The sequence below is a fragment of the Hypomesus nipponensis genome, chromosome 21 (genome assembly GCF_054491055.1).
Source record: "Hypomesus nipponensis isolate SF chromosome 21, ASM5449105v1, whole genome shotgun sequence".
Lineage (NCBI taxonomy): Eukaryota > Metazoa > Chordata > Actinopteri > Osmeriformes > Osmeridae > Hypomesus > Hypomesus nipponensis.
This window is the reverse complement of record NC_140381.1, coordinates 9431873-9569604: the sequence shown is the minus strand read 5'-3', so window position 1 is coordinate 9569604 and position 137732 is coordinate 9431873. Positions and strand designations below refer to the sequence as shown.

At 45.0% G+C, this 137732-nt stretch overlaps 14 protein-coding genes and 2 long non-coding RNA genes across 27 annotated transcripts; 5 read left to right on the top strand and 11 right to left on the bottom strand.

The window, feature by feature from the left end:
• Positions 1 to 103: 103 nt before the first annotated feature.
• Positions 104 to 1151, bottom strand: LOC146237868 (uncharacterized). The gene is made up of 3 exons (XR_014740501.1): positions 1000 to 1151; positions 534 to 653; positions 104 to 240 (listed from the first exon to the last, which is right to left on the bottom strand). It is a non-coding gene; the product is annotated as an uncharacterized LOC146237868 (long non-coding RNA).
• A 5797-nt stretch (positions 1152 to 6948) lies between these two features.
• LOC146237867 (trace amine-associated receptor 13c-like) lies at positions 6949 to 7929 on the top strand. The gene has a single exon (XM_084685973.1). It carries the CDS (start codon positions 6949 to 6951, stop codon positions 7927 to 7929), a length of 981 nt encoding a protein of 326 aa, XP_084542099.1.
• Positions 7930 to 14133: 6204 nt separating this feature from the next.
• On the top strand, positions 14134 to 15111 carry LOC146237866 (trace amine-associated receptor 6-like). The gene has a single exon (XM_084685972.1). The coding sequence runs from the start codon at positions 14134 to 14136 to the stop codon at positions 15109 to 15111; it is 978 nt and encodes a 325-aa protein (XP_084542098.1).
• Positions 15112 to 20378: 5267 nt separating this feature from the next.
• LOC146237865 (trace amine-associated receptor 6-like) lies at positions 20379 to 21356 on the bottom strand. The gene has a single exon (XM_084685971.1). The coding sequence runs from the start codon at positions 21354 to 21356 to the stop codon at positions 20379 to 20381; it is 978 nt and encodes a 325-aa protein (XP_084542097.1).
• A 7614-nt stretch (positions 21357 to 28970) lies between these two features.
• LOC146237864 (uncharacterized) lies at positions 28971 to 34307 on the bottom strand. Its single transcript, XM_084685428.1, has 7 exons — positions 34184 to 34307; positions 33732 to 34086; positions 33571 to 33607; positions 31114 to 33322; positions 29680 to 30881; positions 29452 to 29551; positions 28971 to 29209 (listed from the first exon to the last, which is right to left on the bottom strand). The coding sequence occupies exons 2-7, from the start codon at positions 33743 to 33745 to the stop codon at positions 29064 to 29066; spliced, it is 3708 nt and encodes a 1235-aa protein (XP_084541554.1). The 5' UTR covers positions 33746 to 34086; positions 34184 to 34307; the 3' UTR covers positions 28971 to 29063.
• A 78-nt stretch (positions 34308 to 34385) lies between these two features.
• Positions 34386 to 36391, bottom strand: LOC146237863 (uncharacterized). Of its 2 annotated transcripts, XR_014740583.1 has the most exons (4): positions 36236 to 36391; positions 35316 to 35383; positions 34844 to 34963; positions 34386 to 34550 (listed from the first exon to the last, which is right to left on the bottom strand). It is a non-coding gene; the product is annotated as an uncharacterized LOC146237863 (long non-coding RNA). The 2 variants fall into 2 exon arrangements; XR_014740582.1 differs by lacking the exon at positions 36236 to 36391 and having other exon boundaries at positions 35316 to 35582.
• A 1402-nt stretch (positions 36392 to 37793) lies between these two features.
• On the bottom strand, positions 37794 to 54374 carry slc44a2 (solute carrier family 44 member 2 (CTL2 blood group)). 3 transcript variants are annotated; one of them, XM_084684902.1, is made up of 22 exons: positions 54215 to 54374; positions 48727 to 48775; positions 48345 to 48418; positions 47840 to 47924; positions 47059 to 47143; positions 46385 to 46501; positions 46206 to 46266; positions 45575 to 45698; positions 45299 to 45382; positions 44952 to 45064; positions 44379 to 44510; positions 44088 to 44187; positions 43632 to 43724; positions 43366 to 43450; positions 42855 to 43117; positions 42451 to 42545; positions 42102 to 42205; positions 41822 to 41895; positions 41490 to 41560; positions 41224 to 41312; positions 40957 to 41041; positions 37794 to 40655 (listed from the first exon to the last, which is right to left on the bottom strand). In XM_084684902.1, the coding sequence occupies exons 1-22, from the start codon at positions 54249 to 54251 to the stop codon at positions 40144 to 40146; spliced, it is 2532 nt and encodes an 843-aa protein (XP_084541028.1). In that variant the 5' UTR covers positions 54252 to 54374; the 3' UTR covers positions 37794 to 40143. The 3 variants fall into 3 exon arrangements, with proteins under 3 accessions (XP_084541028.1, XP_084541030.1, XP_084541029.1); XM_084684904.1 differs by having other exon boundaries at positions 37794 to 38795; XM_084684903.1 differs by lacking the exon at positions 54215 to 54374 and adding an exon at positions 49846 to 50033.
• A 1613-nt stretch (positions 54375 to 55987) lies between these two features.
• On the top strand, positions 55988 to 62554 carry gcdha (glutaryl-CoA dehydrogenase a). 2 transcript variants are annotated; one of them, XM_084684906.1, is made up of 12 exons: positions 55988 to 56008; positions 56888 to 57000; positions 57241 to 57276; positions 57867 to 58007; positions 58281 to 58343; positions 58507 to 58677; positions 59028 to 59157; positions 60175 to 60391; positions 60655 to 60758; positions 60873 to 60998; positions 61288 to 61448; positions 61790 to 62554. In XM_084684906.1, the coding sequence occupies exons 2-12, from the start codon at positions 56898 to 56900 to the stop codon at positions 61861 to 61863; spliced, it is 1326 nt and encodes a 441-aa protein (XP_084541032.1). In that variant the 5' UTR covers positions 55988 to 56008; positions 56888 to 56897; the 3' UTR covers positions 61864 to 62554. The 2 variants fall into 2 exon arrangements, with proteins under 2 accessions (XP_084541032.1, XP_084541031.1); XM_084684905.1 differs by lacking the exon at positions 55988 to 56008 and adding an exon at positions 56269 to 56343.
• On the bottom strand, positions 62422 to 64817 carry LOC146237860 (synaptonemal complex central element protein 2-like). Of its 3 annotated transcripts, none has more exons than XM_084684908.1 (5): positions 64690 to 64817; positions 63813 to 63907; positions 63604 to 63701; positions 63304 to 63418; positions 62422 to 62942 (listed from the first exon to the last, which is right to left on the bottom strand). In XM_084684908.1, the coding sequence occupies exons 2-5, from the start codon at positions 63885 to 63887 to the stop codon at positions 62745 to 62747; spliced, it is 486 nt and encodes a 161-aa protein (XP_084541034.1). In that variant the 5' UTR covers positions 63888 to 63907; positions 64690 to 64817; the 3' UTR covers positions 62422 to 62744. The 3 variants fall into 3 exon arrangements, with proteins under 3 accessions (XP_084541034.1, XP_084541035.1, XP_084541033.1); XM_084684909.1 differs by lacking the exon at positions 64690 to 64817 and adding an exon at positions 64115 to 64324; XM_084684907.1 differs by lacking the exon at positions 64690 to 64817 and adding an exon at positions 64436 to 64611 and having other exon boundaries at positions 62427 to 62942.
• On the top strand, positions 64749 to 66669 carry LOC146237859 (uncharacterized). Its single transcript, XM_084684910.1, has 3 exons — positions 64749 to 64887; positions 64982 to 65292; positions 65782 to 66669. Exons 2-3 carry the CDS (start codon positions 65079 to 65081, stop codon positions 66051 to 66053), a joined length of 486 nt encoding a protein of 161 aa, XP_084541036.1. The 5' UTR covers positions 64749 to 64887; positions 64982 to 65078; the 3' UTR covers positions 66054 to 66669.
• A 3147-nt stretch (positions 66670 to 69816) lies between these two features.
• Positions 69817 to 73124, bottom strand: acp5a (acid phosphatase 5a, tartrate resistant). Of its 2 annotated transcripts, XM_084685319.1 has the most exons (7): positions 72718 to 73124; positions 72044 to 72194; positions 71747 to 71840; positions 71431 to 71630; positions 71191 to 71315; positions 70705 to 71050; positions 69817 to 70332 (listed from the first exon to the last, which is right to left on the bottom strand). In XM_084685319.1, the coding sequence occupies exons 3-7, from the start codon at positions 71838 to 71840 to the stop codon at positions 70093 to 70095; spliced, it is 1005 nt and encodes a 334-aa protein (XP_084541445.1). In that variant the 5' UTR covers positions 72044 to 72194; positions 72718 to 73124; the 3' UTR covers positions 69817 to 70092. The 2 variants fall into 2 exon arrangements, with proteins under 2 accessions (XP_084541445.1, XP_084541444.1); XM_084685318.1 differs by lacking the exon at positions 72044 to 72194 and having other exon boundaries at positions 72718 to 73123.
• A 1226-nt stretch (positions 73125 to 74350) lies between these two features.
• Positions 74351 to 84251, bottom strand: LOC146237857 (interleukin enhancer-binding factor 3-like). 3 transcript variants are annotated; one of them, XM_084685020.1, is made up of 20 exons: positions 84142 to 84251; positions 82929 to 83055; positions 82548 to 82662; positions 81972 to 82174; positions 81612 to 81780; positions 81315 to 81462; positions 79845 to 79936; positions 78969 to 79064; positions 78744 to 78855; positions 78488 to 78585; positions 78276 to 78378; positions 77999 to 78142; positions 77620 to 77825; positions 77091 to 77213; positions 76431 to 76556; positions 75998 to 76159; positions 75643 to 75790; positions 75474 to 75512; positions 74900 to 75277; positions 74351 to 74601 (listed from the first exon to the last, which is right to left on the bottom strand). In XM_084685020.1, the coding sequence occupies exons 1-20, from the start codon at positions 84179 to 84181 to the stop codon at positions 74465 to 74467; spliced, it is 2766 nt and encodes a 921-aa protein (XP_084541146.1). In that variant the 5' UTR covers positions 84182 to 84251; the 3' UTR covers positions 74351 to 74464. The 3 variants fall into 3 exon arrangements, with proteins under 3 accessions (XP_084541146.1, XP_084541147.1, XP_084541148.1); XM_084685021.1 differs by lacking the exon at positions 84142 to 84251 and adding an exon at positions 83975 to 84110; XM_084685022.1 differs by lacking the exon at positions 84142 to 84251 and adding an exon at positions 83217 to 83516.
• Positions 84252 to 84742: 491 nt separating this feature from the next.
• ptger1a (prostaglandin E receptor 1a (subtype EP1)) lies at positions 84743 to 88677 on the bottom strand. Its single transcript, XM_084685023.1, has 3 exons — positions 88340 to 88677; positions 86477 to 87399; positions 84743 to 86258 (listed from the first exon to the last, which is right to left on the bottom strand). Exons 2-3 carry the CDS (start codon positions 87353 to 87355, stop codon positions 85989 to 85991), a joined length of 1149 nt encoding a protein of 382 aa, XP_084541149.1. The 5' UTR covers positions 87356 to 87399; positions 88340 to 88677; the 3' UTR covers positions 84743 to 85988.
• Positions 88678 to 115416: 26739 nt separating this feature from the next.
• Positions 115417 to 123029, bottom strand: wiza (WIZ zinc finger a). Of its 3 annotated transcripts, none has more exons than XM_084685996.1 (10): positions 122855 to 123029; positions 122298 to 122376; positions 121563 to 122087; positions 120620 to 121009; positions 119946 to 120392; positions 119236 to 119598; positions 118519 to 118739; positions 117609 to 117846; positions 117351 to 117543; positions 115417 to 117165 (listed from the first exon to the last, which is right to left on the bottom strand). In XM_084685996.1, exons 2-10 carry the CDS (start codon positions 122320 to 122322, stop codon positions 116964 to 116966), a joined length of 2604 nt encoding a protein of 867 aa, XP_084542122.1. In that variant the 5' UTR covers positions 122323 to 122376; positions 122855 to 123029; the 3' UTR covers positions 115417 to 116963. The 3 variants fall into 3 exon arrangements, with proteins under 3 accessions (XP_084542122.1, XP_084542120.1, XP_084542121.1); XM_084685994.1 differs by having other exon boundaries at positions 115418 to 117165; positions 117351 to 117516; positions 122855 to 123028; XM_084685995.1 differs by having other exon boundaries at positions 115418 to 117165; positions 117351 to 117516; positions 122298 to 122370; positions 122855 to 123028.
• A 77-nt stretch (positions 123030 to 123106) lies between these two features.
• Positions 123107 to 126859, top strand: prdx2 (peroxiredoxin 2). Its single transcript, XM_084684924.1, has 6 exons — positions 123107 to 123243; positions 124282 to 124399; positions 124663 to 124816; positions 125495 to 125617; positions 126002 to 126132; positions 126364 to 126859. The coding sequence occupies exons 2-6, from the start codon at positions 124297 to 124299 to the stop codon at positions 126444 to 126446; spliced, it is 594 nt and encodes a 197-aa protein (XP_084541050.1). The 5' UTR covers positions 123107 to 123243; positions 124282 to 124296; the 3' UTR covers positions 126447 to 126859.
• A 946-nt stretch (positions 126860 to 127805) lies between these two features.
• Positions 127806 to 129532, bottom strand: junba (JunB proto-oncogene, AP-1 transcription factor subunit a). The gene is made up of 2 exons (XM_084685821.1): positions 129384 to 129532; positions 127806 to 129127 (listed from the first exon to the last, which is right to left on the bottom strand). The coding sequence occupies exon 2, from the start codon at positions 129087 to 129089 to the stop codon at positions 128205 to 128207; it is 885 nt and encodes a 294-aa protein (XP_084541947.1). The 5' UTR covers positions 129090 to 129127; positions 129384 to 129532; the 3' UTR covers positions 127806 to 128204.
• Positions 129533 to 137732: the final 8200 nt, after the last annotated feature.

The following is a 137732-nucleotide window of genomic DNA, read 5'->3' as shown; positions in this document are numbered from 1 at the left end:
GGAGGGGAGGAGCCTGGCTGGAGTCTGTAGTACCAGGGAGGTGGATTAGGGCCTTCTACTCACCACCCTGCCTAGTCCTACCAACTCGTCAGCCAGGGCTGAACGATAAGCCGCTCCAGCGTCCTCCACAACCCTCCAGGACTCTGCCAGGGGCCCCTTGTTGGCCCCTGTATCCTTCTCAGCTCCTGCAGCCTTCCTGGCAGCCTTGCTCTTGCGGCTGGGCTCCGGGCATCGAGGAAGCTTTGGCACCAAGTTCTGACATGATTATCTTGTTATTATTGCACTTCTCCATTAGCATATTGTATTTGAGATTATGCTGATATTAACTGATGAAATATACACTCCCTTGGCTCCACTCACTGAAATACTTTCCGACTTAAACACTTTTGAACCTTTATTATCTACTGTTCTTATTAAATGCAAAACTATTTGTATGTTGCTTTTGATCAATGTGTCAGACATAAACAAAGTGTCAAATGTGTTGAGTCTCTCCAGGTATGTGTTCCCATAGATATATCTATGTGTGTTCCTACCTGGAGGGGTTTGTGAACTTCTGAGAACAGCAGCTTCCTGTCTGAGAACAGCAGGGAAGGAAGCTTCAGCCCCTGCTCTGGCCAACAGAGGGGCAACTGGACGGTAGCGAGACAAGCAGGCTAGACATGCACACACACACACACACAAACAAACACACACCCCACGTAATATACAATCGTTTGAAAACATATATACACACACAAACATAAGGAGTAGTGAGAAGGGTTAATGGGGAAATACAGCGAGTGTCTTGAACAGAGATCATTTTATTTTTCGAAAAATAAATATGACTTTTACATATGAAATATGACAATGAAAAAGGTCTACAGTGTTAATCACAATAGGTAGGCTATTTGTGATAGTAGCCTACTGAAACAATTAAGACAAATCGAAATAGCTAAGTATTTAGTCGATGTTTATCGACAGTCTAAATTGTTTTATTTACTTTAGGTTTACTAGACTTACCTTCTGTTTAGGCCGCCTAAGTTTTTTATGTTTGGGGATGTCATCCATGTTTCTTTAAAGATGATGATCTAGGAAATACTCAAATAAATATAAATGTCCACAATAAATATACATTTCCACTACACTTTCTAATGAGGAAAAAGTAGACGCGGTTCGCTTCTTGCCTGCATCAATGACTGATTTGCTTTTGTAATGTTCTTATAATTTTGTAAAGCGCGTCACAATCCCTGTCTGCCCGATGACATCATAATACGTCTCACCACTCCCGACACAGACAATGTGTTTTAGACAGAATGTGACATTACTATTTGATCGATCAACCCACTTTTCTTGACATCTATATGTTTTGTGACTTAATGGCGCCACCTAGAGGCTGTATGAATAAATGAACCTGGGGCAGTATGTCCCGGGCCCAAAAGACAGAAATAAACAAATATTCCTATTCATTTGAAAGTATTGGTTAACTTATTATCAGCATTAGGCCTACTGTGTATACAGACAGACTTCAGCCCCCACCCCACACATAACAGATATGCCAAAGCAGTGCTATACGTACAATATCATAGTCGTACTCAAATACTGCTTAAAAGTACTGCTTAAGTAGTATAACAATAACAATAACAAGCAACTGAATAGAGTTGTAACAGTAATACTGATTGACATTTAATAGTTTGAGACTCGTGCTCGACAGATTGGTTGGTTAAACAGGAAATGTGCAAGGATATTTACTTTGCGTTTGACCTCGTCTAATAGGCCTACTGCATCTGAGGATTATCTGGAATGACGTGATGTCCACTCGATACGATTAACGATACTGAACACTGCATTCAACTACTTATTAAATGGCGGAAGTAATTATTTTCGTCGATGTTTGTCAACAGTCTAAATTGTTTTATTTACTTTAGGTTTACCAGACTTACCTTCTGTTTAGGTCGCCAAAGTTTTTAATGCTTTGGGAATTCATCCATGTTTCTTTAAAGATGACAAACGAGGAAGGAAATAAGAAATACTAAAATAAATGTAAACTTCCACTACACTTTACCAACGAGGAAAAAGTAGAATCAAAGGCTTTTCGCTACTTGTCTACAGAGCATCAATGACTGATTTGATTGTGTAACAAGTTTTTATAATTTGGTAAAGCGCGTCACAATCCCTGTCTGCCCCATGACGTCATGATGATAGGTCTATACACCATGGATACCAAGTGCCGTCTCTCCCGAAACGATAGACAGAAAGGTGACATTTCTATTTGATCAATAAATTAAGTTTTCTTGCCATCTATGTTTCATGTCGCAATGGCGTCACCTAGAGGCTCTATGAATACATGCTCCTCATACACTAGCAGCGTTATTGTTGCCTACTTGAAGCACTTCAAAGAATATCAAAAGCATGTTTCGTGTATTGTTGGTAATTCAAATTAAGTATTTTGTGCAGAAACTTTCATCTGAAGTAGTGGGGTGTGGAAAAAACAGGTTTCTCAACAGGGGGTGTAGACCATACATGTATAACATATGTTAATCATTTGAATGAATATTGTGTGTGGTACTACAACCATGTCATTAATACAAAGTGGATAAACCAGCTAAATTTTCCAGATATAGGGAGCTTTGCAGTCGAAAGTAATCAGCCAGACAACCTCCTTACGCCTCCAATCACTGTCTTGTAAAACCTAGAGCAACAAAGCAGCACTACAACTAGGAGCGCGTCACAATAGTGTTTGTAATCCTTCTCGTAATGATAACCTTCTACAGGCTGTCAGGCTGTCTGTTCACAGACCAAGGCTGTGCTTCTCTGGCCTCAAACATCAAGTTAAACTCCTCTTTCCTGAGAAAACTAGTAACAACTGAGTAACAATGACATGCAGACGGACATTGGCATGACGCTGCTCTCTGCTGACACCACCCTCATTGGGCTCATCTCTGGCGGGGATGAGTCTGATTACAGGTTATCTTCACACCTTTCACATCACATTCACTGAGCCCCTCTGTCCAGGGTTTGGGGTTAACCTTGATTTCTCAGTGTCCCTGTGCCAGGTAGAATAGCCTCCTGTGTCCAGGAAGAACACCTGAGTCTTCAGGGAAGTCAAACTCCTGTTTGAACACACCTGGGGCTTGATTGTGTGTTTCATTTGGATCATGATTGCACACACACCAACACACACACATACTCACATTCTCACAGACAAAAGCCAATCACAAGCAGGTGTAGCCGCTATTATAATTGCTATCTCATAATTTTAGTAAGTATTGTTGTTAAATGTTTATCTTGTTTAATTGTTAACTGTTAACTTCAGAGGATTCAGAACACAGCGGCCTGCCTGGTCTACAATCTACCCAGACGCTCCCACGTTACCCCGCTCCTCATCTCCCTCCATTGGCTACCCATCACGGCCCGCATCAGATTCAAGACCCTGGTACTGACCTTCTGAGCAGTGAACGGGACTGCACCCGACTACATCAAGTCTCTCCTGCAGGCTTACACCCACACCCGCCACCTACGGTCTTCTTCAGACAACCGCCTGGTGGTCCCACCACTCAAGACCGCCCTGTCCCAACACAAGCTCTTCTCCTGCCTGGCCCCCCAGTGGTGGAATCTACTCCCCATCTCCATCAGACACACAAACTGTTTCTCCACCTTCAAGCGAAGGCTCAAGCCGCACTTGTTCCGGGAGTACAACGGTACTTAGGAATGGTTTGCTGAACCCAATGCTAGTTTCATCAAGGATCACAATGACTCTTGCTTATGTAACGGGTATGCAACGGACGTGGTCTTGCTCCGCCAGGGCCGTCGTTCGCTGCCATCCGGAGTCGAACCTGCCACCTCTGGACTGCCAAGCGCAACCACTACCAGCTACGCCAAAGAAAAGCTAGCTCTTCGTTGACACGGGTGGCCCATTGCATACCTGAGGAGTGAGTTTCACCAATTCACACTGGTTACACTTAGAGACTCGATGCTCTTTGGTTAGTGGTAACTGATTTAAACTGTTGTATTCGCTGCGAAATATTCTATTTGAGTTGATCTTATTTTTATTTTTACTGTTGCTTGCTTTTTCTACAGGTACACTTGCACTTAGAGATTCATGTTGTTTAATTGTAACTTGCTTAACTACATGCTCTTATGTTTCTTCCCTTTGGCACTCATGTTTTGGTTGTTCACAATGTGTGCTTCTTGTTTTGGCTACCCGCAATGCTTTGGGGCTATTTTGTTGTTATTATCAGTGACCTATGCACTTTTTAAAGCTCTCTCTTGGAAGTCGCTTTGGATAAAAGCGTTTGCTAAATGAATAAATGTAAATGTAATTTAGTCTTAATACTGCCGGGGACAACGTTGTTAGAATAGCTTGTTTCAAAGGGGGTTCAGCTTGTTTCAAAGGGGGATCCTATGAATGCAATAGGTATAGGTTAGCTCTAAATGCTTGAAAATATCACTAGAAGGGAAAAACTTAAGGTGACGTTTAAGTCATATAGGTTAATTCTACATTTAGTCATTTAGCAGACACCCTTATCCAGAGTGACTACAGTGAGTAGGCTACAAGGACAGACTTCACTTTTTTTTGTATTTTGAATTGTATAATTCTGGTCAGAATATGAGTCTGATACCGCTCCGTTGGGCTGTGAGTAGGCCTATGGGGCGTGTTTCAACCAAACTCGTAAAAAAAAACGCCTCTTTGCTCAATTGGATATACCTACAACCTATCAGAGCAACATAGTTTGTTGTTTGTTGAAATCAAATTCAACCCATGCGCTCTTTGGTGACGTGGTTGATTACATTTCTGTTGATCATCTGTCCATCATCGTATAAAGCCCTCCCTGACAATTCGATTGGTCCGAACAGCTCCTATTCGGACATACTTTTTCCCCAACCGAGCTACCCCGGAGCTAGCCTGACGTTGTCATACTCATAAATCTAGAATGAATATGAGTCTGATAACTCTCCGTTGCGCTGTGAGTATGGGGCGTGTTTCAACCGAACACGTAAAACAAATGCCTCTTCGCTCAATTGGATAGACCTACAACCAATCAGAGCAACGTAATATGTTGTTTGTTGAAAACTAATTCAACCCATGCGCTCTTTGGTAACGTGGTTGATTACGTTACTGTTGATCATCTGTCCATCATCGTATAAAGCAATTTTATTGACAATTGTATTGGTCCAAACAGCTCCTGTTCGGGTATAGTTTTTCCGCAACCAAACTACCCCAGACCCAACTTCCCGGCCAAATTTGTTTGTGGGCGGGGCTAAATTGGGCTGGCAGCCAGGCTAACAAATGTAGGGTATGCTTTTAAATTATGCAATCTTCATAAATAATAAGTAGCCTAGGCATTTTTTTTTATAAAATATACAGAAATATCAGTTGTAAAAAATCCAGTTAGTAAACGGACCCATCTGCAACCGACGCAGCAAGCACACCCTATAATTTCCCCAGAAATTGTACCCTCTATAGTTCTTATTTATTTTCCCACCCCTAAGGATCTGTCAATATTTGGACTACATAGACAACGTCAGTGTCAAAAGTTTCATCTTGGTAGCGATTAAGTTGCTTGTATTTTCATTTACATTCTGTTGCATGGTTTAGGCTGAAATTAAGTTTTTGTGACAAAAAGTGCCTTGTGTCAACAATTGGACCTCAGTGCTAACTTCACAACGTCAGCACAAGTTAGCAACGACGCAACATGCTGTGTGCTGTTGCACAGCGAATATCGTATCATGCCGTTGTGTACTAGCAGCATCATACATATATATTTAAGCAAATTAAGACTTGCATGCACAGTAAGGAATATCACATCAAATAATGTATTTAAACTCAAGCTTGTGTGGTGCGTCGCTGGCTTCAATGCCACAGCCTAAACTTTATGTCAAAATAAACGTTGGCTAGCCACAGCAACAAGCTTGCTTGTAGCAAACTTCTTTTGAATGAGCCATTTCCCCTTAAATAAATGTCAAGCTTATTTACGTTTTTGGGGGCATATTTTCAGTTCGCAGACGGTACTGTTTGAATCGCAATTCCATCTGAAATACTGCCAGTGACAACGTTGTTACAGTAGTTTGTTTCAAAGGGGGCTCAGCTTGTTTCAAAGGGGGTTCTTAATGAATTATGCTATATGCAATATGAGTAGGCTAAATGCTTGAAAATATCACTAGAAGGGAAAAACTTAAGGGGACGGACCCACCTGCAACCGACGCAAGCAAGCACACCCTACCCTCTTTATTATTATTATGAAGCACAGTGCTTCTCCTAAACGTGTGCACATGTCTTCGGTTTGCTTATATGATGATACTTCACAGACCACCAGAAGAGGGATGGTTTGTCTTTATATCAGATCACGTCAATTAGGCTTGCTGCTGGTCATGTAATGTAAAGCTATCAGTACATGTTTTAGGAACTCATCGTTATGCATATTATGTTATGCATCCTCTAAGAGACACATTTACCTGGGAGAAACTGGGCCTTGATAGTCAAACAGTGCAACCAAAGTGTAGGAAGAAGACGCCATCTGTTGGTCAGATTCTAGTTTAACAGGGTTGACACAGACATCATTAGTTTTGACGTGTTTAACCAGCACTGCAATTAACAATAATGTTTGCATCATTTGTATTTGTTGTTGTACAACTGTTCATATTTAGTACTTGATTACAAACACATTTAATTGCTCTCAAGCATGTGAGTTTGACCGTCATGGAAACAGACAAACAGACAGAGGTGCTAAGTGGCTCCTCTGGTGCTGACTGAGAGCTCATTAGTGAAGTTTGTTGACTATTCTAGAAGGTGTGGGGAGAGGAAGAGGAGGTGATGAAGATGGTGTTGCAAGTTAGGAGGAAGGACACAAGGAAAAGGGGAGACAGAGAGGAAGCTGAAGGACCGACCTTTCAGAGATAAATAGGAGGAGAGGCTAGTGGTGAGGTTGGTCAGGGAGGTGGGAGAGTTAATCTGTCTTTGTCTGCCTCCTCATGCAGATCCTGCCAGGAGAGGAGGAGATACAAGATCTTCTGTTCTGCCAGCTCAACACTTCCTGTCAGACGCAGGTTCGCTCCAGGAACGAGTCTGCCCTCGTCTACACGGCCCTCTCCTTTGTGTCTCTGCTGACGGTGCTGCTCAACATGCTGGTCCTCATGTCCATCTCCCACTTCAGGCAGCTCCACACCCCCACCAACGTCCTGATCTTCTCCCTGGCCCTGGCCGACCTCCTGGTGGGAGCACAGATGATCCCTCTGGAAATGATCACCAGATCCAACCCCTGCTGGTACCTGGGCAGGCTGATGTGCTATTTGGTCCCCTATGCCAGCTACTTCTTTACTTTCTCCTCTATATGGAACCTGGCTCTCATATCTGTCGACCGCTACACTGCTGTGTGTAAACCACTTCTATATCCCTCCAGGGTCACGATGAGGAGAACTATTTCATCTTGTGTCCTAAACTGGATTTGTTCTTTAATTTTCTGCGGGTGTATGATGATGGACCACTTGGATAACCTACATCCATATGACAGCTGTACTGGATTGTGTGTGGTCACATTTTTACCCTACTCTGGTACTGTCGACTTCCTTGTCTCATTTCTCTGCCCCTGTTGTGTCATAGTTGTTCTCTATATAAGAATATTCATTGTTGCAATCTCCCAGGCCAGGAGCATCAAGTCCAACTCAGTGAGCATTGAGTCGGACTTCATGAAGACAAGTAAATCAGAGAGAAAAGCAGCAACAACTCTCAGTATAGTTATAGTAGTTTATCTAGTTTGCTTTGCTCCATTCTTCTGTTTACCTTTGTCTGGCAATTGGTATTCACCGATCGCTATGATTTGGATTTTTCCCATTAACTCCTGTCTCAACCCTCTGATCTATGCTTTCTTTTACCCGTGGTTTAAAAGGTCTGTGAAATACATCATAACCCTGAAGATACTGCAGCCCTTCTCCTCTGAACACAGCCTGATGTAGTGTCTGTTTTACATTGTCCACCTTCTTACTGTGTCTCAGAGGGAGACAGGGTTTTAATGGTTGGATAAATGATGAAATAACAATAACCTGAGTTGTTTTATCTGCAGAGTCTGCACAGGGTTACTGTGCTCGTCTGCATCTTGCAGCTTGTTCATAGAGTGGGGAGTGGGGAGAGGGGAGAGCTGTAGCCCCATTGCCCTGTTAACAGTCTGGCCAGGACAAACACACATACTTGCTTCAATCAAAAAGCTAAATGAAAAGAAATATGGAGTCAGGAAAACTAACTTGGTATTGGGATCCTGACTATTGTATTGCTAATTATTTTATTAGTGCATGAGAGCATGAATGGTATCTTATTTAGATCATCTTAAAATGACTTATGAGCACAGTTTGTGTTAGAGATATTTGTGTCTTCGGCTGATTCAGGGCATGGGTGAAAAAGACTGTTAGTCCTTCTACTTCCTGATCTCAATGAATCTAAACCACACTCTGGTTACATGTTTCATAATGTCACAGTTTTCCCGGCAAACATGTTAGTAGCGGCTTTTGTTTGCACAGAAATAATGTGATTGATTCTGTATGTATAAAAACCCATTTCATTACTTGACTGTATCATCAGATTAATTTGTACTAAAATATGAACATCTGAACATATTATATTATTAATAATTCAGTCTGCCTGAGTCACTGCAGTGTTTGTGTTCATATTCTCAGTTCAACACGTATTACAGAAAACCGATAATAAGATTATTTCTGTCCACGACTACCAAGTTCTAGTCATCTGTCTAATCATCAAGACTCAATTATTCATACGTGTTCCTGTAAGTGCTTGTAGTGAAAGTAAACCAATCAGTTCATTGTTGGACACACTCAGAAAATATGTCAAAGTGAAAACAGAATAAAATAAATAAGGATTCTAAAAACTCATACACCCACGAATCCAGATAGTTTTCCTAAATTGAAATTCAAGGGAAATACGGAAGACACAACAGTCAATGCCACACTGACTAAAGTAACGTTAAATAATAGGTTACATCCCATTAATTTTGCAGTCCCAGACAGGCAATTCTTAAAAGGTAAATCAAAAATATGTGTATAGTTTTTTTCTAACAAACTAGTTATCTGATATATTCATCTGTGCAAAAGTCTAGTTATTTATATAATAATGCTTTTCTCTGTTAAAAAGGAAGATAAAAAAAGAAAGAAAAAGCTAGTGGTATCACAACAAATAAATAAAAAGCAAAAACAAGTTGGTAAACATATTGAGAACATGATGAATGGGTCGAACAGGAAACTGTTTCAGGCAGACATTCCCACATTTTGCAGCACAGCGTCAACGGAAAACATACATTTGTTCCTTTTTTTTTACAGAACTTACAATTATCAACATTCGGTGTAATATAGCAATTAACATCTCTAACACAAGTTTGCATCATTAACTGTACAGTAGGTTAAATAACGTGGCTCATTGGCTGGTCAATTCCCATGATGCAAGGCGGTAAATCGTGTTAAAGTCGCTAACAAGCATTTGTCCAAACAGTTGTCACATTTTCAAAACTCTAAGCACAATTAGCACAGCATCAGTATTTTTTGGCCATACAATTCCCATATTTCATGTGTTTTTCACACAATATGCAGTCAGTGAACACATTTCCACAACTCTTACATTTTCTGAACAGACAAGCTATACCTCCTAACAAAATGATGGATTGCTTGTGTAGTATTTCCGAATGTTAACACACAACATCCCACAATAGCAAAAACAATTATCCAAACCATAGATACAGTATAAAAACATCTGCTTCTGCAATGATATTAGTTCAAAAACAACGTATCTCAGCTGAAAAAATAAATAAAGACAATTGAAAAACTGACACGGATTTATGTTGGGTAAAGTGGGCCAACCACAGCTGATTCCAGTCTAGCTTAGACTCAGTGGCAGGGGTTATTTCTTTCAATTACTATAAAAGAAGGACTTTGAGGAGTGATGTTTTTGGAAAGAGAAACTGAAAAATACAAACACTGTAATGTTTGGACGAGGAAGAGCAAGGGGCCCAGGGAGATTCGAGCAGGCTCAGTGAGAGATGGAGGGAGAGGTGCACAAGCAGTGAGAGATGCAGAAGGAGGTGCAGGTGCAGTGAGAGGAGCAGGGCTGGGGATAAGAGCAGGCCCAAGGAGAGGGCAAGGTAGAGGTGTAAGAATGTGTGGTGGTGGCATTCCAAGGGCTGCAAGAACAGTAGTCAGTGATGAATTTCGTACCACTATTATTGACCATGTAATCGACCACGGTCTTTCACCATGGAAAGGCTGGTGAAAGAGTACTACCCAAGTTGAGGTGGTCAACGGTTGCCTCAATTATACACATCTTTCAACAAACTAATATGTTGTTCACTGTAAGCATTACTGTAAAACCTTTTCTGTTCTATTACTGTATACTGTGTTTCTGCTGTACTTCCTTTAGTAAACAGTAAGAAAAAAAAACAGATTAGCTTTTTACGGAAATGTTTGAATGTGAACATTATTGTATATGTGGACATACAGTTCCTAACCAATACATTTAGTGTAAAAGGTGGATTGCATGTTTTGCATGCAAATACCTGAAAAATAAGTCCATGCTGTTTTTATAATATCAACTATAGCCAGTATTTTGAAACCTGGTGTACTTTGATTGACTGCATGTACCTTGTGAAGTGAAAACAACAAGTGAAAGTGTTATTCTTTGACAGAATAATTTCATTTTGAGTCAGATTTCCAGTGTTTTGGTAAAGTCAGTGTGTGCAGAGAAACATGTGTTCTGTCTTGAAATGGAGAGTTAGTGTATATTTAATAAAAATCATTTTTGAGAAGAAAATTATCCATTTTGCCAAATGTGTTTTGTAGTTGTCAGTCTGTGTTAAGAGTTTAGAAAAAATATCCTAAGTATGGGTAAGCGCTTCTTAGTGATTGAAAAAAACTGTAGTAAGTCATATTAAGTTTACTTCTTGAGGTACTTACATTAATTGAAAGTGCACTTAAAAGTCATGCGAACGCAATCCACAGACCCTGTGTTGGGGGGCGGTAAGAAGGAGTACAGAACTAAACAGACTGACTTCCCACTCAATGACTCTATGAAGAAACTGTGACTCTGTAGACAGATTATAGGACTGTGAAATGACTCAACAGGTGGCTTGCCTCTGAACAGACACTATGACTCTGTAAACAGACTGACTTCCCACTCAATGACTCTATGAAGAAACTGTGACTCTGTAGACAGATTATAGGACTGTGAAATGACTCAACAGGTGGCTTGCCTCTGAACAGACACTATGACTCTGTAAACAGACTGACTTCCCACTCAATGACTCTATGAAGAAACTGTGACTCTGTAGACAGATTATAGGACTGTGAAATGACTCAACAGGTGGCTTGCCTCTGAACAGACACTATGACTCTGTAAACAGACTCCTCGGATTCCTTAACACAACTCTGCTCCCCTTAAAGGGGAATGAGACCCAAGCTCAAAGCTTTCTGAGTGAAGTTGGAAAAAAGCAACAAGCGTGGGAAGGACTTGGAAAGCTGGTGAATCATTGTAGGGAGAAGCGAGTGTGTGTGTGTGTGTCAGCCAAGTGCCAGAACTGTGGAGATGAGGAGGAGGAGGGCAGGAGGTGGAACCAAGCAGGACGACCGACCACAAGAGGCAGGGACCGTCTTGCCCCTGTGTCTCTCTGACCCATTGGTATGACTGACTCTGGAGGGTGGGGGGAGGGTGTAACGGAAAAAGGTTAAGAGGGTGAGAGACAGAATTTGAGGATGGAGGAGGGTAGCTCGAGTTGGTTGATTGTCTTTTTTAGTTTTTAATTCATTTGTTGTTTCACCCCCCCACACACACACACACACCGAGAGGGAGCGGAGTTTGAACTCTGACCTGGGACATTGTTGACATAGCAACCGTCCACAAGCAAGTGGCCATCCTTGGGGTCGCAGAGGGGGGGCAGGTAGGGGGTGTAGGAGGCGCTGGCTCTGACATTGTGCCACAACAGCCTGTCAGAGGGGAGATGGAGAATGAGAGGAAGAGGAAGAGGAGCAGGAGCACGTCAAACACATGGACAGAGAGAGGAGAGAAAGAGAGAGAGAGAGAGAGAGAGAGAGAGAGAGAGAGAGGGTGGGAGAGAGGTAGGGGGAGAGAGGGGGAGAGGAGAGAGGGGGAGATAAGAGGGGGGGAGAGGAGAGAGAGAGGGAGAGAGAGAGGGTGGGAGAGAGGGGGAGAGAGGTAGGGGAAGAGAGGGGGAGAAGACAGAGGGGGATATAAGCCAGCTCCGAAAGAGAGAGAGAGAGAGAGAAAAAGAGAGAGAAAGAGAGAAAAAGAGAGAGGAAAAGAGAGAGAAAAAGAAAGAAAGAGAGAGAGAGAGGGAGAGAGAGAGAGAGAGAGAGAGAGAGAGAGAGAGAGAGAGAGAGAGAGAGAGAGAGAGAGAGAGGGAAGAGGAAAAGAGAGAGGGGTGCCAGCAAGAAAGAAACAGAGACAGGAAGGAAGGAGAGAGAGTGAAGGTAGAGAGGGGGAAGGACAGGGAGGGGGGTAGGGGGGGGTGGAGCCAGGTGAAAGGTGCTGCTCACAGGCAATGTCTACAGGCATGGAGAAGGTCCTGCTCAGGGTTGGCACGATGGTGCCGTCCTTTCCATGGTCCCCCGCTGCACGCACGCAGGCACACACACACACACACACACACACACAGGTCAGACGACACAGCATTTACTATGACCTTTTCACCTCACCGTCACATGATGTGTAAATACTTTAGGTTTCCTTCCCTCCCTCCCTCTCTCCCAGCCTCTCTCCCAGCCTCCCTCCCAGCCTCCCTCCCAGCCTCCCTCCCAGCCTCCCTCCCAGCCTCCCTCCCAGTCTCCCTCCCAGCCTCCCTCCCAGCCTCCCTCCCTCCCAGTCTCCCTCCCAGCCTCCCTCCCAGCCTCAACCGGCGTGTCACCCTTCACGGCTGCCTCCCGGTCTTCCTCGGTCACCGTCAGGCTGCCGAAGCGCTTGCTGTGGCGGACCGGGCTGGTGCGCGTCTGGTGGGGGGAGAGGGGCAGCAATGTGTGTGTGACAGAGAGAGGGGGGAGAGAGAGAGAGAGAGAGAGAGAGGGGGGGGGGAGAGAGAGAGAGAGAGAGAGAGAGAGAGAGAGAGAGAGAGAGAGAGAGAGAGAGGGGGGGGGGGGGGGCGGGGGAGAGAATCAAAAAGTGAATCAAAGAGTGTTAGATGAGGATGTTGGAAGACTGGAGTGTGACTCGTGAAGTCCACATGCCTTGTGTGTGTGTGGGTGTGTGTGACACCTACATGGCGAAAAAGAGCTCGCTGGTGAGGCCCAGGTAGTTGTGCGGGTCCAGCACGGTGACTCTCTGTAGGCGGACCATGATGATATGCAACAGACATGAAGAGGGAAAGTAAGAGGGTTTCAGCGTGCGCACACACACACACACACACACACGCACACAGTCACGCACGCACGCACTCAGCTCACCTGCACCACCCTGACAAGGCTTTCGGGGGAACTTCTGAAAGACGGAGAGAAAGGCCTCTACCGGTAGACGTAGAACAGTGGACACCTCGGCCGCCCGTGCCAACACAGTCTTGTATGGGTTCTGGTGGCCCCAGAAATGTATCATATTATGCATCTTCTAAGAGTTAAAAGGAGAAACTGGCCCTTGATATTCAAAGTGTTGGAAGGAGATGCCATCTGCTGGTCCTATTCCAGTTTAACAGGGTTGAAACAGACCTCATTCGTTTTGACCAGAGTAACATCAGAACAGCAATTAACAATATGTTTTGCGTCATTTGTTTTTGTTGTTGTACAAGTGTTCATATTTAATACTTTAGAGATTAATAACACCTTTGATTGCTCTCCATCGCATGAGAGTTTGACCGTCATGGAAACAGACAAACAGACAGAGGTGCTAAATGGCTCATGGAAACAGACAGAGGTGCTAAGTGGCTCCTCTGGTGCCGACTGAGAGTTCAAGCTCATTAGTGAGGTTTGTTGACTATTCTGGAAGGTGGGGGGAGAGGAAGAGGAGGTGCTGAAGATGGTGATGCAAGTTAGGAGGAAGGAGACAAGGAAAAGGGGAGACAGAGAGGAAGCTGAAGGACCGACCTTTCAGAGATAAATAGGAGGAGAGGCTAGTGGTGAGGTTGGTCAGGGAGGTGGGAGAGCTGATCTCACTCCCTCTGCCTCCTCATGGAGATCCTGCCAGGACAGGAGGAGATACAAGATCTTCTGTTCTGCCAGCTCAACACTTCCTGTCAGACTCAGGTTCGCTCCAGGTATGAGTCTGCCCTCGTCTACACAGCCCTCTCCTTTGTGTCTCTGCTGACGGTGCTGCTCAACATGCTGGTCCTCATCTCCATCTCCCACTTCAGGCAGCTCCACACCCCCACCAACGTCCTGATCTTCTCCCTGGCCCTGGCCGACCTCCTGGTGGGAGCACAGATGATCCCTCTGGAAATGATCACCAGATCCAACCCCTGCTGGTACCTGGGCAGGCTGATGTGTATTCTGGTCCCCTATGCCAGCGGCATCTTTACCTGCTCCTCTATATGGAACCTGGCTCTCATATCTGTCGACCGCTACAATGCTGTGTGTGAACCACTTCTGTATCCCTCCAGGGTCACGATGAGGAGAACTATTTTGTGTTGTGTCCTGAACTGGATTTGTTCTATCACTTACAACAGTTGGTTCATATCAAACATATTTGGCAACCCATATGTCTATGACATCTGTCAAGGATACTGTGTGATGATTGCCATACCATTCTCAATAATTGTTGACATCTGTGTCATTTTCATCTGTCCTTTTTGTGTCATAATTATTCTTTATATGAGAATATTTGTTGCGGCAATCTCCCAGGCCAGGAGCATCAAGTCCAACTCAGTGAGCATTGAGTCTAACTTGCAGACTGGTAAATCAGAGAGAAAAGCAGCAACAACTCTCAGTATAGTTATAGTAGTTTACCTGCTTTGCTTTGCTCCATACTTCTTTTCATCTTTCTTTAATAGTTGGTCCTCACAGATCACTATGATTTGGATTTATGAGATTAACTCCTGTCTCAACCCTCTGATCTATGCTTTCTTTTACCCGTGGTTTAAAAAGTCTGTGAAATACATCATAACCCTGAAGATACTGCAGCCCTTCTCCTCTGAACTCAGCCTGATGTAGTGTCTGTTTTACATTGTCCACCTTCTTACTGTGTCTCAGAGGGAGTCAGGGTTTTAATGGTTTGATAAATGATGGAATGAGAATAACCTGAGTCGCTATACCTGCTGAGTCTGCACAGGGTTACTGTGCTTCATCCAACCATATTAGATATACCAAGGTAATCATGGGATATTTGTCATAGTTGACTCAATTTATTTATTAATTCTATACCTGCTGAGTCTGCACAGGGTGACTGTGCTATTCTGCATCTTTCAGCTTGTTCATAGAGTGGGGATGTGGGAAGGGTGAGGTTGACTGACTGCCTGCCGGGAAACCTGTAGCCTTGACCCCATTACCCTGTCAACAGTCTGGCCAGGACAAACAATGCTGCTAGGTTCAATCCAAAGGTGAAGGAAATTAAAGTCAGGAAAATAAGGAAAAAATAGACATATCATTTTAAAATTCTTTGTTTAACAGCATGAAAGCATTTCAGTTCAATCTTGTGCTGCATCCCTACATGTGTGAATGGTTATATCTTTCCATGTTAGATAGACTGCACTATGTTAATCTGCTACATATGATGATTAGATTTAACATGGTACATGTTAAGTCTTTTACATTTGTAAAATACTTTTACATTTGAAGTATCATGTATTTGCTGTTATACCCAACAAATATACTTAAATACTGTACTTTTATCAGACAGTAACTACTGGAATGTGAAAGTGTTGATAAATAAAAGAGCTCTTTCCCTGATTGTCTTCTTGCAGTGTGTGCTTTTACATGTTCTAGAAGTTTGAAGTTCATTACACGTCCCTGTCAGAAACTACTACAGTAAGTTTTAGTCATTGGTCTAAGATGGTTAAACAAAGATAGCTTATCCCTTTTTATATTTAAATATTGTCATGGGCATTCTAGCAACAGTAACTCAAAATTGTATGAAAATCATACCAAACAAAAAGGTAACCGTTGTTTGAGGGTGAAAGGTCCTGACAAAGTCGACCAAGTCAGAATTGAAGGGATGAACAAAGCACAGCCAGTCAATCAATATGACCAGAGTGCAGGAAGAAGGTGTTGTTTGCTGGCCAAAAGATGGCACTTCAATAAACCATAAATTACAGGTGCCTGTAGACAACATGATTGTTTCCATAATGTGACTGGTTTCAATACTGGGGTGTATGAATTATACAGCCAGCATTGTTATGATCTCGTCCATGACAGTCATGTCTGTTTACGCAGCAGTTGTTGATTCATTAAGTACAATGCTACTCCTTAACGTGTACACGTCTTGCCATTAAAACAGCAAGTCTTGGGTTTGCTTAATTGATGATACTTGACAGAACATGAGAAGAGGGATGTTTTATCTTTATATCAGATCACATCAATCAGGCCTTGCTGCTGGTCATGTAGGCTAGTGTATGGCTAACAGTGTTTTATGAAATCATTGTTTCAAGCCCATGTGATGCATCCTCTAAGAGACACATTTACCTGGGGGAAACTTGAAACAGTGCAATCAAAGTGCAGGAAGGAGATGCCATCTGTTGGTCATATTTTAGTTTAACAGGGTTGAAACAGACTGATTTGTTTTCACCAGAGTAACACCATCACTGCTATTAACAATATGTTTTGCAGTGCTAAAATGATCAAATGAGAATGCCCTGAGTTGCTGTGCCTGCTGACTGCACTGGGTGACTGTGCTTCCACCCTCCATATTAAATATACTTTGGTAATAAAGGGATATTTATCATATTTGACTCCATTAATTTATTGGATCTGCTCACGCCTTCAGCGTGCACAACCCGCCCTCACCCGCCCTCACCCGCCCTCACCCGCCCTCACGTCTGGGGGAATCTGGGGGAACTTCAGCCTTTATTGACGAGACTCATATCTGGTCAAGAGTGAGTTTGAAAATAAAGCAAGGTGAAAGGTGCTGCTCACAGGCAATGTCTACAGGCATGGAGAAGGTCCTGCTCAGGGTTGGCACGATGGTGCCGTCCTTTCCATGGTCCCCTGCTGCACGCACGCAGGCACACACACACACACACAGGTCAGACGACACAGCATTTACTATGACCTTTTCACCTCACCGTCACATGATGTGTAAATACCTTGTTTCCCTCTCAAACTCACCATCCTCGCCGATCCCTTCTGTCTTTCATATCCTCCCAGTCTCCCTCCTTCCCAGCCTCCCTCCCTCCCTCCAAGTCTCCCTCCCTCACAGCCTCCCTCCCTCCCTCCCAGCCTCCCAGCCTCCCTCCCTCCAAGTCTCCCTCCCAGCCTCCCTGTCTCCCTGTCTCCCTCCCTCCCCGCCTCCCTCCCAGCCTCCCTCCCTCCAAGTCTCCCTCCCAGCCTCCCTCCCAGCCTCCAAGTCTCCCTCCCAGCCTCCCAGCCTCCCTCCCAACCTCCCTCCCAGCCTTCCTCCCTCCCTCCCAGCCTCCCTCCCTCCTTGCCTCCCTCCCTCCCAGCCTCCCAGCCTCCCTCCCCCCCAGCTTCCCTCCCTCCCACTCTCCCTCCCAGCCTCCCTCCCTCCTTGCCTCCCTCCCAGCCTCCCAGCCTCCCTCCCTCCCAGCTTCCCTCCCTCCCACTCTCCCTCCCTCCCTCCCAGATTCCCTTCCTCCCAGCCTCACAAGGCGGCCTCCCGGTGTTCCTCCGTCACCGTCAGGCTGCCGAAGCGCTTGCCATGGCGGACCGGGCTGGAGCGCGTCTGGTGGGCAGGCACAGGGCCTGCATCTCCAGGATGCTGAGGAGGCTGTGGACACTGTTCGCCGGGGTAGACCTCCTTGATGACGCCATCCTTGCCATCCTGGAGACATGAGACAACGGTGGTGTTTGTTACGCGCACACACACATACGCACACACACATATGCGCACACACACACAAGCAGACACGCGGACCGGGCTGGAGCACGTCTGGTGGGCAGGCACAGGGCCTGCATCTCCAGGATGCTGAGGAGGCTATGGACACTGTTCGCCGGGGTAGACCTCCTTGATGACGCCATCCTTGCCATCCTGGAGACATGAGACAACAGTGGTGTTTGTTACGCGCACACACACATACGCACACACACATATGCGCACACACACACAAGCAGACACTCCTAAACCAACAGACAAGACATACAAATATTAAAACAAGACATGCTTTCCTGTCATTGCTCTGTACCAGATCATGGCTGCCCGGCCAATTAGCCTATCAACAGAGGCCAACAGACTGATGCAAGCACTAATCTGTCAACAGGTTTGTCTCTTTAATCCCGGGGAGCTTTCCAATGACATTGTTTGTTCAGGTAGGTGTTAGATTTGTTTGTTTCTTGGTTCAGATTTAGTACTTGAAAACTTCACACATTTGATTGCTCTTGTGCCTGTGAGACTTTTACCATCATGCAAGCAGACAAACAGACCATTAGGACAGACAGAGGTGCTAAATGGCTCCTCTGGTGCTGACTGACAGTTAAAGCTCATTAGTGAGGTTTGTTGAGATTTCCAATAGGGTGGGGGCTAAGGGGGGATGAAGACAGGAAGAAAAGGTAGGTGGAAGGATTCAAGGAAAAGGGTCAAGGGTTTTTATAATGGTTTGACACCTCAACTCATTCAAGTACGTGCCTTGTAGCAAAAGTCTTTTACTTTGATAAAGTAAATAGGCTAAATGATTAATGAAACTACGGTATGAATAAGCACAGGTCATTATGTTATGTTATGCATTTTAGAGATGATGTTAATTATACTATAGTATTGGCATTTACATGTTGTATATGTATATGTTCATATTCTCATACTGTAATATATTTGTTTTTAATGATTATTACTATTATAAGTTTTTCTAAATGTTTTGTGTCTGTTACAGTACAGGTTTTATAATTAAAAACAAAACAGAAGCGTCTCATATTATGCATCTTCTAAGCGTTACGTAAAATTGCAAGCCCTATGTCCACGTCAAAGAGAATCTTTGTGCTTTATGAATCAAGAACTGCTGTGTAAACAGACAGGAGAGTTGTGTATGAGATGTGTTCAAGAACTGCTGTGTAAACAGACAGGAGAGTTGTGTATGAGATGTGTTCAAGAACTGCTGTGTAAACAGACAGGAGAGTTGTGTATGAGATGTGTTCAAGAACTGCTGTGTAAACAGACAGGAGAGTTGTGTATGAGATGTGTTCAAGGCTGGCTGTGTAATTCAGACACCCCAGTATTGAAACCAGTCACATGATAGAAACAATGGCATCTGTAATTTGTGGTTGATTGTAGTGCCATCCTTTGGCCAGCAGATGACACCTTCTTCCTGCACTCATATTGACTGGCAGTGCTTTGTTCATCCCTTCAATTCTGACTTTGTCATGACCTTTCACCCTTTTAGTTTGGTATGATTTGGCATACAATTTTGAATTACTGCAGCTTGAATGGCCCTGAAAATATTTAAATATAAAAAAATGGATAAGCTATCTTTGTTTCCCCTCTTAGATCACTGACTAGAACTTACTGTAGTAGTTTCTGACAGGAACGTGTAATAAACTTCAAACTTCTAGAAAATGTAAAAGCACACACTGCAAGAAGACAATCAGGGAAAGAGCTCTTTTATTTATCAACACTTTCACATTCCAGTAGTTACTGTCTGATAAAAGTACAGTATTTAAGTATATTTGTTGGGTATAACAGCAAATACATGATACTTCAAATGTAAAAGTATTTTACAAATGTAAAAGACTTAACATGTACCATGTTAAATCTAATCATCATATGTAGCAGATTAACATAGTGCAGTCTATCTAACATGGAAAGATATAACCATTCACACATGTAGGGATGCAGCACAAGATTGAACTGAAATGCTTTCATGCTGTTAAACAAAGAATTTTAAAATGATATGTCTATTTTTTCCTTATTTTCCTGACTTTAATTTCCTTCACCTTTGGATTGAACCTAGCAGCATTGTTTGTCCTGGCCAGACTGTTGACAGGGTAATGGGGTCAAGGCTACAGGTTTCCCGGCAGGCAGTCAGTCAACCTCACCCTTCCCACATCCCCACTCTATGAACAAGCTGAAAGATGCAGAATAGCACAGTCACCCTGTGCAGACTCAGCAGGTATAGAATTAATAAATAAATTGAGTCAACTATGACAAATATCCCATGATTACCTTGGTATATCTAATATGGTTGGATGAAGCACAGTAACCCTGTGCAGACTCAGCAGGTATAGCGACTCAGGTTATTCTCATTCCATCATTTATCAAACCATTAAAACCCTGACTCCCTCTGAGACACAGTAAGAAGGTGGACAATGTAAAACAGACACTACATCAGGCTGAGTTCAGAGGAGAAGGGCTGCAGTATCTTCAGGGTTATGATGTATTTCACAGACTTTTTAAACCACGGGTAAAAGAAAGCATAGATCAGAGGGTTGAGACAGGAGTTAATCTCATAAATCCAAATCATAGTGATCTGTGAGGACCAACTATTAAAGAAAGATGAAAAGAAGTATGGAGCAAAGCAAAGCAGGTAAACTACTATAACTATACTGAGAGTTGTTGCTGCTTTTCTCTCTGATTTACCAGTCTGCAAGTTAGACTCAATGCTCACTGAGTTGGACTTGATGCTCCTGGCCTGGGAGATTGCCGCAACAAATATTCTCATATAAAGAATAATTATGACACAAAAAGGACAGATGAAAATGACACAGATGTCAACAATTATTGAGAATGGTATGGCAATCATCACACAGTATCCTTGACAGATGTCATAGACATATGGGTTGCCAAATATGTTTGATATGAACCAACTGTTGTAAGTGATAGAAAAAATCCAGTTCAGGACACAACACAAAATAGTTCTCCTCATCGTGACCCTGGAGGGATACAGAAGTGGTTCACACACAGCATTGTAGCGGTCGACAGATATGAGAGCCAGGTTCCATATAGAGGAGCAGGTAAAGATGCCGCTGGCATAGGGGACCAGAATACACATCAGCCTGCCCAGGTACCAGCAGGGGTTGGATCTGGTGATCATTTCCAGAGGGATCATCTGTGCTCCCACCAGGAGGTCGGCCAGGGCCAGGGAGAAGATCAGGACGTTGGTGGGGGTGTGGAGCTGCCTGAAGTGGGAGATGGAGATGAGGACCAGCATGTTGAGCAGCACCGTCAGCAGAGACACAAAGGAGAGGGCAGTGTAGACGAGGGCAGACTCATACCTGGAGCGAACCTGAGTCTGACAGGAAGTGTTGAGCTGGCAGAACAGAAGATCTTGTATCTCCTCCTGTCCTGGCAGGATCTCCATGAGGAGGCAGAGGGAGTGAGATCAGCTCTCCCACCTCCCTGACCAACCTCACCACTAGCCTCTCCTCCTATTTATCTCTGAAAGGTCGGTCCTTCAGCTTCCTCTCTGTCTCCCCTTTTCCTTGTCTCCTTCCTCCTAACTTGCATCACCATCTTCAGCACCTCCTCTTCCTCTCCCCCCACCTTCCAGAATAGTCAACAAACCTCACTAATGAGCTTGAACTCTCAGTCGGCACCAGAGGAGCCACTTAGCACCTCTGTCTGTTTCCATGACGGTCAAACTCACATGCTTGAGAGCAATTAAATGTGTTTGTAATCAAGTACTAAATATGAACAGTTGTACAACAACAAATACAAATGATGCAAACATTATTGTTAATTGCAGTGCTGGTTTAACACGTGGTCTTTTACCCGTGGTTTAAAAAGTCTGTGAAATACATCATAACCCTGAAGATACTGCAGGATAAATTAGATATATCCTGTTAAAATTCTTTGTTTTACAGCATGAAAGCATTTCAGTTCAATCTTATGCTGCATCCCTACATGTGTGAATGGTTATATCTTTCCATGTTAGATAGACTGCACTATGTTAATCTGCAACATATGTTGATCAGATTCAGGTATATACTCAGGTATAGTACAGTTTTATCAGACAGTAATTCCTGAAATATGAAAGTGTTGTTAAATGAAAGTGCTTTTACATTTTCTAGAAGTTTGAAGTTTATTACACGTCCCTGTCAGAAACTACTACAGTAAGTTCTAGTCATTGATCTAAGAGGGGAAACAAAGATCAAAGATAGCTTATCATTTAAAATTAAATAAATGTATTTTAGCATACAATTCAAAATTGTATTTTAAATCATACCAAACAAAAAGGTAACAATCAAAAAGCCAAATTAAAAGAAATATGGAATCAGGAAAACTAACTGGGTATTGGGATCCTGAGTATTGTATTGCTAATTATTTAATTAGTGCATGAGACAATGAATGGTATCTTATTTAGATAATCTTAAAATGACTTATGAGCACTGTTTGTGTTAGAGATATTTGTGTCTTCAGCTGATTCAGGGCATGGGTGAAAAAGACTGTTAGTCCTTCTACTTCCTGATCTTCTACTTCCTGATCTCAATGAATCTAAACCACACTCTGGTTACATGTTTCATAACGTCACAGTTTTCCTGGCAGACATGTTAGTAGTGGCTTTTGTTTGCACAGAAATAATGTGATTGATACTGTATGTATAAAACCAGAGTTCATTACTTGACTGTATCATCAGATTGATCTGTGCTAAAATAGGAATATCTGAACTTATATTATTCATAAATCAGTTTACCAGACTGCCTGAGTCACTGCAGTGTGTGTGTTCTTATTCTCAGTTCAACACGTATTACAACAAAACAGATAATCGGATTATTTCTAACCAGATGACTACCAAGTTCTAGTCATCTGGCTAATCATTAAGACTCAATTATTCATGTGTGTTCCTGTAAGTGATTGTAGTGAGAGTGAACCAATCAGTTCATTGTGTGAACACAATCAGAAAAAATGTCAAGGTGCAAAAAAAGAAAAAGAAAAATAAGAATTCTAAACCCATACGCCACATAGTGGCCTCATCGGGAAAACGTAACATGAGAAACCGTATTGTGAAGGGAGGGAGGATTCCCTCATTAAACTATACAATGTGTGGTATGTTATGACTTGTTAGTTGTTTGTGTCTTCCTGTACCAACTGCTGCATTGCTGAATAAACCTCTCAAGCCATCTTGACTTGAACGATCTTCCGTCTCCAGCTTTATGTTTGATCCAAATCCTTCTTAAGTAAAATATCCTACAATAGTGGCAATAATAGCGATTCAAATTTTTTGTTTGTTTTTTTTGTAGCATTCAAAATACTTGTATAAGCAGTTGAGGAATGTTAAAGCTAATTGTGGTATATTTAGTAAGATTTCTCCAAAAACAGCAAGTTAGAAGGGATGTTATTTGAGATTTTTTTTGCTGTATTCCCTATTGTTCAATAAATTCATAATAACAATACAAGTCTTCACTATTGTTGAGCAAGTCTGAAATAAAAACAATGCCCTTATAAAACTAATAAGGGAGTTGCGAGCTGATAAGGTATAGGTTATTGATTATTCCAAATTATATGAGAAAAATTATGTTTAAAGATCAGTTTCCAGGACTGAAGAGCCTGCTGATGAATGTTTGAAAGCTTAATTGGAAGTTTTGTACACTTCAAAATAGCAAGAAAAGCTAAAACTAAAATGTGATATGTCCTTCCATAAACATTGAATGAATAATCCCAAACAACATATACATATGCACCAGTATTAGCTCAACATCGCATTACGTATTCATATTTACATTTGAACATAAATTGAAACTAATAATATAAACAAGATTTCCCATTGATTAAACTTGTAGGTATATATACCTTCAGATAGGACATTAATTAATAAAAATTGTCTGGAAAGGGGTATGAAGAAGCAAAACTTGTTTATTCATACCCCTTCTCCCTCAACTTGCCCAAACACCACAAACAATGTCCAAGCAAGATGACTGGCAGTCACCCTTTTGCACAAATTGTTGCCTGTTGGTTAGATAGCTTTCCATCCAGTGCAAGACTCCTCCCCTGATACCATAGCACTCCAATTTCTTGATTAATATTTCCTGATTTATTGTGTCAAATGCTTTTTGAGATCAATAAATACACCAACCGCATATTTATTATTGTCTAAGGAGCTAGTGACTTCCTCTATTAGTTCAAGGACTTACATGGCAATAAAAAACAATTCTGATTCATATTTGTATTCTATACACAGTCACACTTAGGCCTACTTATTGATTTGACAATTTATTGATTACAATAAACATGAAAATAGCTTTGACTTTGGCGGACTGGAGGGAGGCACTCCCTCTCAAGTGAACATCAACACGAAAGCCATTGCGCTGGCGTCTGATCGGAAAGTCAGACATAGCCTATGCATTTAACTGGACATCCGTGAAGTCCAGTTCACGACTGCTCGCTCTTTAGTTCATCAGACAACACAAGTTCCATGACAGGAAAATAGGTTGTTCCATGTTTAATTGGGAGTTGTTCGAGGTTTAATACTTAAGTAAGGCGCATCGTTTATGATCGGAGCTCAAGATGACACAATTTATTCCACTCAAATTTGCTGGGGTTCACATGTCCTCACAATTTAAATTTGTACGTATATCTTTTTTAAATATAGGCTATTTATTAAATAGATGTTTTAATATATTTTATATAATTTAATAACATTCCTAAGATTCCATCGACAGGAGGGAACATTTGAGTTATGTAAAAACATGAGGCTCCAAAAATACAAGTTACCAAACAAGTGGCTCACACACACCATAAATCAATATCTGTCACCAGGGAACCAGCACAGTTTGTGACTGTGTGTGTCTCTGTGTGTGTGTTAGCTAAACATGTGTGAGCAGATGCAAGCAAGACCACTTGGAATAAAGAAGAATGGTAGTGTGTTTCAATCTCGGGGGCGGCTGTGGCTCAGGGGATAGAGAGGGTTGTCTGTTAATCGCAAGGTTGGCGGTTCAATCCCTGACTCTTCCTAGGTCATGTGCCGAAGTATCCTTGAGCAAGACTCTGAACCCCAAGTTGCTCCAGATGGGCAGGCTTTAGCCTTGCATGGCAGCTCGCTGCCGTCGGTATGTGCGAATGTGAGTGAATGGGTGAATGAGAGGCCATCCATCCATCATCTACCGCTTGTCCGGGGATCGGGTCGCGGGGGCAGCGACCTAAGCAGGGAGGCCCAGACTTCCCTCTCCCCGGCCACTTCCACCAGCTCTTCCTGGGGGACCCCGAGGCGTTCCCAGGCCAGCCGAGAGACATAGTCCCTCCAGCGTGTCCTGGGTCTTCCCCGGGCCTCTTCCCAGTGGGACGTGCCCGGAACACCTCACCAGGGAGGCGTCCAGGAGGCATCCTAATCAGATGCCCGAGCCACTTTAGCTGGCTCCTCTCGACGCGGAGGAGCAGCGGTTCTACTCTGAGCCCCTCCCAGATGACCAAGCTTCTCACCCTATCTCTAAGGGAGAGCCCGGACACCCTGCGGAGAAAGCTCATTTCGGCCGCTTGTATTCGCGATCTCTTTCTTTCGGTCACTACCCATAGTTCGTGACCATAGGTGAGGTTAGGAACGTAGATCGACTGGTAAATAGAGAGCTTCGCCTTTCGACTCAGCTCCTTCTTCACCACGACGGACCGATGCAGAGCCTGCATCACTGCGGACGCCGCACCGATCCGCCTGTCAACCTTGCGCTCCATTCTTCCCTCACTCGTGAACAAGACCCCGAGATACTTGAACTCAGGATCTACTCCCCGACCCGGAGCTGGCACTCCACCCTTTTCCGGTCGATTACCATGGCCTCAGATTTGGAGGTGCTGATTCGCATCCCAGCCGCTTCACATTCGGTTGCGAACCGCTCCAGTGAGAGCTGAAGGTCACGGCCCGATGAAGCCAACAGGACCACATAATCTGCAAAAAGCAGCGACCCGATCCTGAGGTCACCAAACTGGACCCCCTCAACACGCCTAGAAATTCTGTCCATATAGGTAATGAACAGAATCGGTGACATAGGGCAGCCCTGGCGGAGTCCAACCCTCACCGGAAACAAGTTCGACTTACTACCGGCAATGCGGACCAAACTCTGGCACCGGTCATACAGGGACCGGACAGCCTCGATCAGGGAATCCGGTACCCCATACTCTCGGAGCACCGCCCACATGAGCCCCCGAGGGACACGGTCGAACGCCTTTTCCAAATCCACAAAACATGTGTAGACTGGTTGGGCGAACTCCCATGTACCCTCCAGGACTCCGCGGAGGGTATAGAGCTGGTCCACTGTTCCACGGCCAGGACGAAAACCACATTGCTCCTCCTGAATCCGAGGTTCGACAATCCGACGGACCCTCCTCTCCAAGACCCCTGAATAGACTTTCCCAGGGAGGCTGAGGAGTGTGATCCCCCTAAAGTTGGAGCACACCCTCCGGTCCCCCTTTTTAAAGAGGGGAACAACCTCCCCGGTCTGCCAGTCCAGAGGCACTGTCCCCAATGTCCACGCGATGTTGCAGAGTCGTGTCAGCCAAGACAGCCCTACAACATCCAGAGCCTTAAGGAACTCCGGGCGGACCTCATCCACCCCAGGGGCCCTGCCACCGCGGAGCTTTTTAACCACCTCGGCGACCTCAGCCCCAGAGATAGAAGGGCCCCCCCCCGATGTCCCCAGACTCCTCCACGTCGGAAAGCGTGTTGGTGGAATTAAGGGGGTCTTCGAAGTATTCCTTCCACCGATCCAGGGCGTCCCCTGTCGAGGTCAGCAGCGCACCATCCGCACCGTATACGGTGTTGACAGAGCACTGCTTCCCCCTCCTGAGCCGCCGGATGGTGGTCCAGAACCTTTTTGAAGCCATTCGGAAGTCATTCTCCATGGCCTCGCCGAACTCCTCCCATGCCCGGGTTTTTGCCTCCGCGACCGCCAAAGCCGCATACCGCTTGGCCTGCCGGTACACATCAGCTGCCTCAGGAGTCCTACCAGCCAATAAAGTCCGATAGGCCTCCTTCTTCAGCTTGACGGCATCCCTCTCCTCCGGGGTCCACCACCGGGTCCGAGGGTTACCGCCGCGACATGCACCGACCGCCTTGCGGCCGCAGCTCCGGTCAGCCGCTTCAACAATGGAGGCCCGGAACATGGCCCATTCGGACTCAATGTCCCCGGCTACCCCCGAGACATGATCGAAGCTCTCCCGGAGGTGGGAGTTGAAGCTCCTTCTGACAGAGGGTTCCGCCAGCCGTTCCCAGCAGACCCTCACATTACGTTTGAGCCTGCCAGGCCTGACCGGCGTCTTCCCCCACCATCGAAGCCAACTCACCACCAGGTGGTGATCAGTTGACAGCTCCGCCCCTCTCTTCACCCAAGTGTCCAAGACATGCGGCCCCAAGTCCGACGACACAACTACAAAGTCGATCATCGAACTGAGACCTCGGGTGTCCTGGTGCCAGGTGCACATATGAACACCCTTATGCTTGAACATGGTGTTCGTTATGGACAAGCCATGTCTAGCACAGAAGTCCAACAACAAGACACCACTCTGGTTCAGATCGGGGGGGCCGTTCCTCCCAATCACGCCCCTCCAGGTCTCACTGTCATTGCCCACATGAGCATTGAAGTCCCCCAGGAGGACGAGGGAATCCCCAAAAAGGGTGGGTACTCTGAGCTGCCGTTTGGTGCATAACCACAAACGACAGTGAGGACCCGTCCCCCCACCCGAAGGCGGAGGGAGGCTACCCTCTCGCCCACCGGGGTGAACCCCAATGTACAGGCGCCGAACCGAGGGGAAACAAGTATTCCCACCCCAGCCCGACGCCTCTCACCAAGGGCAACTCCAGAGTGGAAGAGAGTCCAGCCCCTCTCAAGGAGACTGCTTCCGGAGCCTATGCTGTGCGTCGAGGCGAGGCCGACTATATCTAGCCGGAAACTCTCTACCTCGCGCACCAGCTCAGGCTCCTTTCCCGCCAGCGAGGTGACATTCCACGTCCCTAAAGCTAGCTTCTGCAGCCGAGGATCGGACCGCCAAGGCCCCCACCTTCGGCCGCCGCCCGTCTCACACTGCACCCGACCCCCATGACCCCTCCTGCGGATGGTGAGCCCACTGGAAGAGGGTCCCACGTTGTCTCTTCGGGCTGTGCCTGACCGGGCCCCATGGGAAAAGGCCCGGCCACCAGGCGCTCGCCATCGAGCCCCACCCCTGGGCCTGGCTCCAGGTGGGGGCCCCGGTGACCCGCTTCCGGGCAGGGGCAACTGAGAACCATTTATGTTTTTCTTCATGGTTGTTTTTTTTTTGCCACGCTTTGTCTGGTCTTTCACCTGGAACCTGTTTGCCTTGGGTGACCCTACCAGGGGCATAAAGCCCCCGACAACATAGCTTCCAGGATCACTAGGACACGCAAACCCCTCCACCGCGGTAAGGTGGTGACTCAAGGAGGGGCGACTGAATGAGAGGCAAACATTGTAAAGCGCTTTGAATATTTAATAATTACAAAAGAAGGATCTTTTTAAATTGGGGAACAATAACAACTATTCTGAACTAACTCAAGTGGCATTCTCAAAATACATAGTTTGGTCATGTGTATGTAAAAGTTTTGCATACACATGTCTGCTAGTGTTTAAGGTAACTTTTAGACTGTAAAGTGGTTTTGTACAATTACTCAAACAAATGCTAATCAGCCTCACTGTGTGGCAGCAGCCCTGACATGGTGATGTCACAACCTTGTACATTTTACTAATTTTTTTTTCATTTCGCAGACGCTCTTATCCAAAGCGACTTACAGTAAGTAAAGGGACATTGCCCCCGAGGCAAGTAGGGTAAAGTGCCTTGCCCAAGGACACAATGTCATTTGACACAGCCAAAATTTGAACCAACAACCTTCTGATTAATAGTCCGACTCCCTAACCGCTCAGCCATCTGATCCCCTATGTACACAAACACTTGAACACAAACAGCTTAATGATTACAAAGGAGATATAAACTAAATTCCAGTAGTTTTTATTGGAACATACTAAAAACATGGTTACACAGAACTGAAGAAGAGGGAAGAAGCTACGGTTGTTGCCGTAGTGACAGGTTCTCTCTCTTTACCACTGCAGCCAGTTGAGTAAGCAGGTGGCGCCCTCTACTGGTGAATATCCTTCACGCAGCCAAAGCAGAAAGCCCTGGAGAGAGCTGCAGAGATCCCCCGGAAGAAAGTTTTGAAGGACTTTTTCTTTTTCTTCTTCTTCTCCTCTCCTCCAGCAATGGAGGACTCACCAAGGTCTGGACCTGGACAGGAAACACCATCACACAACAAGGTATGACATCACACAGAACTTCAGCACTGTGACCTCTCACTTAAAAATAGTATGTGTGTGCATATCTGTATACCTCTGTGTGTGTGTGTGTGTGTGTGTGTGTGTGTGTGTATGAGAGAGAGTGTTTGTGTGCAAGTCTGTGTGTGTGAAATGGTGGGAGAGCCAACTAAAGTGGGAAAGCCTAAATGAGCAAATATGCAGTCAGGATCTCACGTTCAGCGCTAAGGGGAGAAACTTTGTTTGTCCTGAATATTCTCTTTTTTCCCTTGGCATCCACATTTTGTCCATGCTTAAGGATGGTCTTCTCTTTCTTCTGGGTTTGGAAGTGAGAGCAAAGACACACAGATTCATTGAGATTGTCACATATCGTCCCTTACCATCGCTTGCTCAGCTCAGGTCAGTTCTACCCAGTGCCAGTGTGTGGTGTTGTTTTCAGCTTACCAGTGTGAACCATCTCTGGAGGATGGGGGTGTCGGTCTTTCCCAAATGATGTCCCTCTGGGCTAGGGGCCCGAGCCATGGAGCCCCTGGAGGTGGAGGAGCTTGTGGGCGATTTGGAGGACGAAGGAGAGGAGAGAACCGAGGTGGAAGAAGAGGAGGAGTAGCAGGACCAGGAAGTGGAGGAGGATGAGAGGTAGGAGGCGAGTCTGCTGGCCTTTTCCAAGCAAGCAGACTCCATTTCAAGTCCTTCATCCAAGCTCGCGTTGCTTATAAAGGGGCTGGAACTTCCACCGGCCTTTTCTAAGCCAGCAGTGTCCATCTCAAGTCCTTCATCCAAGCTTGTGTTCGTGATGAAGGGGCTGGAACTTCCACTGGCCTTTTCTAAGCCAGCAGAGTCCTCTGTGCTCTCCTTCTCCTCACAACCTGTTTCCAAATCAGGACTCGGCACGGCAGAAGGGCGCCAAAACTCGGCGTGACGGCAGATCACCGTGGCGACATTCTCAGCCATGCAGACGATGCCTGCCCCTCCCTGGAGGGCGGAGTGGACCTGGGCCCTGTTGCTATCAGAACAGAGCATCAGCTCAGCGTAGGTCGCCTCAAATATGGCGTCCAGGGCGTCTGCGCCACCGAAGAGCGGGTTCTGGGGTTCGTGCTCCAGGACGAGGCCGATCCCGGCCTGGTTCCAGAGAAACCAGCTCACGTCTTGGAAGAGGACAGACTCTATCTCCGAGTTGGTGGGGGTGAAGCAGGAACAAAGGGGCCCCTGGAGGGCCAGGCGTCCCACCAGCCTGTGCAGCAGGTCATGCAGGGTCTGGTGGTCCAGGGCGCTGGGCTGGGGGGGCATCAGGACCTTCTGCTGGATCAGAACCTCCCCGGGCTGGAGGGAGGGGGTCTCAGAAGGGCTCACGGGTAGGGAGGGATGATCCTGGACCTCCTCAGGGAGGCCTGCAGCTCCATCATCTTCACCCTTCTCCTCTTCCTCGATCAATACACCCTTGGCAATTGTCTGGCAATCTGACCCTTCTTCCTCTTCGTGGAAATCATCAGGGTAGTCAGCGTTTTCGTTGTCATCCATCTCAGGCTGTCCTACTTCCTGGCTGGTGAGACCTGACTCTGGATTGAGACTTCCTGTTGTCACTTCCTGGTCTTCAGAGGAGGAGCTGGCTAGGTTACCGACGCTGGCCTTGGCTTTAGCATCAAGGCCTGGCACAAGAAAACTCACTTTTAACTACACTATCACTACTATAGCGATTAACTATACTTTTCTCATATTATATTTTATCTGTTAACTACAATACTATTATTATAGTTATTTACTTGAACTACATTGTCATTCAGCAGATCTCAATACTTACTAATCTTTCTTACAATCGTATGTCTTACAAAAGCATAGTTACCATTTTTTTTATATGTAAAGGTTAAAAAATGTCTCTACCTTTGCGGACAACAACCATGTTTTCTTGTGGGTCGTTGCAGGTCTTGTAGATGTCACTTCCCGTCTGGGTAGTCAACACCTCACAAATGGCCTCCAGCGCCCGCCTCTGGTCCTGGCTGTAAGATGGCTTCAACCTGCTCTGCGATCTCCTACTACCCTCAACCCCATGCCTGGGGCCCGGCGTCATCCCACGGGACCAGTCCAGGGAGGGACAGTCACTGCTGTCACTGCTGCTGTCACTGTTGCTGTCACTGCTACTGTCACTGCCGTCCGAGGACGCATCGCTGCAGGATGCACGGTGGTCGTCCGTGAGGTTTTGTTCACCTAGCAGGTTCCCCATCAGGCTCTTGAAGGCCGTCTGGAAAAAGTTGTACAGCAGAGGGGTGAACAGCTCCTGGTCCAGACGTTCCTTGTCCTCCAAGTTCTGGAAGTTGGGCTCGGAGCGGCAATGGGGTGTCGAGGGGAGTCGGCCAATCCGGGTGTCCAGGAGAAGCTGATAAATGCAGTTAATCAACTGCTTGGAGAAGTGTTGGATCCTCGTCTGGAACATCCTGGTGCACATGCTGTGGGATGCCAGCAGGCGGCCCAGGTCGTACTCCGCCTGGTCGAACGATTTGACGGAGGAGCCTCCGTCGCGTTTGTCGTCGTCGTCAGGGGAGGGTCTGGAGGCCAAGTGGGCCATCCGCATGATAATTTCCAGCATGTTTTCAGCGATGAGGCTGAGGTCTTGGCAGCTGGCAGCACTGCTAGCCTCGCTCCAGGCGCTAGCGCTCCTGGAGGAGGGAGGGGCGGTCTCCTCCTTCTTCTGAGGGTCCTCCTCCTCCTGCTCCTCCTTGCAAGCAGAGTTGCACTCCACTGATCTCTCCTGCCGGGTGTCAAGAGTGAGGCATTCCTGATTCCTGCTGCTCCTCCCACTGTTACTGCTGGCTTCCAGGTTCCTCCTTCTCCTCAGGGCATCCAGCTCCACGGCAACGTCTCCTAGCAGGCTCTGGCTGACACACTCCACCACCATGGTGAAGGTCTTACTTCCAGGCTGCAGGAAGTCTGCCACCTCCACTTGCCCGATCAGCTGCTGGGCTGCATGGAAGTTCTTCAGGACGTTGTGGATCACGTTGCAGGCCGTGGCCACACTCTGGACCAGGGAGACCTCATAGGCCTCTTGGGGCTGGGGCTGGTCCAGGGAAGAGCCTCCTTCTGTGGGCTCCATCTCCTGGAGGAAGCCCCCCACCATCCTCACCAGCTCCAGCTTCTCCTCCGTGGGGACCACGCCCGGGCTCTGGAACAGGGTGTGGCGGGCCAGGATTCCAGAGAGGCTCTCCTTCAGGGAGCAGAGGGTTGGTGATGTCACGCGGCTGGGCGGAGCCATGGCCTTCTCCATCTCTTCTGCCTCCGCCACGCTGCCAGTGAGGAAGGAGGCCATCTCCATCCTCTCCCTTGAGTCGGCAGACGACGGGGGCCACGGGGACACCAGCTCATTGATGGCGTCGATGTGACTGTTGGCGAGGACCTGAATCTCCTCCTTGGCGTCCTGCCAGGCGTTGTATATCAGGTCCTGGGAGATGCTGGTCACATGACAGTCTGACAGCAAGCAGCCGGGATGGTGGAGTGCAAACTTCTCCAGCACCTCTCCCATGACAGACTCGTAGAGCTCCTCGACACAGGCTGACAGCCTGTCCTCTGCATCGTGCTCTTGTCTATCCATCACTGCCTGCACCTTCAACAGGATCTCTGCCACAGTGAGGGATGCCGTGGCGAGGACGTCCTCCTCCGTGGGCCTATCAGAGTCCAACATCGGAGGCCTGCCACCCAGCAGCCTGCTCTGGGGCCTGGATCCCTGCCCTCCTATCAGCAGAGGGTGGAACCTCTCTGAGATGATTCTCAGAACACCCTGGGGGACGTAGGGGTGGGTGGAGCCCAGAGAAGAGGCCTGGTCCTGGGGAGAATCAGCAGGGTTGAAACATACCATCCCAGTCAGAGAGCCAGTGACAGGCCTGGCTGGGGACAGCAGCCCTGCGGAAGTGGACCTGTCGCTCTGGGTGTCACAGCTGCTGTAGGAGATGGCGGCGGAAAGCGGGCGGGCATCTTGGTCTTTGAGGATGTGGAGGACCTGGTAAAGGGCTATGGCGGGCAGGACCACCTCGTTGGTCACCTTGAGAACCCACTCCATGACCTCCTTCGAGCGCTCCTGCAGCTCAGATACGCTCTTGTTCTGGGAGGGAGGGAGGGAGGGAGGGAGGGAGGGAGGGAGGGAGGGAGGGAGGGAGGGAGGGAGGGAGGGAGGGAGGGAGGGAGGGAGGGAGGGAGGGAGGGAGGGAGGGAGGGAGGGAGGGAGGGAGGGAGGGAGGGAGGGAGGGAGGGAGGGAGGGAGGGAGGGAGAAAAATATGTGATGTGGCAATTCAGATGCATGTGGTGATTGTCAGACTGAGTAAAAGCAATTCCCGAAACATTTTATTTACCTTTCTCAACAGGACCCTGTTGATGATTTTCCAATGACTGTAACGAGAACAAGAACTGACGTTAGACATCACTTCACAGTACAATGACAACTGACGACACATCCTAACATTATTCTGAACGGGACACTAGTCTAAAGGGGAGCGTTTGGAGGAGCACTTACGGATGTGACATCATGGCCTCCAACAAAGAAAGCTCGTCCCCGGTCTCCTCCAATGACAGAAGACTGGGCGTGGTCTCCCGGGTCACAGGGTCATTCAAGGTCGGAGGTGGAGAAGAACCTGGAGACTGCGCCTCAGGTCGGCATGGGGACAGAGGTAGAGACGGAGGTGGAGACAGAGGAGGAGACGGAGGTGGAGACGGAGGTGGAGACGGAGGTAGAGACAGAGGAGGAGAGGAGTACGTACTCTCCCTTCCATCTGGTGTGGCTCTGCTGCCCAGGGGCCCGAGTGTTTCAGAGGCCGACGCTCTGATTGGTTCCACTGGGCGAGAGGAACTTTTGATTGCTGGAAGAACACCTAGAGGGAGAGGAGAGTCACAATGTGATCGGTGGATCCCTTCTCTTGACAGAAGGTGATCATTTAAATGTTGATACATTAATGAACAAAGACTCACAGTAGCTGGTCTTGGGGATGGGAAGAATCTTCGCACCACCAGTCGCCTTAAGACAAGAAACATACTTAGCAAGGCACAGTAACAGAGTCAGTATCAGAGATATAGGAGAGGTGGAGGAAGATGGAGAGGAGGGGAGGAGCCTGGCTGGAGTCTGTAGTACCAGGGAGGTGGATTAGGGCCTTCTACTCACCACCCTGCCTAGTCCTACCAACTCGTCAGCCAGGGCTGAACGATAAGCCGCTCCAGCGTCCTCCACAACCCTCCAGGACTCTGCCAGGGGCCCCTTGTTGGCCCCTGTATCCTTCTTAGCTCCTGACGCCTTCCTGGCAGCCTTGCTCTTGCGGCTGGGCTCCGGGCATCGAGGAAGCTTTGGCACCAAGTTCTGACATGATTATCTTGTTATTATTGCACTTCTTCATTAGCATATTGTATTTGAGATTATGCTGATATTAACTGATGAAATATACACTCCCTTGGCTCCACTCACTGAAATACTTTCCGACTTAAACACTTTTGAACCTTTATTATCTACTGTTCTTATTAAATGCAAAACTATTTGTATGTTGCTTTTGATCAATGTGTCAGACATAAACAAAGTGTCAAATGTGTTGAGTCTCTCCAGGTATGTGTTCCCATAGATATATCTATGTGTGTTCCTACCTGGAGGGGTTTGTGAACTTCTGAGAACAGCAGCTTCCTGTCTGAGAACAGCAGGGAAGGAAGCTTCAGCCCCAGCTCTGGCCAACAGAGGGGCAACTGGACGGTAGCGAGACAAGCAGGCTAGACATGCACACACACACACACACACACACAAACAAACACACACCCCACGTAATATACAATCGTTTGAAAACATATATACACACACAAACATAAGGAGTAGTGAGAAGGGTTAATGGGGAAATACAGCGAGTGTCTTGAACAGAGATCATTTTATTTTTCGAAAAATAAATATGACTTTTACATATGAAATATGACAATGAAAAAGGTCTACAGTGTTAATCACAATAGGTAGGCTATTTGTGATAGTAGCCTACTGAAACAATTAAGACAAATCGAAATAGCTAAGTATTTAGTCGATGTTTATCGACAGTCTAAATTGTTTTATTTACTTTAGGTTTACTAGACTTACCTTCTGTTTAGGCCGCCTAAGTTTTTTATGTTTGGGGATGTCATCCATGTTTCTTTAAAGATGATGATCTAGGAAATACTCAAATAAATATAAATGTCCACAATAAATATACATTTCCACTACACTTTCTAATGAGGAAAAAGTAGACGCGGTTCGCTTCTTGCCTGCATCAATGACTGATTTGCTTTTGTAATGTTCTTATAATTTTGTAAAGCGCGTCACAATCCCTGTCTGCCCGATGACATCATAATACGTCTCACCACTCCCGACACAGACAATGTGTTTTAGACAGAATGTGACATTACTAATTGATCGATCAACCCACTTTTCTTGACATCTATATGTTTTGTGACTTAATGGCGCCACCTAGAGGCTGTATGAATAAATGAACCTGTGAGAGTATGTCCCGGGCCCAAAAGACAGAAATAAACAAATATTCCTTTTCATTTGAAAGTATTGGTTAACTTATTATCAGCATTAGGCCTACTGTGTATACAGACAGACTTCAGCCCCCACCCCACACATAACAGATATGCCAAAGCAGTGCTATACGTACAATATCATAGTCGTACTCAAATACTGCTTAAAAGTACTGCTTAAGTAGTATAACAATAACAATAACAAGCAACTGAATAGAGTTGTAACAGTAATACTGATTGACATTTAATAGTTTGAGACTCGTGCTCGACAGATTGGTTGGTTAAACAGGAAATGTGCAAGGATATTTACTTTGCGTTTGACCTTGTCTAATAGGCCTACTGCATCTGAGGATTATCTGGAATGACGTGATGTCCACTCGATACGATTAACGATACTGAACACTGCATTCAACTACTTATTAAATGGCGGAAGTAATTATTTTCGTCGATGTTTGTCAACAGTCTAAATTGTTTTATTTACTTTAGGTTTACCAGACTTACCTTCTGTTTAGGTCGCCAAAGTTTTTAATGCTTTGGGAATTCATCCATGTTTCTTTAAAGATGACAAACGAGGAAGGAAATAAGAAATACTAAAATAAATGTAAATTTCCACTACACTTTACCAACGAGGAAAAAGTAGAATCAAAGGCTTTTCGCTACTTGTCTACAGAGCATCAATGACTGATTTGATTGTGTAACAAGTTTTTATAATTTGGTAAAGCGCGTCACAATCCCTGTCTGCCCCATGACGTCATGATGATAGGTCTATACACCATGGATACCAAGTGCCGTCTCTCCCGAAACGATAGACAGAAAGGTGACATTTCTATTTGATCAATAAATTAAGTTTTCTTGCCATCTATGTTTCATGTCGCAATGGCGTCACCTAGAGGCTCTATGAATACATGCTCCTCATACACTAGCAGCGTTATTGTTGCCTACTTGAAGCACTTCAAAGAATATCAAAAGCATGTTTCGTGTATTGTTGGTAATTCATATTAAGTATTTTGTGCAGAAACTTTCATCTGAAGTAGTGGGGTGTGGAAAAAACAGGTTTCTCAACAGGGGGTGTAGACCATACGTGTATAACATATGTTAATCATTTGAATGAATATTGTGTGTGGTACTACAACCATGTCATTAATACAAAGTGGATAAACCAGCTAAATTTTCCAGATATAGGGAGCTTTGCAGTCGAAAGTAATCAGCCAGACAACCTCCTTACGCCTCCAATCACTGTCTTGTAAAACCTAGAGCAACAAAGCAGCACTACAACTAGGAGCGCGTCACAATAGTGTTTGTAATCCTTCTCGTAATGATAACCTTCTACAGGCTGTCAGGCTGTCTGTTCACAGACCAAGGCTGTGCTTCTCTGGCCTCAAACATCAAGTTAAACTCCTCTTTCCTGAGAAAACTAGTAACAACTGAGTAACAATGACATGCAGACGGACATTGGCATGACGCTGCTCTCTGCTGACACCACCCTCATTGGGCTCATCTCTGGCGGGGATGAGTCTGATTACAGGTTATCTTCACACCTTTCACATCACATTCACTGAGCCCCTCTGTCCAGGGTTTGGGGTTAACCTTGATTTCTCAGTGTCCCTGTGCCAGGTAGAATAGCCTCCTGTGTCCAGGAAGAACACCTGAGTCTTCAGGGAAGTCAAACTCCTGTTCGAACACACCTGGGGCTTGATTGTGTGTTTCATTTGGATCATGATTGCACACACACCAACACACACACATACTCACATTCTCACAGACAAAAGCCAATCACAAGCAGGTGTAGCCGATATTATAATTGATTTCTCATAATGTTTGTAAATATTGTTGTTGAATGTTTATCTTGTTTAATTATTAACTGTTAACTGTCTCTATGGTCAACTGAATGTAATTTACAACTAAAGAGTCCTTACTGGCAAAATGAGAACAATTTAAATGTTTTATCCAGTATGATACAACACATGCTGCATCTAATTATGTATATAGAAGTTATTAGTCTTTAAATTTTATTTGTCTTTATAATAAACATATCACACTTCATTAAAGTTTTGTAGCTTACGAAACATTTTATTTACAAGAACCTTCACTGTGAAAAGCATCAACATATTAAATGTTGTAATATGACATTACAAACACAACTTGAGCATTACAAAATAATGCATTTTAGGTCAAACTGACCAAATATTTTCAGTCTCAACTCTTTAGTTTATGGTTTAAACTGTACAACCTGCTTTGGTAAATTGTAAGTACAATACAGGGCAGTACATGGTGAATACTCAACAACATGAATAAAGACAACCTAATCAGGAAAATAAATTAACTTTATAGAAAATTTAGCATCTTAGTAAGACAGCTTTTCATTCAAACTTAATACTGGAGGCATTGGTACAATAGGCCTAAAGCAACAGACTATTGTCAATCCATAGTAACCCAACAGATAAAACTGTCATTCTCAAGATAGCAACTCAGACATCTAATAGAGAAAAAGAATGAACAGTTAAAGTTCTCTAAAATCAAATGTCAAAAGTACAAACATGGTTAAATAGAAACCCAACAATGAAATACACATTTGTCCTGTCATCTTCACTTACTTTTTAGCAAACATTTGCCACTTATCAATTAGACTGTGTTACTTCAGTAGCCAGTATGAATGGGTGTCAGAAAGACAACAATTCTTGTTAAAAAAGTAATCTCTCATTGCTTTGCTTGTGTGAAACTTTATAGCATACTTAAGGCACATTCCAAACACATCACAGACATGGTTAATAATGTCTGTTGAAACTCTTCTCCTTCTGTTCTCTTCACTCACATGCACACGCACACGCACGTCATCTGACAGTCAATCAACAAAACCATCACACACACACACATAGCCACACACAGCGTGGCAGTCAATAACAGTCATACGCACACATACACACACACACACACACACACAGTCCTTCAGGTTAGTCTATTGTCTTGGTCTCCTCGTTGGACTTGTTCAGGATGGTGAGCAGGTTCTTGGACATGAAGTAGGGCCTCTCTGCAGTTCCATCATTACGCTCCAAATCCTCCACTGTCACATGGGGAGAAAGTAGAAGAGACTCATCATCACCCGCCCAAAACACCAATGCATCATAAAACTACCATATTCAGGACTACAAAATGCATAAAACATAGAAGAATTGTCGCCGATCTATCTGAGGTTTCAAATGATTTAACCTTGTTTGGTAAGGTCCCCATATTTCTTATTACATGTCAGCTTATCTCCTTTTTGTTTAACGGTACACAGACAAAAAATAACTTACCTTATTGTCTCTCTCCCGACACCAGATTATAGAAGTTTCTTACATTTACACAATGACTACTATTTCATCAATACAAGAAACTTTAATCAACAGATGTATCCAACAGAAGCAAACTGAATAGGCATGTTTCATCCATGAAAGACTCTTTGAGCTACAACATTCACTAAGTGATACGTTACATCAAAGACGGTAAAAAAGCATCAAGACATGAGGTTAGGTTTTTAGAAAAGCCCTCGCCAGGCAACTTTACAGTGACGCCATGCAGCCCAAGAGAGACAGAGAAAGATGGAGAGAGTAAACAGAGATTGAGAACGTGTCAGAGAAAGGCAAGTAGTGTCAGTAAACGGTTACGAGACTTGCGGTTTCAGAGGTGTCAAGACGAGCCGCGACACAATCACAGCACTGCGAGTGCGGAATACCAAGGCAAGAAGGTGGCATGTCAATACACTGAACCCAACCAAATCCAACACAATTTCCGGGCTGGGGTCTACATGACAAAATACAAGACCGAAGCTAAGTCGTCTGTTACAGTCAGAAGTATGTGAACACGTTAATTCCATTGAGATAAAAACAACATATGATCACATCACTTCTATCGAAGGATTCAAACCATTTGGCGTCAGCTGGTGTTGATGTAAACGGTGAACACGTCAATCAGATTGAGATTTTTGTTTATGACTGTAAACAGGGTAGTGGTGACTTGGTAGTGCATTTGTTAACGTGATTAAGACAATATTATAGGAAGTATTTACAAAGCATAGTCAGGCACAGGTTCAGCACTCATAGTTCTACAGATCTGCACAATAAAAAAACAACACTGTCTAAAAACCGCCACAGTAAAATATTCTTTCCAAGCTACAGGGATGCACTGGGGTCGTGTGGCCTGCTTACGACAAAAATGAGGATTTTTGCTACAACCAGCAAGTATTTGAGTGACCCTGTGGATATAGCAATAAGATATGCATCACTGACTTGCATTCGAGTTGGTGATTTTACATTTAACTTGTCCACCCCACATACAGTAGTTGTCAGTTACTGGTACAGTAGATCCAAAGGACACATAATGTTATATGAGGTTAACCGGGCTTCTCTTCCTCACTACATTACCCATAAGCACTACTCCTTGGGGGAGGAGGGAGAACCACTGCCATCTTTGGGTTCCTCCATGATATCTTTCTTTTCTTCGTTATTTTCTTTCTTAGGTCCTGCCGGTGCAGGGACCACCTCCCCAGTCTTACCATCCTTCATTTCCTCCTTTTCTTCGGTCTCCTTCTCAACCACTTCTGTCTTTACTTCCGGTTCTTTCTTCTCCTCTAATGCGTTTGCTTCCAGGTCTTTACCCTCTGTCTTCTCCTCTGGGGCTTCCTCCACATCAGGCTTCGCCTGCAAAGGTTGTTCCTCCTCAGCCTCCGTCTTCAGAGCGTCGAGGTGTTTGAGCTGGACTTCTCCGTCTTGCTGCTGGAGTGGCGTTTCTTCTTCCAGTCGGACATCGTCCACCTGCGCCGGAGCATCGGGCTGCTCCGCGCCGTCGTCCTCCGCCTTTGTAGCCTTGGAGAGGATCTCGTGGAGCTCAGGGGACATGAAATATGGCCGCTCGGACGAGCCGTCGTTTCTCTCCAGGTCCTCGCCTTCCGTGTTCGTGAGTTTGCGTGTGTTTATGTTTGCACCGTGGGTTTAGTTGGTTTGGATTAGTGAACAGAACGGAACGAAAAAGGGGGTTAAAAGGGAAGGTAAGGTATAAAAGAACGGGCGAAAAAAGACAAAGAGAGAGACAAGTCAGAAACATAGTGCGTGCAAAGAGAAAAACCCTGCAGTTCAGATTTAGAAAGCTGAGCGAGTGACTGAAAAGATGCACGAGTCACAGGAATGTGTTAATAGTAAAAGTGTCATTCAAAATACTGTAAACATCCACGAGGGGGCGCTACTCACAGAAGCAGAGGAAGAGGGTGTCCACACACATGGCGTACACACTGAAGAAGCCATGGGCGATGAGGTAGGATCCTACCACAACCGTCTGGGACAAAAGAGAATGACATACACTTAATTAAACAACAATGTAGGCCTCTGTCAAGGAGCTAACGGGGCTACGCGTTAAAGCTAACGTTTCCCTGTAACATGAGTGCCTAACTAAGCATGGTATATAGGCTACTGTATATTGAAAGATATCATAATATCTTGGGTCTTTGGAGATCTTACGAGGATGGGGACCCAGTAGTAGTTGAGAGAGGGAGCCGTCTGCTCCACAGCCTTGATCTTCCCAGAGAAGAAGAAGAAAGAACAGATTCCTGCGCAAAGAGGGGGATTTTTAACGCCACGGCAACTCAGGCTCCGAGAATCCGTTCGACTCTGTTCGGAAATTGTGTTTGAAGGTGCGTGTCCATGTGTGTCGAAATGCTCGGAGAGGGGTGTAAGTATGTGTGTGTAATGTGGGAATGTGTGTGTTAGCTTTGAGGATGACGCACCCACGATCCCGACGATGAGCAGCTTCCCCAAAAACAGAAGGAAGTCAGTCACCTTGTCCAGGACAGCAACTCTGTAGAGCCCATGTGGAAATAAGACGTCAAACACAATGAAAGAAACACACATGCAATACATGACATAAACCGTTGAATAAACAAGAACAATGTTCAAACTAACCACCATGTGACCGGTTGACTGACAGAATGAATGAAAGAAGAAAACTACAATCGATAAATACAACATCGCCTTCAAGGAGAAACCCTCTCCTTTGCAGTAGCCCGCAGGCTTGTAAACTTCCGAGGGAAAGGGGAAGGTTTGCATGTCATCATCTCACCTCACAATGTTCCTCATGAGCAGGAAGAAGGCATCCCTGGCTGAGGGACAGAAGCTTTTGCCGTAGATCGCGATCTGAGGAGGCACATTCCAAAATGGAAAAACAGCTTACAGTTCATTGAAACGAACGACAACTTTATAGAACACAATGCAGCACAGACCTTTTCTCCCACCCAATCAACTCCATGGAGATTCAGTCAATGAAATTGTCCATGAAAATCAGTTTGGTCCCCCAAAATACGACAAATACAGTATGTAATTAGCCACATGAATCAGCCTACCATGATATAAGCGTTTCTGTTGAGGAACTTGATGAACTTCTCCAAACACCAGAAGCAACACTTTAGGCAACTCAGGAGAAACTTGGCACACTTATTCTGGGCTCCTGAGCAAGCAGAGGAGGTAGAAAGAACATGTAATGAAGCGCATCCTTTTATTTCAATGGAACATCTATACATCTTGAATTACCTTTTCAGTGTAACGTAACACGTTGGCACGAGTTTCTTTTGCTGAGTATGTGTTTCATGTCACCAAACGGCGGTCTTTGTGTGTGTTCATAAATGGCATTACGGAATCAGGGAGTGCAGATGATTAGTGATGGGAGCAGAGTACTTTGGTGGACTGGCTCACCTTTCAGCTTCTGGTCCAGATACTCCAGGACCACTCTGATGACCTGGACCAGAGACAGGATGAGAGAACCAAAGGCCAGCGAGCCAGTGTGGTATCTAAAAGAAAGGGTGAGAGAGACAGTGAGAGAGAGAGAGAGAGAGAGAGAGAGAGAGAGAGATAGAGGGGGGGGGGGGGATAGCGAGAGAGACAGTGAGAGAGACAGTGAGAGAGAGAGAGAGACCACAGAGAGAAATAGTCCCGAAGAAATCAGAAGGCCAATTCAATGTCAAAACACCGAGCAGTATCCTTCTGCTGCCCCCTATTGGTTAGAGTGAGGATAGCAGCCTACTTTATTGCACAGCGAGGATTCTACATCAGATGACACGCCTGTGCACTCACACATTCCCAGCCCTTTGTCACCCTACCTCAGGGCTCGTCCCAGTGAGGAGAAGATGGGGTAGGCAGGGATGTCGTCTGGCTTCTTGAAGGCCCAATAGTAAGAGGCGAAGGCTCCAGACATGGTCACCTGACCCAGCGCCGTGACAAAGTTTGCACACCAGAAGAAGAGGAAGACATTGTAGAACTGGAACAGAATGAGGTACTTGTGGTAGTAGGTCTCGCCCCCATAGAACGCAAACAGGCACTCAGCGTCTGGGCACTGGGTGGTGACGTTGGAGGTGTTGAACGTCTGAAGAAAAACCAAAAGCGAAGGGTTTGATATTAGACTTTGTGTTGGTCTTGCGGGACTCAATCCCCATTCCTGGTGCTATGGTGGTCATGTTCCACAGCAGAAAGTAAATAGTTACAGTAAACTCTCAATTGCTAGGCGGAAAAACACTTAATACAACAATTGTTGTTCAATTGAATTGTTCAATTCAATTGTTCAACAATTTGATTCTATAAACTAATGAGGATGAACCATGTTCCTTGTCTTACCTTGGGGTCGCAGGTGTCTCTGGAGTACTCACAATCCGAGGTGTTGAACACTTTGTACACCTGGTCATTGGAGGTGGATAAGAACCTGAGGGAGGTAGTCAAGGAGGCTATTTGGAAATCATTAGACGTTTAAGTCCACTGTTTAGCTTTAAGGCCCATGGGTAAGTTTTTGTATTTATTTTCGTAATCTGGCCAAAAAAAGAAAGGTGGTTCATCTGGGGTATATGAGGCATGACCAAAGACAGGATTGACAGGTGTAAGGATACACAGCTGTGATGCCCCAGTAGGCGATGACAAGGGCCAGGAGGGCAAAGGTCAGCAGGGGGTAGAACAGCGATGACATAACATGGCCGACAGCCCTGTGGAGGAAGACAATAAGTTCTGTCAGTCAAATATTGTTAACATCTACATACCTGTGTATTATAAGGACAAATATCAACCCTCTGCCCCTACCGAATGCGTACTTCCAATCTGTGTTTTTGTTCGACTGGTCACTTCTTGTGGCCCACCACAAAAATGTCAAATATTTGTGTTATTAATTATGTACCGGATCTTTCCGTGATAACCCTCCTCTTACAGCTAGACAGTGAGCTTTCTGTATGTCCGGATTGCACTCAGGAATGAATGTGTGTGTGTGTGTATGTGTGTGTGTGTATGTGTGTGTATGTGTGTGTGTGTGTGTATGTGTGTGTGTGTGTATGTGTGTGTGTGTGTGCCCTGACCTGCTTGACTCCTTGATGAGGGCGATGGCGATGAGAACTCTCTTTCTGAGGAAGATGAGGAGGAGGATGATGACAACCTCCACAATGGCCAGGATGATCACTGGGGGACAGACAAACAGACGTGGTTAGGTTTGTTTTTGGGTGTGTGTGTATGTGTGTGTGTGTGTATGTGTGTGTGGGGGTGTGTGTGATCATACACACAAATACATGAATATGCAAATGCATATTTTGGGATTTGTGTATGTGTGGGTGTGCATCTAGGTGCATATGTGTTTATGTGTGTGGACTCACTGAATGCCAACCAGGTCTGTCTGATCTGCAGGTAGACAGAGAAGTCTGTCTGCAGCCCAAGGTCTCTGATGGTGACATCAGCACCAGGCTGGCTTTGCAGGCTGGAATACTCCATATAGCAATGACCAATCCCTGACAGAAACATCCAGAACATCAGAACGCATGTATATAGATCTAGAACACAATACCCGGACACAAACACACTCTCCCTAACGGTACGACAGGAAACTTGTAAGATGTGCTGTTTGCGCTGATACCTCATGACTGAAACCACAGACATGGTTTGAGGTCAAAACAGAGGTTGAGGTTCAATACCAGGTGCATAACTATTTACAAATCTACTTGATGCAATGTACTTGATTGCACTCGCAATGATGTTTGTGAGTGAAACAGCTGTGTGGAATCAAAAACGTTTTGTTTTGAAGTGTAATATATATAAAATGTAATATATGTAAAGTAACCAATGTAATATATATATAAAAGTAACCGTAGATTTGACTTCAGTAGATGGTGGCTACATTGGTCAGAACAACTGACATCATAACATCTGAAAACATTATTGAGATATCATACCATATCCGATGACCAGTATCACCAAGATGATCATGACCCAGACCATGACCCCAGCCAGGTAGCGAAGGAGGACGATGAAGATGAGGCTGACCACCATGGCGATCACCAGACCTCTGCAGGTAGATATCATCATCATCATCATCATCAACAAAATCATCTCCTACTAGTACATTTTTTCAGAAAGTCACTTCTTTAAATGTATAAATCATGTTGACTTATTTAATTAGTATTATTCATTTCCCAGTATATGTTCACCAACTGTAACCTCTTCCCACCTATGTCTTTCCTTGCACAAACCGACATACACCGTGCTTGGTGCTCCCCATCGTAGACCTGGAGGTACTCACAACAAGATCCAGTGCCAAGATTCCGTGTAGTCCTCAAAGATCCTCATTGCCACCTGGCGAGCCTCCAAGACCACATTCGACTTCCTGTAACGCCAGGAAGTCCGCTTAACCAAACCAGCTTAATTATGGACTGATAAAAGTAGTTCCGTAACCCACGATGAAATATAAAAGTCTCGAAACAGAAGCAAGACCAACCATCAAAATTGAACTCTTTACACGAGCAGTGTAAGGCGCGCGTGTGTGTGTGAGGAGGAGAGTGAGGACACGATGACTCACTTTGATGCATCCAGAAGTTCAGTGGCGTTCACCTGCCCGCCATCACTGTCGCTAAAGGAAGTCTCATTCCCAACCACGACGACACCTGTCCTCGTGCTCAGGGCCGGCAGGCAGCGACGGGTGACTGGAGGGAGAGGAGAGGGTTTAGGGTCCTTGGGGGTTTCGGTTGGTTGAGGGGGCAGTTCTATGGGCGTATGGGAAGCCCTCTGTGACATGCTTGCGTGTAAAAAGGGCTGTACAAATACATTTGATTTGACTTGATTTGAGAGGAGGGAGGGAAAAAGAGGAGAAATGAGAGGAAAGGAGAGGAGTACAAAAGGAGAGGGGAGGAGAGGAAAGAGACGGGAGGAGAGGAGAGGAGGGAGGGAGGAAGAGGAGGAGAAATGAGAGGAAAGGAGAGGAATACAAAAGGAGAGGAGAGGAAATAGTTGGAAGGAGAAGAAACGGATGAATGAAAGGAAAGAAATATAGAGCAGAGGAGAGGTAAGCAGATAAATAACATGTAGACAGAAAGTCAAAGGAGTCTGTACCGAATCACAATACAACATTTGCAATGGAAATACCCAATATATACCCAATGCTTATATGGAACATTTAACAGTGTTGAATTTGGACAGTTTCCAGGACTTACAAGCTTTGCTAGGCATCACCATCGAGGGACACAGACCATCTCTTAGGATCTCGACAACGCTCTGAAACACAACAAAATCGAGATTGCACACAAGCTCCGTGTGTAACACCTTGGACCTATGAACATCAAGTTTTCTTCCGTGTCGACATTCAAAGTGCAACACATAATCTATTACCCACCATTTTGAAGTCCACTCCTTCCTTGCAAAATTGCCTGTAGTACGTCAGGTCTTCCCCTTTGTTGACATAGGCCTTCAGTAACGTTAGGTATCTGGTAGGGCACGTTTCCACACATAGCTACAGGCACATACAAATTTGATTGGAATCAATGGGACTTCCAAGGAACTAACCCAATCCAAGTAGGGCGGTGGTAGAAACAGTGGATGTACAATGTTGGGAAGGCTAATAATGCGATGAGAGGGAGCGAGGGACAGATGGAGGAAGTGAGTTAAAGAGTGAGAGCGATGGTGAGTGAAAGAGAAAGAGAGAAATAGCTAGAAATGATGTGTGAGCGAAAGAATGACAGGGAGAGTATGCAACAGAAAGAGAGAGATAAAGTCTGCAACAGAAAGAGAGAGAGAGTATGCAACAGAGAGAGAGAGAAAGAGAGAGAGAGAGAGAGAGAGAGAGAGGAGAGAGAGATAGAGAGAGAGAGCGAGCGAGCGAGAGAGAGAGAGAGAGAGAGAGAGAGAGAGAGAGAGAGAGAGAGAGAGAGAGAGAGAGAGAGAGAGAGAGAGAGAGAGAGAGAATGGAGGCAGAACAGGGACTCGTCAGAGAAGCAGAGAACATTCGGACAGGAAGAGGGCGATGGACACGTGTCTGAAAGCGAGGCGTGGGCGTGGTCGCCCTCTGACCTGAGTGGTGGGGCACTGGAACTCCAGCAGCACCAGGGGGCTGGCACACTTCAGGATGTTGAAGTAGAACAGGAGCGGCTTCTTCCTGTTGACACGTGACAGACACGCTAATCAACCATGACAGGTGAGCCCAATGGCTGGACTATGGCTGGGGCAAGCTTCTGCATATCCATGTATCTTTAGCCAGGTTGAACACACATTGACAACCTCTTAAATGTAAGACATTTAAAAAGACAATGAATCAGAAATAAAAACAGGACATGAAAGTCTACTGAGAGGCAGGTCTGTCCAATTACTAAACCCCCCCCCCCCCCCCCCCCACAGCTGAAACAAAGTTCTAACCCTATATTTCAGAGCAGGTTAATGCAATAGTCTTATAGCTAATGTAATATTGCACCTATTTCCCCTAAAGCAATAAGGTTAGGCTAGTTAAAGAGACTTTCCACTCATAAAGTATGTTCGAAATGGCATAAATGCTGCCAATTAATAATTGACGTAACAACGTATTGTTAATGGTCAGTAGCCTAGCCTATCGATTAAGGTACTCAAAAGCATGTACACTGTCTGTTTCATTGATCTTGAGAGGCTAAGCATTCTGTAGCAGATAATAACAATAAACCCACTATCTATTAATTAAAACTTCCAAATAACTTCCACATAATAATGCAATAAATACAAACGTGAGCAAAGGCAGCAATTGCTTTCGAATCAACAGACATGTGCAATTTAGCTAGGGTGTGTTGTAGGGTTCAAAGTTCGAAGGAAAAAAGGAAAGACTTACTCCAAGGGGCTCCCAGCCTGTCCACAGAACTGTCCTTTACTATCTGTGGGATAGATGACCTTCCTGGGATCACCCTGGGACCAGGCTGCATGCAGAGAAACACACGCAACGAGTCAGGTGGCTGAGCGGTGAGGGAATCGGGCTAGTAATCTGAAGGTCGCCAGGTCAATTCCCGGCTGAGCCATATGACGTTGTGTCCTTGGGCAAGGCACTTCACCCTACTTGCCTCGGGGGAATGTCCCTGTACTTACTGTAAGTCGCTCTGGATAAGAGTGTCTGCTAAATTACTAAATGTAAATGTTATGCAACGTTACTCCAAAATGTTAATCATTCTCAAAGCCTCCTAATAATGTATTTACCAGTTTTGTTTTGATGTGCAGATCAGATTTGATTCATATGCTGGATGATAAGGAAATAGCACCAATCACAATAATACTTACATTAGGACCTTCTAAGTCTCAATGCTTATGTTATGAAACAGCGTAGATTAGTAGTAAACACTTACCCACAATGCCCACAAAAAAGTAGCCCAGTAGCGCCAGGATGAAGAGGATGCAGCAGAGAACATCTGTGCAGCTCCTAGCGACCAGAGAATAAGAGAGAGAAGGGGGGGGGGCAGAGGGATGAAGAGTGACAGAGAGGGAGGGAGAGAGAAGAGGGATTGATCGTGAAGAGCGAGAGATGAAAAGAGTGAGGAAAAGAAAGAGAGATTGGAAAAGAGAGAGAAAACAACGGAGAGAGAAACAGACAGAGGAGAGAGAGAAAGGGAAGAGGGGGAAAAAAAGAAGGAGAGAAAAACAAAAAAGAGGGAGAATCAAATCGATTCCTTTATAAGCCTTGTCATAGGACGGTTGTAGAGTGGTTACAGTTGTCATGTTGAATCTTACCTGTTGTGTATGGGTCCTTTAAAGGTTGGGTCAAACTTCCTGGACTCACCTGCAGACAAAGAGTTCAGTTTTATATCATCCAAAGTCCTGTGTGTATGTTTGTGTGTGGGTGCCTGCGGACCTGTTTGTGCCCTGGTGTGTATGTGTATATAGATGATGATATGTGTGTGTGTGTTTGTGTGTGTGTGTGTGTGTGTGTGTGTGTGTATTGACAAGGCTGGGACATTGTTTCCAATAACAAAAGGATTCTCCCGCCAGACTGACATGCCTAGCAACCCACAAAATGGCTCCCTGGTGACTCACATATCCCTGGGGACATGCTTGGCAGCCATAGTAACACCTAAACTTACGAGAAGACAGCAACATCATCTAGCCAGATACTATGCACAGCACTCTGCAGGTATCTTAAGACTTCGTGGACAATACTATACTGTAAAAAATGACCTCAACATTCTAGGTGAAGTAGAATTTAGCATTTCTGCTCTCATGCATAAATGAGTATATGTGGCAACACTGTTGGCTATTTCCTGTTTTTTTAGGTTTCCATATGGTATGACATCCTGTTCACGGTGAACGAACTGCCGGATGTATCATTCTCGGTTTGCAGCAATGCAGCATGTTATTATTCGGACATATTATTGACATTAAATCGTCGGGGGATGTTTTGCAGTGAGTGTACTTGAGCCTGCTTAGCACTAACAAAAACAACCTTTCCTTCCTCTCAATAAAAGTGTTTTGGGAGACTTGACGCCTCAGTGACAACGTAAGGAAGGTGTTGGAGCTTCAAAACAAAACAATAACAGCATGAGCAATGTCAAGCTGAGGCTAATACTGCCGCGGGCGGTAGAAACACACTATCACACTCTTAGATACACTGAAACATCTTGAAAGATACCGACAACGGTTCATCGCATATGCAGTTCAGTACATGTTCTACGCTGCATCACCTGACAAACCTGATCATGCCCTGGACAGTTGACCACACACCATATATATTGAGTCTATAAACAGTGACGTTCGCAGATGAACAGAAAAATAACCGACAGGTCTCCTTCTATCGCGTTTGTACTCAAAAAGAAATGACAGAATTCAAGCCTCCTCATGACACTGCTACTATACCTTGTTTCCCAGAAGCTTTTGCCATTCTTCTCTGGTCTCATTAACTGTTTGAAGGATGCAGTTTTCACACAGTTACACGTTGCTATTTTTATGAAGAGCCTATGAATTTGAACAGAAACCTTGATAACCCTTTCTTAACTGTGTCAAGCTAGACCACCGTTTGACTTCCTTCTTCCTGTATCGCGAAAGCAACCCTAACCGCTGCAAGTGGTAGAAACTGGTACAGTTATCAGAGACAACCACTCCCTACTTTGGTTCATTCCAACCTGTTCTCCTCCTTTACACTCCTTTTCTCAATTCATCATCTCTCTCCCCCCTCTCTCTCTGTTTAAAGGGCTTCATCATGGGAATGGTTGAAGACCATGGAGGGTTGGTAGCCTTAAAGTGGCTGGGGAGTAGGCACACACAACCGTGTTTTTTACTTGAGAGTGAAGCCATTTTGTGCCATGTCCTGTGAATATGGAGAAGCAGACCATACAATGGAGCACTGCCTTGTGTGCCCTCTACAACCCAACCCCGGCAGCTCAAAAGACCTCGCAGTGTTCAACCCAAATGAAAAGGACTGTGTAAAGCAATGGGAAACTGCCATATAACTAAGTGCCATCTTGACACCAACTACGGAACTCTTGTGGTCAGGCGAAATCATGAATTGAATAACAAGACGTCCATACGCTGTTGACCCTTTTGAGTGTAATGACAACAACCTATAAAATGGGTGGGATGCAGAACTCGCTGAGGTTGTAAGAAAAAGTAAAGAAGTCATGACAAATCATGAAATCATGATTGCAATAGCAGGCTTCTGTTGAATCAAGAAGGCTCGTCGTGAGCTTTGCCTGCAGTTGATTTCCAATCAGGATATGCATCATGATGTGCGAAACCTTTCTGGGCAGCGTGGAAATGTGTGCTAAAACCATGAATATTATTTGTATCAAATCCAAACAATAACAGCGTATAGTATACATTATTATGATATATATAATAATTGTGTTTCTTAGAAACAGATGGTTGAACCAGACTTGAGAACAGTTTGTACACTGACCAGCCTTTTGGTAAACAGCATGCATGCTGCCTATGCTGTGCTAGGTGCGATCCGGTGTACAAATAAAAAAAAAATTCTCAGACAAAGACTTGCTTATGTTTTGTTCCCTGCTCAGCATACTCAAACGTGACCTTCATGCCTGCGTGTGTGTTTGTGTGTGTGTGTGTGTGTGTGTGGTATACACACCCTGGTAGACTGTGTCTGAGGCCTAGCGATAAGGAGAGCATCCTGCCCACTACAGCGTCCTTGTGACTGGGTGCACGGCATATGCCCACCACTGTGCCCATGTGACTGGTTGCATGGAATGTTCCATAGGAAAACTAGACCCAAACAAATAGGTTTTGTTTTATTGACTTTGAGATATGGTTTGTGGATATCCTCAAATCCTCGACAGAAACAAAATTCAAATGTCCACCACAAGCTTGAATCAACAAAAGCTATCGCCACATCCCTAGAATTAGGTTTTGAGCCAAAAACATCTTGGTCAACATTTGAGAAGAACTCACAAGCAGTTTTTCAAGCTCAAACATTTCAGACTCAAACTGCCTGTTGAGTGGAACCAACCCTGTCTCTTGAGTTTTTCAATTTTTCTGTCTGGGTTGATTAGGCTTCATCTACACCCAACCCCACTGTAGCCTATAAGACTGTTTGGATAAAATGAGCCCTACTCTAATCAAATTACAGGTGTGTATGCCTTGATAACAAAGGTACGAAAGACAATTTTGCACAGAAAAAAGAAAAAGGTAAAAAAAAACAGCTGAACTTAGTAACTCATTTGTCAATCAAGGTTTTACTGTTTTTCATTGTAGCCTCTCCATTAGGTCTTCTTAGTTCATGACTAGGTGTCTGGGGACTGTCTGGTGAGTGGTGACTAGGGAGTAGGAGGAGGAGGGGAAGAGGGCTGCGTCTGGGCATGGCTGGATCCTTACAGTACTAGTGTAACAGGGAGGAGTGATGTCATAATTGATGTTTTCCCCTCATGGATCCAATGGGATTATCAGATAGCTCTCTGCCAGACGACTATAATGGATTACTGGTCAGAGTGGTTAGTGGGGTGATGTCTCCACACACGCACACACACACGGACTCTCACACACACCCCATACTCTCACACAATGACATCAGAGAAGCTGTAAGGTTAGCCTCATACTTGGATAGCTGAGCTCTGTTGTGCTTGTAGAAGTGGCTGCTTTTTCAAAGCTACAAGAACCCACCACATTTGAGTTTTACGTTTAGTCTTACACATTCTCCGTATCTGTGCAGGGGCGTCAGGACATGGTTCATACAACGTTTCACTCAACAACAGTGAGAAAGAAAGCAAGTAAGTAAGTTAGTAACCGTTCATTCACCCCCAGAGGAGCCATTGGTTGTGCAAAAACAAGAAAACACGACAATAATAACACATACTATCACGTTACACACACAACATCGCCCCATGTCAAATAGAGAAGCCAGTAAAACGCTGGGTAGGCACTTGTATATATCCTTGGCAGACCGCTCCTGAATTCATCACTCATTCCTGGATAGAAGGAGAAGGAAGGGAATCGGTCCAACCCTCCTTACCCCAGGAGAGGCGTCTAAACTTGCAACAAACCAAATGTGCCGTGTCATTCCTCCTTTCTTTACCTTACATGGCTGCTCTCCTGCGGGGAGTATTACGCGCGCAAATCTAAGACACCTACCAACTGACAGCCAGCGACTCTATGACATAAGGGAATTGGAAAACTCCACACACACCCAGACACTGAAGGCTGTGTGAAATGGACTCTGTTCACCCTCCTTGACTCAGTGTGGAGTGGGTGCAGTCGGCACTGGGCAGGCTGGTGGGAGCTGGTGGCCGATTGGTGGGCTGGACATCCAGCGTACCGGCTCTCTCAAGCCAGAACCTGCATCAATTGGATTCCATACGTGTTTCAAAGCATACATTTAACTTACTGTTCATTATACAGCAGGCCAACAGCTAAATGCTATTGCTTGGCTACAATAGCTTCATTTTCTTCGGCTGATAAATACTGTATGGTTCAGGCTTTTACTATTGATGAAACTTCCATTCTGGTTTCAAAAGGGCTTGGTTTACGACCTGGTCACGCTGAATGGGGGAGGGGTGCGAAGGAAAAAGACCTGTTTACATGGTAACAGGAAAGTAACAAGGACAACACACTAGGGTTTCTGAAGGGGATCTTCCTACAACCCTGTATTGTGTATTGTGCCTGCAGAGGTTGTGCTTACTTTGGCCTATTGAACAAAACAGGCCTACACAAGAAGATAAGATTGGATTGAGAAACCATGGGCTTTCTCAAGAGGGTGACTACTGATGAAAGACTGGGTATGCTGCTGTGTGCTAGGCCTGAGGAGAGGTTTGAACTAGGTCCTCTCAACATGTTATCGCCCCATTGGTGGGATTAAGGCAAGAAAAACATTTGAGGAAAACTTCATGACTCAACAGTTCATATGCTCTACACATTAACTGACCCATGCAACAGGAAGTACGGAGGAAAGATGTCTACTTGAACTCATGAGAGTTAGTATGGGAATCATACAGTCATCAAACATTCTGCCACATCATTGCATCTGACATTATGAAGTGTTTGTGTGTATCATACAGTGTGTGTGTGTGTGTGTGTGTGTGTGTGTGTGTGTGTGTGTGTGTGTGTGTGTGTGTGTGTGTGTGTGTGTGTGTGTGTGTGTGTGTGTGTGTGTGTGCGCGCGTTTGTTATGAGTAATTACCATATGGCAATCCGCATAACCCACATGTTGTGACAGTGGATTTTGCGCCAGGTATACACACAACACAAACCATCTCAAGTCGAGCTCCCACTGTATAGGCTGCTATGATTTTATGCTTAGACTACACTTCATGTTTTAATATCGTACTTATTCGTTATATTTCAATAATCTAGATATTTTGACAATTTTCTAGTTTAGGCTTCATCCTACAGCTGAAAATCCGCAGTGCATAAATAATGGGGTTCTCATTATTTACCATGATCTGTGAATCCAACAACGTATTTTCATAATAGAATAGGTTTGGACAAACAAGAGGCTTTTAACGCCGTAGCCAATCCACTCCCTGTCGGCCTGCATTCATCAGTATTTTTGATCATGGAACGAGCTGTAATGCTCAAGAACGCTGCAAATTGACAAAGCTTTCGCCAAAAGGCTTGAAGATTACTAAGTCAGTTTTAAGGAGATGAGGATGCAACTCCAATCTTTTTGGATCCCATGCGGTCCACACCCTTTCATTGACAAGTCATTGTTTCCATTTCTTCCGCTCCCTGATTGAAAACATAAAGGGGCGAAGGCAGAATGAGAAGAATGAAATTGTCTTACCATATTTAGAGTCTGGGTTCTTTTCTTCTAATTCCATTCTCGGGAACACTTATCTGTCTTTGCTGCGGATCAAATCTGGGACAGGACAGTTACCATGGAAATGTCAGAGAAAGAATCATCAATAACAGTCACCGATTCCTATTCGCCGACTACACCGAGTGAATTGTGGGCAGATCATACAAATCCTTGATAAATTCCATACAACGGGTCGAGTCAGGGAGCCAATCAGAGATGAAAAATGGGAACTGACGGCTAATTCGACAAATTAAAAATCATCATAGGCGGGGCCATCCCCATCCGCTACATTGAGGAATGTGAAGCGGAATGTCTTGGGCAATAATTGATCAACCAATTACATGTTATAAAACCAACGAATAACATTATATTATTACAAGAAATGTGTTAATGTCTAGAAAACTTACGTTAGGCCTGTTTGATTCATCATATAGCTTGTTTGCTATAGCCTATAGCTACGCAAGCTTCACCAATAAAGTAACCAGCATAAAGAATGATATGCTTTTAAAAACGAGGCTTTTGTCTATATCAGCATACATTTTGGTACGTTCAAACAATATAGGCCTAATATTTGTTTTTTTTGTTTTTGTTGCTTTTAGTTTACGAAAGTAATATGTTAAAGAATGAAATATCCTAGCCTACATAAATATGCTTAAATAGTATTGCCCATCTAAAAGCAACTTATGTGTAATATTACAGTGAGTGATAGTCCCCTTGAGCTGTTGAGTGCGAGAGAAATTGACAGATCAGTATTCACAGCGATGGTGGTGTGACGTAACAAATACTGGTTATGGTCTCGCCCTTGCTGGCAGGGGTGTCATGTGGATGTGCAGTGTCAAGATTCCTTCCCGTAACCCATGAATAATGACACACATGATATTTGTTTTCCAGGTTTTGTGTTCCTCTGGGACAGTCGGTTGCAGCAATAGGCAATGGATTTGTTATGCATGTATTTGTTTAATTACTTGGTAATAACAGTTCAATGTAGGCCTAGTTTAGACAAATTGAGCTGAAGACAAACTAGAATAGACAATAGAAAAGAGAATACTCATATTGTATTTCGACGTATGTCACTTTCATGAAATATGAATGCAGCCTAAACCAGATGAAATAGCGCTACACATGGAACAAGTAACTGTAAGGTGAAACCACGTTAATCCAAAAGTTCGCATAACCTACAGATGGCACTACTGTTGGCTACAAATAAGAAATAGAGGTGACATTCAGTAGGCCTAATGACACCGACAGTAGGTTGCACTGTCCCCTTGTGTCTCCTGACAAGGAGCATTTCACATATAACTTAATAAGAAACAGCATTTGCATTATACCTTTTAGTGACGGTTGTCATGGGCTTCATTATGTTTAATATGAAAGCAAATTATTTAGGAATACGGTAAAACATGCGTCCGTATGATCAACGTGATTTAAGTGATTACATTTAGATTTTGAATAGATAAGGCTATGGCAACTGCATTATACACATTTGTCAAACAAGGTCAATGAAACACTGTAATGTTAGAGCAGTTTCACAACGTGAAGCGCGTGTTTAACTGGCCTTATTGGGAATGAACATATGGACACATGTAAACGCAATGTGACTTATCTAAGTTGTGTAGGCTGAGTTCAAAAGTTTTGACGCGGTTCATGATCCTAAGCCAATCAGAGAGACGAGAAGGAGGCCAACACCCACATGCCCATGGCCAAACTGGTTGAAATTAGCGCCATATTGGGTGAGGCATCCACGCTCTAGCCTACTTGGCGTAACCTAAAAGCAGTTAAGTAAGTTTTCGACAGTTCTATTAGACAACAATGTAATAATGAACTACATACACACATTTAGGACAATATTATTACGGCTGACTATGGTGTATTAATGTGTGTCTTGCAAGGAAAATGTAGTTTCATAACTTTATAGTTGCACAACATAACTCGAGGATTTATAAAAATTCTGCCTCACTCATTATGGTGGACAATGTTCCCCATGTCCAGGTGTAACCACACTTGTGACGTAATCTGCCGGTGATTATTTAAGCGTAACTTTTGGGGAGCAAAATACATTGGCATCGTCATCGACATTTTAGAAAGATTCGGAAATATTTATCTGAAGGAATAAGGTATGGTAAAAAAAGAAGTCGGTCACTTTATTGCAGAGGGACAGGTTTTGTAGAACTACTAAAGCACTTTTAGGCATGCCATTAACACCGGTTACAAATGTTTTGTAACTTGCTTGTGTAACAAGGGACAGAACATTATTAATTTTTTCAAATAAGTGAAATAGGTCTACTAAAACAAAAGTCTTATAACATTTTCAACGGCTACACTATTGTTTTAAAATTAATGTAACTGGAATTGAAACTTTGAAACTTCTAAATTTGATCAATTTGGTCTCTAAAAATGATAAATTGCGTGTATTACATAATCATCATATATTGTATTACCATCATTATACTCATATAATATACTCAGATTTGGATAATTATAGTTACTTTGGAAACAATAAAACGGCTACTTGGTTACCTTGAAACAGCATGCATTTGTTTATTTGGCCACTTTACTGAAAGTTGTCACGAACTGTCCACTCCTTGTCGGAACTTTGTTCTACAGTAAACTACGCATGAAAAGCTAGTGTTACATGATGTTATTATATTCTACCAACAGACTGTTAACTATGGCTCTCAGAGGTGCCTTCACCCGCCTGCTTTCGAACACCCAGAAATGTGCTTCCATCACTGCGTCCAGAGCACAGGGCACAACCGCAGCGGTTCAGAAAGGTGAGTTGAAACTTGTTCAGTGCAACAAAAGTTTTGACAGTTATAAGGCATCGAGGCATTTCAACTCCAGGTTGAAATGACACGCTGTATGTGAAAAGGATTTGGTACAGTGTGTTGGCATTTCTTTCCGTGGTGATGACAGGGATCTGTCGGGATTTTTATGTTTTTTGTTTGTTTTGGTGCCAAATAACCAACCTCCATAACCTTCACATTTCTAACTTTGTATACTTCCCCCCGCAGATGATCTAGAAGCCAGCCAGAAGCCAGCGAAAGCACGTGAGTCTCGTTCTGGTTGGACACCTGTTCGTCTACTGCACTAGCCTGAATATGTAATCTTGCGAAAGCCAAGCCTGACATAATATGACCACTTTCACCCCCCTTGCCTGTCCTCTCTCCTCCTCCCCCCTCCTCTCCACACTCCCCTTCTCCCCCCTCTCCACGCTCCCCTTCTCCCCCCTCCTCTCCACGCTCCCCTTCTCCCCCCCTCCTCTCCACGCTCCCCTTCTCCCCCCCCCTCCTCTCCACGCTCCCCTTCTCCCCCCCCCCTCCTCTCCACGCTCCCCTTCTCCCCCCTCCTCTCCACGCTCCCCTTCTCCCCCCTCCTCTCCACGCTCCCCTTCTCCCCCCTCCTCTCCACGCTCCCCTTCTCCCCCCTCCTCTCCACGCTCCCCTTCTCCCCCCCCCTCCTCTCCACGCTCCCCTTCTCCCCCCCTCCTCTCCACGCTCCCCTTCTCCCCCCTCCTCTCCACGCTCCCCTTCTCCCCCCTCCTCTCCACGCTCCCATTCTCCCCCCTCTTCTCCACGCTCCCCTTCTCCCCCCCCCTCCTCTCCACGCTCCCCTTCTCTCAACCTCTCCTCTCCAACAGCAAAAGTGGTGTTCAACTGGCGCGATGCCCTGGAACTGGACAGCCTGCTGACAGAGGAGGAGATCATGATCCGTGACTCCTTCCGTACCTACTGCCAGGAGAAGCTCATGCCCCGCATTCTGATGGCCAACAGACACGAGCGTGAGCGAGGACAGACACATAGACACGAACACTTTTTTTCTCAGACAGTCTTCCTGGATGCGCCAGGAACACTTGCTGTTTTACGAGTTTCTTCGAACCCAAGAATCCCATTTTGCGTATCCAAATTGCTGAATTGAATCACCATTGTCATATTGTAGTTGGGATGTTTACAATTGAGTTTCAATAGTTTACAGAATCGTGTAACAGCTCTCATGGTTATGGGTTACACTTGTATTGGTCTCCCATAGTGACTAAAGTTCTGTGTTTCCATAGGCTTTCACCGGGAGATTGTCAACGAGATGGGAGAGCTGGGAGTTCTCGGCCCGACAATCCAAGGTAAGCAAGATAAGATTGCTCAAGTGTTTCATATGAAATCCAGTTTGATGTCATTGTATACATTCCACACCAAATTCACGGACACTGATGACGACATTTGAACTCTTTCAAATCCAGTAAGTCTTTTGACGGTCTCTCCCTTTCTCCATCTCTCTCTGTCTAGGCTATGGGTGTGCGGGTACCAGCTATGTAGCATACGGGCTGATCGCCAGGGAGGTGGAGAGGGTGGACAGCGGCTACCGGTCGGTGATGAGCGTCCAGTCCTCTCTGGTCATGCACCCCATCAACGCCTACGGGACAGAAGCCCAGAGAGAGAAGTACCTGCCCAGGCTTGGTACGTAGTCACGTCTGATCTTAGATCTGAGAGCAGAACTTTATTAATCCCTGGGAGGAAATAACAACAGCTGAGGCAACAAGAAAATACCCCAAAATTCTGTATATACAGAACACTGGATGGGATACACGCTACACGGTATGCAGTAGTGCAGACCGGATACAGTGTTTGGAGCTTGTTTTGTATCCCAGAAAGTTAGGAAGGGTCAAGCGCGCCTCAATAGTGATAACTGTCCTCGCAAGCCTTGCTTAAGTCACGTGAACCTAACCCATCCCTGAAAGGATTGCAACTGTGCCTCAACTGTATAAGCCTCGGTATTTATACTCTCTCTGTATGTCTCTGTCTCTCAGCGAGAGGAGAGATCCTGGGCTGCTTCGGCCTCACGGAGCCTAACCATGGCAGCGACCCCTCAGGCATGGAGACCAAGGCCAAGTACAACCCCTCCAGCGGCACCTTCTCCATCAGTGGAGCTAAGACATGGTGGGTTCACACCATGGGCATATCTAGCCCTATTTTGGGGGGTGCTGGAGCCCCACCAAAAGTTTCATTAGCCCCCCCCAATAAAAAAATAATAATTATATATATATTTTTTAATCTAAATTGTTAATTTTTCTTCCTAAAACCCACTAGAGGACACTATTTAAAGGGATATTTTCAAAAAAAAACCCCGGGTTTTGCTGGTTCACAAGAAAAATAATAGGTTTTATCTAGGGGCATAGCCCCCCAAAAGTGGGAACCTAGATTTGCCCCTGGTTCACACTGCACTGGGAAAGACCTTGAAGCATGCCTGTTTGTACGTGTATTCCTACGGAGAGCTGAATCGTGGACTCGGTTCGTTTTGTTCAAATGTAAAAGGTAGAACCGTTGCTCAATGTTTATTTGTCTTCTCGGGGTGGGGGTGTAAGGGGGGTGTTGCTTATGAGGACTGTGACTTGTGAAGGTCAGCTGTATATGATTATATAAGAACTGAACAGTTATGTGAGAGCCCTCATGCCGAGCTGCTCATATATAGATGCAGAAATCTCACACCGCCTGCAAGACCCTCTCCTCCCCTCAGTATAGACAGAAGGTATGCCCGCAACTTTCAACAGACAGTGAAGGTTTGCGCTGGTACAATCCGTACTTATGTAACCTTCTGTCCCCGGTGTCCTGTGTGTTATGAGGTACTCCTTGTTCCCTGAGCACATGTCCGCTGTGCCATAAAGCATGTTGTGAACGTGTGTTTTCAGGGGCGTCAACTTCAAAGTGTAAGGATGATGACTTTGCATGTTTTTGTTGTTATACGGGACAAGGATAGGACTCTTACTGTGTCCACGACACTGTGGATCTTCAAAATAAGAGTTCTGACTTATTCGATGCTTTTACTCTCATCAGCGCTCGTTTTATTGTTAAAGCAGAAAACGTGGGACGTGTTCTGCATCTTCTTAGAAGATATAGATCGACAACAAAAGGGGAATTTTGGATTGATTCTCGTTGTCTTTTGGCCCTGTGTTCCAGGATCACTAACTCCCCCGTGGCGGACATCGCCGTGGTCTGGGCCAAGTGCGAGGATGGCCGTGTGCGCGGGTTCATCCTGGAGCGCGGCATGAAGGGGCTGGCCATGCCCAAGATCGAGGGCAAGTTTTCCCTGAGGGCGTCGGCCACCGGTATGATCCTGATGGACGAGGTGGAGGTTCCCCAAGAGAACTTGCTGCCCAACGTCTCCGGACTGGCCGTGAGTGGTTCTCCATCCCATCGTTTCGTTTTAGGAATACAGCGGTGAACCGGTTAGACATACTATCTGTCAGAATTCAGGTTAAATGTGCCTGAGTCGGGGAAACAAATATTATTACTTGGACTGTTAGTTGGACTTGGACTGTTAAAACGTTAGTCCTTACAACTGTTCACCAGCAAAATAGGGAAAATTGCTAGAGGTTTTAGTGACTCCTTGCTGAAATACTTTGTTAGACCACAGTGTTTGTTGTCCTCCCTGGTCAGGGTCCATTTGGCTGTCTGAACAACGCTCGCTATGGGATCGCCTGGGGAGCCCTTGGTGCTGCAGAGTTCTGCTTCCACGCTGCCCGCCAGTATACACTGGACAGGTGCCTAAACCGAGACAACTCCTTCATATTCCCATTCGAATCTCATTGGGTTTGTTGACAGAATATTGCCGGTGAACCAATTCAAATTCTCATTGTGTGGTGTGGTCCAATCAGAATCCAGTTTGGCGTGCCGCTGGCCAGGAACCAGCTCATGCAGAAGAAGATGGCCGACATGTTGACGGAGATCACCCTGGGCCTGCATTCTTGCCTGGCCCTGGGCAGACTCATCGATGAGAAAAAGTGAGTTCCACCACAGTCCGTGTGAAAAGTGCCAGTGTGTGTGTGTGTGTGGGTGTGTCTGTTTCCATGTGTCATCTGTATAGTGCAGGTCTGGACTGGGACTGAGAAACGGCCCCGGACTCTGAAACGCAGACTTGCCCACAACCGTGTATTATATATTTGATTCGCATTATGCCGCAGCCGTTTGACCGGCCGTTTGGGAAATGTCTCGAAGGTCGAGAGATCTCGCTACACAATACACACACAGATGGATCCTTACCACGCACGTGTGTGTGTGTGCATTGCTCAGAGCGGCCCCAGAGATGATCTCCATGCTGAAGAGGAACAGCTGTGGCAAGGCCCTCGACATCGCCCGCCAGGCCAGAGACATGCTGGGAGGCAACGGGATAGCTGACGAGTATCACATCATCCGCCACGTCATGAACCTGGAGGCCGTCAACACGTATGAGGGTAGGCAGTGTGGCCATGAGGAGAAATCAGTAGTATGATTAGTCCTTGGTACTGAAATGTTATTATGATATTGATACTATGTTAGAGAATACATTGTATAGAATGTAAAACTGTAATGCTACGCAATGAACAGCAGAGGTCAGTAGTGTCAAATGTAAGAGGGAATGTCCACTTTTTGGCTTGTATGGGATAGTATTATCAACAAATCCTTGGCGACAACATAACGAAACTTCATCATGATTATCTTGATGAGAGACCATAGATCAACTCGTGAAACTAATCATTTAGAGTGGATTCTCTCATTTAAATCTCTGGTTTTGCGTGTTTGTTTTTTTCCCCAGGAACTCACGACATCCACGCCTTGATTCTGGGTAGAGCAATCACTGGACTACAGTCTTTCACAGTGGACAAGTAAAAGGATCTATGTATAACGACAGATTAGAAGTGGACTGGATAGCCACTGGCACCACCTAACTGATCTGCCTTTTGAGAAGTTATCTTCCATAGTGTGCTGCTTCTGAAGGAACTCCCGAGTATTGTGTCCTCCTTGTAAGACTGTTAAACGACCCCCCCCCCCTCCTCCTCCCCCCAAACAAAACTCTGGGTCCAAATGTGAGACAGGGTTTCTCTGCTCATGTCGCTCTGTGATATGGAACCATGAGGTATACTGTTGGTCGATGCTAGGAGCTTCCTCTCAGGTATGTGTGTTTGTAGGATGTGCAACATTGGGATTAGGTATTCAAGTATTTCATGTCGTTTGGATTCGCTGTGCTGGACTTGAATGAACGGGCGGATGTATGGTGGGTTCAGAATTCAATCACGTTACAGATTAAAATTATAATGAGGAATGAGTGTTTTAATGTTTTTACGATGTGTTCGGTCTCATATGTAATTGCTGCTTGAGTCGTAAAAAATATAATTATTTTGACATTATTTTTTCGCAAAATATATAACTTTTTAACGTTTATTAGATTATGGCATTTTACAAATACTGTCTTTACACCTCAAACACTAAGTGCTTTGATATCTATAGATTTACATTCATGTCATATGACTCTTACACTGTAAACAAATCTGTACATAAATAAACCTTATTTTCAAATCCAGGAGTTGATCCATCCTATAGTGGTTTTGAATTGCTAACTTAACCAAACAAATGCTTTTTGCAGAGGACGGGTCAAATCAAATGCTCCACCCCAGTAACTTAGCAACCAAGACATTCCATCAAGAACATTTTGACGGTGCGTCTTTTCAACATGTGCTGACGTCAGCGGTTAACGTGAACGGTTTAGCAAGTCACTGATCAGGTGCTTGGGTCAGGTCCTTATTGAGGCAAGCCAGGGCTTGGCTGGCGTTCTGCAGCTCAGCGTTGAGCTTAGTACAGCTCTCCAGCACCTCCGACAGCTCCTGTAGCTTAGCATGCATGGCCAGGCTGCTCTCCTCATAACATGGGTACATAATATGCTCCTTCATCTGCTGGCAGATCTCAGTCACCTGTGGGAAGGCGAGCCAGAGAGAGAGAGAGAGAGAGAGAGAGAGAGAGAGAGAGAGAGGCCTGAGCTGGGCCACTTTATGACATATTACATCAGAGTTGACTCCTTGATGTGTCCTATGGGGCCTAACAGAGGTGTTTGCACTGCACGGGGAATTGGCTTTAATGAACTTAAGTGTTTTGACTAATGTCAATAAGCCCTTAGTCATTCTTTTTGACTAATGCTAATAACACCATTCAATATATTTCTAAGGGGAAGACTGACCATAGATGTTTGTAATATTAAGGTCTCCTCATGTTTTCGAAATGAGAACATTATGAAAATGGTGAGTGAGACTACTGGTGGATTGCTTAGCTGGTCACCTTTTCTGCTAGTTTCTCCTGAAATGTGTCCATCATTTTCTGGTCCATGGTGCGGCTGTTGTTGATCTTCCCAACGAGGTCCTCTACCCTCCTGCTAATGTCATCTATCTTTGAACTGTGAACAGTCAGCCTTGTCATTTACAGGAATGATTTCCGTGACTTATGTATAATGACACAAGAAAGAACGCTATTCAATAACACAACTTGTGTTAACTCATTTGAGAATACATACATTTCTTCATGTGATGGTTTAAATATAGCTATGTCAATTAGACAAATACATTTTTCCAGTCTCCGTACTTTGTCTGTTGGCTATGAGTCTCATCCAGGACCATAGAGAAGCTGTCGCCAGTGGAGTCATGGTCAGTCCCACTGCCTAGCCCCTCATCTTGGTCCATCTGGTTAGCAAGAAGATGAATCAGACTATTAATTAAGGTTAGCCAAATCTAGTACAACTGAGAAATAGTCACAAATGCTAAGATAGGCTGTTGATAGCTGCTGCTAGATACCTGAGAAGGCTTGTGTCTGGATTTGGGAGTTGACAGTGAAGTGGAGGGGAGTTTGTCAAAGATACATTCGTCCATTTCCCAATTGTTGGTTGTAACTGTTGAAAATGTAAAACCTTTAAAATTGTACTTGTACACTTGTTTAATTGACGGTAGGCCTCGGTAGTTTGGTGTTTTAAAAACAATCCTATCAGGCCTGCACTTCACATGATTAAACACTGGTCTTTGTTAAAAGTTTGTGTTTTAAAAAAGTATAGCTAGCTCTACCAGTAGGCTATTTAAGAAAAAAACATTCGTCTACCTACCTTACGTAAACTAATGATTTGCTAGTGGGTAGCTAGTTTGTGGCAATATCTTTATTCGGCATCCTAATAACATTATTTCCTATTAGTTTACTAACTATAAACAATGCCAATATAAATACTAGCTAGCAAGTTAACTTGTCACCTAGCGTTAGCTAGCCTCGCTCTAATGGGTTCTAACTGAATTAACTAGTTAGCTAGCTAGCCCAGCTGGCTAGCACAAACTACAGTACAACAATAAGAATCGTAAATAAAATAACATTCCTATTTGTATAATTTAGTGGCTGTAGTGTGTTGAGGTTTTTAGTAACTTGAAACGCTTACTGGTCTTTATGATAATCGCCTAGTGGAGTTAAATAAAAAATTGTCAGTGTCAAATCCAAATCTGACTGACATAAAATAGATTAACATCAGTTGCGGTCGCGTGCGGTTACGCGCATTTTACTTGGCAGATTGCCATAAACAAAATAGTGTACTCTCAAATTCGTCTGGTGTGATTGGTGAATGTAGTGGATTAGGTAGGGTCGGTCGTGGTGCAATGTGGGCACTAACTATAGGGACGTCGAGTTCCTCCTCACTTTTAATCCTTCAATCCTGGTTCAATCCATTCAGCTCTGAATGCCGTCACAGACGCTTTCAGCACTGTGTGGACTGCGGCCACAGTGCCTCTCCGAATATCCCCAACGCAAACTGACCTAAACGCAAAATACCCCATTGGAAGAATGTATGGAGAATCAATTCTATACTTACACGACTAAAGGAGATATCTAACTCAGGTAAAAAGGTTTTTTAAACAAATAAATATAGATTATTTGTTTTGGGATTTTAAGTTTTATAATAGGCTAACCCTAATATTGTATTTCCCTATAGTATATTCTAAAAGTGGAAAATCCATAACTGTGGACATCCTATAACTTGCTACACAAAGTTTTGCGTCAAAGGCGGTGAGCGCTTCGTAATCGCAAACATGGACAGCTTCAACAAAACAATCAACGTGGGAAAGTACCTGGTTCTGGTTCCCATTGAAGAGCCGCTGTACAAGGAGTACAAGCCGCCTCCTAGAGACATTATCCAGCTGCCCAAGTCGGTGCTGTATCTCGTGATGGCCGCTCTTGTGGTAGTAGCGGTGGCTTATGCCATCGTGGGTCATCTTATCAAGGACCTTGGCTTGGACATAGCAGGTAAGCGTCAGTGAAAGGCCCTAGGCGGGTGATGTTATTTGTGATTGATTAGTTAACGTTTTATCAATATACAAAACAAAGCAACTAAACAAATCAGTTTGTGATTGATGTTAATTGTCTAAATAAGTAATCTTTACACTAGACAATGCAGCTGAATCAATTTGGGATCCACAAGTTAACTAGAGACAAGTTATTTACAAACCAAACAAAGCAGCAACACAAATCAGTTTGTGGTTTGCAGACGGACGTTCTAGAGAAGTCAATCTATCCTATACTACACATGGGCATTGCAAATAAGCAACAAAGACAAGTTTTGCAACTTGCAATTAACAAATGATTTGTTCAGAGACGTGAACCTCTAGATCCTAAACAAAGCAACTAAACAGGCTAAACAACCACATTTCTTACATAACGATTGCTTCATTGGCATCGGACAGAACTACGGAGAGAGGAAGTCAAGTGTGTCTCGGTCTCTCTTGCACTTTGCAGACTGCTTGCTGGGCCCCATTGAGGAAGACCCCCCTAAGGACCAGGGTTTGAGAGGGGCCCCGCTGCACATGCCCCCCAACATGACCCACTCCCACTGCAACGCCTTCCACGTGTGGGACCAGGACGACGTCATCATCCCCATGCCCCCGCAGGACTACAGCCCTCAGGCCAGCCCTATGCTGGCTGTCATCCCCTACATCCCTTCTTTCTTTCCCACGTCCCACAGTAGCCCCGCCTTCCTTCATTCCATTCCCAAAGAGTCGGAGGCATGAGACCGTGCGTGTGCGAGTGATACATGCATGCAAACCGACGCGCGCGCGCGCTTACACACGTGTACACGCACACACACTGAAACACACACACACACACACATGGATGCAGGCATACACACAGTGATCCTACTGATCTCGATTAAGATGATCCCTATCTTCCTATACATTTTAGGGTGATGGTGTAACCAACTTGACCAAATTCCATTACTTTCTTGATCCACAAAAGACTACTGCTCCCATCAGGCCTTGGAGACATTGTTGTAAGGAAAACATGTAGACCTCTGTCAAGCCGTGTATTGGACGTACAGCCGAAGGAAACCAAGATTGTTCTTGTGTCTTGTTCAGCGAGGAATATAGGCACACACAAGGAGCTGGTACAGATCTTTACACTCCAGGGAAGCTTTCACAGCGGGAAGGAGAAGTTCATGCAAAGAACAAACGCGGCTTGACAAGGAACCGAGACAGACCGAGTGGACACATGAACTGTCGATGGCCTTCACTTGACAACTTAGAAATGTCCATTGAATTTATGCCTCATCATCATCATCATCCTGCTTCTCCTTTTGGCACCGTGCCAGTGATGTGTTCAACAGCATAACATATTAAATCCCCAGTACTCACCAAAACCACCACGTTTGTGTCTTTGCCCATGCATGTATCCACCACACGTTTTAAGTACGGAGTATCCTTTTTTTTTTCTTTTTTTTTTTTTCATTTTCAAGACCATAGGGGTTGTTTAGAGCAAATACATTGAAGGGATAATAAGCGTAATAATACTTATTTGTCTACAGTTAGCGTGTATTAGCCTACATGACTATTAGGTTCTGTCTGCATAGTTAAATAACTATGTTGGTTTCAGCATGTTTGCTAACACCTGTGCCGTAGCTTACGTTGCTCTGATGCTTAATGTATTTCCAGGCCTTAGAATGATCGGCTTTGCTAATTAACTTACCGGGGTTGAGATAATTCATTTAGTAGGGGTGACTCTGGGTTAGGGTTGGCCAGTGTGATACCTCCTTTACTTGTCCATAGTTCTTCCTTGCTACAGTAATATATACAGAGTTGGTTACACAGGAATATGTGTCTACAGGAACGGATAATACATTGGTATTTTAGTGTTACTCCAATTGAGGGAAGAGATTGACCTATAGTTGTATTCATTTAGCAGACTTGTGTATACAAAGCGACATCCAAATCATGCATGTGCAGCAGATAATCAAGGACTAGACGTGCACCGTTTTTACACAGTTCTGAGGACTTAAAGCATTCTGGATTGTTCCTGTGCCATTCAGTATTTGTGGTCGTCCCCATAAAGATGCACTGTAGTTTTACAGAACTTACAAGTTTACAGGTGTGTGTTTAAACTGGATATCGACTGCCATGCAGAAAGCCTGGGATTTGAAAAGCTTGAGTGTACAGTTGTATACCAAATGCCCCAAAACACACATACACTATATATACCGTATAAGGCTCGGTGCAAATGAAACGTGTTCTCACGAGAGTAGGAGCTATACAGTATTTACCCAGTCTCTCTTTTCAGGGAGTTTTCTTGTGAGCTAAACCACTGACTCACTGCTCATTCCATCTATGCTTTAACCAAGTGCCTGTATTGTAAAGGGAGTGGGAGTGGGGGTGGGGGGAGGAAGGGAGAGAGAGATTAGAGAGAGAAGATTACACGGGTGGCTTAGATAGCTCTAACACGGCGTCCCTTTATTACTTTTGAGCCAGGGAATTAAATGATCACCAAGCAGCTAAAAGTGAACAGGGAGCTTCAGAAATCATTGCCGGCTGGTTGTTAGGACGAAAGCTTAAACTACCGGAAATTGAAAATTGTATTTGCTGTGATTGATTTCAACTGTGCTCTGATTCTAGGTGCAGTTGATAGCTGAGTGTATTTATCTTAGGCCTGCTGTTTGAGGAATATGTTAAGTATTGCAACAAAAAAATAATAATCAGATGATTAATCATGGCAGTCAGATCCATGAAGTTTAAAAATAGATAAGGAACAAGGATCTGAGGAAAAGCTTTTTTATCGCTTTCTGTCCCAGACAGCTATTGGACACATCAAATGTCTAATACAAATACACACTTTATGAATATTGAACAAAAGTTTTCAGGTAAGACAGGTTAGCCTTTTGTCCCTTAATGTATGGGGCAGTCTTGGTGGCCATTTTAAGACATCTTAATGCTATTAAGCTCGACAGTGACACCTGGTTTACTTACAGCTTGGCAAGGACCAGCAGCCCCATCCGGTTCAGAAGGCTTAACGTTGGTCAAATGAGGATCGAACGAAGGGAAGGCAGAGAGAGAGAGAACAAGTAGGACAGCAAAATGTTCCACAGATCTCTGTAATCGAATGTCCGGACAATGTCCTCCCAATACAGATTAGATAACTTGTGTAACATTCCCCAACCATGTCTGAAACAGTAACCTTATCATGTGACATGATAATCCATCAAGGTGTTGACTGGGCTCTACAAATTCAATATTTAGAGATTGTCATTTTCTCTGACTACTGTTTGCAGTTGATCGACCTGCAGATGTAGGAATAAGTGTTAGAATATGCACTAATGGATTCTCTCAATCCAACCAAAAGGGAACCTTCAAACAAAACAGCCTCCACCTGTAACAGTGGTCTGTCTGGTTGAGGGGGAAAAAACTCTAGTCAAATGACATTTTAGATTTAATCCCAAATGAGATTGGACTCTGCTGTGGAACATGTGAGGGCTGGATTATCCCTTGCATCGGTTTTGGGATATTTTCGGGCGATCTGCAGGTTTGGGACTGAGCTGGAAGCTGGAAGCTACACACCCCACCTAGAAAGGTCTGCTGGTGAAACTGAGGTCATGGTTGGTGGACTGCCAAGTAACCTCAAAGTTTAAGGTGAGGTCAGGTGTTTGGGAAAAGATCATGGTCAGCTCATGTGTTGGCTAAAATATCAAGGTCACCACCTGCTACGCAAAGGTTAAGCCTCTACAGGATGAAAGACAAGCTAGCCACCTGGCTAGCTGTTCTCAGAACCTTGACATACATCTTAAATGACTGCTGGTACACGTTTGGGGGTTAGATCATTTAAGACGCAGGCGTTTCAGCACACTAGTGCATTAGCTGAGCCAATTTCTGTCACCGTCATCCATCTTTGCCCATGGGTTGGTTTGTCCTGAGAATTGTAACTCTGCCAATCTGGTCTGATCTCTTCCCCCTTTGGCAGGAGGTGGATTCTCACTCCAACAGATAAGAGCTCATTGCTCACCTCAACCAACTTAGCTATCTGATGACATAGGTACGTCCTGGGACAGTCATCCAGAATTTAATCTGGAAAGCCACTTTAATTTGGCCATTGTTTACATGTTTAGTTTCAAGATTGATAAAAAGCAGTTTGCATAAAACTTCCCCTACCATATTAATATTGAACCGCCGTGTTCAAGACAGTCACGCATAAACAAACTGTAAACCTTTCAAAAATACCTCATGCTCCTCCTACATTTAACAACCACATCGAAGGACTCTGAATGGTTAACTGCTTTAGTCCTTGATAATTTGCAGAGATTGTCTGAGTACAGAAGCACACGGATATCTGAAAAATGCACCGTTCCAAGCCGAATCAAACTTTAGTGTTCTTACCACAAGGCATGACTAAGGACATGGAGCCATTCATTGCATATGGGAATCAGAGTAAAAAAACATAAGTATAAAGCCACTAGAGGGCAGAAAGTATACAATATATCTCCCCGTTCCTGTCAAAGTAATCATAGGCAAAGGATTAGATCAAAAGTAGTCTTTTATTTAAAAATTGGTCACAATAAAAAGTTGTCTTTTTCAGAACATTACATCCCTCCCCCTCCTACCCCCATTTAAAATTCTCACATTTCCATTTAGTTTCAAATGGCTCTAAAAGTGGTTATTCCAGAGTTTACAAATCAACTCAAAATGCTAGCCACCAAACTCGACTCATTCATCCCAAAAAAATCCTGTACACCAAATAATGATAAAAAGAAAAAAAACACATTCGCTGGCTCCCACCCAGTCACCCCCTCCCCTAGGACTGGTCCCTGTGGGGCAGGACAGTACGGTAGAGCGAGGTGCCTCTGGCCTCGATGAAGGTCAAGATCATCTTGTCCTTTGTGACCTCTGCGTGGACGAAGCCTCCCAGCGTGGACGCCTTGCCGGTGAAGAACTTAATAGAGTCACGGGGGACGTGGTGCCAGTGGCGAACGTCCGGATCCAGGAAGTTGCCGGCGCCGCTCACCACGTATCCCACGCCACCCTCCTTGATGAACTAGAGAGAAGAACAGGAGCTGGTTTTAGCATGGTAAATGTGACCCATCATATCACTCGGTCCACCCCATATGGGCTTAACCCAGACTCCAGTTCCCTGTTGAGGAGGGCCAAATGACCCAAACACTGACTTATATTTACATTTAATCATTTAGCAGACGCTCTTATCCAGAGCGACTTACAGTATGTACAGGGACATTCCCCCCGAGGCAAGTAGGGTGAAGTGCCTTGTCCAAGGTCACAATGTCTTTTGGGCACGGCCGGGAATCGAACCAACAACCTTCTGATTAATAGTCCGACTCCCTAACCGCTCAGCCATCTGATCCCCCCCCCCCCAGACTTATAATATATCTTTCCAAAAAGCTCAACCAACCTGAAGATTGTGGTCATGGCCACAGAAGTAGGCGGTGGCCTTGTACTTGACCAGAAGGGGACGAAGCCTCTTGAGCAGGCAGTCTGTCGGGCCGTGCTCCGACACGGACCACACCGGGTAGTGTCCTGCCACCAACAGGAAGTCGGCTTTGGACTTGGCCATCCTCTCCTGCAGCCAGACGAGCTGGCGGTTGGCGTCGGAGGCGAGGAGCGGGCCACGAGGCTTCTGATCCTCGTAGTCATCGGAGTTGCCGCAGAGCATCACGGTATCCAGCATGATGATGCTCAGGGTCTTCTTGGTGTTGGGGATGCGGAAGTTCAGCTCGTAATAGTAGTAAGGGAAGCGCCTGGACTCGGAGAGATGAGGAAAGGGGTGAGGCCAGGAAACAGCCATTAGAATCCTGTTTACATGGGAATATCAGTTGCCAAAGAACTGACGTCCAACTCGTTAAACGAGCGCTCAGAGGGTAGATGGGGGAATACTCACCATCTGTCTGACTTGTGGCTGTACTCAATCTGTGCACGCACATTCCCTGCATGGTCATGATTGCCAGCGAGGATATACCAGGGGATGTTGAGAGAGTTTGCCGTATACACCGCCTCGAAGGTGTCCTGACAGAAAGTTAGACACAAATATGAATTTGGAGGCCCCAACTACAAAGCTGGCAGCTCTTTCAACAGACTTCTCGGAAGCTTCTTAGCAGTCTGAACTGTGACCCGGACTGACCTGGAACCTCGGTGAGTCCACGCTGTCGACTCCTCTGTAGTAGAAATTGTCACCGAGGGCCAGAACGAAGTCAGCTCCCATCTGCTCTGCCACTCTCCCCATCTCCAGGGCAGTGGCCTTTTCCACAGGAGTGATGTACGGAGGTAGGGGCACTCCACCCCAGTCTCCCAACGCCAAGAACTTAATCGATGTCCGGTTTTCTAGAAAGGGGACACAAACCATACAATTAACGATTTAAGTGAGGACAGTTACCATTTCCATCCAATCAATCTTTGAAAATGTCAAGTGTAAATTATGGTATAAAAAGGTGACTTACTGCTGTCGCCTTGGTCAAGGTCCATGAAGGTGGTTGGGTAAGACTGAACCAGTAGGATGGCATTGAGCATCGTGGCTAACAGAGTGAGTGCCATCTGAAAGAAACAAAAGCAAAACCAATCTTAAAGATTGCTTTTTGCTAAATACATCTGCAAAGACATCAAGACAAATCAGACCGAAATATTTAGCAATTTTGTGTAAAAAAAAAATCAAACATCAGCCACTGCAGTTGTCATGCGTAAAGACTCTATCGAACACGTTTACTAGAATATAATAAGTTCTACCAAGCAATACTCACTATGTGTTTCCAAAGTATCTCTCTTCCCCTTTCTCCCTCCTTCAAGCAGGCACTGCCTCTTATAGGGCCACAAAGGCTGATTAATGACCGGTTATACCCTGATTTGACCGGTTACAGCTGGAACTAATTGCTATAACAAAGCTAAACAACTCTAGGTTAGAAAAAGAGGGGTCACAAAGGTCAAAACATCATTTTTAGCGGCCACCATGGCAAATACTTGACAAAGCCTTCCACTTTTCATTTCAAGCGACTTCCTCTCCAACTTCAATACATATTATGAAACTTGGTGTAAAATTGTTATTGCCTACATGAGATGGTGAGTGCAATGAAAGCCATTTCTGAAAAACTAGCTGAAAAGGTAAATAGACTGTCTACCCTTCTTATCCAAAGGATAACAAAGCTGTCTGACATTGATAATACACCTAATCTTTCACAGCTGAAAGTGTGTTTGTGTGTGTGTAGTCTACGCGAACAGTGATGTCAGACTTGTTTTTACATTTAATAACTTGCATCTGTGTGCGTGTGTTTGTTTGAAAAACAATGTAACCCATCCTAAAATCCACTCGCGTCTGTAATCAAATAACTGCCATATCAGATGCACGACAAAACCACTCAAGCTGATTGGGAAAACAATGCCTTCTATCATCCTCCCCACAAAGAGATAATACACTCACTCTGAATGGTGATGGTGTCCTGGCTCAAGAAGAGTGTGCCTCTATAGAGTCTCTCTCTCTCTCTTATCTGCTTCTCTCCCTCTCCTCGTCCTCTGCTTTTATCTTGCCGTGCGACGGCGTTCCAATGCTGGGCCACGACGCCGGAGCATGATCGTTGCTCACCCATGAGTCAGGTCTCGGGACCTGGTGCCCTGACTCCGCTTCTTCCACCTCAGTGTTAATCATTTAACCTCATTTTTGGGGAGCTACCCTCCCCCCTCTTCCTCTCCTTGCCACTGTTCTCCCTGAATGCCTTTTTAGATTTAGGACCTGACAATGTAACGACTTGACCCCTATTGACAATAAAACACTTTGTTGTTGAACGGCCGCACAAACTTGTTCCCAGAAGTCTTAGTTGACCTCATGTTTTGATCCGGATGGCCAGCTAACTCCCTCTCGTCGAGTCACAGAGTGTTGTGATCATGTCTCGTACACCCAGAACCCCCCTGATGTCCGGATGGTCAGATGTTTGACCTCGATCGACAGGAAACGGCCACCTGACCCACATTGACCTGAACCTATCAATAATTTGACACTCTACAAACACAGTCTCACGACATGATTTAGTCTGCATGACAATACACAATTCTAGAGGTTGAAACATCTCTAATCATCCGACAGTCACTAAACTGCAACTTTATATGCCACTTATCAGAATGTAATACATGTATTACTACGAATACCTGTAATTATTTTGTTGCTCGGAAGCTAATTTGCTTTGCTACAGAGGGCTCATCAGGTCACACATCGAGGACTGACAATCACGGCAATGGAAGTTTATTGAAAAAGCCATGAGGGCAATGCATGCCACCACCAACTTTTAACTTTTGTCTCATAGGAGTGTCTTGCATGAACTCCCCAACCTCCGTGTTCTAATGATGAGGTGAGGAATATCCCTGGTATCTTAAACATTTAGTGAACTGGACACTTTTTCAAATGGCTTCCCTATGTAGCAAGTCCCTGCAAAGTTTGGGTCCTTGGTTTCTGCAATAAGATAATTGATTTTGGCTTGAGTTAAGCCTCAGATGCAGGAACAGACCCATCATCAGAATGATAAGAATGTTGTTTCGATGAAACTCTAGCTATAAGCTGTTAACATCTTGCTTTGCACAAAAAACATCATATGATCTAAGAGTTTGTTCTCCATGAAATCTCCCCATCCCCCTGGCCCAAGGCAAATCTACACACAGCTTTCATTCATCGCTCCTGTTTGCAAATGTGTATGTCTGGAACCTCTCCGTTGATCTTAAATTTCCAAGGGGTGTTATCAAAGGGCTCATACAAAAAGGCCTTTGGACACAATTGGGTACAACCAGGGCAAAAGAAACGTCATCTTGGGTTGTTTACAAAAATGCCTGAACGGTGCTTGACTGTAGAACATTAAACATTCCCTTTCTCAGATGAACGTTACGTGATTGGCCAGACCAAATACTGTCCAGAAGGAAATCTGATAGAATGGGAGGGTGGCCAGACCCATCTGCCAAGAGCAAATAAAATCAGCTCTCAGCTTGGGAACCAGAAAAATTCACCACTTTATAAATTAAAAAGTCTGCATTGAAAGGAAGTGAAAAAATTGACCTTGTAGAAACCCACATTTGAAATTATAATGGTTTATTTGGATACATTTATTGACAATGTCCAGAGTACAAACAAATGAGTCTGCTCCATAGGCAGTTTATGGGAGAATAAAAGAGGTGGGATTAAAGTCCTATTTGAACTGATAGTTTGTGTTTCCGTAGCCAATGGGGAACGAGCCCTGGCCCTCCCCTCCGTAGCCCTGGGGTGGGCCCCCATACGTACTGAAACCCGGTTGGTTGCCCCAATCAGTCGGTTGATTGCCGTAACCTGAGGGGGGGGAAAGAATGCAATCAAACCAACCAATGAGACGGAGGCAAGAAGTGATATCATCATTGATGAGCTTGCTATGAGCTTGGGAGCATTAAAATACATTGGCTAAAAGAGTGAAGAGTGCAAGCTGTCCTTTATGGTTTCTGTAGTCCTTTATCAAAGCAAATTATTGACACTTCTATAATGAGACTTTACAGCATTAAGTTCTTCACTGGCAAGGCGTCCACGACTACTAGACCTCCGTCCACAGTGTATATATATGTGTGTGTGTGTGTGAGAGGGACAGTTTACTCACCATATCCCCACTCACCGTACACCTGTCCACCGGTGACAGAGCTGGGGTACGCTGTGCTGTATACGGAGTAGTCCACCGCTGCCTGGCCCACCGGCGGGGCCCCCTGCTGGGTCAGCTGCTTCTTCTTGTCCTCCCCGTAGCCGTAGCTGTAGGGGCTCGGCTGGTCCAGGGGAGTGAGGGCCGACCGGTAGCCGGCCCCGCCGCCGGGAGGCCCGGTCTGGGGTGCGGATGCGCCCCCGGGGGCGGAGGGGGGCTTGGGCGGGGCGGAGTAGGAGGCGACGTCTGGGTAGAAGGTGCCGTAGCCGCTGGCGTCGGGCGTGGTGGCCGCCTCCACGGGGACCGCGGCCTCGGTGGAGGCTCCGGAACTGAAAGGCTTATCTGCGGAGAGGACACAGGAGGATGGGTCTGGGGTTTGCGACAGCTCGCTTGGGACGTATCCTAAAAGGAACGCCGCAGTCAGGCCTACTTTATCTAGGTCAAGGGTGGATGTCGGCAAGTCAGTGACAGCAAGTTATTATGGCAACGATTGATGTAAACCCTCCCACCCCCAACCCGAAGTAAAGTGAACACTTACGATAGCCAGAGCCTGTGTTGCCACCGTAGGTGTAGTTTGCTGGTAAAAACGGACAAGGAAAATGACTAAGCAAAAAACACATCTAGCTTTGAATACAGTTGCCTTATTAAGTTCGCTGTTAATAGGACGACAAAATAACGACTTTGAAGAATTTGTGCGCATTCCTTACTTTGGTTGTAGTTGCCGCTGTAACCAATGTTCGAGCTACCGGGGCTGAACAGCTTCCCCCGACCTCTGCCCCGACCCCGGCCACGACCCCAGCTGTTGGAGCTAGGGTCTGACGGAATGCCCCGGATTGTCCCAAAGCCTGGGATATGCTGTGGTGAGAGAAACAGCATAGAAGGAAGGCCGATGGACAGCAATGATGAGCATTTCCTTGTGTGTAGGGATCAGTTACTTCAACATTTGCTAATTACTTCAACTAGGTTTTGCACACTTAAAAAAGGTTACCCAAGAACAAGTTTGTGTGTGTGTGTGTGCGCAAAAAGGTCCAAGGATTCCAAGTAGATCCATTCTCCATTTACCATGTCAGTGTAAGTGACCTTCTTCTTCTTACTGGGGTCCTGGTAGTAGGAGGGGCCCGAGCCTTCTGGGAAGAGCTTCTCCAGAGCAGCCAGGGCAGCGTAGGCCTTGGCCTCCTTCTTGTTCGATCCTCTCCCTTTGAACTTCTGTCCATCTACCTCCACCTACAGGCCAGAGGAGAAACGGACCAAACACGGACATGTCGTACTCAACCCGTGTACATGTGTCATTTCTATGTATATCTATATGTAGCATCAAAGCTAACGAGGGGGGGGGGGGGGGGGGATAGTTGAAACTGTTACGAGTGATGAAAAATGTCCGGAGGTTCCTCATTTGAGGCTTCAAAAACGAACCCATCGACCGTCTCCATTGTCCCACGTGTTCCCAGTCTGGGAGTGTGACTTGCCTCTGACTGGTGTGGAGCGGCCGACTCACCTCCATGATGAAGCACTTGTCGTGGCTGCCGCCCGTCTCGGCCGAGAGCTCGTAGCGGAGGCTGCGCCGCTTCTCGTTCAGCTCCATCACCGGGTTCTTGCCGTGCTTGGTGAGGATGGGGCCGTTCTGGTCGGGGGGAGGAGAACCCGCTCCGGATGAGTTACGGCGCTTACATTTACATTTAGCAGACGCTCTTATTCAGAGCGAGTTACAGTAAGTACAGGGACATTTCCCAGAGGCAAGTAAGGTTGCCCAAAGGACACAACGTCATTTGGCATGGCCGGAAATGGAACCGGCAACTTTCTGATTACCAGCCCGATTCCCTAACCGCTTAGCCCCCTGACTCCCGCTTAGATGACAAAGTGAGTAAATGCCATATCTTGCGAATACCACTCAGAATGGGATCAAGGCTACAAGTGGTTTTAAAAATGTGGATTATTTTTGCTGAGCCCCAAAAAATAGGCATGCCACGGTTGCTCACAGGTGTAGCGTGTACCACATGGGCTGAAGCCCTTAACGTAGAGGACAGTTCCAGTTCCAGTTCCGGCCATCTCTGCATGTCTTTCCCCCCTCACTTTCCCCTACATTTCCTGTCCACCTCGAAAAGTCTTTATCCCCCCCCCCCCCCCAAAAAGGCATGAAAAATACAAAAATGCCAACCTCGACCGGTGCTGCAGTTGCTACAGTTGTGCTGGCTGTGGACGTTCCTGATGAAGTGGGGTCTTTATCGCTGGGTTCTGTTTTACTCTCAGTCCCCATGGGTAGACCCAGCTCCTGGAGTACCTGGAGAACCCAGACAGAAGGGGGGTGGAGGATCGTCAAACGGTGACAGGGTTTTAGAGTATCTTACCTAGAGCCATCCTAAACAATGGCAATGACTTTCTAAAAGCCGAATGTTCTTCGTAATGTAACCTGGTTTGAGTTTCCCAGTTGGGTAATTAGCTTTGAGGTAATTAGCCATCTACACTAACACAAAGAGGAGATTCCTCTAGTTCTCCAACCATGGCAATTTCAACAATTTGGCAATTGTAAATAGCCATCAAAAGTTTTTTTTTAATCAAATGTTCAATCAAATTTAGGTTTGAACTTATTACATGTCTTAGAACAGCTTGAAGAGTCAATGGAGAACAATTGCTGACTAAACAATCCCAACTTATGCTAACAATGCTATCAATTATCCTTGCAGTACCTTTCCAGCGAGGTTGAGCTTCGCGGCACGTTTTGACGGGCCCAAGGCCTCGTAGGTCTTGCCGTCTACCTCCACAGCCATGGTGAAGACTGGCTCATGGACCGGCCCGGTCTGCGATGCTAGCCGGAATTGTAGACCCGGTTTGTACTGGTTCAGACGCATTAGGTTGTTCATGAAAACGATAGGATCCGTCTTGTCTTCAGAGGCTGGGTAGTGACAAGAAAAAAAATGGATGGAGAGAGAGAGAAAGAATAAGGAGACATTTGACATTATTAACAATTATAATAATTATAAATTATTGGCATCATAAATATCACCTTAGAGCTCCCTAAACACATATCTGTCAGTGGATAGCCATGGTGTGAGAGAGTTCCCCTACATTTTCTCTGAAACTTCTGTTGTTTCTGGAACTTGAGGATCTTCCTCTTCTTGTTGTCGAGTGGGCTGTCATCCCCTGTGGTGTCGGTCCCTGTGAAAGGCCTTTTGGGTGGCTGGCTGTAGGCACCTGTGGCTGGGATCTGAGCTGAAGGGAAGTGGGCAAGAGGTAAACAGGTTTGAGACAGGATCCTTATCAAACAGGCCACAAACCCTGACTGAATACTGAATCACACTTTCAAGTCAAATAATGATTCATTTAAAAGAGTTAAAGAAGGTACCGGAAACATCTCGGGGTCCAATCGGTCGTCGGGCCCTGGCGGCAATAGCGTCCATGCCCAGCACTTTGTACACCTGTCCAAAGGCAGCCAACCGCAAGGCATACTGGGGGAGAGGGGGGAGCACCCAAAGGTTTGGTACACCCAAGAAGGTCTTACCTTGCTTCCTCACATTCTTTTATCGTGACTCTACATCAGAATGGTTGTACCAATACCTGGGCACTCTGGGTGATGTCTTCACGCTGCTGAGGGTCAAGATGGCCGATGGCGTCCATCTTCTCTTTCTCACAGGGGTCCTTGATCCCAGGGCCGTCTGTGCAAAGGGAGAGGTTCAGACGTTGAACATGCACAGATATGCTACAGAGAAAGTTGTACAAAGCTGTACTTTTGGGCTGTTATTCCTTTTGGGGCTTGATCCTTCATGTACACAAAATGGAAGTCCACAGATTATAAAAAGGGTTGGATGCTTACCAGGCAGGAGGATTCCGGAAGCCACACACTCAAGGACTCGTCGGAAGGCTTCTCCTGCTCCCATTGGCCGGTCGCTGGTTGCGATGGCCTTCTCACATAGCAGCTCCAGTGGCTAGGCAGGGACATGATGATTTACTTGGGAGCAGAACAACGACTTAAAAACAGCGACATTTTGATATCTTTCCGTCAAAAGACAGCAAATGAGCCCACGATGAGGTAACTCACCCATCCACGGAGTGGCGTCCAGGTGGGGACGCGGGAGCACATCTCCCTCAGGATGCGGATGACGACGACCGCAGACTTCAGATCGTTGACCTTCGCCTGAGGGACACAAACATCGTCCGACTCGAGGTTAGGACGAGGTCGCCTCCGGTGACAACCTAGGCACATCATCCTTCAGTACCGTGTTGCTGACCGGTTGGGGGATTGAACAACACCACGCGTTTCACATTTGATTGGACGTTCTAATCTGGGTGGACGGTTTTGGATTGCGAAGCAGTTTTTGCTACAGATGCAGTGTTTGGAAGGTCATGTATGCCATACAAAACAGGTGCAATACCCCTGGAAAACCACCAAGAGTCAAAGAAAGCACAAGCAGAATAACAATGTGGTTCATTCAACCTGTTTCATGAACCACTATGGCTGTCAGACTCATTAGAACTGCAACAGGGACATATGAGAGATTGTGCTTGAGCTTAAATTACTGAGTAGATTTTCAGGAAGATTGCACCTGGACATACAGTACCACAGGGAACATAATGAATGCTGTACATGGGATAAATGCTGTACTGCACTGATCTCTATGAGAGAGGGGGTTAGTGCAGAAAGCCTGCAAACATCAACAACCAAGACATGTATTCCAAAGGCATGGACTAAAATAATAACAAACTGGTCGTTAGGTACCCAAATTGGACCATTTGAATAACAATAATGGGGGTGGATATGATACAGCTGGGAGGTTTTCAAGTGTTCATTATGGCAATGACTGTGGGAGTCAAAAGCAGGCAGCATACTTAAAAGTTTTTAGTTTTTTTTTTAACAAAAGATAAAGTGTAGAACTCTAAAAAGCTTCATGGGACAAGTAAAGACGGGGATGCAAACCTGGAACCACTTGGCGTGGCGGAGGGACGCCAAGGCAGTTAGGCATTTCTGCCTGTCCAGAACGTCCGGCGGATCGCTTGCTGTTTGCGTTTCTATTGGACGAGGGGTTGGTAGGATAAGAAGACAAGGTACGGTTTGACCAAGCGGGGGGGGGGTTCTGCTTCTGTTGCCAGCTCAGCGATGAGGCAGCTTTTCCCCAAAGCACCAGCAGCAGGGCAGGGGGAGGGAGGGGGGGGTTCACCCCCAACTATCCTTCATCCCCACAAGCACTTTTCACTAAGAGTCAAAAGTACTATACTCATAACGGGCATAAAGATAATACAAACTTGTGATACGTCTACCACTTTTTATTTAAAAGTATTGACTTATAAGTATTTCCATACTTATACTACGTAGATGTAGTGCATCCTAACTTGTCTAACCTCCCCTTCCCTCCGCCAAGCGGCGTGCTGCTTTGCCCCTTTCCGAGTCCAGTTGGTCAAAGGTCCAGCGTCCCTAAAAAACTTGACACACTAGAAGGCTTTAGTGGAGAGAATCAGATTTGGGCACCACAGTTGAAATCAGATGCATTAGGAGGTTCGGCTCCGTGCTGCAGCAAAACTGATGGCTCCCCCCCCCCCCCCCCCCGCTCACCGTTCCAAATGGCTTCACGTGGTCGAGACCAGGTCTGGTGAAGCTGACTGACCTTTGTAGTCGTCCCTCACCTACAGGCAGCCTAATTGCATTTCCACATGCAGATCCTCGTATTGACGCATGCAGTATCCATTCATACGTACACAACAACCCCCCCCTCCCTTCCCACCCACCCACCCACCCACCCACGTCCATCCTTTAGTTCCATTTTATTTTGACCACGATTTCTGCACCATCCAGGCAGAGTGAAAGGGTCATGGGATTCTTTTCTGCAAACCTCGATGCCGATCAGTTTTGCTGCAACACGAGCTTCAAAGACACATGCAGTCAGATCTATATACGCGCTTTGTCACTCAAAAAGCCTTCACTTCATTTTTTTACTTTAATACTACTGACTGGAATAAAGACAATCGATTAATATTAATGCGTAATTGGCATCAAACACATGATTCAACAATGCATATGCGGCTACAGTGGCATCGTATTCAGCGATGGTCAACTGCCATCTTGTTTAATTTCGACGGCAAATTCTAACTTTTCTTTTTTTGTGTCCGAGCACCAGTGAAGAGCCAATAGTAATTGTCTGTTCCCTTGGGCCGGCCCACAGCAGCCGCTGTGCACTTCCACTGACCTCCAAAAAAGGCGGATCGAATGAAGCTGCACAACCGACTACAATTCCACGCATCGGTGTACGATTGGCAGACCAGTGGAGCTGCACAGCACCAGCTTGAGGAGAGAGGCTGATCTGCTCAAGCAGGTCTGTTGTGGAATGTGACTGGAAGGTGTACGGTTGGGGGCCTGGGCTCGGAGGCCCGGGAAGAGGAGGGGGTTTCGTACCTTCATCCGCCTGAGTCTCGGCCTCCATCCTGACCAGGGGGGAGGTCAGGTGTATGGTGAGGGTCAAGACGGGCTCCTTGGTGCTCCTGACCATGATGGACGCCTCCTTGGGGCACTGGGTCACCTCGTATTTGTCCTCTGTGACCAGCTGTAGCCGGTGGTAAAAATGGATCAAAAAGGAGTTGGTTTTATTCATAGACCTCTTACCGTGTTAATAGTTCTTGTTTTCCCTCTACAGTATCCAATTGAAAGGATCGAGTCGGTCTCCCCGAAGACAGAGAGACCAGTTGGACCAACCTTAATTTGTGCCGAGAGGCTTTCAGCCACTTGCTTGAGGAGGGTGGCGGTGGGCTTTTGGCTACACAGCAGCACAAGCTCCAGGTCCATGTCCCCTTTCAGCAAGAGGCCCTTGGCCACCAGGCCCACCCTCATGACCCCCCGCAGGACACGTGGGGCTGGGGCACCGCTGGGGGAGGATGAGTGGGTGGATGGGAAGTAAAGACAAACTAGGTAAAAGGCACATTAAGCCAAACGGAACAGTTCTCTCCCCCCCCCCCCCCTTTCTTTTTCAGTGTGTGTGAGTGAAAACTGGAAACGAAACAATATTCCTATTCCTCTTTGCACACCTTCACAAAAAACAACAAAAAGCATGTTCACCTCTCCATCTCGGCAGCGGGTGAGAACCCGCTCTGCTCGTCCAGCAGGTCCGAGACGGCCTTGAGGGCGCACTCCACGTGGGAGACCACCGTCTGGATGGCCTCCAGCTCCTGGGAGGACGGATACACCGCCGAGTGCTTGGCCATCATGTGGCGGTCGTCGGTGATGAACATACGCATGGGCGGCTGGCATACCGGCGGGGCCTGGAGATGAGAAGGGGGTCAGTTCACTGTGGGTTGTTGGAAGAAGTGGCGCTTTAGCGTGAAAGTGGTGTCTGTCAAAACATTGAGGCGACGGTACATTCCAGACGGTCACAGGGTTAAACAACGGGGGCTGTTGAGGACGTGGGTGTTTTGGAAAGCAGCTTGGAAAACTAGTATGGTGACAGAGCTAAACATAGATGTGGGAATGTGTCAATGTGTCTTAGGTATACACATAAATACAAATATAACCACTGACGGGTGTCTGTCTGATAGTTTCCATGACTAGTTTCCTGCTCAGAGAGAAATAACTGGACGGATATGGTCTGTTTGGAACCTTAACACCAGCTGGAGAGAGAAAAGCTGAAATATTCACCTCAATTTTGAGACGTTTCACCTGTATTTCTTCTATCGCAGTTATGTATTCATGGTACTGCCTTAACTCTTCTTCGTAGCACAGGCAATCATACCAGTAACGGAGCTCTTCATACCTGAGAACAATGAGAGGTATAGAAAAATGTACGCACTGAGACATTTTGCACCTGTAAACGACACTGCAGTGCAGTCAAGAAAGTGTCTGAGCTGATTGTCTAGAACTAAAACAACAATGTGGGAGGCAAAGTGGTTATAGAGTTTACAATAACAGAGGGAGGTGTGTTGCCTCTGTCCGTTTCACGCCGATTAAAAGAAAACTGACCAGAGCTTGGCAGTAGCCTACCTAAGCTTAGCCTGGTCTTGCTACAGCTAACCACCTTACCTGTCGAAGTCGTGTGGGAGAAGGCGGTGGCCATTCTGTATCAGGCTATCCCAGTAGAGAAGCTCCTCGTAAGCCTTGCGCTCATCCCAGACTGGCGCTGGCATCGCCATGACAGCAAGTGATGACCCTTTTTTCACAACCAAGGCAAAGAAACACCTGTCAGCACGTGAATAGTAACACATTATTTAGCTAACACCCACATCCCAACCTGCAGAGACTCATTTCAGCGGCTCCCCCCCCCCCCCCCCCCCTTTCCCCTGAGACGAAATCAGGACGCACGAAATGCACCTTCCTATACCAAAAATGACCATTGGACAGTCTCTCTCGGTCGCTATAGAAAGTCCCCGAATTCCGGGAGATTGTATAGCATTTGCGGGCGTCAGGGAGCCGCTATTGTCGAAATGCGGGAGACTCCCGGAACTTCCGGGACACTTGGGATGTCTGTTGTCAGTAGCTAATGACTAGCAAATGGGGAAAGGCATGAGGTCAGTTAAGAGAAAGCCTTCTACATTTAATTAATTTAGCAGACCATTGTATCCAAAGACACCTAGTCTATTTGTACTTATTAGAGAATGGACAGAAAACGATCATGCCATGGATAAAAAGTGCATAGTTAGGTACAGTGTTTCGGTGGTCAGTCAAGGAACGGTACTTCCTAGTTAGCTTAAGTTACTGTCTAGTAGAACACGCTGTCTGGCTATCGTCGTTCACATAGCTTTAAGTTATTGTAAGTTGATGCACACAGCTGCCCAACCCAAGAACACACATACAGCATGGCTATGTAAGCTGCTGCCGCGCTGGCGACCAAAGTCAGACGAGCTAGCTAGCTCTACAGCTCTACTGTACTCAGCTAGTGAGTGTTGCAATGGGTTATAAAAATTACCGTTTCAAGTAGTCATCAAACTAGTTGTCATTTATTCACTGCTGACGAGGCAAACTAATATAGCTAACTAATAACACAAACACAATAAGGTAACTAGCTAGCTAGCTATGTTGTTTACAGGCTACGTCCTCGGACTAGCTAGCTAACCAACCGAGCTACTTACGCCAGAAGCTGCAGGCCATTTAAACATGGCACCACACATTAGCTTGCTAGCTAACAGCAATTATTTGAGTACTAGACGAACACGATGCAACATTCAAATGTTTCACTGGAATAGTTGTACAGTCATTACAATACTTTTACAATACACTAATCGTTGCAAGCACTCACCAGTGAGAGAATTCTTAATGACTGCGACACGTACGCGCATGCGCCAAAGGTGGGGACATTTTTTGGGACCGACCAACCAACTACAGCGAGGTGTTAGTGGTTTGTGTGCCCTACTAGTGTGTCGCTGTACTAGAGTTGGTAGAGGTGACCAAGGGGTGTCGCTGACACAAGCACTAGGGTACGGGGTTTCCTCATCTTTGACTTAATCATCAACATTTCAGATATGTTGCCTTTACTCAATTTCATGATGCTGGCTACGTGATCATTTTGGGGACTTTGAGGGGGGAGGAAAAGACCCATGTCGATAGCTCTAACTGTGTCTTGCATATTTTGTCTTTGCTGCAGGTTTGGTGCTGTCTCCTTGCAGTGGGACAGTGCATTAATGCCACCTACTGCACTGACATGGGTAAGACGTACCATGGACCACACAGCAAGTTCTTTCCTCTTAACACATCTCAAGGAAGTTTGTAGGCTGGTTAAAACTTATAAGTAGCCAAGGGGAACAAGTTAATTACAGTTTTTGTTGGAATTTACCTTTCTCTTGTGAGTCTTCAATGTGTGAAAATACGTGCGTACGGAATCAATTTAAGTCAGCACACCATTTTACTATGCAATCGCATGTCATAGCTTTATTTACAGAACTCATTTAATAACTTTTGAAGATGTCCTCAGATAATTGAGGTAAAAATACAGGCAATAAATACTTAACATTTTGCAATGTTTGACATTAAGTAGCTTTATGTACATAAAGTCATAGGAAATGATAGTTCTAGCTTTGTTTTCCATTCCATTGGTTACAGTTAGGCTATTATTTAAATCAGTTTAACATTGAGTTAGTCTAATGCCATTGACATCTGACTATTTAATATAGCATTGCACTCTTTGGAATTTAAATGTGTGATATAGCTTACTTAGCATTTTGTCCATGAAGACTAAATGGTTCTAACCCTATGATTTGACCTTCCGTTCTCTGTTTTCAACTCCATACACACAACTGTTTCAACACATACCATGCATGTACCTTAGCATTTATCAACATTCAATGTTGGTTTTTGTTTGAGCACAGAAACTCATTTCATGTGCCCTCTAAGAAGGAGGAGGAACACAATATTTATTGTTCCTGCCATAAATGAAAAAAAAATGTAGGACCCAGCCATTAAAAATGAACATTCTGGCTAAAGTCACAATTTTCTAAACATCCACATATGTCATCTTGGTAGATTTCAGCATCTTTCAGCCATATAAGGGAGTATTGGGAATGTTTTCTGGCTAACAGTGTGCTCTGGCACACATCCCAAACCTCCAAAGTGCAATGTCAAATGAAAGGTACTAGTTACCTCAGGACTTTTCCATCCACTTATTTCGATTTTCAACCTCATGAGATAGAGTACCAGTTTCTGTACGGCCGTCCTGGCGAGTGCTGAGCAACACATGAGCTTCGTCATTCTCTGCATGACCCACCATTGCCACAAGTGTCACTTCAAAGTTGTCAGGCTACTGTCAATCCATAGCGTGTTCCTGTTCAAGCAACCTCATCTTACAGGTTGCCTTCACACGCTCTTTAGTGTCGTTTTCTCCCTCAAGGACCGTAACCCAGGCCTCACATCTCAAGTCCTTAAACTTACTTCAACGCAAGCCTCCGTCCGGGAGTCACCGCTTCAGTCCCAACAGGCAGCTACCACGTTGTGTGTTGGCCCATTTCAACTGAGTGTCAGCCAACTCAACGTGGTCACACCGGCATCCTCTCTGGTTGGACACTGGTTTGAACACGAGAGATTCACACTGCATGCAGTATTCACACTGGGCATGTATACCCTGTGAAATCCCCGTTCACAGGTACCACCACTTCAGATCCGGTTGCCAACATGCTTTTCCGAGCTGTGGAATGACGTGCCATCCCATCGTCGCAACACGCTACCCTTCAGGTCGGCCTGGCGCTTCGTGATGAGGTAGATCTTCCTGAGCACGGCGCGCCGCAGCAAGATGTAGACCCAGGGGTCCAAAATCTGGTTCCAGGAAGCCAGCCGGACACCCATCACCATCAGAGTTTTGTAGGTAGACAGGTTGTCACCAATGGAGTCTCCGTAGGAGCGCATCACCGTCATCAGGCCAAAAAGCTGGGCACAGGAGACAGCGTGTCATCGTCAAATACAAGCTATGTCATTTTCACATATACTGGTGCCACATATACTTTTTATTTTTTATTTCCAAAGCACAGACTTTGGTCTGGGGCAATGTCTAAGAGTTGACAAATTAGAAATATTAGGTTGAAATAGGAATATTGTATCTTTTGGCACTACATTTCCCATGACCCTCAGTATCTACTCCAACTCACCAGCAGGGGGCTCCAACAGATACAGGAGGTCACCATGATGCCCACCAGCTGCACCACCATCTCAATGTCATGAGACTTTGCCGAGCGGTGAGAGCTGGGCTTTCTCCTCATCCGGGCCAGAACCAGAGTCAGTCCGCTGATGGTGTTACAGACCAGGGCCACGGCCAGTGACGCCAGACCCAGTCCAGAAAAGAGCATGACGAACGCCACATCCCCCTCGCCGGTGTCCCCCAGCACTTTAATAAAACACCACGTTCCGGGGTACTGGTAGGTGTAGGAGCCCAGCTGGAAACAAGGCAATAGAGCTACACAGAGGGCTGCCAGCCAGATGAGGGAGAGGGAAAGCTTCGTCCGGGTGGTGGTCACCAACGAGGAGTGGAGAAGGGGCTGGGTGACCCCCAGGCAGCGCTCGGCTGCCATGGCGCAACCCAGGAAGAGAGGGCACAGGCCGAAGAAGACCATGCTGCCTCCAAGGAACTGGCACATGGCGTCGGCCGAGTCGCTCGCCTCGGCCTCCTCCTCCGACACACCTCCGGAGAGGTAGAGCCGGAGGACGAGTGCCCCGGGGATCACGTGGCCGGCGAAGTCGGTGGCCACCAGGGAGCTGGCGAACAGGAGGAAGGTGGCTTTGGAGCGTCGTCGCTGGAGAGAGTAGGCATTGGCCAGGATGAAGAGGGCCACGATGTTGGAGATGATGCCCAGGGTCATGGAGAGGACAGCTGCGATGGGGCCACTGGACATGGGCTTGTCCAGGGACAGGTTCCCCTGCTGGGCGAGCACCTCCATGGTCACCTCCCTCTCCATGTCCCCCTGGCTGTGGTTGGAGAGCGGGTGGAGGGACGCTGGCCCTGAAGAGTTGTAGTGACTCATGGCTAACATCACTGGGCTGTTGAAGTCAGGAGTCCCATCGTGAAGATGATAAGCTGGGGAAGAGAGAAAAGATGACGCTCAGTACAATTATTCCCTACCCCTACAAAAAAGGCATAGGAAAGTCCAATCAATACAAACATATTATCATGATTTGTGCTGAAGTGAGCTGTGAGTGATGGATTTGATGGAAAATAGATTTTCATGTAATATTCATACTGTAGGTGGGATCGAACCCTGCCTGCATGCTAAATCACAGGAAAAATAAGTCAATAAGGCATTATATGCAATCTAAATGGCTTCAAATGTTCCGTTACTTTCACAGATTCACGATGCACACGATTATGATTTACAGAGTTTAAATCTCCACAGTCCTCAAATGATCTTCTAATCTAAACTATTGTAAACGCGGATTACCAGCTGTGCGCCATTCTCACTGACAAGTTGGAACGTAGGCAAGTTATAACAGTTCCCGTTGACAGAACATAACTATCGAAGCACATTCCTCAAGCGTCAACAAGCTTGGTGTTAAAGAGCAGGGTATCTATACGGTACACAACTCAGCGCACATGCACCTTGAACAAAACCGTTTTTATAGGCCTATCGACAATTAGAAGTGATGCAAAATAATTACACTTCAATTAGATTGATTAACAAATTAAGTGTTACATGCAAATGCGCATGGCAAACTATTTAATATTATCTTACACTCCCAACATATCAAACATCTTTATCAAGCTGTAACCTACTGTGCTGTCATTTACTGTTATGGTGTAGTCGTCTCTTGCGTTCTATGGAAAATGCATATATATTAATTATAGAAACCTATTTTAAATAATTTTAGTCGGAAACATAAATAAGACAAGCCTAGACATGTGAATGCGAGATTTTGTTGCCAATCCCCGTGTTTAATGAAAGTTTATACAATTTTTAAAACCGCAACTTAAGTTTGACAATTGACTGCTAGTGAACATACGATTTCAACCATTATCTTACCACATGTTGACTGTCAAAAGCGATGTCCTTAAGATACTTTATGTCCTTAAGAAATTAATGTTCATTCCTTTCAGATAATCCAGAGGTAATCCAAATAACACTTTAAGAAACACCTTCACTCAAATCCTCAGCCCACTGATGCAAAAAAGTGATTTGCTCTTCTAAAACAACCATTTTACCATGACATTTCAGCCTTTATTTAATTGTTCTTCGAAAACAATAGGTAATCGCCTTCCCGGACTTGCCACTGTTTCTAAATCCGATTCGAAGTTTATGATATGAACAGTGGAACGGATCAGTCCCGCCGCCGTAAAAAAAAACACAGGTTCTCTGAACAAGTTAACAGTAGCGTTTATATAGCAGCGTCGCCTTTTAGTTAGCCCCTAGGAGGCTCCACTTGTCAAAATCAAGTCGCAGTTTTTCCAGGTCAGTTCTATATGTTTACATTTTTCATTTCATTTACATGAAATTTCGTTACTCACCTCTAAGATGTATTCTCTTTTCGTTATGGGTCACCTGCAGGAAATAATATTTCAAACAGCAGTACGCTACAGTCACAACCTGTCAAACATTTGACTCTTTTATGAGAACACAGATTAAATAAATATTTTACTAGAAGACCAGGCTTGACGAATGTTTTAAATATATTTATTATCTATATAGTTCTTCTATAATTAGCGCACTATAGTTTACTATAAGACAAGGTATGGAAAGTCAACAGTACAGTGAAAAAACGTAACTATTAAATGTATTTCCAAATAAAAACCAAATAATTCTAAATGTACAAACACCATTAGAATTTAGCCTACGGAATCAGTCAATTTTGATTAATCGTTTTTCGAGTGTAGCCTGTTCAGGGGTATATTACTGCCATGTAATTACATAGAATAAGTGGCAAATTGGTCTGTGTTGGTAATTCTGCAGTCTATTACAGACGTTAAATCCAAGTAAATCTGTTTTAATAAGTCATGCAATTCATTTCCTAAGTGTGACTGTGTTTTATTCATTTTGCTGATGTCATGCCTACGTAAGTTTAACCTAATGAGTTCTGTTGCTGTTTTCCAAGTCCTTGGATCAATATTAGGTCAAATGTATGATCATGGAGGCATGGAGCATAAATGTAAGCACAATTCCATACAGAACTGGGGCCATCAATGATCAAACTTGATCACATTGGATTCAATGTTTTTAAAGCAGACAGACAGGTTAACAATACAGGTTAACAGACTGACATCTGCCCACTAGAAATATGCTTGCATCAGTGGCTCACATATTCATTATTCCCTTTAGTAACTTCACCACTTGACCCCTACACTGTCAGGCAGTACGACAGAAGGAGAAAGCTAATATCTTGTGGATTACCTGTTAGAGGATAGAAGGAAGGAAAGCACTTTTTAAATTGTCTATTATGTGTGTTTACTTTCTCCTTTATATATTTGTTTGTGCTATTGACCCAAATGTAAATTGTATTTTGTCTTCTTCTACATTTTCAAACATGTGGGGGATTGAAATACTAAACCAGAAAATTCATATTTTGGAGTTCATATTATGTTTAAATATTACACTTCAGGAGGAGTTATCTTATGCCCTAGATATGAAAAACATAGTTTTACAAAACTCTCCCTTCATCTTGGAAACGGTCCATTTTCTGTTAAGAGTCCACTCATATATTTCACAATATACTTTTGGAGTGGTGAAAAATGCCCAATCAGATCCCTCACTCTTTGATTGACAGCTAAGGAGAAAGGATGGGAGAGGAGAAGAGGAGATGCACTGGGAGAGTGGTGCACCCCTCAGCCTTGGTGTTGGTGCTGCCCACTGGACACAGGTGTGCATGTTTGTTTAATTCAGTCAGAACCTGGCAACACTTGGTGGCAGCAGGAACATGCCTGTGGTCTGGCATCATATTAAGAGCAACATTTTATAGCGGACAGTAGTTCTGAGGGTAATGGGGGAGGGAGAAGGGGGGGGGGGATAATATTCCAGAGTGAAGGGGTAAAGACAAAATGCTTGCTGGATGAAGAGAGATGAGGATTTCTGATGATGTACTGTACAATTCTCTCCGCAGTTCTTGAAGGAAACCTCTGCAGAATTGGATAGGGCCACCAAATTAGTCAAAACACCTTTCACAGAGGTAAGCTTTGTTCAGGGAAACTGAGAGGAAACTGTTGAGAGTCAGAGCAGTCAGTGCGCTAACAAAACGAGAACAGCCGTAAAACCACAACATCTGTCGAAGGAAAAAAGTTTGGAGAGGGTGTGTAAGATCAATCGGCTCACCGACACGAAAAGTCGATGAGAGAAACTGAATGGAATTTCACATTAAGCATTTGCAAGGCAATAAAGAGGAAGTGAATGGAGTCCCGTGCATCCACGTCTCAGATCTAAAAGAATCTATAGCGACACCAGTGAGAGTTCAAATGAATACAAACAACTCCCTCACATGTACTTCCTCTCTTGCTTGCAATTAATGTCATTCGGGAATGGGGCATTGTGGAATACTATGTTCCTTCCAAAATGGTACCTACGTACCAAAGCTGTCAAGCTCTGACAGGAGCAACATTGCTTTCAAAGCCAACGGTAGCGGTCTAGGATCTGATAACATCAACGGCAGTGAAAAGCTTGACAACTTCATCCTCACGAGTTAAAAACACAAGTGTGGGACTACTAAAACACGTGCACATTAGCACATCTACAAAGAAAGCCACAGTTTCAAGTCATGTTGATCTTGGGTTGAGAATATAGTCAAGACAACGTGGGATTTTTTTCCTCTTCTTCTTTCATATTTTTTTACGGGTTGCTGTATGCCGAGCGTTTGGCCTTTGTGGACATTTTCCTCTGACTTCCTTTGAAAGGAGACCCCTGCCGTCCTAGTTTTCATCTTAATTGGCCCCTACGAACGTTGCCATTTGGCCCCCACAACCCTGTGGCCTTTCCAACACCAAGTCTAGGGTCTGAGTGCCCCTGACTGACCACAAAGTGATTTTAAAAACCTCAGACAGCTCCCCCTTTCTTAAGGCAACCTGATGGCCTTTGAAGTGCTCTTCGATGAAATGGACTTTGAGAAAGGAAGGGTCTGGAGAAAGGCATCGAATGTGAGAATGAGATCTCTATCTATTCATAATGTTGGAAATGCAATAAGAAAAGAAAGCAGGATGTCAGTAATCGCGAGTCATTGCATTCCGTTCTAGCATGCAAGATTCACAACTAGTCCGAATGTATGCCAAGCCCCCCTCTCTGAATGTTTCTTCCATACTCGAGTCCTGTGCTCTATCTGGATGGATTGTGGATCTCACTAATTGTTAATTTTTCTTTCAACTCAACCCCAAAAGTTTGGTTGATTTGCGATGACGCTTTTCTGTAATCTTCTTTGGTTTTATCCATCTAATCAACAGGGAACTATCAGATATCACAATGCGTACTGTATCTCTACCTCCTTTGGGTCAACGAGTTTGTTATTTCCTTGTCCACATTTTGCCCCCAGAACAACTTGTGCATCTAATATCTTAAATGTGCAGAAATGTTGACAGACACGGCAAAGTCAAGGCAAAATTGCTCTCGACTCGCTATCGTCGCCAAACTGTCTAGAAGCACAGTTGAAATACGTTTATTTGTGAAAACTATGTGCCATCACTTAAGTTATTCAATGAGACAGACACAGAACCACAGGCAATGTGTTTTCACGTTCTCTCCTAACAGTTATTCAGAGATATTGGTTATTGTGATTTTAAAACCACATGCTTTCTGTCTAGCCACTTTCAAATTAGCAAGTCAAAAAAGTTGCACTGGAATGTCTGTATGATGACATGCAGATGAGTGCTGATGGAGGTGCAGGTCATTGACAAACAGAGGTAAAAATTGGAGGCATGCTTGGCTGTTCCAAAACTGCAAAGTACAGCCCTCAAGCTACCAACCACTTGATTTGTATTGGACAGATTTCTGTGTGCATGTGAGTACTGGACACTCAGCTGAACTGGCAGCTGATTAGGTACATAAATGTCATTTTTCATGTGGAGGAACCAGAAGAAATAAATCGGAACTTCTATGTTTCATTTTGTCTCGTCAGCAAAGGTGTTTATCGTGGAGCAACTTGCCACTGGCTCACAGTACTTAGATTGAATCAGGTGAAGAAAACGTTGGCCTGTATTGATCTTGGTGGGCTCGGTGGGGCTTAAGATAACCCCAGGGAATACGCAGGAGGGCTTATCTTTCAGAGTGGTTCTGTCAGTGATGGATGGTCTTGCATCCCACTGTTGAAAAGAGGAATGAATGTGGCGTGAGTCAAGGCACGTGTGCTTCCCAGAGGTGTGTGCGGAAACCATAGCCAAACATACACAATTACAAGTGCGACAAACGGTCGAGACAAATCACAGACAAGGGCCTTTTACTTGTTGTTGTCAAGGTGTGTTTCATAAAGACTACATGCAGTTCATGGAATAAACAAGTTCTAACCTTGACCTAACCTTAAAAAACATTCGATTTTGTAAAACCAGAAGGAAGTCGGGACCCTAGTGGTACCGCGTGGTAACAAATGTAGAGGATTTGCAAACCAGATGTCCAGGAACACATCCATAACTGAAAGAGGCCATTTAGGTATTTACACAGCTGATGACACTTGGATTCTCCACCATGAAACAAACAGCTGTTGCATCATCACATAGATTAGAATCTTTGTCGTGGCCCTGAGCAGCGATCCTCAAAACCGTAGTACCAACGTTTGAGAAGATGAGGAAAGACACACGAGGTGTGACCTGCATTTGAACCGCACTTGCATTTGAACGGGGGCCTTTGGTTTAGATTTCACAGTAGCTCTTCCGATTAAGTGCAATCCTTCACCTGGATGAACATTAAGCCCTTTAAGCACCCTTGCGCTCGTTCGGCTTATCGTATTTTGTCCAAGCTAACACTCTTTCTTAGTGTTTACTGTTCCATGGATTTATATCCACCCCTTTTTCTGGGCCTCACAGTATCGTTGAATGAGGTCCAGGATAATTCCAGCATGGCTTGGAGGTACAGTATAGAAGCCAAGCTTCATTTACAACTTCAAGTCCATGTGAGGCACCTCAGTCTTTGCACAGAACCACATATAACAACTATTCACCCCCAACGTCCCACATATGCAGTAAGTTGAACATGTGCCACATTTGTGGGCCACAGACAGACAACACCGCAGATAAATTGTCTGCAAAGTCCAGTGACACGTTCCCAAACAAATACAAATCTCTTTCTGGCAATCGCTGGCGCATTTTAAGGAGAACCATGAACTTCTTCTCTAAACATCTTAAGAATGTCTGGTTTGTTTTTATCACAAGTTTTAGTTAGTTAATCTTCGCCCCTTTTCTCCATCACCGCCTCATCTTTGTCTTTGGAGATTACTGAACTATAAACACTGTGTATCTTTCTGTTATGTGGTGTAAACAATTTCTGTGAAATTCAATGTTTTCTCAATATACGAAACACATAGTAGGAGAGGAAGCATGTGTTATCTAAACTCAACAAGTTAGTGTCATGGGAGACGGCCACTAAGCAATGACCTCTGCCCTGGTCGACGTCTTTCATTTATATTAGGCTAAATAAACTTGAACTGTTTTTCCTTCAGTAGGGTGCATTGGAAATACATACAAGATCTTCATTGATGATTGGGTTAAATAGCCCCTGAGGGATACTCACAAAGAGATGCATTCACTTGTGTATGATAAATATCTCTAAAATATGTTTTTACACGTCATTCCTCAACCTGTCATCAGGCTATGTCAATAAGGCCAAAGGGTTGAGGGGTTCAGTATACCTCAGAGCCCTAAGATCTGCATTCCTGTTTAACTTAGAAATCTGTGAGACCACCTCTTCTGGGAGCACTGCAGAGATTGTCTCTCTCTCTCTCTCTCTCTCTCTCTCTCTCTCTCTCTCTCTCTCTCTCTCTCTCGCTCTCGCTCTCTTTTCCTGTCTTAGGAACAATAGATTCTGTGGGTATGAATCGAGGGAGTTGAGGCGGTGGGGGGGGCATGCCCTGAGATGTGGGAAACAGGGGTTGTTGGTTTTATAACCTCGAATTGTCTGTGTGCCTGCCTCCCGGAATTCCTACTACATCTTTCTGAAAAACCGACCTTTCTGGTTTACCGCACACACATAAAAATGTCAAGGGTCTCCGAAACAAAGACGTATTTTCCATATCTCTGTCCGCCTTTTCTCTTGGGGCAGGGAGCCGATGGGGGTTTGCGGGTTTGGACAAACGCCTCAAAAGAGAAGAACAGTGACAGATGTTGGCGGTGCCTTGCAGTTTGAAAATGGGTTGATGCTGATAGGAACGATCAGAAGGAGGAACGAGGCCGAACGAGTGTGATAGAGTAAGGAAGGTATGGGGTTGAAAGACGGTGGAATTCCCCTCCACAAATCATCGACTGAAGATCTCAAAGACAGGGAAAGGCAATAGACATATAACAACATTTAACAGCCGTCAATATCGTCTAATCAGCAAATCTCCCTCATGGCCATGGTCCTTATCGCTTCCATTGGCCCACTTTGTAGAGCTGAGTGATTTGTATGGGTAGCCACAAACAGAACTGTAATCCTAGCGCTGAAACCGTTCTATGAATAATACTATCTATACTTAGCCTTGGTGCATGGTATCAGCAGTGGAGCAGTAGCTGTTGACTAATTGACGTGATTACATGTCTTCCCTTCCCACATCGTCACCTTCATCCCACAGATGTGTATTGAGCTGTGCAGGTGTCGATAACTCTGCGCCTCCTGCTAAGAGGAAGTGCGCCTCTGAATGTGAGGCTAAGACCCACCCGATTTGTCTTTCATTTCGAGGGTAAACAAGGAAGACGCATATGGTTTTGCAATTTGGTCCTTTATTTGAGTTGGGGGGGGGGGAGTTATTGCTTACCAGTTTGCTATCTCTGTCTCTCTCTCTCTCTCTCTCTCTCTCTCTCTCTCTCTCTCTCTCTCTCTCTCTCTCTCTCTCTCTCTCTCTCTCTCTCTCTCTCTCTCTCTGCCTGTGCCCTGCAGGGGTAATACAGAGAACCAGACAATCACATGCTGAGCTTGACTGACCTTAGCTTTGACTTTAACTGCCACTTGCTGCACTGAAGATGTTCACTGTGGTATTAGCAACTTGGCCCTTCTGTTTCTTTTCAAATAGACGTATTTTGAAGACGTTTGTTAGACTGCAAAGGTACTATGCTGAAAGGGGCTTGTTGTGGATTTTAGGACCCTTTTAGCAAAACGAAGAGCCCTCACTAAATGGCTTTCCTGTTATACGACACATAATTGCTTGAGTCTTCACTGTCAGAGGCTTTGCAGGTGGCTCTTAACTCTGGGGGGGGTCAGATGGCAGAGCGGTTAGGGAATCGGACTATTAATCAGAAGGTTGTCAGTTCGTTTCCCGGCCGTGCAAAATGACGTTGTGTCCTTGGGCAAGGCACTTCACCCTACTTGCCTCGGTGGATATCCCTGTACTTAAGATAAGTCGCTCTGGATAAGAGCGTCTGCTAAATGACCAAATGTACAATGTAAATGTAATCCACACAGAATGAGCTGATGACAACTCCACATTAGGCCAAATTGTTCTCAAATACTGGTTCAATGCCACTCTTCATTTCCCTTTGCCAAGCAAAACCCAATCTATCCCCTAGACAAACACACATCACAAAGCTATGTCCGTGAGAACTCTGGTTCACTTTCCCAGTGTGTTTACTGTTCACACTGAATGGCTTGGCCCAATCCAACTGCATCATTGTTTTTCCTTTCTTGGCGAATATACCAGCCGGTGTAGGGCGGACTGCCAGATTAAGAGAATTGTAAGTTGTAAATATGGAAAAGAATAGTAATGGTGCAACCTCGATCAGACCCAGAAAAGTTTTTCTCTCGGTTCTGCTCTCGAATGATGTGAGTTTCCCGTTATAGTTGATAAGAGCGGGAATAAAATCAATTTAGTGTGCATCACTAATCTGTCACCCGGCGAAAGATAAAAGTAAATGGGATTTCCAGTTGACTTGCGAGGCTTGTGGTAAAAAAAACACGCGGCATTATCGGAACGCGCAGTGATGCATGACGCCGCCCTCCTCCATACCTCACAGGTCGTGTGGTAGCTTGGTTGGCATTTGTAGCAATAACATTTGGCAAGCACGTGGTGCAGGGGTGACAAATGAGGGGACAGTGAAGGTACGTAAAAGTGGAGGAAGCAGTGATTAAAATGGACCCGGAGTGCAGTGAGATTGACGATGTGGAAGTTGGGAGCCAAGTCAGCATTATGAATCACCAGCAACACACACAGGCAGTGCCTACCTCGCACACACTTGCCCACGTACACACGCTCACGCACATACACTGATAGGCATTAACTCATCACACTCATTCATCCTTCACACATCATACACTATAAGCTACTGTAACACACACACATTGCCCATTCCGGTGGCAGATATCCTTGGTTTTCCCAGTAAACACACACACTGGACCTACAATTCAACAGAGTTTCCTTTAAAAAATAAAGTTGTTGATCTACATTTCGGCCACTTCGTCTACTGGCTAGACGAGGGAGTGCCGACTTTCTCATAGACCAACATGTTGCCTCTGGACATGGGCATTACCCAGATAATACTATTTGGTGACCATTGCTGAGGCAGTCAGACATCGATGCCGAATAATGACCTGAATAACCCTGGGGTGCAGTAGTGTGTAATAAAGACAAACTGGCCCCTGAAACGACCACACAAAACCATTAGCCAGCAGCCAGATGGGATCAAACCACTGCAGAGTTTGAAAAGGGGGATAATTGTCGAAAATACCAGGGGAGGAATTAGAAAATGAGAGGCCAGACATGTGGAATCAGCTCACGTGGACATGTCAGTCAGCTCAGTGACTTGTGCACTTGGAGTAGATACTTAAAGGAGCATTCCCCTCTTCCACAGCATGTGCAAAAGTTGTGCACTTGTTGTGTAACTATTGACAGGAAGTGGTGCAATGACTTTTTGTTTTGCTTGGCTCCGGGCGTTTACAAGTCTGAGAAATATGTGAATGCCACTTTTGTATGAATCTTAAGACTTGCCATCGAGCATCACCACTACTGTATTACGTACACCACGTTGATACCGTGTCAGCCAGAAGTGGTGAGCAAAGGTTTGTTTGAACGAGGTGTTGGGTATAACCTAGCCTGTAGCCTTCGAAAAAGGTATTATGATTCACTCGCTCTGAAAAACCCTGGTCTTTTCCAGTGCTAACTCTCTTATGGACGCTTTGTTGAGAACAGCCTCTTTCTCAATGTTCCAGCCCATTGCTTTTAATAACACAGAGAGGGGTCTGTCAATATTTATCATGTTGTGCTTCCTGAAACCCCCCACCTGTGAGTACAATTGGCTCGCTGTTAGTTGCTCTACCTTTATTAACGCTGCGGTATAAATCACTGCACACTGATTGAACAATTAAAAGGTTTTCAAGGGTAAGTGTCAGGTAAGGCTTTCTTGTTTATCGTAGGCAGGACTGAACATCAGCCATTAGATTGATTTGGTAATAAATATGTCAACAGCAAAAAAAAATAAAAGAGCTGTGGATGGAAAAAATAGAAGAGAGAGAAGGAGATCTTACGGTTGGCCCACCATAAGGATCGCTCAAGGTTCAAAATAAGTCGTGATAAAATGAGTTCCACCACCAGTTGAGATGTCCTCCTTTGTGGAGTCGTTCGCCCGGATCTATTTGAAATGTAGATGATGAAATACTTTGCTGCTGTGCTCTGTGGTGTTCTGACTGTTAAATGGGCAGTGCTGCAAGGTTCTTCCTAACCCTCTCTTTAGTTGGTGCATTCTTCAGTAACTGTATTGTGATGCAACTGTGCAATGGGCAAGATCGAGAGGAAGCTCTACAGATGAGCGACAAGATTACACCTGTTACACAACATCCTGACCCCCCGGCAGTATATTTGAGTAGCCTATCAGTTTGGGCGTGGTGTTGGCTGTTGAACACAGACTGACTAGCAGTGCGGGCACAGTGAGGCACACTCATTGTCAAAGCAAGTTTTATTTTCAAAGTTTTTTTTTTTTTGTGATTGTTGTTCTTATGCATATGGGAGACCGGGTTTGGTTGGAATCCTTTTTGCTTCAGCAATAAAAGAAGAATCCAGAACAATCTCACTCTGTAACTCACCGTAACTCAAATACACTTTCTGTTTGACTCAGGAAGGCATTTGTGTGCGTGCATACAGTTGCTATATAATAAAGAGTATCTAATCATGTTGCAGTGTATAAAAGTGGTTTGTGTACACTCAGCCAAATCAGCCAGGTGCAAAATACAAGCACGGGGCTTTTTGAACCATTGCACAACCATAAAACCACAAGAAGGCATTTGTGTGTGGATATGTATTTCAAAATTCAAACTCACCAAAATGTGTGCTTAATTTGACATAAAAAAGAGTACTTACAAGTGCATACATTCACAATCTAAATAGACTGCTGACTAATGAAGACAAACACCATGTTCTTTGTACGGATCATTCACTTTCTTTTAACAAAGAATTTATGGCCCATAAATAGTTTCAAACCATTTTTCTCAGCGTAAATGTAATTGGATGAACTTAACGGTTCAAATTTTACAGATGCTATAACTGTTTTTTTTCCTGTTGCTTTATAATATCTACACGGATGATCTTGAATCAGTATGCTCAAGTGTAGGCGAGATTTTATTGACATGATTGAACTTGGGCAACTTGCAATGCGTTTCTCCAGGCTGTGGTACCATTCCTCAGGCTAATGGGAACGTCACTGTGTTCCCTCGACAACTCTGAAGTGTGTCTTAGTCAGAACACTTTGCATTGTAAACTGTTCATACCTCTATGTGGGTGGCCTTAAATTAAAGAGATGGGGCAGCCAATTGAACTGGCATTGATGATAGAACAATAACATGAAGATCTAAGTGTGTGTGTGTGTGTGTTGTGTGGGTGGGTGTGTGTAAGTGCGTGCATGCAGGCGTTTGCTATGTGTCTTGTGGCATCAAGAGAGGACGTGTGGTAGAGGGGCATTATGTTTCTCTCCAGGAGTGGCTACCATGCCACAAGATGGCTGACGGGAGAATGACGTCTCCCAGAATGCACCACGCAGACAGGTGCAAATGCCTCAGCCCTCTGATTGAAGCGGGAGCTCAGGTGTGGGAGAGAGAGAGTACAAAAGAGTGGACCCACACACCAAGCAGAAGGGAGCGTACCTGGAACAAACAGAGTTTGATGCCAGGAGAACTTTGATCTTGCGTATAACCTTGGTAGGATCCAAATGAGGAGCAACTTTATGAAGCGTCTGTTTTGCTTTAAAATAACTTATGTTAGCTTCCTGAAATACCCTTTTTTGATGGTGAATAAACCGGTTTCTTTGTTTGAACCCACTTTTGCCTGCTCTGTGTGGTTGTGACGCACTGCCCTACACCCCGTTTAGTGGTCCAGCTTCTCATGATACCACAGTCTTCATAATCAAATGGACACCAACCTAAACGTATCGGAATGGAATTCCACACAGTATTACAAAGGAGCATTGACGTGTGTGCGGCAAGTTGCATGTGAGTGTAGACAAGTGCTCAAGCATGTTTTTGTGCTAATCTGCTTGTCCGTGTCTCGTCTGTTTGAGCTAAATCATTGAACGCCAAGCCGCGTATTGGCACATGTGTGCAATGTAAACCTGAACCACATGTTTGGCGAGGTCCTCTGGCCGTTCCCAAGGATGGGCACCCGCCATAACCTCTGCTGTTATCCTGCCAGGCATGTAAGAGCACTGGAAAACACTACCTCTCTGTGTCAGGTTCACCCAACCAGCCTCTTTTTTAGATAGGATCTCAGGCCTGCAGGATTGACAGGACTCAGGGGCCCGGAGGTATGTAAAAGGGACAAGGGAACTTACAGCGACAACAAAGATGTAGTCATCGAAAGGAAATCATTTAGATGCTTTGGATTCTTTTAGCATTCCAAGAGGCTCCTTGATATTTTTAGACTCATTGTTTAGTGTTTGAAAAATGTATCAAAAATATAAAGCATCGGAAGAACATAGTGGAGACTGAAGAATGTTGATCACCTGTAACAAAAAAAATTTGATTAGAAAGTGTTGGCCAAATGTTTGAAATTCTCACCTTTCAAACACAATGAGAGCAGATGTTATTGATAAAGAAACTTTATAACCTATTAAATAACCAAGTGAATAACCTGACACAAAGGATAAATAAAAGAATGTTTGATCTATCTGTAATGTGTTTCATATTTAGCTGTCCTTTTCCCCTACAACCCTCCCAGTTCTTTGATAAGATGTGCCATTGTTATTCCATTTGTTAACTCTATGATTTGCTCTTGAATTGATCTAATCCTTTCACGCTTGTTTCCCTTCAGCATACCTGGACAGGATTGAACATGTGTCATGAAAACATTAATCATGCTGTATCTATTGGCACTCTTACAAAAGTCAACTTAGACATCTATGTGAGCTTTCCGATAAACCTTTGCCCGATAGACTTGTGACAAAGTGGATGAGAACATCCCGAGACTGGACATAGACTCAAAGCTCATGTCAAAACGATGACTGTTTATTTTCTCCGACACCGCTACCATTACCCCGTATCCGAGAGCTACAGACAAGCCACTTCATTGGGTCAACAGCATTGCATGAAATGGCCCTTGAGACGAAGTGTGTGATTCTAGCTTTGAACCGCATGACAAGATAACCCATTCACAGCCATTGTATTCTCAAGGTGGGTTAGCGAATTGCATCACAGAAAGAAGGTGTCACGAACCCGGCTCGGGGGTTGAGACAGACTAAATGTATCCCTTTGCACTCATTACAGAGTTACAGTAGAGTTCAGCAAGTAGGGGCCAAGATTCGATTCACTGGAAACATCAACTCAGCGGACAACCCGAATGGAATGAGGCCCCAAGTACACCGCATCCTTTGCTGAAAGTCGTATAAATCACCCTACAATTTTCTCACGCAAAACTGGACCGTTTCGTTTAAAGCCTGTCCAAGAACCAACCGAGAAGAGTGTCTTTGATTAGCGCGGACACCCCAGTGTCTCAATGCTGTACTGGCAGCAGCCTCTGGTCTCTCCAGATAGGTCTGTGCCTGTGAGGGTTTAAACAGAGAAAAACCAGTTATCTGCCAGCAACAGCTTAAGCTAAGCTAATACCCCTGATAGCATTCCATTACCATAGCACAACCCTAAAGCACTTCTGCAGTTTTGGCAGAGGATTGTGTTGACTGTTCAGGAGGCACATAAACACATACACACTTGGAAGGTACAGCTCAGTGGTTAGAGCATTTGACAGCAGTTCAAGAGGTCACAGGTTGACCTCCCCTCTGTATTGTCTGACTGTCACACTCACATAACAGGGGTCAAAGATGAAACCTATACGGCCTTTAAGCCCCCGCATCACTAATCAAGGAGTGTTTGGCTACGAAGCCCAGTGACTTGGACCGGTCGAAGATGTTATCTTCACACACGAGCCGAGAGTTGTGTCGGTCTGTGGTGTTTTGACTGGAGCAGACTTTGATACCAGATGTAGAGAGACAGTCACTTAGCATTATTTTTTTTAAAGCATTTGGTGTTTTCCTCCAGCTGCATCCGCAATAGCCCCGTCTGCCAAGAACAGTGGGGCTGCCCACAGGGCTTGTCACCGTCCCACTCTCTATCCCCGAAATATGTAACCTTGCATAAGTGATGCACAGACATGGAGACCTGGGGGAAAGAGTTGGTGGAGGAGAAACTGGACGTTCTTAGACTAATTCCCGGCATCGAGGATCTCATAGACACATTGCTCCAGATGCTGGGGACGTTTGAATCCCAGTCCGTGAGGTTTTCTGGGTGCGCCTCGTCCAACCTGTGTAAATAAAGTGGAAATACTTGAGGAAAAAAGTCTGAATGGGTTGGACTTTGTGTTGTCTATGTGAAAAAATTAAGGGAAAATTGACAAATTGTCGAAGGGGAATAGTTCAGTCACTTCTGCATACCTCTCGGGCCGTGGACCCCAAAACAACTCTGCAGTGTTGGGTTTTGTACATGTGGTGGCATCGACCTGATTGTTATAGGTGTGCTACTAACTGTTTCATGTCCGATTTTATACCACCGTAATATTATTTGACACAGGTCAGTTCCTGGGGCCCGGATCTGGAAAATCGGACAACCTAACGACTGTGTCCGTCCGATCTCATCAGTCTTTTACCAAAACAAACCACCTTCATCCATGTCCAACCCTCCCACCGAACCCCCCCACCCCACTCTCATCCAACCGTACTCTGCTGGGCCAAGCACCAGGAGATGTAATTTCGTTTTGGTCAATTTGCTGAGGGAGGAAATTAGATTCAGCATGGGTCACTCTGCTTTAACCACCGCGGTGCCTTGACTGTAATTCCTAAACCATTAGGGCCACTTTTCATTAAACAAACACACAATCTCCCTCAGAGAGACAGCTCCAATTCAAACAATAATATGAAAATTGGGGCCTCTGCAATTTCCATTAGGCTAATAACATAACATAAATCGAAGCACAATACAAGGTCCATTGTAAAGGTGGAATGGAAGGTGTTGAAATGTAGAGGTGGAGGTTAGTTGTTTTGAGAGCCAGGTGTTAGCCTGGCACAGCGTGTTTGTGAAAATGGTTCAGAACCTTGACAAGTGTTCACTGATCCATCAGCCCAGGCACCTGAAAAGCAAGATTGATGCACATTGTCCAGGCTTTTGGTTCCAACTGCAGCCCCCATACATGACTCACAGGCTTGACTTATGACCAGGTTGATTGATGGGAACATGATTCAGCATGATTCTGTTCTAAACAAACAAACTTATATCAACCAAACACATTTTTTGGCAACAAGTCCTTATCGATACATTTGAAGCAGAGATGACGTAGAGTCGAGGCGAACAAATAACCCAATCCCCAGAGCTGGTGTTGGGGTAGAGTGATCTGGCTTAGGGGTTAGCAGATGTCAGTTGGACAGCTTCAGGCGCACAGCTGCAGATGGGGTCGCTGCCAGAAGGAACACGCTCGTATCCTTTGAACCTCGTCTCCTTGTCCGACTGTTCTGTCCTCCACTTTTTCCACCCTGCCGCTTTACACGTCCAATGAATTGAAATATGGGGTGTTTAAATCAGAAAAAAATAACTCACCCACCTGACCTCAAACAAAAAACCAGAGGCCATAAACAGTGCTCTTCTGTAAGTGGCCCCAAATATCACTCAGGTTTTACGGGAAATAGCCCCGAGGTGAACGCTCATTGTTTTTGCATGTACTAATGTCTAGCTGGTTTTATTAAAAATCTGGAATTGAGATTAAGTTCATTGAGAGCTAGACTGAATCACCTGTTGGATATCAGTATCAGTTCAAATGAAAAGGATGGAGTCAATTTAACGGACATCGAGGATAAACTATTATGGGAGATGGTTTGTGGGCACAAGTTTCCTGTGTTATAATTGTTAACCACCAAAAACCCAGAGGTCATTCAGGTCATCCAAACCCCAGTACATTTAATAATAAAGGTATCATCTGACTTTAAACCACTTACAATTCATTTTGATTTTGAGGAACTTTTGGGGGAAATGCATATATGCACCCAGATATGTTTATTTTTTTTGTATTGTCAGAATGATCTTCGCTACGGTTAAATGACAGTTGAATGACTTGAAAGCTATGTTTTGGCTAAAGGTGTTTTTTATGCTGTTTCACTGTGGTTTACGGTTGTTGTGTTGTGGATTAATTATTTTGTACGGTATTGTAATGCCACAGTTTTATTTTTATTTATTTTTATTTCATCTTTATTTAGCCAGGTAGGCTAGTTGAGAACAAGTTCTCATTTACAACTGCGACCTGGCCAAGATACAACATAGCAATAAGATACATACAACAGAGTTTCACATAGAATAGTGTTCAAACATAACAATTCAAACATAATAAGCACAGTAATTACAAATAAAACAGTTTAACACAGTATTGTTCAGGTAAAATGTTTTCTCTAAATGTTCATTTCTGTACATGCTGTTGTGTAGTGGGTAAGAGTAGTTTTGTTGCCATGGTGTGTTTGCTTCACTGATGTTGTGGTGTTACCTTAAGGCCACCTTAATAAATAGATGTGGTAGTCCTTTTACTATTAACTTTTTTACTGTATGAAACTCTCTTTGCCACTTGCTTTACTGAGAAGGCCCTGTCTGTCTGCAGACTGCAAGACAGGGATGGAACGTGTGTCTGGTACTCAAAATCACACCAAAGAATCACACCAAAGAACCCCACGAGATATCCCTAACCCGTTTGAGATTGGCATTTAAACCGACCAATGGGTTACTATCAAATGGACATGTCTTGTGCGTTACTTGTACTGGGCTTGTCTGGGCGTGTCTTGTAGTATTGCAGGCTGAAGATGGATACAATTGGCTCATCTTAAAACTAAGAAGAACTGGTTCTAATTTTGAGATTAAGGTGTTTAATGATGAAAAACTATTTGAAAATACTTCAATTTATTTTATTATTATTCACAGTTTGTAAGAAGAAGACTGTTTTACAGTGGTAGTATATGTAGTAATACAGTGGCACAAAGGTACTGTTGTCATATTTTGTGAGATAATTTAATTTGCTCCTTATTGCACTCCTTCCTTTTCTTTTTCACGGAAAAAAAAGATCCATGCATACTGTAACATTCAGTGTAGACTGGAAACAGACAGAAACAATAAAAGCCATAATCATCTTGTCATTTATTGTCGAATTAGCAATACTTAGCTTCTGGCTGGCCTAAAGTCACTTCTGCTGCCAACGCGGCTAATCTGTAATGATGCTAATCTGGTACTAGACAGACAGATGATATGAACAGCCACTGTTCGTATTAAATGAGCGAAAAAAAACTCCCTTTTGCGTCTGGAGAGGGGCAGTCATACATCACTCTCTCTCCCTCTTTTTCGCTCTGCCCAGGAGTTACGAGTCCCTCGTGGTGTCCATGGAAGGCATTAAGTCATTTCCCTGGCACGCGCACTGTAATGTATTGGTCAAGCGTTCTGTTCAGAGTGTCCCGGGGTTATGGGACCTGCAGCAGTGGACCTCCTTGCTCTGGTTGGGCCCCGTTCCACAACCTCCAAGCATACATCATGTGGACATCTCGCTCCTCCGAGAAGAGAATCAGAGAGGGAACAGATGGTGGAGGATAGTGAGTGGGAGAGTGGGGTGTGAAAAGGGAGAAGAAGAAGCGAGAGTGAAGGACGGGCCCAATGCGATGGATATGACTGGCTCACAAGGATAGAAGAATCTCTGACGGCCTATCAGTGTGCATTGCGTGTTTGTCCTTTCTCTTGTTTTCATTCTCGCTGAACCTCACAAGTCTTCGTTTCTTGCCAAGACTTCTTGTGTCCTCTCCTCTTGCCAGGTCAAGTCTTATTTCAATTCCTCGCCTCCTCTCTCGTTGCCTCCTCCCAACTCACCTCCTTCTCGGGAAACCCATTGACCTGGCTCCCCTCAGACCTCCACACTCAGGATAGGACGCGAGGAAGCGACCACAGACTGTTGACATACGGCCTTAAAGGATTGTGTGCAGGTGGTGAAGCTGCAGTTTAATGGGTTAATATCCCACTGTTCTGCTATAGAGGGCACATATTTCTTGGCAGACATCCATAGCCATCTAAATAAAGAAGAAAAGAGATGGGAGTGGAAAAAGAGAAAGACGATACGGATAGTGAGAGTATTGACATAGAGTAGTGGATTCATACTGGCAAAACTGAATAGGAGGCAGAGGAAGTTGTGAGTGTAAAGAAAGAAGATGGAGTATAAAAACCGACAAAGGATTGAAAGGTGGGAATTGGGGGCATCTATTGTGTGGCCAGTCCTCAGTAAATGGGACTGCAAATATTTAGTAAGTGTTTCCAGCGGCCTACGCCATTACAACAGATATGGGCTGACGGAAAAGCTTTTAGGGGGGCTGAAATACAGAAATAGATTGGATGCCGATGAGACGAAAAAAAACAGAAGAATCTGACGGTTTACATTTGCACCCACTCTCAGTTTTCTCCCCACACAGATAATCCTTCTCTCTGTGTTGACTCAAATTGATCCATTCCTAACCAACAGCCAATGTAAATTAGACCAAAACCAACATGTCCGCTCAGAGCTTGTGCAGAAAGAACATAAACAAAGACGTTTCCCAGGAACTGATGCTGCAATTTCTCTTATAGATTGTCAACTGTGGTAGATAGTGAGTAATTGTCTGTTTGGTGGGGTTTCCATGTCAGATAAAAAGGATGGATAGTTCCCATAAATTCTCGTTTTAGGTCTCCATATATCCTTATCACAGAAGTTCTAGAACACACAGATGGACCCACCATGGACATGGGGTTTACTGAGGCAAATTGCAGGCGAAAGTGCAGTTGGTGTCGGAACCTCGGAGATTACATGGAAGATTGAGTAAAGATAAAAAGTTTGACAGAAGGAGTCCAAGAGTGAACAAATCACCCCGAAAGCCCATGACTCACGGGGATCTCAGGGCCAAAAACTTCACATGGGTCCCTTGTCCCACTGCCAAGACACCAAAACAAGAACACGAGTAGGAGGTTGCTGGCCAGCGCTTGACGTTTAAAAGGACGTTGACCCAAACAATCCAAAATAAAACCATTGAATAACTTTTGGTTTTGCAAAAAAATTTGGGGGGGACCAATAGGGTTGTGTGTTTTATGCCTTGTTTAGAGATTATTCTCCCTGTTGAATGTCTTAGCACCATGAGGTGGCTTTGTTTACACCTGTGACCTACTCATCAGTGATTCAAGTCTGGCAATGGAAGCACAGTCTGTCCTATTCCCTTGCTGGCGGTGGGAAAAGGCACCAGTCATATTATCTCTTTGATTTTAGAAGTAAATGAACAGTTAAGGAAATCGGTAACATAATACGCAGCTGGGACCAGTTGAAAAGGGAGTCCAAAGTTACACTGAAGCAGTAATCATATTTCAAAACCTCAGTTTGGCAGGCATGACCGAATGAAGGAGTGAAACAGTGAAGTGCCTGCTATTTGAAAAAGGGAAATAACATGTTGTGTGTGTGTGTGTCGGTGGATAGTGTCCCGGTTCCATTTACTGAGTGACAGTGGGAAGCTGTTAAAGGTTTCCACACAAAACAGGTACCTCCCGCCTTCTGTCTGCATAAAAGGAGCTTTCATCCCCCTCATTTCAAATGACCCCCTTGCTCCGGAGAGTGCGGGTGGGGTTAAAGAATGGGGGGAATAACTTTCACCTCCCTAATCTTTTACTGGAATAGGCTCAGTTGCGTGACTGAGTCACCAAATCAGTCTTCCTTGGTCTGACCTATCTTTGTTAGTTTGCCTGCATTCACAGTGTCTGGGTTCTTTCATGTAAACATTATGATGTGGGTGGACTCTAGTGAAATAATATTTAACTCCACTTGACTTGGAACCTTCCATTGGTCTACCCGATTTAACGTTCTGCTGTATTTGACAGTGCTTTCTGCTGCTCTGTTACCGTTTATTTATCATCCTGCAACAGATTGTTTGGTGTTGCAGGATCTAAATGTAACAGCCAGAGACGTATTGGAGACCCTGTAATCTCCACAGCCTTCCATGTGGAAAAAGAGAAAAACTGGTTGAAACCAGACTATAAGGCTCACAATAAGACATAGACTTCAAATGAGGTGGAACCAGTTCTTCTCTTCTTCAGTCTGGCAGGATGAACTCCATTGAATCAGAGTCAGTTCTTGGAATCCGGAACGATCCATCTTGTGTGCGGCTTAAACCTGACAGCCGTTCGGGTCTCGGCGCCACCCGTTAACGGAGCATGTGCCGGGTCCGGTCGGGTCCCAGTTCTTCCTCCTCAACAATCTGAGACCTGAGACATGGCAGCTCTCTAACTGCCAAGAGGTTATCTGCTTTCCATTTTGGTTGTGTCTTACTAGGGGTGTCATCAAATCCGCCTGGCTAAAAATGGCTCGGCTCTAAAGTTATACAGTGCCGGGGAAAGACAGAACAGGAATATAAAGAGATACCCAATTGCAAATTCAGCTTGAGCATTGAGGCTTCCAAAATGCCTTGTGCAATTTTTATTTTAGTGTGGGGAGTTTTGCAGTTTGTTGCATTTTTGCACTTAATGGGTGTGTTTGAACACGAGATTCAGATTTGGTTCAAGTTCTGTAGCAGGAGTGGCTATAGGCCTACTCGGTTGTAACCATGGCAATCGCATTTCCAAGGTTAGATGTTGTCTTTCGCAGAGCGCTGGGAATCGTGTGCCTTCTTTCCAGAAAGCAGCTTGATCAATGCATGCCTTTTCGTCGTGACATTTTTACCTCAATTACAGTCAAAAATGTAAACTATTCCTGAATGTAGAGTAATTAAAATTAATTATTGGATGATGGAAAGAAACAAGTATTATAAAACTATACAAAAAACCGGAATGTGTCAAATGCATTGATGAATGTGTGTCTAGTAATTAGTGTGCATTATGTGATGAAAAGCAAATGAGGCTTTCTCTTCTCCTCCTTCTGGTGGCTGTCAGAGTGCGTACACCACCTAAATCTCATTTATTTCTCTTGGGGGACCCTGGAACCATTCCAGGCACATTAGTGTTATTAAAGCCTATTGGCTCAAAGAGAAACCTGGACAACCGATAGCATTTATTTAACAGCCAATTTTCATCTCTGTTTGCATCCAAGACACAAGCTTAATTTACCTAATAGCAAATGAAAAGAACCTAATTGTGACTCAGATTACGTTTTTTTTCGGCTTGTCTGATGGCCTTTGACACTATATGGAATCATACTCGTTCGGGCACCTATAGTCTAAGGGCCTTAACGCAGGTGTGCAGGTTTAAATCCGGCCAGGGATTTTTCTGCAAGTCCTCTCCTCACTCTCCCCTACATTTGCTGTCTATCTCTAACTGTCCATAAAGGCCGCAAAAGCATCTAAATTAATGATCATTTTGCCTTAATAAGTAAAAGTGGTTGCTTGCGATTTGAATAATCTAACCCAGGTTTTCACTGGGAATACTATCCATTCATTTAGACAATTTGCACCTATGTGTTTGTTGTCAAATAGTAGACTTAACATTTTAGTCATACAAATACTTGGTCATGACAGTATATGAGGTCATTCCTGCTTGCTCTCACAGACAGTCTCAGTGTGGTTCACCACAGCGGTGATGTTCTGCTATCATTAATCTTTAATGATTCCTCATTAGAAAATGTGTGGTTTCGACACTTCAACGCTTTCAACACTCTACAAACAATGAGACATATCAACTACTTGGATAGAGTTGAGTGGAGAGGACATTTCGTATCATGTCAAAAAGTATTTTCATAGAAAAGATTGCAAGGAGAATGTGGTTACACCCTTTTTTTTTTTGACAGGGCCAGCGGTAGCTAAAGCAGAGGAGCATGCATAGCGTTTGTATTTACATAACCTTAATCCATCCTTTCTACCAAACCACAACATCAGTGCCTGGGGGTGATATATTACATTCTCCTCAATCCATATCCCATGCATGACATGTACAGTACATATTTAGCTTAGGAAGCAGTTTCCCTCCTGTCAGGGTTTTCACATTGGGCTTTTTTTTTTCCTGGCAGAAGAGCAATGAAAAGAATGAACTTAGTTTATTCCTAGGGCCGGGGAAGGTGATAAACTGATCACATCTCTCCCTTCTCGGCCTGCATTCTTTTAATTTGGCGTTCACTGTCATGAATCATTCTTTACGGGAAAAACGCTGTTTCCCCATTAATGTTGTTGAGTGAACAGAGGGCTCTGCGTTTGCCCTTTGTATAGTGATGTACGGAAACGTGGGCCTAAATGTTCACTTGAGATGCCACTAAATGCAATGAGTCATTGCAGAGTTTTCCCAAATGCAGCAATAAAGTCAATTCTATGTTTAGTGACTGTTACCGTAAAAACGTGCAAGGGAAATCCTGACGCCTTTAAATCTGTCATTAGTGGAAAGAAACATGTCAAATCAGAGAAGTAGCTCGCTTCCTTTCTAATGTTTTGCGATAGGAGATTGTCTCTGTATATCGTGCATCGATGTGTATATTTATATCTATTTACCATATCTCAACAGTGATGCAGATGAAGCATCACTGTTGTTGACAGAAATTGCTCTTAATTTAATGAGCCCTCAATTTAATTGAAAACACACTTGGGGGGGGGGGGGAACAAAAAACAAAAAAATGGAATGTTTCCATATCCACTAGAGTCCTGTAACAGAGAGGAATGTGTGCTTGTCTAGCCTGGTCTGGCCTCTACTACCTTCACTTCTCTACTGAAAGCAGAATCCCCAGTTCCTGGAGAAGCCCCTTCTTTTGATGTTTGGCTTCCTGGCAGCAGCAGTGCCCTGCTCTGCTTCACAAGTTGCGTTGTCACAATGCAGTATCACCTGGGGGAATATGTTTAGCTATTCTGTCTTCACAAGCAACCCTATCGTCTCTGTACAACGACTGTTCGGGGGAACAAGGAAAAGAACATTGTGAAAATGGATAAAAAATGTCCCTCTTTTCTGTGACGAGTTCTGTTCCGCTGAAGTGCAAATCCATCAACCAGCTGTGTGGAAACAATATTTTTGCCCTTGAGAACCCACGTTTCAATCTCTGTCTCCCTCTAGAAACATGATTCTGCAAGAAGGGGACATGACACAGACAGAACCGACAGACGTTGGATCCCTCTGAGTATCACTTCTGTACGGAAAACTGATCTTGATTAGTGCTCGATAATGTGCTGCTTCCTCTCCTCTGTCCTTCCCGTCTGGCTGACCTGCTGGACGTCTGTTTCTTTATCCCTCACTCGCACACTATGTGACTGAGCAGTCTGCCGTGGGCCGAGTTCTATGTACCTGATATTTACATTTAGTCATTTAGCAGACGCTGCAGAGCGACTTACAGTAAGTACAGGGACATTCCCCCCCGAGGCAAGTAGGGTGAAGTGCCTTGCCCAAGGACACAACGTCATTTGGCACAGCGGGGAATCGATCCGGTAACCTTCTGATTACAAGCCCGACTTCCTCACCGCTCAGCCATCTGACTCCCTGATAAATAAATCCCTGATAGAGCAGTCTGCTATGAGCACTGAGCTCTATGTGCCTGACAGAGCAGTCTGCTATGAGCACTGAGCTCTATGTGCCTGACAGAGAAGTCTGCTATGAGCACTGAGCTCTATGTGCCTGACAGAGAAGTCTGCTATGAGCACTGAGCTCTGTATCTGATAGAGCAGTCTGCTATGAGCACTGAGCTCTGTGCCTGATAGAGCAGTCTGCTATGAGCACTGAGCTCTGTGCCTGATAGAGCATGTCTGCTATGAACACTGAGCTCTGTGCCTGATAGAGCAGTCTGCTATGAGCACTGAGCTCTGTGCCTGATAGAGCAGTCTGCTATGAGCACTGAGCTCTATGTGCCTGACAGAGCAGTCTGCTATGAGCACTGAGCTCTGTGCCTGATAGAGCAGTCTGTTATGGATCCTGAGCTAGTCTTATCGACCTGTCTACAGACACTTTGCAGTATGCTTTAGCAGTAAGGCAGAAAAGTAGGCAGGCAGGCTGGCAGGTAGGGCTACTTGCACACACACAGTATACATACTGAATAGTATACATACTGAACAAACATTGTATGACAGCAGTCATTCACACACAAACACACATGAAGGTATGCCCACATACGCATTCACACACAAACATGGACCCACACACACACATACACACACAAACATAGGCCAGATGGGTGACTAAACAACAGCCTCCCAACCAGAAGAATAAATCAAAAGAAAGCGTCCAAGTTCATCTTAGTGTAGCAGGACAAGAGCACGAGCAGCAGTGGTCAGCTCTGTTTCCTGAAAGTATGTCACGTGGCTGACTGAACTGATATTAAAAAATTCCGGAACAAACACAGTAACCAACCCATAACTCATTGACTCCAGTGACTAGTACACAGATAGATGGGGAATAGTAAAAAAAAAAAAAAAAAAAAAAGGTCTGTTGACATGCTAAACATGCTAGCGCATGACACTGTTTGGCCTCCCCCTGACACTGACACCTTCACTTCCTTCTCATGCTAAAACATGATCTCCACCCTCTTATAGGCACGTGTCGTGTGTGTGTGTGAGAAAAAAAAAACATTCTTATGCCAGCCGAGCTGCAAACCCAGGAGGCTCTATTCTACCCTGGTCCCGTGCAGGAGGAACCACTTCACACAGATCTTGAACCAGTTTGGGTTTCTTCGTCCTTACCAGGAGGAACCACTACACACAGATCTTGAACCAGTTTGAGTTTCTTCATCCTTACAGTCAATGTTGGATCCTGTTACACAGAACCTTGCCTCAGAGTCATTTGGGCCCATAGGAGAAGACCTCCAGGTCACCTGACCACGGTGGTTGTTTTGATGAGCAGCCACACGGCCCCCTGGGAAGGACACTGGGGGCCGTTCCCTGGTGTCTGGTGTCAGCAGATTCTGAGCATGTCATCGGGTCAGGCAACTTGAGACAGACCTCATATCCTGTAGGTATTACAGTACCAAGTACCTAGGATTTAGACTGTTTCATTATGAACAACGTTAGCTTACCCCCAAGAGTTGTTTGCATTTGACAAACTCTACTACAGTATAGAACTAGTCAATCTAATACAATTCTAACATATAATATTAATAAATGATAAGGAAGGATTGTACCAAATTATATCATTTCGTCATTTCCATGGACATTGAGTTCGGTTTACTTAGACACTGATACACTACCGAGAATCTTCCTTTGTGTTTTTCTGTGCATGTTTCTCCAAGCTTTGGTTCTTCAACAAAAACATGGCTCTATTGAGCCAGCATGGGTCTTTGTTTGTTATGTAACATCTCCAAAAGGCTAACGAGAAAAACAAATAAACATACAGTATGTAATCTCATCTCCGGCAGTAATTGTTTCCGATGACCCCACTTTTTACTGTCCATCTGGTATTGAGAAACATGAGAGGAGACATTTCTTAAGACTATCGAGAAATGCAAACAGGACCCAGGACCAGGCAGAGAGAATCCATCCTTTGAGACTGATTACAAAGCCACAGGCCATGTGAGAAATCAGAGTGCTGCCAAGAAATCCAGAGACATTTTATAAATCACACCAGGAAAAGTGACAGTTGAGACCCACTGTCTTAAAACCCCAGCTGACGGGGCAAAGAACGAATCCTACTCCATTTCTCCCAACGCAGATGAGCTCGCGCGAGCACTCGATGACACAAATATGGAGACCCACACACACAGTCCCAAACCAGAGATTGTCACTCAACAGATGTTATTGGCTTTGCATCGCTGCCGTTGTCAAGGGGACAAGACAGTTCCACACAGATGCTCAGCATGGTGCAAGTCCAGACTCGCAGAAACACTTTCCTGGACTTCGACAACAGACCCTTGATACGGTTGCTAAAAATACCCCTATCATACAGTACAACAGCCGTCTAGATATTACTATCCAACCCCATGTGTCATCATGGCTGATGATTAGAGGGTTGTGGCAGGTGAATGGCTCCAGTGATTCCTCTCTTCCTCGTCCAAACACTCAAGCGGTCAATGTTAGCTCTCCTTGATTAGGATTACATACAAATGGAACTATGTGGAAGGCTAAGAACCCAGACGTATGATTTTCTGTCAGACTCTAAGAGACACATCTTTGATTGCAATATGGAGTATCAAGCTGTATGGGAGGATCAAATTATTAATTACCTGGCACCCTCAATGATGTATGGTGCCTTTGGTTTGTGGGTGCATTAGATATTAAAGGGCTGCAGACGTACTTAAGAGTTTTTGGAAATACCTGTGATGGACCACCATGAATGTAAAACTCCTAAAAACCACAAAGTAGCCACACACACAGGATTAGAGAGTAGAGAACCAATGTCGACAGTGCTGGATGGCCTACAGAACTATCTAGAAGTCTCAGTCAACTCCTTCCAGGGGCGCCGGGATGGAGAATTGGGACATGAACGAGTCCCCTGTTCAAACACAGTCATTGAACAGTCAGTCTTCATTGAGAGAGCCGTGAACCTTTCCATCTGTCCGCCCAGAAAATGGCTGCTTCCAGAAAGACAGACAAAGCAATGATTCATCTGCCGGATGCTTTTGGCAGACTAGCCGCTCCCTCTCTCTCCCTCTCTCTCTCCCTCTCTCTTCCTCTCTCTCTCTCCCTCTCTCTCTCTCTCTCTCTCTCTCTCTCTCTTCCTCTCTCTCTCTTCCGCCCTTGCCTTCATCATCAGCCCCTTGAGTGGGCCTCACAAGTGCTTAACGGCAAAACGGCGTTCACGGAAACGGTAGGGTCCAGGAATATGGAATTAGCAGGCTTTAAAAGGGGTCGCTCGGGCCTCTGAGGTTTTTTAGAGCGGGGCGGTGAGAAGAGGTCCTCGGGGAACGTCGGCGCGGGCCTCGCCGTCTGGGAAGACGGAACGGAGGGAGAGCGAGAGAGGCCGAGGTGGGCGCATGCTAAATCGATTCGAGAAGCGACCGCGTTTTAAATAAGACAGACGGAGCGTGACGACGGTATGGAAGGCCGTAAGTGATCTTGTTCTCAAGTCTCTCGCTCCCGTCTCTGACTCGCCTCCCCGGTCGCTCCCTCACCACTTCACCACAAAGAGTCTATCAGTGTCTGGTTAATGTACTGTACATGAGGCACCAAACGTGTCGATAGGGACAGGCATTTATGACTCGCATTCGTGTTGCTAGAGGCCTTCTGGCCGTCTATTACACTCATTTACCGTGAATGATTTGACTGCAACGCTTTTACCACCTACAAATCCATTGAGTTAACCCAATGCGAATGCAAATTCTATAAAACATCATTATCTAGCCTTCATTACCACAGCTAAATCAAGTTCCACAACTTGCCCTCAAGTAGCAAGACAATAAAATGGCCGCCCAAGGTTTCTAATGTTGTTTATGTGCTGGAGGACTGCTGGGTAAGCTGGAAAACAAAAACCTGCCACTTCAACAGCTTTTTTCTCCCTCAGTATATAGGAAAGATTGATGAACCCAGTTGGTCTCAGACTAATGAAGTAAGGATGTGAGGGATAAGACTGCAGCACATAGAAGAGGCCACACTTCTTGATTTACACAGACAGCGAGATGAATAGTGCTGGTGACGTGAGGCCACTCTGTGGAAAGGCCCACGAGGAAAATACACACTTGGGGTGTTCGTATGCAGAGGATATGTAGACATTGGTCCATGCTTAGAAACTAACGAAGATTGAGCAGGAGAAAAGCCCAGTTATTCTATCGCATTGGTTAAGATTGACTTTGTTTGGCCTAAAAGGCCCCCTGTTTGACTTTACTAGGATGTTTGAAGCCGTCAAAGCACATTCTGGAATGAACTCCATTATACAGTCTGGTTAAGGGCTTGTGTAAGGTGCTGTCAATCTTCTGTATCATACTGACATTCCACAGACATAACAGGAATTAAAGTTGCAGCATTCAACACTAGGGTCTTAGGTTAAAAAGTGTTTAAAATCTCGACATTGGACAAACAGCAGAACACAGATGAGGTTTTGGAGAGAGGAAAAGAGAATTACAGGGTTTGGCTTCTCTGGGGTAACAATAGAGAAAGGTGGTTGTTCAGAAAGAATTTTGAGAAAGTGTAAGTGATGGATTCAGACATTTGAAGGTCTGCTTTTGTTTAGTTTGATTATAAGGAAATGGTGTTGTGGTTTTTGTTTGTTTAGCAACCTAAATGTGAGGACGCAAGAGCTGTAATTCACACCTTGAATGACACAGCATCCGGTCATTAACGTCCTATTTTATAGAACATGTCAATTCTGAAATTACATGTTGTAAAATAACTGCTCTTTATTTCCCAAGCTAATTAGATAACATTTAAAAGACATAAAATCCTAAAAAAGCTGATTACAAACTTCTGTAGAGTAATGAAAATAATCTGACACTGAACATCCTTCTGGGAATCCAGTATGTTTTACAGTTTCATAAAAGCAAGTTTCTGAGAAGAAATCCATGGCAACAGTAATGTAGTCAACGACCACGATAGACTGCATTACACGTAAATGGGCCATCGCCAAATCATTTCACTCACTACTGCCTATTGAAATTGCTCTATTCAAATTCATTAATGCATGACATGATGACGCCCCCCCCCCCCCCCCCCAAGTGCAATATCAGCTAATTTAAAAAGTTAAGGAATGCACTCTTGCTAGGCAACTGTGCACTTTTGGATCCAGTTGAAAACTGTTGTAAAACATTACCATTGTGACCACGGAACTTCATTCCTGAGTGCTTGTTAGTGGAGGTGCGCTATTATGGCTCAGGTATGCCCCCTAGCGGAGTTATGGAGATACTACAGGAGGTTCTACAGCAAAACATAAATAGGCCCTAGGGTCATTTATGTGCTATCAATTATTTTGAGTTATTTTTTTTTGCTGTAACTTCAATTAAAAAGTGATATCTTCAGGAAACATGATAGCGTGCACAATAATTTAAGAGGAGGATTTAAGTGAATTCCTTCACACAGCTAGCCCTGTTTTCCACCAGTTTCGTAGATACTCTCTTCCTGAGAAGGTTTGAGAGAGCCAACACTAAAATCAATCCTTTTCAGTGGCAAATCAGCGTCTTTTCAGCATGAAAAGTTAGCAGTGACAACGTTAGTGGTGGCCACTGTCCCCAGATCGTTCCAGGAGGCCACCGGTTCTAGACGGTCAGCGGGCCCAGGAGGACCGGGGACAAGGTGGATGGGATGGGGGAAGAGACAGGGACCATGGGCTGGGGGTCCTGGCTAGGCGTGGGGGGCGGGGAGGGCTTGTTGTAGCTCAAGTCCAGGATGTGCTTCTGGAGGTGCCGGATCCAGTCCTCCTGGACCGAGCGAGGCCCGTGGAACACCTCCTCGCAGAACCTTCCGGACAGGGTGTGAAAGAGGGTTCCGTTTAGTATTTATTGATATGATCCTTCACTTGAATCGCTGTGTGTGGAAATGATGTGTTGTAAGTCGACCACCGGTTTTAAAGGTTTCAAAGCTTATGTAAGTTACCTCTGTGTTAAGTGTACTCTGATCTCTGAGTGGAGTGGGGCCAGACTAACCTGCACTTGAGGGAGTAGACTTTGCCCACCAGCTTGACCAGGGGGGTGAGAGGGGGCCTGGGCAGCAGGGCGGGGATGTTTCCTGACCGAGAGGGCTGCTGGGAATTGGAGTCCCCTTCTCCGTCCTCCGTGTGGACGGGCGTCTTAAGAGGACGCCGGTCAAAACCTGGAGATTGGAGAGAAAAGGAATGTACTGGAGCTCAAGTTTGTCAGTGTCAGTGTTTGTGTGTGTATGTGTGTGTGTGTGTCCACTCTCACCTCTGGGCGAGCGCACGTTGAGGTCACCCCGGCTGGCCTGCATTTGGTTGTGTGTTAGTGTGTGCTGGTGACCCATGTGTGTGTTGTGAGAACGTTCCTGGGAGGCTTTGGACAACCCCGCAGCGACCCCGGCCACCTCCCGGCCTGCCCGGCGCCCCAGCTGAAGCCCCACGGCCTTCTGGGAACCGGAGGGTACAGGCTCAGACTTCATCGACGGAGGGGGAAGGTGGGCCAGCCTCTGGAGAAGGGGGGGGAAAAAGGGTTCGAAAAAGGATTCATCGCCATACAGTTTGTCAGTCACCACTGCCCTCCGGTCTGCCAGAGTGGCTTCGAGGTCATCCGTCATCATTCTGCTGGACCTTTCTGCAGCGTTCGATACGTTTAACCATCAGATCCTGCTCGTTAGACTTTCTGAGAGGGGCATCACTGGCACTGCACTTCAGTGGATCCTACCTGTCGGGAAGATCCTACCAGGTCTCCTGGGGAGGCAGAGGGTCAGGCCCTCGCCCCCCACTGTCTCCCCACCTTCAAGAAAAGGCTTAAGACGCACATGTTCCGGGAGTACAACGGTACTTAGGAATGATTTGCTGGACCTACTGTTAGTTTCCTCCAGGAACACAACAACTCATTGAGGGACTTGTTGCTCTTGCTGGTTAGTTGTAACTGATTTAACTTATTGTACTCGCTATGAATTATATTATTGTTGCTTGCTTTTTCTACATGTACACTTGCACTCTTTGGAGGTTTGTGTTGTTTAATTGTATCTTGATTAACTACATGCTCTTATGGTTCTACACCATTCATATTAAAAAATCTTGGGCGCCTAAGAATTCCACACTTCTCTGTGTTTCTATTGTCATTTCTGATCCCTGGTGTCCATTGGAACCTGACTCGGCCAGCGAGGCCTCACCTTCTTGATGTACAGGTCTCCCACGCGGTAGCGCCGGGTGATCTCCGCCACCTTGGCCGGCTCTCTCTGGATCCACTGGGTGAGGACCTCGATGGGGGAGCCCTTCACGCCCTCGCCCTTCTCCACCACGCCCAGCTGCCGCAGGTGGGCGCGTGCGTGGCTGGCCAGCGCCTTGCGGTTCTCAAAGTCGAAGCCGCACAGCTCGCAGCACGCGTCCGCCGCTGTTTGGGGGGGGGGCAAAGAGAGAAAAGGGAAGTTTAATACTTGGTAGGTGACAAGTAGGGTGGGGGAAGGAGGTTGAGAGTCGATTGATTTGATGCTATTTGGAAGGGGGGTGATAAGCGATGGATATAGCTCAGTACAGATAGGTGTAGCTAATGGTCGACCATCTGACTGCAGTTCAAGAGGTGGCAGGTTCAAATCCCCCTGTACATCTTTTGTAAGGTCATACATCTATGCTGTTGATTCTGGAAATTCGAACAATCCAGTCCATGTACAATTCTTAGCTTTGTACATTTTTCAAGATATTTCCTACTTTGTTTGGTCCCTTGGTTACATATGATAAACACCTATGTAGGTCAGACAAGTGGTTGAGGGTCAGCTGCCTCAAATCACTCGATATCTGACACTACTGCTACGGCTGCTGGACAATGGAAACTATCTGCAAATAGAAGCGCTAACACCGCTAGCTTCACACTAGCGTTTAGCGTAGCTTACCAGCGTGGGAGGCCGAGCCTTTATCCGGAGAGGGCTTCTCCTTGAGGGAGAAATCGAGGGGAGGGGTGATCGTCTTGGGGGAAGGCCGCTCCAAGGAGAGCCCGTCAAGGGACCTTTTGGGAACCTGGGGGCCCCACGAGGCCTGGATCCAGGCCGGGCCGGGAGCGCCGTGGACGGCCTCCCTCTTGACGTCCCCCTTCAACATGACCTCCTGGAGGGTGTCGATGGGCGACTCGTTGACGGACCAGGTGATGCCCAGCTGGCGGAGGTGGGAGCGAGCGTGACAGGAGAGGGCCTTGCGGCTGTCGAAGAACTGGCCGCAGAACTCGCAGGGGATGATGGGGATGGCCGACAGGTCGGAGGCTGAGCGCACAGAGGAGGGAGAGGGAGAGAGAGAGAGAGAGAGAGAGAGAGAGAGAGAGAGAGAGAGAGAGAGACCGACACAGAGAGAGAGAAAGAGAGGAACAGACAGAGAGAGAGAGAGAGAGAGAGAGAGAGAGCGAGAGCGTAAAAATAGGTTTTAAAAGAGATGAGCGGAGAGGGGATAGGAACGAAGAAAATGTCAAAATAACAGCTAATTGTCATTTAAGAGGTAGGAAAACAATGATTTGATGCAGCATTGGTTGAAATGGAACATCTAAAAAACAGAATAATAACCACAGAGTTTGGAAAAAGGCCATGTCTACAGCTACAGCTGACACTTCCTGTACCTGAGGTATTGAGGGACTGAGTGCTACCAGAAGGGCTTGACCACCGCTGAGAGGGAGAGACAGACTTGCAACCCTCCAGCTCATCCAGAGTCCCGACATCCGACACCTGGACTTCCACCGGCTCGGGTTTGGGCACGGCTAGCCTGGAGCCTTTCTTCGCCCGGGGCCCGCGGACCTCAGTTCTGGGGGGGCCCTCAGGGGACCCGACCGGGCTGGGGGCCGGAGCAGGCGCCGGGGAGCTAGCTTTAGCGCTGACGGGGTTCACGGCCGCTAACACGCCGCTGCTGACCAGCTGTTGGACAGTGTCGATGGCGGACGCTTTCCCCAGGAGGTCAGTGACGCCCAGCTGGCGAAGGTGGGAGCGTGAGTGGCTGGCCAGGCCCTTGCGGTTCTCAAACTCCTCCCCGCAGAGGATGCAGGTGAAGACCTTGGCTGGTGCTGCAGCGCCTGAAAAACAACAGACAACGAGATTTGCATCAACTTGTATTTGACTGCATCTATTATTTATACGTTTTCAAACGCTCGTTCCAACCGTATAGAACTGCACTTGTGTGACTTTTTTGTCCAAAAATGCAGCTCATTCAGGAAGTGCCGTTTTCTAAACCACTTATATTCGTAAATATAAGCGAATTCACTTGGATTTTATGAATCCAGCTCACGTTGGAAGAACTCACCGGAACTAAACATGTAGTCGTGCGCGAGGCCTCCATCCATCCCGGAAAGCTTGGGCCGTTTCCGCGTCGGCGGCAGAGGGGACGAGGGCGACCCTTTGGCCGTGGCGCCTTGGCCCGCGGGCGACGAACCCGTGGGCCGTTTCACCGACGACTTGGTGGCCGTGTGCTGGTTCTGGGCGTCCGGCTTCCCGCCGCCGCTGCCTATGGGCTTGAGATCCTCGGCGTCCATGATCTGGTGCAGGAGCTCGATGGGCCCGCCCCTGGTCTCCGTGTTCTCCGTGACGCCAAACTGGCGCAGGTGGGCGCGGGCGTGGCTGGCGAGGCCCTTGCGAGTCTCGTACCAGGCGCCGCACAGCTGGCACACGTGCACCTCGTCGTTGCTGTTCACGGCTGCGGTACGGAGGAAGGGGGTGGGGGGGTTGTAAGAACATTCGTTGTCAGGCTAGGGTCTTTCGTACGTAGTGTAAAGGGAGGTGTACTGGAAGGATGTACGTACTGTACAGCACTGTGCAACTGTCTTAGGCGCCCAATATTTATTTCGGGAATATTGCCATCAGTATTCATTTTTTCGTCTCTTGTATTTGTGCGGCGGTGTAGAGTGTCGTTTTTGTCGTTTCACGTCATTATTTCATGTGTATTTGGGCCTAAGACTTTTGCACAGTACTGTGTTTCCTATATAGTATGTACAAACTGATCGAATTGCTATGCTGTATCTTGGCCAGATTGCAGTTGCAAATGAGAACTTGTTCTCAACTAGCTTACCTGGCTAAATAACGGTGAAATAAATAAATAGATAGATAATATGTACAAGCTAGTTATTTATGTAGCTAGTGTTCTATAAGTACCACTGAGTGACAACTGGGCTTCAGCAATTTAGACACAAACCAAACACTATTCCCAGGAGAACGGAGAGGACCCCTATGTGGTTGTGGCTGTGACCTACCCAGGGTGAGGGGCGCGTCGGTCTCTTGTGGAGCCCAGAGGGGCTTGGCAGAGGGAGTGGCTGTCCTAGGGACCGTGATTTTGGCTTCCAGGGCCTTGATTGGCAGAGAGGGGAGGAGAAAGGGGGAGACGGAGCTGGGCGGGGGATTGGCCTTCGTGGCAGGCGGCGAGGAGGCGGTCGGCGAGCCTTTCGGCGCTGCGGCCACTGGGGAACCCTGAGAAGCCGCTTTTGGTTTCGACGGCGTCGCGACCTTCGCCACGGGCTTGGAGGAGGGGGAAGAGGAGGCGCGCTTTTCCTTGGCCATGGCTTTCTTCGTCGAGGTGGACAAGGGAGGTGTGAGGACATGGTCGGGGAGGGAGCCATCTCGCTCCTGGACGATGCGGTAGAGGAGGCTGATGGGAGCACCGCTCGTCTCCGACAGGGTCACGCCCAGCTGGCGCAGGTGCAGGCGGGCGTGGCTGGAGAGGCCGCGGCGGGACTCGAAGTAGGTCCCGCACACCTCACACATGACCGGGCCTGAAGGCGCTTTGAAACGGGTTGAAAGTACAGAGAGAAACGGGACGTCAAGGAACCTGTCACGGGCTCGGTGCAACGTTCACGCTGCAGAACGTGCACGTTTCATAAAAACATGATCATCCTGTTTTGTAATTGTTGATTCATTAAAGTCATGATCGTCTATTCGGTTAAGGTTTGTCTATGTATAGATCTAGGCCATGCCCACAGTTGAGCTCTCACCTTTAGTGTCCGTGGCTGTGGACATCTTGTTGGGTTTGATTCCAGGTTGAAGATAGACCTGTCCTAATACTTACTGTTCCTTTCAACATCAGAGAGAAAACAAAGTATTTATCACTAGGGTAACAGTAACTTCAGCGTCTGACGTATTAAATGACAGTGAGTTAGGGAATTCTGTAGTTTGAATGCATTTTTGAAAGGACTGAAGCTTTTATCATTTCCATCACACTGGCCTCAAGACTTCCTGAAATAACAGTCACAGACAACATGGTCCATTCTAGCTATCCTACACAGTAGCTAAACAAGAGACATTACGCTATTTGCACCAGCATGATGTGCCATTCAACCACACGTTGAAATTAGTTATCTATCCATTTTGTATGTTCTTGTGTAGTTAGCTAGACTATGACATTAGCTAGCTAGTTAGCTAACGTTGGTCAAATAAGCGCTTAGCGCTGCACTGGACAATACTGTTGGACTACAGCTAACTGCTGCAAGCTGTATATGCCTTGTATCTTAATTAATCATCTATATGTAATACAGAATATGTAAAAACTCACGGAATATGGAATATTGTTTTCTTGATATGCCAGTTTTGATAGTTTGCTAACACAAAACACCACCGACTCAAAAGTACTTCCGGATCACAACTTTGATACAATCCACAAAGGAGGCTAAACAAAGGTTTCTGCCAATATTTCTTAATCAAATAAACCCGTAAATGAAACTCAATTGTTACTGAATCTCGACAAGTTTAGAACGATTTAGAAAACAAAATGTTCTACTCATTTCAGCTTTAGTACAACTTTTATTTTGAAATCAAGTTTAGGGTAATTATTTTCCACTTCCTTCTCTCGTCTGCTTGGCTTTTCTACCATTCACGCGCAGCCTTCTCTCCTGCCTGCAGCTGAACTCATATTTGCAAACTACACTTCTGTCCTTAAAAAACGTATGTATATTTTATCTGTGTTTATTCCGTCCATTTCTCTTTGAATTGTCAGTGATATCATATGCATGGTTGCGTTTTTCAAAAGTCTTCGCTTTTGGTCAAGTTGTGTGCAGTGCACCAAACAAAAGAAATCGGATAGCACCTAGCTAATGTTAGCTATTGTAACCAGTGGAGGAGGACAAATCTTTCTCCTCCCCTCTCTTGACTGGGGCCTCTTTCTAGATAGCTACTTCGTTCTTTGGCCCTTTGGCACACATTGTGCTAGACAGAATAGACGTGTTGCAGTTTATTTTTATGGATTTGCACGCTGACTATCTGCAAAGGAATTGCATTGACTGTGTTTAATGGGAAATTCCTGCAGTATAAGTAGCTATTATCATACACTCGTTGCATTTATACACAGTCGCGCTTGCAAACTGGCTGTAAAGAGTACATTGCGATGTCACGCGGCCCGTGTCTCAGATTGAATCAAAGGAATCACATTCAGTTATACTTATTTTTATGAGACAGGTTTATTAGGGTACTGGGCCATCCAGTTATCTGCTGTGCATAGGGCGAAACTGACAACGGGTAGGCTGCTAGAAAGAATGGTAAAAGTCTGGAGGATCTAGAATTTAGATTTTGGTATGAATTTGTATTTTACATCTCCCTCTTATGCAAGCCTCTTGTAACAAAAAAAAAACAACCCTTTGTTCCCTTCCCAACCCCCTGAACAACTGACTGGCATGTGACCAGGGCTTGGTTTGCCTCACTGACCCAGCTTTGTGCTAATACTCTTATCAAATACATCTATGAGCCTAGAAGGCCAAAGGCTAGGAATGTTTTTAAACGTTACAAGGACATTCATTTACAGCCATGTGCATGCAGCCATTCATTTAGGTCTAAAGGACCTTTTCAATCGATCCAATCGTTTTGACCAAAAAACTGGGGCTTAGTTTGAACTGCCTATTGACAGACTCCTCCCACAGGTAGTGTTGAAGGTTCATATTCGTAACTGCATGGGACTGTTCTGTCGACTTAACTATCTGTCTTTGCCAGTGAGCCACCGTGACCATGTCTTCGGGAAATGCCAAGATTGGCCAGGCTGCCCCGCAGTTCAAAGCCACGGCCGTCGTGGACGGACAGTTCAAAGACATTCAGCTGTCCGACTACAAAGGTGAGGAGACTCATTCTCGTTCAAGTCCGTCCCTTTGCCTGGGCCACAGTAGGCACTCATAATGGTGTCGCATGCAATTTCATGCATTGACGTCTATGCATATTCCACTGTTTGTGTCACGCGTGCGTTGGACGTCTCCTTTAACTGGCCCGTTTTTGGAATTGTAACATGTACTCGGAACCCATTTGTCCCCTACGCTCTTTCTTTCTCTCTCCTTCTGTCATGCTCTCTCGCTCTCGCCATCTCTGTGTCTGCTCCTCTAGGGAAGTACGTGGTGTTCTTCTTCTACCCCCTGGACTTCACCTTTGTCTGCCCTACCGAGATCGTGGCCTTCAGCGACAGGGCCGCGGACTTCCGCAAGATTGGCTGTGAGGTCATCGCCGCCTCCACAGACTCCCACTTCAGTCACCTGGCATGGTGAGTTCTGGGATTTGGAGTCGGCCATGGCAGAATTGGGAAAGGATGATGAAAGACAACCTTATGTTTTTCGTGAACGGTTTCTAAAAGTTTTTATTTGAGAAGTTCAAATTGTTTTTATTTTAAATATTGACCTGTGATTGGTTAAGACCTGTCTAGACGATGTTTGTAGGTCACGCCTACTCATGCCATGTCTTCTGTTGCTCTGCACAAGGGTGATAAGACACTCTGGTCTGATATCGGTCATAACGGTCACCATGGTCTTTCCAACTTGCTTTCTAGAAACATCCTCGACCATGAGGTCATTGAAGATTTCATAAGTGTTTTGGGGGCATTGGGCCATCAGCTATATATACAAGTTATTGTGTGTATATATAGCTGATGCTCCATTATTACCTGAAGAATTTCAGCTCCTTTAACTAATAAAGAGGACATTTGGGCCTCTTATGGTAATTGGTGTGAAGTACACAGCCTAAGGGTAGAACTGCCTATTTAGGGATCAGATAGGATCTGCGGACACACAGCGAAATTCAACTCGCTCCAAACTGTCGACAAAGTCAAATCTCTGTGAGCAAGTCTCATTTCAACTGCAACAGCCTTTATTAACAGCAATGGTGTTTTCAACGTGCGGCCTGTTGTGACGCGTGCTTTAATCCTCGTGTGTCCACTTTCTCTCAGGATCAACACACCCAGGAAGCAGGGTGGCCTGGGCCCCATGAACATCCCCATGGTGGCCGACCTCACCCAGTCCATCTCCAGGGACTATGGCGTGCTGAAGGAGGAGGACGGAATCGCATATAGGTCAGTGACGACATCAGTGCGTAGGTGTGGGATTACGGGTGTGATCACGCACTCGCAACGTTGCAGTTAAAACAGCCGTCACCCTTAACCAACCTTAACCTGCTGACGTGTCTTGCTTCTCCGCCTCTCTCTCTCCCCCTCTTTCTTTCTCTCTGTCACTCTCCCTTTCTCTCACACCCCTCCCCTCTCTCTCTCCCTCTTTCTCTGTCACTCTCCCTCCCTCTTTCTCTCACCCCCTCCCTCTCCTCTCTCCCTCTCCTCTCTCTCTCTCTCCCTCTGTCTCTCTCTCTCTTCCTCCCCCCTCTCTCTCTCCCTCTGTCTCTCTCTTTCTTCCTCCCCTCTCTCTGTCTCTCTCTCTCGCTCTCTCCCTCCATCCCTCCTTAGGGGTCTGTTTGTGATTGACGACAAGGGCATCCTGAGGCAGATCACCATCAACGACCTGCCCGTCGGACGCTCCGTGGACGAGACCCTGCGCCTGGTCCAGGCCTTCCAGCACACCGACAAATACGGAGAGGGTGAGTGGGTCCCGGGCGATCGGTGGGCCAGTACGTTTTTGTGGGACAGGTGGAGCCACCTGGATGATTGACAGATCACACGTCCTATTAAATGACTGCTTCGTGTCCTTAATGCTACCTGCATTTTTTATTTATTTATTCATTGTGGTCATCCTACTCTTGGTGTTTTAACTGTTTTGGGCTTGATGGAATCCGTTAGTGTCAGTCGCTCATGACCTCTTCTCTGTGCAGTGTGCCCCGCCGGCTGGAAGCCAGGAAGTGACACCATCGTCCCCGACGTACAGAAGAGCAAGGTGTTCTTCTCCAAACAGTAAAAACCTCAAAGCCTCTCACTCTCGGAAATGTCATCCTAGCACTTAACCTTCAGATGGGAGTTCCTCTCACCTCTACCAACCTACTCAGCAGTCTTGGCGTCCAACGAACCACACACGCTTACATGTTTTTGTTTTGTTGACTGAATCTCTTAACTGCTCTTGGTGTCGTTCCAACTTTAAATCTCTGTGTGAATGATGAGCTACTGGTGGAAAGAAAAATGATATAGTCCCAAGCACTGAAATGTATTTGTCAGTTTTCTTTTGTAAGTATTACAACGAAAGTATTTTGTACTTCGGAATTGTTAACTGAATCAGTTTACCATCACATGATTACCACCGTGAAAATGATTTACTTTTAGAACATGTTGGCCGTGTTTGGTGTCTGACAAATAAACAAAGTTGAAGGAACCGAATTGAAGGATTTGTGCTTTGTCATTAACCTGATTAAATATTGCCCACTAGGTGGAGCTACAGCATTTGTTGAGATTTATGGATTGGATGACAGTACGTTTAGGGTCTTTGGCTTGTCAGTGCATGATTTTCATGTGCATTCTTGTTACACGTCCTTTCTTTCTGCAAAAAGCAACCTTGTCATTTATACATGCTTGACTAAAGGGCAGCCCAATTCTAGATATCTCGGATAAAACGTCCATCAGGCATTTTATTCAATTTTACGCTGCAGTTCAGTTTTGTTGAGATGTTACACTGGCTGAGTTGGAATGTTTACTTTGATGTTTGTTTAATTTGTTAACTATTTACTGATGATTTGCTTTTCATATTGTTATCCTCAGATAATCGTCAATGGCACTGTTTCAGCGTTATTTTTAACTGGCAGCTTCAACACCATATTTTTTGCCTCTGGAAATTCTGGCTTATAAAGTTCTATTTTTATCTTCGTTATAATTCTCACAGCAGTTGTTATGGGAACTTAAAAGCGGCTTTGAGCGTTTGGGGAAACTCCCCAAACTGTAATACTCTTGACAAACCCATTTATTCACCGGCATACTATTCGTCGCTATATACCTCTGTTTGACTGGCAATGTGGGTGGGGGTTCCCGGAAATCTTTCCCTTGAATGACGTACACTCAAAAAAAAGCCCATATATGGACATACGTCTGTACGTCAGTACGGGAAACAACCAACGCGGATACGTCTCCGACGTCAAGGCCCACTTCTGTTGTAACATCAGTGTAGGCAACATTACAATTGCTGGAAATATAACTGATTAAAATACGTGGGTGCATCAGCTATTATGTAAACAGTCCTGCTTCTTTTAAGGGGGTGAAATTCTGAAGTTTGAAACTGTTACCTATATCCATTTCAAATCAGGAAGAAAAGAAAAAGACTGCGCATAGCCTATATATTTAAACGTATTTACTTAATATATATAATATATATATACTGTACAAGTACAAAAAGACATCAGGATCAACCTGACACACAAAATAACTTACAATGGAATGTATCACGGTTGACAGTTGTCAAAGTAAAATTGTAAACAGGCAAAGCCAACGAGATGACACTTCAACTAATAAAAATGTACCGAGTGTTCTTATGGTGTTCATGGTTTCTACTATTTATGGAAAGGAAACCATAACCAATGTCATTCCCCAATGCAAAGATAACAAAACTCATATTTTCAACATGAAAACACAATGTTAGTCTAGCCTAATGATATCTGTCCCAGTGCTGTAGATGTTTCTTTCTTCTCCCCCCCCCCCCTCTCCCCCCTTTTCCAGTGTAAATTGTCCATTGTCATTAATAAGACTTGATCTTGGACGTAATCATCAGTTGACAGCCGCTGTTGACATGTGTCATTACTTTTTGTTTGAGTTGGGCCACCTGCTCGCGCAGGACTGAAGCGGTGCTCGATAGCCCTGCATTGTCCGTCTTGAGCCCTTTCACCTTGTCTTCAAGACGTGAGATGCGCTCCAGCTTGCGCCGCCGGCACTTGGTCGCAGCTAGCCGGTTCCTCAGCCTCTTACGCTCAGCCTTGATACGCTCCTGGTTCTCCATGTTGATTGGGGACATGGGTGGGGAACCATCGCTGCTCTGCATATCAGGAACGGTCTGTGGCTCCTCTTTCATTACGCCAAAGCGCTGTGTGTGCAGACTCGCTCCGGACAAAGGGTGCTGGAAGTGGTGGGAGGCGTGCGCAGCGGCTTGGTGGTGTTGGTACTGATGGGGCAGGTAGCTGATGGTGGCGGAGGGGTAGCTGGATGCGGAGGTCAAGTTAGTGTTCGGAGTGCAGCTGTTTAGGGTGGTGTACTCAAGGTGCTCCGGCTGCATGGATGACCCAAAGACCGAGGAGGCCACCGGGCATGTGGACGCCCCGCCGTTTCCGATGGACACGTTTGGCGGTGGCATCTGGTTCATCTTGTGGAGGTCGTCCAGTGCTTTGACAAAACCGTCAGCGAAGCCCTCTTGCTCCTCTGTGATTCCTCTACTGTAGAAATACTGGCCAGGAGTTGGTGTTGTAGTGATGACCCCGTTGCTGTTTTGGATGATCAGTCGCTCCAGTTCCGGAGAGGCAAGTTTGAGCGACCCAACGTCTGCGTTCCCAGCCGTATAGAATTCGCTCTCTGCGCGCAGTTGAGATTTGATGTTTTGGTTTCGATATGACTCGGCGAAGTTCAAGTTCATGTTCTGCTTGAGGAGCTTGTAGTCGTGCAGGGCAGCGCCTGAATGACCATAAGCAGAGAGAAACGTGTCGTCATGATAAAAAGGCTGTTCCATTATTGTGGACATTATTCAAAGCAGACAGTAAGAAGCGAGGCTGCAAATATGATGGACACTGCGATGTCTTCAGTGTCGTAGGGCTAGCCCTTTAGTTTGTCTTTTCCAGCACCAAAAGTCCCGCTGTTGCCTACTTTATGTTGAAGCCCAAAGTTATCAAAAACAGAGCAAAACTTCCAAAATAGTAGAACTCTACTGTACCAAGGAAATAGACGTCGTGTTTGTCTTGACTGTCCTGTCAGTGATGTCCGTTGACTATTCTTAGAGGATGTATTATTCCACACAGTGTCGGAAATGTCTTTGAGCACTGACAGCTAGTCCCTTGTTGAAGTGCTACTCGTGTGTTCTGCCTTTTCATGCGTTACGGTCTCCTTTATACAGGCTCTCTTCTTCTTCAGCGATTGGTTGGCTCTTATTCCACGCCCCAAGAAGTAGATGACGGTGTTGCCAGGAACCTAGGCGGTAGTAAACAGAGTGGGGAGAGAGGAAAGTTAAGGAGATAGTATGGTGTAACAATATAGGTTCTGCGTCAAACACCCGAGTTTCGTATTTATTTCACCATGTTCCAACCACTAGCCAATAGCAAACTCAGCAAAATATGTTAGACTATTAGATATTCACTTGTTGCCCATATAAGTATTAATAAATATGTTTCTTTACATGGATAGTAATTGTTCTGCCTTACATCCGTATGAAGTTTATCACACAAAAATTGTTCTATACCGTGAGAAAAGTGACGTTGCATCAAATGTTAAAGTCACGTAAATATATTTATTTTAGATAAAGAACAACAGTCATTGTCCCTCGCCGTTTGCTTCAATAGCTAAGGGTTCTATCCAGTATCAATTTGGACTTATCGATAAGGCCGGACTGAGTCATACATTTATAACAGTCCATATATGGTTATCCTGGCGCATCAGTTCCTCTGTGTGTGAAAAGCGGGAAGCCAATCCCATTTTGGACCGCTTCCAGGATCACACCTCCTAGCACGGAGAGGTGGGGTAGTAGGTCCTGCTACTCCCTCGCTCCTGCAGGCAGAAGAGTGGGCGGTTGAGAGGCAAATGTGGCACTATAGTGCGATGAATCCAGAATAACCCGTCCTGACCAAAAATAACAATCCGACAGCATCACATAAATACGTGAAAAGGCTGAATTGGTCCACTTTGAATTGGTCCATCTCCTTCCACTTTTCTTCCCACACTGTTTACGCACGGAGACTTAAAGTTAGAACCTAATGCACCACGTTGTGTGTGCAAGCCTTGTAAGTGCCCATAGAAACCATGGCGGCATAAATAAATAAACAACTTCACCTGGGGCAGGGTGTTGGGGGGGGGGGGGCGACTCCCCGCGCACACCTGGTTTGATAGAAGAGAAAGACGTCTCTGTCTCCTGTGTATGATAATGACCTCTGAATCACTAGCATGCATAGCAAGGCATCCACCCACGCGCTCCCCTCTCCTCGTTCGACTTCCAACCTTCTACCCGTTCCCCCGGGTGGATGTTATCATAGTCTATACCTGCTTGTTACGGGGGAAAGTTTTCCTCCAGCATCAGTTTATTTTCAATAGCCTATCCCCTGTAGCCTAAGCAACAAAGGATTTTTAAGCATCCTCACTGCAGTGCTGTAGTTCAGCTTTATCTTTATTCTCGCCTAAAACCTATTCTGAGTAATGCAACTCTAAATCAAATGTAATATTGCACATGTAGGCCTACTGACAAAGATACCTAAAATACATGTATGCCTAACCCAAAGCCGCTCATTTCATTGAAGATTTACTCAATTGCATGGACAGCACATTTTGATGTGTTTAGTCATGATAAGGTCATACTTAGATATTTAGAACTATATACATTCTTCAATTTCGGTGTGGTTTCATGACTTGCATGTTTTTAAAGAATTCTCTGGAATTCTTTAAAAACAAATGATTCCTGTCTATTGTTTCCTATTGCTCTCTTCCACAGCTAATAATTGAGTCGGCATTTTACATGATAGAATTCTCGCAACAGTTGGTTGGAGATGACCCTTCTAGAAGGTTTTTCTTGGTTCATTTTGAATGGTCACGTACAAGCTACATCAGCACGCACCCCAAACTCATCCTGCTGACCTCATATCCACCCTCCTCTGCTGCTGACTGAACTACAGAGGAAGACAGTGATGCCAAACCAACAGCTCTGTCTTGAGGGGGTCCCTGATCTCATTATAAGGTCTAGATTGTTGAAAGATCAATGAGAGGACCCCCCCCCCAACCCCATTTGATGTGGTTTGCTGTCATTTGGGGATTTACTTCCGACAGGATAAAAAATGTCTGTATTGTAATTACTCAGTACTTTCAGTTTTTTACAACCGCTATGACAGTTTTTTTCAACACCTTAAACAAGCTTTCTAACTCTTAACGCACCAACACACCTACCACACACAATTGGCAAAACTGTTAATTTCATGCCCAAAATTACACATTGTAAACTCAACTCAAACACTAATTGTCATAACACAAAAATACACTAAACATGACACCATGTCTACCAAACACTAACACACGTTGTCTTTTCACAGGAACATTTAGTCAATCATAGCACAATGTCATAAAAACACTAACATCACTTACAGAAATTGCATTCATTTATGCAGGTATGTGTCAGGTCTCACAGTATATGGATTATAGATTTTTGTTTTATCCGGTTTTGTAAATGCATGCATTTTGTTTCTTTTTGCTGAATATATTCAGAACAAAAAATGAATGACCCATCTCAGGGTAGCTTTATAGAATTTATGGTTACTGTATTGAAAAAAAGAAGACAGAAACATTATTGCTGCAGTAAAGGCTTCTTTTGCAACAGGACAAGAAATATGCAATATAGCTTCCATTTACAGTATTACCCTAGCTCTAGTCCTTCTAGCACCACCACACATTCTAACTCCTCTCCCTTGTCCCACTCCTCTCTGTTGTCCTGGTACTTGTCTTCCTCTCCCTTGTCCTGGTACTTGTCTTCCTCTCCCTTGTGCAGCCATTACTGTATTCTTACTTTCTTCGTGTTGCTCTATATTGTTCTTTTTCCACACAAGATCATCACAAAGATGTTCTCTTTACTGTCTATACCATATGGTCATGCAATTGAAAGAACCTCAACACCTGAGTGTTTCTTAGTTGGGAATCAGCTGTGATGTACAGTATTTGCATAACTTCAGCTGTTTCTCAGTAACAATGGAATACAATACAGGGGATATATTTGTGTTTCAATTCACAATATAAACAGCTGTTCACTTTAATTTTAGCCAATAATTTAGGTTTTGAACATGATGTTATCTGTTTTGCTTATAGTGTGAAAGCATTGTTAAATTGGGCAGTAAAAATCGATTGTCTTGGTCTTGGTTGAGCTTGTGTGTAAAAGATGTTCAAGGATTTAAAATTTGTGTTTAAGCATTTTGTGTCAAAGCAACAAGAAATGTGTTAATTGTACAGCCTACACAGACGGATGTTGTGCTAACTGTGTTAAGAGTTTAGGAAACTTGTTTAAGGTATTGAAAAAACGGTCATAGCGATTGTAATAAAACTGTAATAGATCATGATTGAGTATGTTTAGCACAGAGGGTGTTTGTAATGCTGTAAGTCGCAATATCTTCACTACCCTATAGGCAACTATTCAAAATGTGTTGTGCCTTTGAAATTTTCTTGGACTGATTTGGCGATTTTGTTTCAGATAAATCATCATTGCTTCATAACAATATTAATTTAACCCTTGTGCTGCCTTTGGGTCACATTACCCAAAGGTTCATAACGAACCATCATTGTGTTTACCCAATTTTACCCAATACAAAAACAAATAAAAATAATTTTCTTTTAACCTTCGCAATGTGGGGGGTCTGAGACAGCCCAACGGTTAAAAGAAAATGCTTCACTTTGTTTTTGTACGCGGTAAAGTTGTCGCAATACGATGGTGGGTCACAATGACTGATGGGTCAGGATGACCCGAAGAGAAGACAAGGGTTAAGAAAATCTATACTGATAATACAGTATGTGTACATCATGGCGTCTTGCAATCATGGACACACATCTTCTACAAACACTATGCCATACACATATGTTCGCACATTGAAAACATGTGCCACACATACGCACGCACTTTTCAGCTCATACAGACGATTTTCCTCATTCTCGTTGAGGGGAAGGGTAATGTGGCTTGACAGATTTAATTTGGTTTTCCAGAAGGTGAAAGAAGGGAAGGAAATGGAAGGAAAGACGAAAGAAGGGATGAAGGACTGGAGAAAAAGAGCAGTATGGCAGAGCCCATGGGTGCAATCAACCACGGGGGGGTGAGCATGACGCCTGTGGCCATGCTGTGGGAGGGGCCAGTTTGAACCTGTTGGCTTATGGGGCACTGGGCAACCAAGGCCCCTAGCAGGCCAGCATGGAGAGAGGGAGAGAGAATGAGGGAAAAAGAAAGAGAGAGCTAGAATGAGAGAGAGAATGAGAGGTGCACAAGGGAGGGATTGGGAAGAGAGAGAAAGGGAGAGGAGAGGGTGAGGTATAGGGAGATAAAAAGATAGAATTACATGAACAGAGAGACATGCAGACAGACAGAGAGAGAGTGAGAGAGAGGTGAACAGCAAGTGCCAAGTCAAGGAGAAATATGGAATGAGGCCAATGTGTGGGAGTGGTATACACTTCAGGTCATTTGTGAAGGTGAAAAACAAACAAATGTACATTCTAGCAAAGTGTAAACAAAAGCAAATGAATACAGAGTAGTTATACATTATTGATCTATTTACACTATTTTAGGCTTTAGGGCCCATCTATTGTTATGTATAGAGCAGAGCTTGCAAGGTGCACATGTATGTCGTGGACAGAATTGTATCTTAATTCTGTTGATGTGAGAGAAAAATATTTATATTTACTCGTAGACTGTGTGTTCAGGGGCGCAGGATGATTATTATTATTTTTAGTATTTCTATTAGTTTTTCTATTTTTCGGGGCCCCTGTCGGCCAGGGGCCCTTAGAATCTTCCTAACTTTTCCCCCTATACGGCGCCCCTGTGCGCGTTGACCTACTTGGTTCAAGTCCACGTGTCTGTTCTTTGTCCGTTCGCTGTCCGTTCGCTATAATTAGTTATGTTACTTCAAAGTTGAGTGCTCAGTTTGGAAAGGGCAAAACAATAAGCAGCCTAAAGGTGTATGATGCTTCTGTGGCCTTCACGCACGGTGAGTTCAACTCCCTCTTTTCTGCCTCCCTTTCTGCCTTCATCCCTCCATCCCTTTAAACCCTTATAAAGGCAACTGCCGAGCACTTAACACTGGCCAGCGTGGCTAAATGAACCGCAAAGAATGTCCCTGTGCATGTCTTCTTGGGCAAGGTCTTCTGCGCTCGAAGTCTGGTGAACCAGAAGCGGCCTGTAGGTGCGGTGAGTCAGGTAGCAGTGTCTGCCGGGGCAAAGCGCAAACTGTCCCTGCGAGGCGAAACAATTCGCTCCCTTCCTAACTCAACAAATTAAGTAGGGAGGGGGAGGCTTGTTAGTCAGTCCCTATAGTGCGCGAGGGTCACTAGAATTAGCAGACAGTTTTTTCGTAACCCCCCCCCCCCCCCCCCCTCTTCTCATTTCCTCCGCGAAACCGTCCATCCCCATCTCCAAACCCCCTTCCTTCCCCTGTCGTTATCTGGCCGCCCGTGGGAAAAAAAGGACTCGCCTTGTGTACGTAATCGCTATAATGAAGGCACGCTTAATCGCCATATCCTCGTTCATAGCTCCAAGATAGTGGTAAGGACCCTTGTAGCGGTGCGAGACCTTTAGCACAAGACAGAAAGCATTGCTGGGGCCAAATGAGAGTGGCAGGAAAAGACGGTCGGCCTAACTGTCCCCTCAGGCAGACAAAACGCATATGGAGCCGTCCTTACCACTTCCCCTTCATCTCCACGGGCGACTCGCTGTGCCAATCTGAACAAAAGGCTAAAAGTCGGAAGTGCAGGATTTATAATTTGATTTAGTCTGATTTTCCAGACTAATTTGATTTAATTAGGCTTAATTTTGTAATTCAGCCCATTCCTAATAAATTAATTTTTTTTTTGAATAATATGTTTATTCTTCTTAATTTGCATGGAAATTTGGTGTATGGGTGGTTATCGTTTTTTGTTGAATTAGGTTTTACTTACCTTAAATATCCTTTGTGCACTGGCATCCTTTGTATTCCAGACAATGTTTATTATTTAATCATTTAATACGTTCCTGGGGGGCAGAGTCGGCTACAATGGTGTGGAAGGTCAAAGGTCGTTCAGAGACAAGAAGCTAGTGGTCCGCTAAAAACATGACTAGGATCCAGAGTAACAGGCCCTGTTCACAATTTAACACAGCAATTCACATTTATTAACATTTTTATTATTCTTTTAATTAACCTACACCTTTGGAAAATTTTGAATTAATTGAATTGTTAATTAATAAACCCCAATCCTGGTCAATGGCTTGTTACTCCTACAAGGTCACTGACAGGTCACTGAGGGAAAAAGGAGGAGAGAGAGGATGACTGTTAGAGCTGAGTAAGAAGCTGTTACACACACACACACACACACATTCTTCTTTAAAACACTCCCAAACATTCCATATTATACACACACACACACACACAATTACGTGCACACACGAGGCTAAACATCTGATGAGTGTTGACGAGTGAGTAATTGCGTTTCACAACCAATGTTCTGTTTCTGATTGGCAGCTTCAAACAAACAGTTTTGTATACATCAGAAATGTCATGTGTGACAGGTGCAGGCAAGATAGGAGCAGAACAACGATGAGAGATTTCTACTGGTAAATGGGACATCTGTTGTGACAAGACTGTTTAGAGGCCGTTCATTGGAGAGTCGCAGTGGAGTCGCATCAGTACAAGCCTCCACAAGGATGTCTGCAACTGGGGGTGTCTGGTTTGATTTATTAGACAATACATGTATGGATATGTTGTTTAGTGACTGCCGGCAAACTGTTAAACACAGAACCCATAGAAAGCCTACCCCCCCTTTTAAATATCAGTACCTTTTGCAATCTCTAGGTCCAGGATAAAAATGCATTGAATTTCAGTGTCAAAGTCAAATGTATTTATAAAGCACATTTTAAAATAACTTATGTTGACCACTGCTGTACAGTCAAAACATATAACCAACTAGACATATTTATAGGACATGACAAACATAAACAAAAATAAAAAAGGTCTTAAGGTGGGATTTTAAAACGTTGCTACTAGTAGAGGACCTGATATATAAAGCTGTGTGTCCATCTTTTTCTAAAGTGTGTAGTATTAATCCTAACTAACTTGAAAGTTGTAGGTTACAATGGGTGAGTAAAGGCAGAACATGAAAAAATGATAGAACGAGTTTGGTTTTAGGTCGCAATGTTGCAAAAGGTGAATAACTGTGAGTGTACAGTTTCTTAGGAAAAATACATCAATTGTATTTTTACCCAAACATGATTGTCACATAGTTGTTTTTTTCCCACTTCGCTATAGGTGCAGCCGTATGGTCAGTTGTAGATGTTCCTCTTTGAGGGACAAAAGCAGAAGTGAATGTGAGGTGGAAGGGCTGGGTGCGGATAATGGGGCCAACGCCACATTTTCATTTCCTAAAATGCGAAGGACAGCACCACAGATATCATTTGCTTCTATGTACTCTGTTGGCAAATATGTAGCATTTAGAACCATGTGCCACAATAGAAGATACCTCTGAAAAAAAGGTTCAATATGTGGAAATAGTGTTTTTCGGTCTAAAAGAACAATTTATGGTTCCAAACATGAGGAGGTGAAAAGCATTCACATTTTTGGAATATCTGCAAAGTGGCACCCTTGTGTGTTGATAGCGTACTACCTATCAGTATTCTTCTCCATACAGTATACACAGTTTAAAATTCTAGGTTGTCCTAAAAATTCAGTACACTACTGTCACCATTCTATCAAAGCTACTACCAGCTAATATACGGATTGAAAAATAGTTTGCTTCTCATAAATGCAGCAATTGCGAATGTCGAGATTAAGGACAGATTTCTCTAGTTAGCGTGACCGAAAACGACAGTGCTAATCTCTGTTATAAAATGACTGGGCAGTTTGCTACCGTGTCACAGCCTGTAGTGCTGGCGCACATTGATGCAAGCAGTTTCCCAGTAGCTGATTTGAATGGGAAGTGGCATACATCTTGTATGCAATCTTTAGTGTCATGATGAACCATCACCAATGGGAATGGTACATTTCCAGTAGCACTGTCGATTGTCTGACTCTACCACAGCTCTTAGACTGGCCTGTTCCAAATAACTGTGTGTGTCTGTGTGTCTGTGTGTGTGTGTGAGACAGAGAAAAACAAAGAGAGGGAGATAGACAGAGAGAGACCGACTGAGACAAACAGAGACACAAAGAGAGAGGGAGATACAGAGAGAGACAAGGAGAGAGACTAACAGAGACAGAGAGACAGACAGAAACACAAAGAGAGGGACAGAGAGACAGAGACACAAAGAGAAAGAGACAGAGAGAGACAGAGGGGGAGAGACAGAGACACAAAGAGAGAGATAGAGAGACAGGCAGGG

Bases quoted from the DNA above. Each gene is read 5' to 3' on its own strand.
- LOC146237867 (XM_084685973.1), top strand. From the start codon at position 6,949: ATGCAGATCCTGCCAGGAGAGGAGGAGATACAAGATCTTCTGTTCTGC.
- LOC146237866 (XM_084685972.1), top strand. From the start codon at position 14,134: ATGGAGATCCTGCCAGGACAGGAGGAGATACAAGATCTTCTGTTCTGC.
- LOC146237865 (XM_084685971.1), bottom strand. From the start codon at position 21,356: ATGGAGATCCTGCCAGGACAGGAGGAGATACAAGATCTTCTGTTCTGC.
- LOC146237864 (XM_084685428.1), bottom strand. The intron at 33,323-33,570 runs GTAAATAAAATG...CCTCCCTCCCAG, and splicing joins ACAGGGTCCTGTTGAGAAAG to AACAAGAGCGTATCTGAGCT. The intron at 29,552-29,679 runs GTAAGCTGAAAA...TTCCAAACCCAG, and splicing joins TCCAGAGATGGTTCACACTG to AAGAAAGAGAAGACCATCCT.
- slc44a2 (XM_084684902.1), bottom strand. From the start codon at position 54,251: ATGGAATTAGAAGAAAAGAACCCAGACTCTAAATATG. The intron at 44,511-44,951 runs GTATGATATCTC...TGTTTCTGTCAG, and splicing joins GATACTGGTCATCGGATATG to GGATTGGTCATTGCTATATG. The intron at 44,188-44,378 runs GTGAGTCCACAC...TCTGTCCCCCAG, and splicing joins ACAGACCTGGTTGGCATTCA to TGATCATCCTGGCCATTGTG.
- gcdha (XM_084684906.1), top strand. From the start codon at position 56,898: ATGGCTCTCAGAGGTGCCTTCACCCGCCTGCTTTCGAACACCCAGAAA. The intron at 58,008-58,280 runs GTGAGCGAGGAC...GTGTTTCCATAG, and splicing joins GATGGCCAACAGACACGAGC to GCTTTCACCGGGAGATTGTC. The intron at 60,392-60,654 runs GTGAGTGGTTCT...CTCCCTGGTCAG, and splicing joins CCAACGTCTCCGGACTGGCC to GGTCCATTTGGCTGTCTGAA.
- LOC146237860 (XM_084684908.1), bottom strand. From the start codon at position 63,887: ATGGACGAATGTATCTTTGACAAACTCCCCTCCACTTCACTGTCAACT. The intron at 63,702-63,812 runs GTATCTAGCAGC...CTTGCTAACCAG, and splicing joins CCAGACACAAGCCTTCTCAG to ATGGACCAAGATGAGGGGCT. The intron at 62,943-63,303 runs GTGACCAGCTAA...GCCTTCCCACAG, and splicing joins AGGAGAAACTAGCAGAAAAG to GTGACTGAGATCTGCCAGCA.
- LOC146237859 (XM_084684910.1), top strand. From the start codon at position 65,079: ATGGACAGCTTCAACAAAACAATCAACGTGGGAAAGTACCTGGTTCTG. The intron at 65,293-65,781 runs GTAAGCGTCAGT...TGCACTTTGCAG, and splicing joins CCTTGGCTTGGACATAGCAG to ACTGCTTGCTGGGCCCCATT.
- acp5a (XM_084685319.1), bottom strand. From the start codon at position 71,840: ATGGCACTCACTCTGTTAGCCACGATGCTCAATGCCATCCTACTGGTT. The intron at 71,316-71,430 runs GTCAGTCCGGGT...ACTTTCTGTCAG, and splicing joins TGGACTCACCGAGGTTCCAG to GACACCTTCGAGGCGGTGTA. The intron at 70,333-70,704 runs GTTGGTTGAGCT...TCTTCTCTCTAG, and splicing joins GCCATGACCACAATCTTCAG to TTCATCAAGGAGGGTGGCGT.
- LOC146237857 (XM_084685020.1), bottom strand. From the start codon at position 84,181: ATGCGCGTACGTGTCGCAGTCATTAAGAATTCTCTCACTG. The intron at 83,056-84,141 runs GTGAGTGCTTGC...TTGTGAAAAAAG, and splicing joins CATTAAGAATTCTCTCACTG to GGTCATCACTTGCTGTCATG. The intron at 79,065-79,844 runs GTTTGCATCCCC...TGTGTCCCTCAG, and splicing joins GCCACGCCAAGTGGTTCCAG to GCGAAGGTCAACGATCTGAA.
- ptger1a (XM_084685023.1), bottom strand. From the start codon at position 87,355: ATGTTAGCCATGAGTCACTACAACTCTTCAGGGCCAGCGTCCCTCCAC. The intron at 86,259-86,476 runs GTGAGTTGGAGT...TCCTGTGCCCAG, and splicing joins TCTGTTGGAGCCCCCTGCTG to CTTTTTGGCCTGATGACGGT.
- wiza (XM_084685996.1), bottom strand. From the start codon at position 122,322: ATGTCCACAGCCACGGACACTAAAG. The intron at 119,599-119,945 runs GTACAGGAAGTG...CTGTGCGCTCAG, and splicing joins TCAGTCCCTCAATACCTCAG to CCTCCGACCTGTCGGCCATC. The intron at 117,544-117,608 runs GTGAGAGTGGAC...CTTGAGCTCCAG, and splicing joins CAACGTGCGCTCGCCCAGAG to TACATTCCTTTTCTCTCCAA.
- prdx2 (XM_084684924.1), top strand. From the start codon at position 124,297: ATGTCTTCGGGAAATGCCAAGATTGGCCAGGCTGCCCCGCAGTTCAAA. The intron at 124,400-124,662 runs GTGAGGAGACTC...CTGCTCCTCTAG, and splicing joins TCAGCTGTCCGACTACAAAG to GGAAGTACGTGGTGTTCTTC. The intron at 126,133-126,363 runs GTGAGTGGGTCC...TTCTCTGTGCAG, and splicing joins CACCGACAAATACGGAGAGG to TGTGCCCCGCCGGCTGGAAG.
- junba (XM_084685821.1), bottom strand. From the start codon at position 129,089: ATGAACTTGAACTTCGCCGAGTCATATCGAAACCAAAACATCAAATCT.